The following is a 133,030-nucleotide window of genomic DNA, read 5'->3' on the forward strand; positions in this document are numbered from 1 at the left end:
GATACGATCGTTCTTCCGCGGTGAACCCGGCACCCAAGCAAGGGCAGACACACACCCCAGGTTCCCACCGATCGTACCTTTACACCCTGCGAACCTTTGACCAATTCCCGCGAACCGCCCTCCAAACTCACACCAACTTGTGGGGGCACACTGCTCTTTCCAGGGTCTCGTGGCATGTCATGCCTTAGCAAAAACTGGTCTTTTTATCCCCCTGCTGGGGTATCATCTGTCCATCAAACTTCAAACAGTTCAGGTTCAAAGCAAACGGTTTGTCAACATCTGAATTGTCTTTCTTTCTCGTTAATCTCTCTCTCTCTCATTAGCATTTTGAATGTGTCTCCATTGTCTTCCATTATCTCTCTTATTAGCATCATCCTTCCGGTATCTCTGCTTGACGTCACACATGACACCTGACAGTCACAGACCTCTGGCACACTGCTAGTGTCATCCACAGTGAAGACTGATGCAAAGTACCCATTAAATTCATCTGCCATTTCTTCCTCCCCCATTACTACCTCACCAGCATCATTTTCCAGTGGTCCAATATTGACTCTCACCTCCCTTTTACTCTTTAGATAACCAAAAAAGCTTTTGGTATCCTGCTTCATATTACTGGCAAGTCTGCTCTCATATTTCATCCTTTCTCTTGTAGTTTTTTCAGTTGCCTGTTGTTGGACTTTCAAAACTTCCCAGTCATCCAACTTTCCACTCACATCCGCTACATTATATCCCTTTCCTTGGCTTTTATGCTGTCCTTAACTTCCCTTGTCAGTCATGGTTGCCTACCCCTGCCACTTGAGAATGGGTGTATGTGTGTGTAAATTGGGTGTGATTATGGTTGGTGTGTGTGTGGGGCTGAGCGTATGTACAGGTGGTCTATGTAGGGGTGGTGTGTGCAGGGGCATATATGTGTGTAGTGGAGGGGGGTATGTGTGTGTAAGAGTGAGATTACAAAGGGGTGTTTATGTGCGTAGGGATGCTTCTGCGTAGCGTGGGTGTGTGTTGGCATGTGTGTGTATGGGGGTGTATGTAGAGGGGTGGGTTTGTAGGGGTGTGTGTAGCAGGATGTGTATGTGCATTGGGCTGTATGTTTGCTTAGGGGTGTATGTGTCTGTACGGGTGGAACGTACTGTGAGTGTGTGTAGGGATGTATGTGTGTGTAAGTGTCTGTGTAGGGGTGTATGCGTGTGTAAGGTTGAGTTTGTGCAGGAGCGTATGTGTGTATGGCTGTGAGAGTGTCGGGGTGTATGATTACATAGCGGTGGGTTTGTATCGGGCTGTATTTCTGTGTAGGGGTATATGTGCATTTATGGGTGGGTGTGTGTGGGGCGGCTGTTTGTATAGAGATAGGTGTAGTGTTGTGTGTGTGTGTGTGTGTGGTGTGTGTGTGTGTGTGTGTGTGTGTGTGTGGATGACTGTGGGTAATGGTGTTTGTGTGTGTTAGGGTGAGAGTGTGTACTGCTGTACGTATGTTCGGGGAAGGTGCGGCTGTGAAGGAGAGTATGTGTGCAGAGGTGAGTTTAGTGGTGAATGTGTGTGTAGGGATGGGTGTTTGTGAAGGAGTGGGCGTGTGCAGAGGTATGTGTGTGTAGGGGTGGCTTGCAGTGTGTGGCTGTGTGTGTGTGTGTGTGTGTGTGTGTGTGTGTAAGAGTTGGTGTGTGTAAGGGTGGGAGTGTGTAGTGCTGAGTGTGTGTGTAGGAGTGTATGTGTGTGTAGAGAGGTTTATGTGAGTGTAAGGGTCTATGTGTGTGTAGGGGTTTGTGTGTGTGGGGTGAGTGTGTAGGGGTAGGGCTTTGTAGGAGTTAGTGTGAATGGTGTGTGCGTCTAGGAATGTATGTGTGCATAGGAGTAGGTGTGTGTAGGGATGGGTCTGTGTTTAGTGGTGTATAAGTGTGTAGGAGGGAGTGTGTGTTGTGTTGTATTAGTACTTGATGTGGATGTGTAGGGTTGTATGTGTGCTGGGGTTTTCCGGTGTGTGTTGGGATCTATGTGTGTATGCGTGTGTAGGAGTGGGTTTGTGTCAGGGTGTATGTTTGTGTAGGGGTGCGAGCATGCAGGGGTGCGAGTGTGTGTAGGTGTGTATGTGTTTCTAGGGGTGTATGCATTTGTAGGGGTGGGTGTGTGTTGCAGTGTGTGTTGTAGTGTGGAGCAGTGGTTGTGTAGGGGTGGGTGCATGAAGAGGTTTATGTTTGTAGTAGTGGTTGTGTAGGGTTGTATGTGTGTGTAGGGTCGGGTGTGGGCGTTGGGTCAGGTGTGACTAGGGGTGTGTCCAGCAGCAGGTGTGTGAATGGGTGTACATGTGTGTGTAGGAGAGGGTGTGTGTGTAGGGGTGTATGTGTGCGTGTAGGGGCGGGGATATGAATGGGTGTATGTGTGTGTGGGGAGGAAGGTGTGTGTTGGGATCTATGTTTGTAGCAGTGGTTGCGTAGGGTTGTATGTCTGTGTCGGGTTGGGTGTGTGTCTGAGCCGGGGGTGTGTCAAGGGTGGGTGTATGTTTCGCTGTATGTTTGTAGTGGTGGTTGTGTAGGGTTGTATGCGTGTGTCGGGTTGGGTGTGTCTAGGGGCAGGGGTGTGTCGGGGTGGGGTTGTGTAGTGGCGGGTGTGTGTGAGGTATATGTTTGTATCTAGGGATGGGTGTGTATAGGAGTGTATGTAGTGTATGTATGTAGTATGTGTATGTATGTACGTAGTGGTGGGTGCGTGTTGGGAGGAGGTGTGAATGGGTGTATGTGTGTGTGCAGGGGAGGGTGTGTGTCGGGGTCTATGTTTGTAGCAGTGATTGTGTAGGGTTGTATGTGTGTCAGGGTGGGTGTGTGTCTGGGAGCGGGGGGTGTGTACGGGTGGGTGTGTCTAGGGTGCGGGTTGTCTAGGGGTGGGTGTGTGTGTGTTGGGGTGTATGTTTGTAGCAGTGGTTGTCTAGGGTTGTATGTGTGGGTTAGGTTGGGTGTGTCGAGGGATGTGGTGTGTCTGGGGGTGAGGGTGTGAATGGGTGTATGTGTGTGTTGTAGGGGTGGGTGTGTGTTGGAGTGTATGTTTGTAGCAGTGGTTGTTTAGGGTTGTATGTGTGTGTCAGGGCCGGGGGTGTGTAGTGGTGGGTGTGTGTGTTGGGGGCTCTGCAGTGTGAGTGTGTGGGGGGTGTTGGGGTGTATGTGTGTGTTGGAGGAATCTGTAGTGTGTGTGCGTTGGGAGGCTCAGTTGTGTGAATGTGTGTAGGGGTGTATGTGTGTGTTGAGGAATCTGTAGTGTGTGTGTGTAGGGGTGTATGTGTGTGTTGGGTGGACTCTACAGTGTTAGTGTATATTTGTGTTGGTGGTCTCTGTAGTGCAAGTGTGTGTATGTGTGTGTTGGGGTTTCTCTGTAGTTTGAGTGTGTGTTGGGGTGTAACTGTGTGTTGGACTCTGTAGTGTGAGTGTGTGTAGAGGTGTATGTGTGTGTTGGAGGTCTCTGTAGTGAGTGTGTGTTGGGGATCTCTGGTTTGAGTGTGTGTAGAGGTGTATGTGTGTGTTGGGGGGATTCTGTCATGTGAGTGTGTGTAGGGTGGACTCTGCTTTCGGAGTGTGTGGGTGTGCAGGGGTATGAGTATACGTGTGTATTTGGACGTGGCAGTGCATGTCGATGTGGGTTTGTAGGCAGGGTACGTGTGTGCTGTAGTGTGTGTGGGTATGGTTGTGTGTGTGTGTGTGTGTGTGTGTGTGTTTATGTAGAGGTGTATGTGTGTGGGGTTGGGGGTGTGTGTGTGTGTGGGTGTGGGTTGGGTGTGTGTGTTTAGAGGTGTATGTGTGTGGGTTGGGTGTGTGTGTGTGTAGAGGTGTATGTGTGTGAGGTTGGGTGTGTGTGTGTAGAGGTGTATGTGTGTGGGGTTGGGTGTGTGTGTGTAGAGGTGTATGTGTGTGGGGTTGGGTGTGTGTGTGTAGAGGTGTATGTGTGTGGGTCGGGGGTGTGTGTGTTTGCAGGTCTGGGTGTGTCGGTCGAGTCTGTGGTGACAGGTAACCGGGCCAGAGCTTCTCAATGTTGAGTTGAGCGCCGAGCTCCGCTCTGAGTTTCGGGAAGGGCGGGGGGAGGGTTCCTGGAAGAAACCGCATTTGGCAGCAGATATTTTTCTTACATTCCGGAGCTGAGTTTAACAAGGAACAGATGTGAGGAAACCAGAAAAACAGAGCGGGGGCAGGAAGGAGAAGGAGACGGAGAGGATTGGGGCAAGCGACGAGAATCGCAACATCGAACTGAATGAAATTTGGACAGATACCGAGGTAAGGATTTGTGGCGAGGGGGGTCCCATTCCGCTCTGTCCCGGGAGGTCTCCGCTCCGTTCTGGGCGGGGTTTGACCCACCCGGTTCGACACTCGGTGCGGATGCTAGAGAGAGTTGCGTCCCGTCCAGATGCGAGTTTAACATCTTGTGAATCTTACTAGGACGTCGTGAGGCAAATTCCTGGAGACATTCGGGGACAAGATGCCTGGGCTGAACTTGTGTGCCGCTCTTTGTCTTGTCTCGTTATCGCTCTTCACCCTCGGGGTGAGTTACTCCCAGAGGTACCCCTTGTACACCGGAGGAACCGGGCGGCTGGACGGGCAGGAGAGTCAGCCAGGAGCGGGACCGCGGGCTACCAGTCGATACAGGTAAGGCCGGGGACCGGACTGGACGGGATCGGGATCGGCTGATTATCATCAGGGAGGGAGGCAGGCAGGTGGGAGAGAACGACGGAGGGAAGGTGGGAGTAGGAGTGGAAGGGATGGAGGAGAGTTCGGAGAGATGAGAGAGAAGTAAGGCGGTACTGGGGAAAGGGGGCCGCTGAACTGGAGGTAATTTTCACCCAGTCCTTAGTGTGAATAATCCCCTTTGAAAACGGTGCATTCTTCCCTGTCCCTCTCCGCTGATCCTCCCCCCGATTTCCGAGACATTTGCCCTCACAGATTTAGTGGATGTCCCGCCGTATAGTTATTATAGGAAAATCCGGTCTTACCTCTCCGAACTTTCTCCCTGATTGAGAAAAGCGGCGGTCGAACCTGCGGGAAGGTGAGGCTGGGACAAACTGAATTTAACCGAGAAGGCTGTGAGTCACGTTTGCGGAGCGGCGCACTTCCCAAATAAAAGGAAGGTTAGAGAGGTGTACGACACAGGTCAAGGTGTCTCACCTGATGACAGAACAAGAACGAAGTACCCCTATATTTGGCCGGGACAACTTCCTTTCTGAGTGCAGGCTTTAGGATATAACACCGGAGGGTTTGGCTAGGATTCTGTGTACTTCGGTAGGGCAGTTGACAAGACCAGAACGACGGAGCAGAATTAGATCGCTCCGCCATCCCATCCTGGCTCATTTATTATCCCTTTCTCAGGCCTTCTCCCCGCAACCTTTGATTTCCTGATCAATCAAGAACCTATCAGCCTCTGGTTTAAATATACCCAATGACTTGGCCTCCACAACCGTTTGCGACAATGAATTCCAAAGATTCACCACTCAGGCTAAATAAATTCTTCCTTGTGTCTTCTAAATGGACCTCCCTTTACTCTGAGGCTGTGCCGTCTGGTCCTAGACTCCACACTATTGGAAACATCCTCTCCGCATCCAGTCTACCCAGGCCTTTCAATATTCTATAGGTTTCAATAGGTCACCTCCCCTTTGCAGAAGGAGGTAGGATGTACCTCCCGTGTAAGGAGGGTTTGAGCTGAGGTCATGTGTGACCATCCAGGTCACCATACAAGCAGAGTAGTGAACATAGAAACATAGAAAACCTACAGCACAATACAGGCCCTCCGGCCCACAAAACTGTGCCGAACATGTCCCTACCTTAGAAATTACTAGACTTCCCCATAACTCTCTGTTTTTCTAAGCTCCATGTACCTATCCAAAAGTCTCTTAAAAGACCCTATCGTATCCGCCTCCTCCACCACCGTTGCCGGCAGCCCATTCCACGCACTCACCACTTTCTGTGTAAAAAAAACTTACCCCTGACATCTCCTCTGTACCTACTCCCCAGCACCTTAAACCTGTGTCCTCTTGTGGCAGCCATTTCAGCCCTGGGAAAAAGCCTCCACACGATCAATGCCTTATACACCTCTATCAGGTCAACATAGAACAGGCCACTCGGCCCACGAATGTTGGGCCGACCTTTTTAAGCATAATTTGCCGGGACTATGGAGTGTATGTGGGATAATTTGGAGAGCGAGGCGAGGATCTGAAATCCCACTGGCATCAAAGTTAATGAAAATCACAAATTGTCAGTCGTATTAAAGTGTGAATTTAGCAGGTTTGATACATTTTCAGACGATAGGAAAGCTGATGGTGTTGTGAGTAGTGAGCTTGGCGGGAGATGGAAGAGTTTGGCAGAGTGTTGGCAAATGGACTGTAATCCCAAAAAGTGGGAGTTATGTCATTTTAAAACATTCTTCCCCACAGGCAGTTAATCTGAGCAACCATTTTAGTTCACCACTCCCCCAGCCCTGTCATGGCATTTCACTGTAAACACTTCTGATAATGTTGTTTACTCTGTAATGATATGCTGGTATTTCTGTATTTATCCACATTTTATTCCATATCCACACTTTAACCTCTAACTTTGTTGTTTATAATTGTTGGTTTTTTTGTTACATGTTGTTCCCTAACCAACATAGACCACAGCAAATTCCTAATACATTTAAGGCTGATACAGAAAGTAAAATGGCATGGGATCCAATGAGACCTTCTTTTGTGGATTCAGAATTGGCTTGCCCACAGAAGGCAAAGGGTAGTTGTAAATGGTTCATAGAAAACCTACAGCACAATACAGGTCCTTCGGCCCACAATGCTGTGCCAAACATGTACTTACTTTAGAAATTACCTAGGGTTACCCATAGCCCTTCATTTTAGTAAGCTGTACGTACCTATCCAGGAGTCTCTTAAAAGACCCTATTGTATCTGTCTCCAACACTGTTGCCGGCAGCCCATTCCACGCGCTCACCACTCTGTGCGTAAAATATTTACCCCTGACATCTCCTCTGTTCCTACTTCCAAGCACCTTAAAACTGTACCCTCTTGTGTTGGCCATTTCAACCCTGGGAAAGATAGGCTGGGCTTGTTTTCTCTGGGGCAAAGGAGGCTGAGAGGTGACCTGATAGAAGTTGAAGTGAGGGGCCTGTTTTGTGCTGTACAATCCCATACCTTTCTGACTCCAGATGAGATCAATAGAGGTGCAGATAGGGTAAACAGTCAGAATTTTAAGGATAAACAACAGGAATTCTGCAGATGCTGGAAATTCAAGCAACATACATCAAAGTTGCTGGTGAACGCAGCAGGCCAGGCAGCATCTATAGGAAGAAGTGCAGTCGACGTTTCAGGCCGAGACCCTTCGTCAGGACTAACTGAAGGAAGAGTGAGTAAGGGATTTGAAAGCTGGAGGGGGAGGGGGAGATGCAAAATGATAGGAGAAGACAGGAGGGGGAGGGATAGAGCCGAGAGCTGGACAGGTGAAGGACCTGGAAGGACTGTTTGGGGCCCTGAATGGTGGTAAGGGAGGAAGTGTAAGGGCATGTGTAGCACTTGTTCCGCTTACACGGATAAGTGCCAGGAGGGAGATCAGTGGGGAGGGATGGGGGGGACGAATGGACAAGGGAGTTGTGTAGGGAGCGATCCCTGCGGAATGCAGAGAGAGGGGGGGAGGGAAAGATGTGCTTAGTGGTGGGATCCCGTTGGAGGTGGCGGAAGTTACGGAGAATAATATGTTGGACCCGGAGGCTGGTGGGGTGGTAGGTGAGGACCAGGGGAACCCTATTCCTAGTGGGGTAGTGGGAGGATGGAGTGAGAGCAGATGTACGTGAAATGGAGGAGATGCGTTTAAGAGCAGAGTTGATAGTGGAGGAAGGGAAGCCCCTTTCTTTAAAAAATGAAGACATCTCCCTCGTCCTAGAATGAAAAGCCTCATCCTGAGAGCAGATGCGGCGGAGACGGAGGAATTGCGAGAAGGGGATGGCGTTTTTGCAAGAGACAGGGTGAGAAGAGGAATAGTCCAGATAGCTGTGAGAGTCAGTAGGCTTATAGTAGATATCAGTGGATAAGCTGTCTCCAGAGACAGAGACAGAAAGATCTAGAAAGGGGAGGGAGGTGTCGGAATAGACCTTGTCCATTCGTCCCCCCCATCCCTCCCCACTGATCTCCCTCCTGGCACTTATCCGTGTAAGCGGAACAAGTGCTACACATGCCCTTACACTTCCTCCCTTACCACCATTCAGGGCCCCAAACAGTCCTTCCAGGTGAGGCATCACTTCACCTGTGAGTCGACTGGGGTGATATACTGCGTCCGGTGCTCCCGATGTGGCCTTTTATATATTGGTGAGACCCGACGCAGACTGGGAGACCGCTTTGCTGAACATCTATGCTCTATCCGCCAGAGAAAGCAGGATCTCCCAGTGGCCACACATTTTAATTCCACATCCCATTCCCATTCTGACATGTCTATCCACGGCCTCCTCTACTGTAAAGATGAAGCCACACTCAGGTTGGAGGAACAACACCTTATATTCCGTCTGGGTGGCCTCCAACCTGATGGCATGAACATTGACTTCTCTAACTTCCGCTAGGCCCCACCTCCCCCTCGTACCCCAGCTGTTACTCCTTTTTATGCACACATTCTTTCTCTCACTCTCCTTTTTCTCCCTCTGTCCCTCTGAATATACCTCTTGCCCATCCTCTGGGTCACCCCCCCCCGTCTTTCTCCCTAGGCCTCCTGTCCCATGATCCTCTCGTATCCCCTTTTGCCTATCACCTGTCCAGCTCTCGGCTCTATCCCTCCCCCTCCTGTCTTCTCCTATCATTTTGCATCTCCCCCTCCCCCTCCAGCTTTCAAATCCCTTACTCACTCTTCCTTCAGTTAGTCCTGACGAAGGGTCTCGGCCTGAAACGTCGACTGCACCTCTTCCTATAGAATTTTAAGGATGTTAGGAACAATCTAAATGGACGAGCCATGACTAGTAAGTTTCAAGATGATATGAAAATTGTTTGTATGTATTTATTTTATTTGGAGATACATCGTCCCAATCAGCTGCATGGTCCAGAAAACCATCAAGTTAACTCTAACCTAATCACAGACAATTCACAATGACCAATTAACCTACTAACTGGTTCATCTTCAGACAGTGAGAGAATAGCGGAAATGCACGCAATCATGAGACGAGCAGAAAAACTATTCAGAGATAGTGACAGAATTGTACTCTGAACTCTGATGCCCCAAGCTGTAATAGCATTGCTCAAGCTGCTGCAATATCATGATGTTGTTGATAATGAGCAGCGTAATTGGATGAAACGCTGCGGATACCATGGTGTTGTTCATAACGAGGATTGTAATTGTACAAACTGCTGCAGTGCCATAGTGTTGTTCATACCAAGGACTGTAATTGAACGAACTGCTGTGATACCATGCTGCCATTGATAATGAGGACTGTAATTGGATGAACCGTTGCATTACCATGTTGTTGCTTGTAATGAGGACTGTATTTGGATGAACCATTGTGATACCATGGTGTTGTTGATAATGAGCAGAGTAATTGGATGAACCGTTGTGATACCATAATATTATTGAAAATAAGGTCTGTAATTAGATTAGATTAGAATAGAATAGATTATGAGGACACTCAGTCCTCATTTATTGTCATTTAGAAATGCATGCATTAAAAAATGATACAATGTTCCTCCAGAAAGATATCACAAGAAACACAGGACAAACCAAGACTAAAACTGACAAAACCACATAATTATAACATATAGTTACAACAGTGCAAAGCAATACCGTAATTTGATAAAGAGCAGACTATGGGCACGGTAAAAAAAGTCTCAAAGTCCCAATAGCCCCATCATCTCACGCAGGTGGCAGAAGGGAGAAACTCTCCCTGCCGTGAACCTCCAAGCGCCGCAAACTTGCCGATGCAGCACTATTGGAAGCACCCGACCACAGCGGACTCTGAGTCCGTCCGAAAACTTCGAGCCTCCGACAAGTCCTTCAGCACCGAGCACCATCCTCTGCCAAGCGCTTCGACATCACCCCAGCCACTGAACGACAAGCAAAGCTGAGGATTCGGGGCCTTCCCCTCTAGAGATTTTGGACCACACAGTAGCAGCAAGCGAAGCAGGCATTTCAGAAGTTTCACCAGATGTTCCTCTGTGCTCTCACATCTGTCTCCAGCAAATCAGGATTGTGCACGGACCCTACTTGACAGATAACAGACATCACCACTGGAGTGGCCGCTGCGAGCTGCGTCGCACCACCATCTTCTCTGTTGTTTCGGACAAACTATTGCAATACCATGGTGTTGTTTATAACAAAGACTGTAATTGGACGAGCCGCTGCGATACCATGGTATTGTTGATAATGAGGACTGTAATTGGATGAACATTTGCATTACCATGGTGTTGTTGTAATGAGTAGTGTAATTGGACAACATACTGCAATGCATGATGTTGTTTATAACAAAGTCTGTAATTGGATGAACCATTAGATAGCCATGCTGACTATTCCTAATCAGATTATGCCTCTCCATCTTCCCCAACAACTTTCCCAACACTGAAGTCAAACTCACTGGTCTATCCTGGGTTATCTCTACTCCGTTTCTTGAACAAGGGAACAACATTTGCAACCTTCCAATCCTCTGGTACTTCTCCCACCCCTATTGAAGATGCAAAGATCATCGCAAAAGGCTCAGCAATCTCCTCCCTCACTTCCCACAGTAGCCTGGGGTAGATCTCATCCGGTCCCAGTGACTTATCTAACTTAATGCTTTTCAAAAGCTCCAGCACATCCTCTTTCTTAACGTCTGTATCTCAAGCATTTCAGTCTGCTGTGAGTCATCCCTACAATTGCCAAGGTCCTTTTCTCTGGTGAATTCTGAAGCAAAGTATTCATTAAGTACCTCAGCTACTTCCTCCAACTCCATGCACATATTTCACCTATCACACCTGATTGGTCCTATTCTCATATGGCTTATCCTCTTGCTCTTCACATACTTGTAGAACGTCTGGGGTTTTCCTTAATCCTGCTCACCAAGGGCTTCTCATGGCCTCTTCAGTCTCTCCTAATTCCACTGTTAAGCTCCTTCCTAGGAACTTTGTAATTTTCTAGATCTCTAACAGTACCTAGTTTCTTGAATCTTTTGTAAACTTTTCTTTTCTTCTTAACTAGATTTTCTACATCCTTTGTACACCATGGTTCTTTAACTCTTCCATCCTTTTCCCATCTCAATGGAACATACCTATGCAGAACTCCATGCAAATGTTCCCTGAACATTTGCCACATTTCTGCCATGCATTTCCCTGAGAGCATCTGTTCCCAAGTTCCTGCCTAATAGCTACATATCTCTCTCTACCCCAATTAAATGTTTTCCCAAATTGTCTGGTCCTATGCCTCTCCAGCGCTATGGTGAAGAAGATAGAGTTGTGGTCGCTACCTCCAAAATGTTCTCCCACCGAGCGATCTGACACCTGACCAGGTTCGTTTCCCAATACCAAATCAAGTACAGCCTCTCCTCTAGTTGGCTTATTTACATATTGTGTCAGGAAACCTTCCTGAACACACCTAGCAACTTCCACCCCATCTAAATAAGGAGATGCTAATCAATATTAGGAAAGTTAAAATCTCCCATCACAACAACCCTATTATTATTGCACCATTCCAGAATCTGCCTCCCTATCTGCTCCTTGATATCCCTGTTACTACTGGGGGATCTACAAAAAACACCCAGTAGAGTTATTGCCCCTCTCCTGTTTTTTGACTTCTACCCACACTGACTCCGTCAACCATCCCTCCATAACTACCATTTCTGCAGCTGTGACACTATCCCTAATTAGCAATGCCATGCCCCACCTCTTTTGCCTCCTTCTCTGTTCCTTTTGAAGCCCGGAACACTCAGCAGCCATTCCTGCCCCTGAGACAAGTCTCTGTAATGGCCACAACATCATAGTTCCATGTATTGATCCATGCTCTAAGTTCATCCACCTTGTTTATGATACTCCTTGCATTAAAACAGACACATCTCAAACCATCAGGCTGAGTGCATCTTTGCTCTAACATCTGTCTATCTTCCCTCACAGACTCCTACAAGCTGTCTCTACTTGTGCTCCAACCTCCCCATCCTCTGCCTCTTCACTTCGGTTCCCACCCCCGCAAGTCTAGTTTAATGAGGGGATTTCGGGGTAAGTTTTTCACACAGAGGGTGGTGGGTGTGTGGAATGCATGGCTGGCAGTGGTGGTGGAAGCAAGTACAATAGGGTCTTTTAAGAGCCTCTCAGGTAGGTACATGGAGCTTAGAAAATTAGAGGGCTATGTGCTGGGGAAATTCTCGGCAGTCTCTAGAGTAGATTACATGGTTGGCACAACATTGTGGGCAGAAGGGCCTGTAATGTCCTGTAAATTTCTATGTTCTATGTAGTATATTTAATCCCTCCCCAGTAGCTTTAGCAAACTTCCCCACCAGGATATTGGTCCCCCTCAGATTCAAGTGCAACCCGTCCTGCCCCAGAACAGGTCCCAATGATCTAGAAATCTGAATCTGAATCCCTCAGCCACACATTTATCCTCCACCTCATTCTATTCCTATATTCACTGTCACATGGTACAGGCAGCAGTCCTGAGATGACTACCTGTGAGGTCCTGCTTCTCAGCTTCCTTCCTAACTCCCTGCATTCTGCTTTCAGGACCTACTCCCTTTTCCTGCCTATGTTGTTGGTACCAATATGTATCATGATCACTGGCTGCTCACCCTCCAATTTCCGGATATTGTCAACGTGCTCAGAAACATCATGAACCCTGGCACCTGGGAGGCAAACTACCATCCTTCTTTCTTTTTTGCATCCACAGAATCGCCTGTCTGACCCCCTAACTGTAGAGTCCCCTATCACTGCTGCCACCCTCTTCCGTTCCCTATCCTCCTGAGCCATAAGGCCAGTCTCTGTGCCAGAGGTGCGACCACTGTTGCTTCCCCCAGGTAGGCTGTCTCCCCCAGCAGTACTCAAAATGGAGTACTTATTGTTAAGGGGGACGGGAACAGGGGTGCTCTCCACTACATGACACCCTCCCTTCCCTCTCCTGATGGTCACTCACCTATCTGTCTCCCGTGGCCCCGGGGTGACAATCTGTCTGTAGCTCCTGTCAATCACCTCCTCATGCTCCCTAACAAGCTGAAGGTCATCGAGCTGTATTTCCAGTTCCCTAACTCTGTCTCTAAGCAGCTGCAACTCGATGTGCCTGGTGCAGATGTGGCCATCAGGGAGGCTGGAAGTCTCCTGGACATCCCACATCTGACACCTAGTCATACCCACTATTCTTGTTAGAGGAGGGAAAAAAGCAACCTATCTGGCCTAGGTCCATCCTTGCTGAAGCCCCGATGAGCCAAAGCCCTACTACTCTGACTTACACTACTATGATGATCGCTTCTTTGCCAACCGCTCTGCCAGACAGTGTCTCTCTTTTACTTCGGGCCTTTCTCACTGTCCTTGCGTGATGATGAGCTACTGTGTCTGTGTGCTTCTCCCTGACCTGTGCGAAGCTCACTCTCTCTTTGAATCGATTGGTCTGCTGCTAATGTGCCAAGCTCCTTTTTTAAACTCTTCTCCACGACCTGTGCAAAGCTTACTATCTCTTCCAATCAATTAGTTCGCCACTAATCACGAGGACTGTAATTGGGCGAACTGCTGCAATACCATGGTGGTGTTGATAAAGAGCACTGTAATAGGTTTATCCAATTACACTGCTCCCTCCACACTGTCCTCATTACAACAACACCATGGCATCGCAGTGGTTCATCTAACTACAATGCTCATTATCAGTAACACCATGAAATCACAGAGCCATGTTGTTCTTGATAATGAGGAGTGTAACTGGGTGAAACACTGCCAGGCTACGGATTTGTTGAAAATGAGCAGTGTAATTGGATGACAGGGTGATGTGTAGAGGGGTGTTTGAGGGTAATTGTTTCACACAGAGAGTGTGTAGAGGAGATCGACGGTAATAGTTTCACACAGAGAGAATGATGTTAAGGAGGATCTGAGCATAATTGTTTCACATGCTGAGGGGACGTGGAAGGGGCATCTGAGGGTAATTGTTTCACACTGAGAGGGGATCCAAGAGCGTTTCTTTCACATGGAGGTGTTGATTTGTAGAGAGGATCTGATGATAATTGTTTCACATACGAAGGGTGATGTGTCAAGGAGATCGGGGTAATAGTGCACACAGAGTGAGAGATGTGCAGAAGGGTATTTCACTGCAATTGTTACACATGGATAATCTGAGGGTAATTATTTCATACAGTGTTTGATGTGCATGGGGCTCTGAGGTTAATTGTTTCACATTGTCAGGGTGATGCCTCGAAGAGATCCAATGATAATTGTTTCATACAGAAAAGAGATGTGTAGTCTAGATCTGATGGTAATTATTTCTCACTGAGAGGGTGATGTGTCATGTGGATCTGATGTAATTGTCTCACATGGAGAGGGTGATGCAGAGTGTGGATCTGATTGTAATTGTCTCATTCCCTGTGGGTGATGTGCAGTGTGTATCTGATGGTAATTGTCTCACATGCAGAGTGTGATGTGCAATGTGGATCTGATTGTAATTTTTTCACACAGAGAGGGTGATATGTAGTGTGCATCTGATGGTAACTGTCTCACACGGAGAGATTGACGTGCAGTGTGGATCTGTTTTTAATTGTGTCACACAGAGAGTGTGATGTATTGTGTGGATCAGATGGTAATTGTTTCACACGGAGAGGGTAATTCGAAGATTATTCAATATTATTCACTCTTCTCCATCTACAGAATCTGAATGTGTTGTTTCTCTTGATACCGAGAAAGCCTTTGATAGTGTGGAGTGGTCTTACTTATTTGAGGTTTTGGAAAGATTTAATCTTGGCCCGGGATTTATTTCCTGGATTAAATTGATCTATCATGCTCCCATGGCTGCTGTTATAACCAATAATCAAAAATCTTCCTATTTTAGATTACAGAGGGGTACCTGACAGGGCTGCCCTCTCAGCCCTTTATTATTTAACTTGGCCTTAGAACCCCTTGCTATTGCTCTTAGAGATTCTGAGACTGTTCAGGGTATTAAAAGAGGGGACAAAATACGCAAGGTTTCATTATATGCAGTTGACTTGTTAGTTTATATTTCAGATCCTAGGAAACCTATTCCTTCTATGTTATCTATATTTTCTGAATTCAGTAGTTTTTCTGGGTATAAAGTAAATTTACATAAAAGTGAGTTATTTCCTATTAATAATTACTCGGATCCAAATCATCAGGTGCCTTTTAGTAATGCTAAAAATTACTTTACCTATCTTGGTATTAAAATTACTAAAAATTTTAAGGATCTCTATACATATAATTTTTTTCCATTAATTGGCTACACCAAACAAATGCTTTCTAAATGGTCGCCCATGACATTATCATTAATAGGTTGAATTAATGCTATTAAAATGATAGTTTTACTGAAATTTTTATATATATTTCAGGCAGTTCCTTCCTTTGTTCCTAAAAAGTTCTTTGACAGAATAGATTCTATAATCTGATTTTATATTTGGAACAATAAAAATCCTAGATTGAGTAAACTCTTATTGCAGAAATTAAAAAAGGATGGTGGTATGGCTTTGCTAAACTTTAGAACATACTATTGGGCAATTAATATTCGATATGTTACTTTTTGGATTCAATGTTCAGATACACATGAATGTCCTTCATGGTTGGATTTGGAGGAAAACTCGGTGGAAGGGTTCTCTTTGGCCTCTTTACTGGGAACTCCTCTTCCCTTTTTGTTTTCTAAGATTAGTAGACAAGATTTTAATCCCGTTATTAAACATGCATTCTGAATTTGGTTTCAGTTTCATAGATTTCTTGAGTTAAATAATTTTATTCTTTCTAGTAATATCCATCTCAATTATTTTTTTAACCATCAATTTTGGATAAGGCTTTTTTAATCTGGAAAACCAAGGGAATAGTGACTTTTTCAAATTTGTTTTCAGGGGACTGTTTAATGTCTTTTTCTCAGTTAGTGGATAAATATGATTTATCTGATGTACACTTTTTTAGATATTTACAAATTAGGAATTTTTTACATGGTTTGTTGTCAACTTACCCTTCTGCTTATCCACCTAATATGACAGATGTTCTCTTTCAGTTTAAAACATTTCAAAAAGGGTTGATAGCTATAAACAGTTATTGAACTCACAAATGATATCTAATGATAAAATCAAACGTGCTTGGGAATTGGAATTTCAAGAGTCATTTTCAGATAATCAATGGAGTAAAATTTTTCATTTGGTTAACAACTCATCTATTTGTGCCCGTCATTCCTTGATACAGTTCAAGGTAGTGCATCGGGCCCATATGTCAAAGGATAAATAGCGCGTATTTTCTCCAATATCAATCCTATTTGTGACAGATGTAATACTGAGCTGACCACTTTAACTCATATGTATTGGTCTTGTATAAAACTAGATAACTTTTGGAGAGATGTTTTTACAACACTATCAAAAGTCTTGGTCTGGATCTACAACCTAATTTGCTTACAGCAATTTTTGGGATTATCCCATCGGAAGCAGGAAACATTCCTGTTTCCGCTCAACATATGATAGCCTTTTCGACTTTATTGGCTAGGAGAGCCATTTCTTGAAGTGGAAGGATGCTAATCCACCGACTGTGTTTTATTGGCTCTCCTCCATCATGTCCTGTTTAAGTGTAGAGAAAATAAGAAGTCAGACATTTGATACATCCTTTACACAAAATAATCTGCAGATGCTGGGGTCAAAGCAACACTCACAACATGCTGGAGGAACTCAGCAGGTCAGGCAGCATCCGTGGAAACGATCAGTCAACGATTCAGGCTGGAACCCTTCGTCAGGACTGTAGGGGGAAGGGGCAGAGGCCCTATAAAGAAGGTGGAGGAGGATGGGAAGGAGAAGGCTGGTAGGTTCCAGGGGAAAGATAAAGGGGTGGGGGAGGGGAAGCAGGGAGGTGATAGGCAGGAAAGGTGAAGAAAGAATAGGGGAAAATACAATGGGTAGTAGAAGGAGGCGGAACCATGAGGGAGGTGGTAGGCAGCTGGGGGAGGGGCAGAGTGACACAGGAATAGAGGAAGGGAGGGGGAGGGAATTACTGAAAGTTGGAGAATTCTATGTTCATACCAAGGGGTTGGAGACTACCTAGACGGTATATGAGGGGTGTTCCACCTCCTTCCTGAGTTTGGCCTCATCATGGCAGTAGAGGAGGCCATGTATGGACATATCTGAATGGGAATGTGAAGCAGTGTTGAAGTAGGTGGCAACCAGAAGATCCTGTCTGCTGCCTTTATACTAGTTTAACAATATCAATGATTTTGACAATGTCCATCTTAGTCTCGGTTTGTATTGTTACTGATATATATATATTTGAGATAATTCTCCTCTTGATGTATCTATGCTCCTTTTAAATCAATAAAAAGATTAATAAAGAGGGTGATGTGTGGTGTTGATCTGAAGGTAATTGTTTCACATGGAGAGGGTGATGTGTAGTGTGGATCTGATGGTAGTAAGGAGGGAGGAAAAGATGGCAGCGCAACACATCTCACAACGGCCACTCCGGTGGTGATTTCTGTTATTTGTCAAGTAGGGTGTCGTGCACAATCCTGATTTGATGGAGACAGACATGAGAGCACGGAGGAATATCTGGTGAAACTTCTGAAATGCCTGCTTCGCTGCTGCTGCTATTGTGTGATCCAGAATCTCTGGAGGGGAAGGCCCCAAGTCCTCAGCTTTGCTTGTTGCTTGGTGGCCGGGGCAAGGTCGAAGTGCTCGGCAAGGATGGTGTTCGGTGCTGTGTTGGAGGGCTGGTCGGAGGCTCGAAGTTTTCAGAAGGACTCAGAGTCCGCTGCGGTCGGGTGCTTCCAAAGGTGCTGCATCGGCAAGTTTGCGGCGCTTGGAGGTTCATGGCAGGGAGAGTTTCTCCCTTCTGCCGTCTGCCTAAGATGATGAGGCTATCGGGACTTTGAGACTCTTTTTTTACCATGCCCATGGTGTGATCTTTATCAAATTACGGTATTGCTTTGCACTGTTGTAACTATATGTTATAACTATGTGGTTTTGTAAGCTTTCGTCTTGGTTTGTCCCGTGTTTCTTGTAATATCATTCTGGAGGGATATTGTATCATTTTTTAATGTATGCATTTCTAAATGACAATAAATGAGGACTGAGTGTCCTCATAATCTAAAAAAAATTGTTTTACTCTGTGACGGTGATGTGTAGTATGGATCTGATGGTAATTGTTTCACACAGAAAGGGTGATGTATAGTGTGGTTCTGAGGGTAATTGTCTCACACGGAGAGGGTGATGTGTCGTTTGGATCTGATGGTAATTGTCCCACTCTCTGAGGGTGATGTGTAGTGTGGCACTGATGGTAATTGTCTCACACGGAGAGGGGGAGGTGTTGTGTGGATCTGATGGTAATTTTCTGACACAGGGAGGGTGATGTGACGTGTGGATCTGAAGGTAATTTTCTCACACCAAGAGGGTGATATGTAATGATACTGAGGAGCAGATTGGGAGGCAGATTTTAGAAAGGTGCAAAAATAACAGGGTTGTTATCATGGGTGACTTTAACTTCCCGAATATTGATTGGTACCTGATTAGTTCCAAGGGTTCAGATGGGGCAGAGTTTGTTAAGTGTGTACAGGACGGATTCCTGTCACAGTATGTTGACAGGCCGACTAGGGGAAATGCCATAGTAGATCTAGTATTAGGTAACGAACTGGGTCAGGTCACAGATCTCTCAGTGGGTGAGCATCTGGGGGATAGTGACCACTGATCCCCGGCCTTTAGCATTATCATGGAAAAGGATAGAATCAGAGTGGACAGGAAAATTTTTAATTGGGGAAGGGCAAATTATGAGGCTGTAAGGCTAGAACCTGCGGCTGTGAATTGGGATGATGTTTTTGCAGGGAAATGTACTATGGACATGGTGTCGATGTTTAGAGATCTCTTACGGGATGTTAGGGATAAATTTGTCCCGGTGAGGAAGATAAAGAATGGTAGGGTGAAGGAACCATGGGTGACAAGTGAGGTGGAAAATCTAGTCAGGTGGAAGAAGGCAGCATACATGAGGTTTAGGAAGCAAGGATCAGATGGGTTTATTGAGGAGTATAGGGTAGCAAGAAAGGAGCTTAAGAGGGGGCTGAGAAGAGCAAGAAGGGGGCATGAGAAGACCTTGGCGAGTAGGGTAAAGAAAAACCCCAAGGCATTCTTCAATTATGTGAAGAACAGAAGGATGACAGGAGTGAAGGTAAGACCAATTAGAGATAAAGGTGGGAAGATGTGCCTGGAGGCTGTGGAAGTGAGCGAGGTCCTCAATGAATACCTCTCTTCGGTAGTCACCAAAAAGAGGGAACTTGATGACGGTGAGGACAATATGAATGAGGTTGATGTTCTGGAGCATGTTGATATTGAGGGAGAGTAGGTGTTGGAGTTATTAAAATATATTAGGACAGATAAGTCCCCAGGGCCTGACAGAATATTCCCCAGGCTGCTCCACGAGGCAAGAGAAGAGATTGCTGAGCCTCTGGCTAGGATCTTTATGTCCTCATTGTCTACAGGAATGGTACCGGAGGATTGGAGGGAGGCGAATGTTGTCCCCATGTTCAATAAAGGTAGTAGGGATAGTCCGGGTAATTATAGACCAGTGAGCCTTGCGTCTGTGGTGGGAAAGCTGTTGGAAAAGATTCTTAGAGATAGGATCTATAGGCATTTAGAAAATCATGGTCTGATCAGGGACAGTCAGCATGGCTTTGTGAAGGGCAGATCGTGTCTAACAAGCCTAATAGAGTTCTTTGAGGAGGTGACCAGGCATATAGATGAGGGTAGTGCAGTGGATGTGATCTATATGGATTTTAGTAAGGCATTTGAAGTTCCACATGGTAGGCTTATTCAGAAAGTCAGAGGGCATGGGATCCAGGGAAGTTTGGCCAGGTGGATTCAGAATTGGCTTGTCTGCAGAAGGCAGAGGGTGGTGGTGGAGGGAGTACATTCAGATTGGAGGATTGTGACTAGTGGTGTCCCACAAGGATTGGTTCTGGGACCTCTACTTTTCGTGATTTTTATTAACGACCTGGATGTGGGGGTAGAAGGGTGGGTTGGCAAATTTGCAGACGACACAAAGGTTGGTGGTGTTGTAGATAGTGTAGAGGATTGTCAAAGATTGCAGAGAGACATTGTTAGGATGCAGAAGTGGGCTGAGAAGTGGCAGATGGAGTTCAACCCAGAGAAGTGTGAGGTGGTACACTTTGGAAGGACACACTCCGAGGCAGAGTACAAAGTAAATGGCAGGATACTTGGTAGTGTGGAGGAGCAGAGGGATCTGGGGTTACATGTCCACAGATCCCTGAAAGTTGCCTCATAGGTCGATAGGGTAGTTAAGAAAGCTTGTGGGGTGTTAGCTTTCATAAATCGAGGGATAGAGTTTAAGAGTCGCAATGTAATGATGCAGCTCTATAAAACTCTGGTTAGGCCACACTTGGAGTACTGTATCCAGTTCTGGTCTCCTCACTATAGGAAGGAAGTGGAAGCATTAGAAAGGGTACAGAGGAGATTTGCCAGGATGCTGCCTGGTTTAGAGAGTATAGATTATGATCAGAGATTAAGGGAGCTAAGGCTTTATTCTTTGGAGAGAAGGAGGATGAGAGGAGACATGATAGAGGTATACAAGATAATAAGAGGAATAGATAGAGCGGATAGCCAGTGCCTCTTCACCAGGGCACCACTGCTCAATACAAGAAGACATGGTTTTAAATTAAGGGGTGGGAAGTTCAAGGGGGATTTTAGAGGTAGGTTTTTTACTCAGAGAGTGGTTGGTGCATGGAATACACTGCCTGAGTCCGTGGTGGAGGCAGATACACTAGTGAAGTTTAAGAGACTACTAGACAGGTATATGGAGGAATTTAAGGTGGGGGCGTATACGGGAGGCAGGGTTTGAGGGTCGGCAGAACAACATGTGCCGAAGGGCCTGTACTGTGCTGTACTATTCTATGTTCTATGTTCTATAGTGTGGATCTGATGGTAATTGTCTCAGTCTCTGAGAGTGAGGTGCAGTGTGTATCTGATGTAAGTTATCTCACAAGCTGAGGGTTATCTGTCGTGTGGTTCTGATGGTAATTGTATCATACGGAAATGGTGATATGTAGTGTGGATTTGATGGTAATTGTCTCACATGGAGAGGATGATGTGTAGTGTGGATCCGATGGGAATTCTTTCACACGGAGAGGGTGATGTGTAGTGTGGATCTGTTGGTAGTTGTCTTCCTTTGAGAGGGTGATGTGCAGTGCGGATATGATTGTAATGGTCTCACACAGAGAGGGTGATGTGTCGTGTGAATCAGATGGTCATTGTCTTACACGGAGAGGGTGTGTGTAGTATGGATCTGATGGTAATTGTTTCACTCTGTGAGGGTGATATGTGGTGTGGATCTGATAGTTATTGTCTCACACGGACAGGGCGATGTGTCGTGTGGATCTCATGGTAATTGTTTTACACAGAGAGGGTGATGTGTAGTGTGGATCTGATCATAACTCTCTCACCCTTTTATAGTAATCTGTAGTCTGGTACTGATGGTAATTATCTCACACAGAGAGGGTAATATGTCATGTGGATCTGATGGTAATTGTCTCACACAGAGACACAATAGACAATAGACAATAGGTGCAGGAGTAGGCCATTCTACCCTTCGAGCCAGCACCGCCATTCACTGTGATCCTGGCTGATCATCCACAAACAGTATCCAGTTCCTGCCTTATCCTCATAACCTTTCACTCCGCTATCTTTAAGAGCTCTATCCAGACTTGGCCTCCACAGCCTTCTGGGGCAGAGCATTCCATATATCCACCACTCTCTGGGTGAAAAAGTTTTTCCTCAACTCCGTTCTAAATGGCCTACCCCTTATTCCTAAACTGTGGCTTCTGGTTCTGGACTCACCCATCAGCGGGAACATGCTTCCTGCCTCCAGCGTGTCCAATCCCTTAATAATCTTATATGTTTCAATATGATCCCCTCTCAGCCTTCTAAATTCCAGAGTATACAAGCCCAGTCGCTCCAATCTTTCGACATATGACAGTCCCGCCATCCCGGGAATTAACCTTGTGAACCTATGCTGCACTCCCTCAATAGCAAGAATGTCCTTCCTCAAATTTGGAGACCAAAACTGCACACAGTACTCCAGGTGTGGTCTCACCAGGGCCCTGTACAGCGGCAGAAGGACCTCTTTGCTCTTATACTCAATTCCCCTTCTCATGAAGGCCAGCATGCCATTAACTTTCTTCACTGCCTGCTGTACTTGCATGCTTGCTTTCAGTGACTGATGTACAAGAACACCTAGATCTCATTGTACTTCCCCTTTTCCTAACTTGACTCAATTTAGATAATAATCTGCCTTCTCGTTCTTACCACCAAAGTGGATAACCTCACATTTATCCACATTAAACTGCATCTGCCATGCATCTGCCCACTCGCCCAGCCTGTCCAAGTCACCCTGCATTCTCATAACATCCTCCTCACATTTCACACTGCCACCCAGCTTTGTGTCATCAGAAAACTTGCTAATGTTACTTTTAATTCCCTCATCTAAATCATTAATGTATATTGTAAACAGCTGCGGTCCCAGCACTGAACCCTACGGTACGCTACTGGTCACCACCCGCCATTCCGAAAGGGACCCATTAATCACTACTCTGTTTTCTGTCAGCCAGCCAATTTTCTATCCATGTCAGTACTCTGTCCCCAATACCATGTGTCCTAATTTTGCCCACTAATCTCCTATGTGGGACTTTATCAAAGGCTTTCTGAAAGTCCAGGTACACTACATCCACTGGCTCTCCCTTGTCCATTTTCATAGTTACATCCTCAAAAAATCCCAGAAGATTAGTCAAACATGATTTCCCCTTCGTAATTCCATGCTGACTCAGACCGATCCTGTTACTACTATCCAGATGTGTCGTAATTTCATCTTTTATAATTGACTCCAGCATCTTTCCCATCACCGACATCAGGCTAACCGGTCTATAGTTCCCTGGGATGATATGTAGTGTGGATCTGATAGTAATTGTCTCACACCGAGAGGATGACGTGTCGTGTGGATCTGATGGTAATTGTTTCTCATGGACAGGGCGATGTGTCGAGTGGATCTAATAGTATTTGTCTCACACCGAGAGGATGATGTGTAGTGTGGATCTGATGTTAAATGTGTCACACGGAGAGGGTGGTCTGTTGTGTTGATCTGATGGTAACTGTTTTACATGGAGTGGTTGATGTGTAGTGTGGATCTGATCATAACTGTCTCATTCTGTGATGGCAATGTGTAGCGTGTATCTGATGGTAGTTGTCTCACACGGTCAGGGTTGTGTGTCGTGTGGATCTGATGGTAATTATTTCACAGGGAGAGGGTGATGTGTAGTGTGAATCTGACTGTAATTGTCTCACCTTGTGAGGACATTGTGTAGTGTGTATCTGATGGTAATTGTCTCACACGAACAGGGTGATGCATTATGTGGATCTGATTGTAAATATTTTACACATTGGGGGTGATGTGTAGCTTGTATCTGATTGAAATTGTTTCACACGGTGAGGGTGATGTGTAGTGTGAATCTGATGGTAATTGTCTCAGTCTCTGAGAGTGAGGTGCAGTGTGTATCTGATGTAAATTAGACTGCAGAAAATAGCCGAAAGGTTATTTTCCCGAGTCTCAGTGCGGTTTCAGGTCAGAACACTCCACAATCAACATGATTTTCTCCCTTCGACAGCTACAAGAGAAATGCAGAGAGCAAAGACAACCACTCTACATCGCTTTCATTGACCTCACGAAGGCCTTCGACCTTGTGAGCAGAGACAGCTTGTTCAAAATCCTCACCGGGATTGGTTGTCCCCCGAGGCTCCTTGGGATAGTTCAGTCACTCCACACCGACATGAAGGGCGTTCTTCAGTTCGACGGCTCTTCTTCGGAGGCCTTCAGCATCCGCAGCGGTGTGAGGCAGGGCTGTGTGCTTGCCCCCACCCTGTTCGGCATCTTCTTCGCAGTTATGCTGAAGCACGCCTTTGGAACATCAACTGATGGTGTCTACCTCCACACCAGATCAGATGGGAGGCTGTTCAGTCTGTCCCGGCTGAGGGCAAAAACCAAGGTTCGTGAAGTACTCATCAGGGACATGTTGTTTGCAGATGATGCGGCAACACACTCTGAAGAGCAACTGCAACGCCTCATGGACAGCTTCTCAAGAGCCTGCCAGGACTTCAGCTTGACCATCAGCCTGAAGAAAACCAACTTGTTGGGCCAAGGCATTGACACCGCCCTACCAATACCATCAACAACTATGTAGTTCACGAGTTTACATACCTTGGCTCCACCATCACGGACAGCCTCTCCCTAGACCCCGAGATCAACAGACGGATCAGACGAGCAGCCTCAACATTCGCCAGGCTGACAAAGAGAGTCTGGGAGAACAGAAAACTGACGACACACACCAAGGTTGCAGTCTACAGGGCCTGTGTCCTCAGCACACTGCTTTACGGCAGCGAGACCTGGAGCCTCTACTACAGACAAGAGCAGCGTCTTAACGCCTTCCAGCTTCGCAGCCTGAGACGCATCCTGGACATCACGTGGACTGACCGAGTCACCAACAATGAGGTCCTGGCCCGCGCCCAGATACCCAGCCTCTTCACCCTGCTCCAACAACGCCTTCTCCGCTGGCTGGGCCACGTACACCGCATGTCAGACGGGAGGATCCCGAAAGACCTGCTGTACGGGGAACTGGCCTCTGGCAAGAGAGCACAAGGGCAGCCACATCTTCGTTTCAAAGACGTTTGCAAGAGAGACATGAAGTCACTGAAAATGAACGTCGAGAGGTGGGAGGGCATCGCAAGCGATCGCTCTCACTGGAGGCTGGAACTACGCAGAGGTCTAAAAAGAGGAGAGGAGAAGCTGAGGCTTACTGCTGAAGAAAAGCGCACTCGTCGGGAAAACAGCACCAAGACAACACTGGAGGACAGCGCCTTCAAGTGCAGTCGCTGCAGCCGAGACTGTCACTCCCGTGTGGGCCTCTACAGCCACAACAGACGCTGCTCTAACACAGACTGAAGCAAGACTTTCCAGGCACAGATCCATGGTCTCGCGAGACTAATGGAAGCCACCAAGTTTGGATTTGATGGTAATTGTCTCACACGGAGAGTATGATGTGTAATGCAGATCTGATGGTAAATTTTTCACACAGAGTGGGTAATGTGTAGTATGGATCTGATGATAATTGTCTCACAAGTTGGAGGTGATGTGTGGTGTGGAAATGATGGTAATTGCTTCACACGGGGAGAGTGATGTGTATTGTGGATCTGATAGTAATTGTCTCACACTGAGAGGATGATATGTCGTCGGGATCTGATGGTAATTGTTTCTCATGGACAGGGCGATGTGTCGGGTGGATCTGATAGTAATTGTCTCACACCGAGAGGATGATGTGTAGTGTGGATCTGATGTTAAATGTGTCACATGGAGAGGGTGGTCTGTCGTGCTGATCTGAAGGTAATTGTTTTACATGGAGTGGTTGATGTGTAGTGTGGATCTGATCGTAACTGTCTCATTCTGTGACAGTAATCTGCAGTGTGGATCTGATGGTAATTGTCTCACACGGAGAGGGTGATGCGTAGTGTGGATCTGATGGTAATTGTCTCACACGGGGAGGGTCATGTGTAGTGTGGATCTGATGGTAATTCTTTTACACAGAGACGGTGATGTGCAGTGTGGATCTAATGTTAAATGTGTCACACGGAGAGGGTGGTCTGGCGTGTTGATCTGATGGTAACTGTTTTACATGGAGTGGTTGATGTGTAGTGTGGATCTGATGGTAATTGTTTCACTCGGTGAGGATGATGTGTAGTGTGGATCTGATGGTAAATCTTTCACACGGAGAAGGTGGGAATCTGCCTTCCTGTTCTGACCACCAAAGTGGATAACCTCACATTTATCCACATTAAACTGCAACTGCCATGCATCTGCCCACTCGTCCAGCCTGTTCAAGTCACCCTGCATTCTCATAACATCCTCTTCACATTTCACACTGCCACCCAGCTTTGTGTCATCGGCAAATTTTCTCATGTTACTTTTAATCATTAATATATATTGTAAACAGCTGCGGTCCCAGCACTGAACCCTGCAGTACTCCACTGGTCACCGCCTGCCATTCCGAAAGGGACCTGTTAATTGCTACTCTTTGTTTTCTGTCAATCAGCCAATTTTCAATCCATGTCAGTACTCTTTCCCCAATACCATGTGCCCTAATTTTGCCCACTAATCTCCTATGTGGGACTTTATCAAAGGCTTTCTGAAAGTCCAGGTACACTACATCCACTGGCTCTCCCTTGTCCATTTTCATAGTTACATCCTCAAAAAATTGTCGAAGGTTGCAGAGAGAAATTGATAGGATGCAGAAGTGGGCTGAGAAGTGGCAGATGGAGTTCAACCCAGAGAAGTGTGAGGTTGTACACTTTGGAAGGACAAACTCCAAGGCAGAGTACAAAGTAAAAGGCAGGATACTTGGTAGAGTGGAGGAGCAGAGGGATCTGGGAGTACATGTCCACAGATCCCTGAAAGTTGCCTCACAGGTAGATAGGGTAGTTAAGAAAGCTTATGGGGTGTTAGCTTTCATAACTCGAGGGATGGAGTTTAAGAGTCATGAGGTAATGATGCAGCTCTATAAAACTCTGGTTAGGCCACACTTGAAGTACTGTGTCCAGTTCTGGTCGCCTCACTATAGGAAGGAAGTGGAAGCATTGGAAAGGGTACAGAGGAGATTTACCAGGATGCTGCCTGGTTTAGAGAGTATAGATTATGATCAGAGATTAAGGGAGGCTTTACTCTTTGGAGAGAAGGAGAATGAGAGGAGACATGATAGAGGTATACAAGATATTAAGAGGAATAGATAGAGTGGATAGCCAGCACCTTTTCCCCAGGGCACCACTGCTCAATACAAGAGGACATGGCTTTAAGATAAGGGGTGGGAAGTTCAAGGGGGATATTAGAGGAAGGTTTTTTTACTCAGAGACTGGTTGATGTGTGGAATGCACTGCCTGAGTCAGTGGTGGAGACAGATACACTAGTGAAGTTTAAGAGACTACTAGACAGGTATATGGAGGAATTTAAGGTGGGGGGTTATATGGGAGGCACAACATTGTGGGCCGAAGGGCCTGTACTGTGCTGTACCGTTCTATGTTCCATAGTGTGGATCTGATGGTAATTGTCTCACTCAGAGAGGGTGATCATTAGAGTGTATCTGATGGTCATTGTCTCACTCAGAGAGGGTGGTATGTAGTGTGGATCTGATGGTCATTGTCTCACTCTGTGAGGGTGATCATTAGAGTGTATCTGATGGTAATTGCCTCAAAAGTAAAATAAAGTGAACTGACAGGGCGATGTGTCGTGTGGATCTCATGGTAATTGTTTTACACAGGGTGATGTGTAGTGAGGATCTGATTGTAACTCTCTCACCCTTTGAGGATAATCTGTAGTCTGGAAATGATGGTAATTATCTCACACGGAGAGGACGATATGTCGTGTGGATCTGATGGTAATTGTCTCACTCTGTGTGGGTGATGTGTAGTGTGGACACAATGGTAATTGTCTCACACAGAGTGTGATGTGTATTGTGGATCTGATGTTAAATGTGTCACACAGAGAGGGTAGTCTGTCGTGTTGATCTGAAGGTAATTGTTTTACATGGAGTGGTTGATGTGTAGTGTGGATCTGATCGTAACTGTCTCATTCTGTGACACTAATCTGTAGTGTGGATCTGATGGTAATTGTCTCACACGGTGAGGGTAATATGTCATGTGGATCTGATGGTAATGGTCTCACTCTCTGAGGGTGATGAGTCGTGTGGATCTGAAGGTAATTGTTTCACACCGGGAGGGTGATGTGTAGTGCGTATCTGATGGTAATTGTCTCACATGAACAGGGTGATACGACATGTGGATCTGATTGCAAATGTTTTACACACTGGGGGTGATGTGTAGTGTGTATCTGATTGTAATTGATTCACAGGGCGAGGGTGATGTGTTGTGTGAATCTAATGGTTATTGTCTTACTCTGTGAGGGTGATGTGTCGTGTAGATCTGATTGTAATTGTGTCACACGGAGAAGGTGATGTGTAGTGTGGATGTGATGGTAATTGCTTCTCAAGGAGAGGGTGATATGTAGAAACATAGAAACATAGAAAATAGGTGCAGGACTAGGCCATTCGGCCCTTCGAACCTGCACCGCCATTCAGTATGATCATGGCTGATCATCCAACTCAGAACCCTGTACCAGCCTTCCCTCCATACCCCCTGATCCCTTTAGCCATAAGGGCCATATCTAACTCCCTCTTAAATATAGCCAATGAACTGGCCTCAACTGTTTCCTGTGGCAGAGAATTCCACAGATTCACCACTCTCTGTGTGAAGAAGTTTTTCCTAATCTCGGTCCTAAAAGGCTTCCCCTTTATCCTCAAACTGTGACCCCTCGTTCTGGACTTCCCCAACATCGGGAACAATCTTCCTGCATCTAGCCTGTCCAATCCCTTTAGGATTTTATATGTTTCAATCAGATCCCCCCTCAATCTTCTAAATTCCAACGAGTATAAGCCTAGTTCATTCAGTCTTACATCATATGAAAGTCCTGCCATCCCAGGAATCAATCTGGTGAACCTTCTTTGTACTCCCTCTATGGCAAGGATGTCTTTCCTCAGATTAGGGGACCTGATGGTAATTGTCTCACACTGACAGGGTGATAGGTAGTGTGGAGTTGATTGCAATTATCTCACACTGAGAGAGTGATGTGTAGTGTGGATCTGATGGTAATTGTCTCACATGTAGAGGGTGATGTGTAGTGTGGATCTGATGGTAATTCTTTCGCACGGTGAAGGTGGGAATCAGAATTTCAAGAGTCATTTTCAGATAATCAATGGAGTAAAATTTTTCATTTGGTTAATAACTCATCTATTTGTGCCCGTTATTCCTTCACACAGTTCAAGGTAGTGCATCGGGCCCATATGTCAAAGGATAAAATAGCGCGTACTTTTTCCAATATTAATCCTATTTGTGACAGATGTAATACTGAGCTGGCCACTTTAACTCATACGTATTGGTCTTGTATAAAGCTAGATAACTTTTGGAGAGATATTTTAAAAATGATATCAAAAGTTTTGGATCGGGATCTACAACCTAATTTGCTTACAGCAATTTTTGGGATTATCCCATCGGAAGCAGGAAATATTCCTGTTTCCGCACAACGTAAGATAGCCTTTTCGACTTTATTGACTTGGAGAGCCATTTATTGAAGTGGTAGGATACTAAGCCACCAATGGTCTTTTATCGGCTCTTCTCCATTATGTCCTGTTTAAATTTCGAGAAAATAAGAGGTGGAACATTTGATACATCCTTTAAATTTGATCAAATATGGTGACCTTTTATTCTGTATTTTCATTTGATATGATTTATTACTCTTCCAATTATTTTTTTTCCAAGTTTTAGATTTGATCAGAAAGTCTTTCCTTTTTTCTTGGTTGTATCCTCCGAATGGACCACCCAGTCTCCTTTTTTTTTGTGTTGTGGGGCCTTTTTTTCAATTCATTTTAAATTTAAAGTTTTTTTCCTCTCTTTATGAATTGATAAGACAATTAGTTGTCCTTTTTTAATATATATTGCTTATTTGCTTATTACTATGTATGATTATGATAATATCTATTTCATCTTTTGTTTATATTGTTGCTGATATATATATTTGAGATAATTCTCCCCTTGTCAGTATATATGTTTTCTCTAAATCAATAAAAAGATTATTAAAGGAGAAAGGTCATTTTCTCACACGGTGAGGTGATGTGTAGTGTGGATCTGAAGGTAATTGTTTCACACGGAGAGGGTGATGTGTAGTGTGGATCTGACGGTAATCGTTTCACATGGATAGGGTCATGTGTAGTGTCGATCTGATTGTAATTGTTCTATACAGTGAGGGTGATGTGTGGTGTAGATCTGATGGTAATTTTCTCACACAGAGGGTGATGTGTCGTGTGGATCTGATCGTAATTGTTTGACACAGAGAGCGTGATGTGTAGTATGTATCTGATGGTAATTGTCTCACTCTGTGATGGTGATGTGCAACGTGGATCTGATGGTAATTGTTTCTCATTAAGAGGGTGATGTGTAGTGTGGACTGATGGTAATTGTCTGACATGGAGAGGGTAATGTGTTTTATCTGAAGGTAATTGTCTCACATGGAGTGAGTGATGTGTATTTTGGACCTGATGCTAATTGTTTCACACGGAGTGGGTGATGTGTGTTTTGGATGTGATGCTAATTGTTTTACACAGAGAGGGTGATGTTCTTTCTTTTCAAGTCTTTTTATTAATTTTCAAAATTATAAGTTATAAATTATAAATATCACAATAATATTGATAAACAGAGTGGGATTACATTATTAATAGCTAACATTTGCAAGTATAAAATTGCTGATAGTACAAGTATATTAGATCTCCACAACTCTAAATATAACTGAACATGGCAAATGATGAATGGAAAAAAAACTAGAAAAAAAAACCCAAACTAGGAAAGGAAAAAAACACTAAACTGAGCGAAACTAAACTAAACTAATACAAAGTCGGGCTAACATATTACACTGGATACGATCATTAATGTCGTTAACTCCACTCCTGTATCTGTATATTTTCAGTATAAAAAAAAGGATTCGGAAAAGGTCAAACTACATCATATGAAAATGTGGAATGAATGGTCTCCAAGTTTCTTCAAATTTAACCAAAGCATCAGAGGTGCCACTTCTGATTTTCTCTAAATTTAAGCAAGATATAGTTTGGGAAAACCATTGAAATATAGTCGGGGGATTGACCTCGTTCCAATTCAGTAAGATAGATCTTCTAGCCATTAATGTAAGGAATGCAATCATCCAGCAGGCTGAAGGGGATCAGTAACTATCTTCCATCATTGGTAACCCAAAAACTACAGTAATGGGTGAGGTTGTAAATCAATACACAAAACTGTAGAAATAATATCAAAGATATCTTTCCAATATTTATCCAAAAAGGGCAAGACCAGAACATAAGAGTCAAGGAAGCAACTTCAGAATGACATGTATCACAAATAGGGCTTATATGAGAATAAAAGTGAGCTAATTTATCTTTAGACATGTGAGCACATAAAGTGGACAGATTAACTAATCGAAAAAATTTTCCCCATTTTTCTGTAGGTAAATGAAGTTGAAGTTCCCTTTCTCATTCAGTCTTAATTTTATCAGATATACCTGAATTTATTTTCATAATCAAATCATAAATGATTGCTATTAAACCCTTCTGATAAGGATTTAAACCTAATTTTTTTTCCGTGATTTCAAATGGATATGAAGTTGGAAATGTAGGTAGCTTAGTATTTTAAAAGTTTCTAATTTGTAAATATCTGAAAAAATGAGATTTAGGCAAATTATATTTATTTGATAACTGTTCAAAAGACATAAAACAGCTATCCAAAAATAAATCACGAAAGCTTAATATACCCTTCATTTTCATTTGAAAAAGCTTGATCTATAACAGATGATTGAAAGAAAAAGTTAGATATAATAGGGCTTGATAAAATAAATTGGTTCAAACCAAAACATTTCCGAAATTGAAACCATATTTGTAGTGTATGTTTAATTAGACAATAGACAATAGGTGCAGGAGTAGGCCATTTGGCCCTTCAAACCAGCACCGCCATTCACTGTGATCATGGCTGATCATCCACAATCAGTACCCGGTTCCTGCCTTATCCCCATAACCTTTGATTCCGCTATCTTTAAGAGCTCTATCCATCTCTTTCTTGAAAGCATCCAGAGACTTGGCCTCCACAGCCTTCTGGGGCAGAGCATTCCATATATCCACCACTCACTAGGTGAAAAAGTTTTTCCTCAATTCTGTTCTAAATGGCCTACCCCTTATTCCTAAACTGTGGCCTCTGGTTCTGGACTCACCCATCAGCGGGAACATGCTTCCTGTCTCCAGCGTGTCCAATCCCTTAATAATCTTATATGTTTCAATAAGAGCCCCTCTCAGCCTTCTAAATTCCAGAGTATACAAGCCCAGTCGCTCCAATCTTTCGACATATGACAGTCCCACCATCCCGGGAATTAACCTTGTGAACCTATGCTGCACTCCCTCAATAGCAAGAATGTCCTTCCTCAAATTTGGAGACCAAAACTGCACACAGTACTCCAGGTGTGGTCTCACCAGGGCCCTGTACAGCTGCAGAAGGACCTCTTTGCTCTTATACTCAATTCCCCTTCTCATGAAGGCCAGCATGCCATTAACTTTCTTCGCTGCCTGCTGTACTTGCATGCTTGCTTTCAGTGACTGATGTACAAGAACACCTAGATCTCATTGTACTTCCCTTTTTCCTAACTTGACTCAATTTAGATAATAATCTGCCTTCTCGTTCTTACCACCAAAGTGGATAACCTCACATTTATCCACACTAAACTGCATCTGCCCACTCGCCCGGCCTGTCCAAGTCACCCTGCATTCTCATAACATCCTCCTCACATTTCACACTGCCACCCAGCTTTGTGTGATCGGCAAATTTGCTAATGTTACTCTTAAATCCCTCATCTAAATCATTAATATATATTGTAAACAGGGGCAGTCCCAGCACTGAACCCTGCATTACCCTACTTGTCACCGCCTGCAATTCTGAAAGGAATGGATTAATCATTTGTTTATTTAATTTAGAAAGAAGAAATGGAAGAGAAGTTCCTAAAATGGAAGTCAGAAAAAACCCTTATACGGATTTACATTCCAGGGTTACCCATTGTGGGGTTAAAGTTATATCCAAATCTTGTGTCCAAAATATTAAATATCGAATATTAATTGCCCAATAGTAAAATCTAAAATTCAGCAATACTAAACCACCATCCTTTTTAGACTTCTGTAAATATATTTTACTTAATCTAAGATTTTTATTTTGCCATATATATGAAGAAATTTTAGAATCTAAAGTATCAAAAAAGGATTTAGAAATGAAAATTGGTAATGCTTGAAACAAGTATAAAAATTTAGGTAGGACAATCATCTTAATAGTATTAATTTGACCAAGTATTGATAGAAACAGTGGGGACTATTTAGTAAACAATTGTTTAACCTGATCAATTAAAGGTAAAAAATTATACTTAAGTAAATCCTTATGTTTCTTAGTAATTTTATCACCCAGATAAGTAAAATAATTAGTAAACATTCTGAATGGTGAACATCTATAAATTGGAACCTGCATATTTAAAGGGAAGAGTTCGCTCTTATTAAGGTTCAATTTGTAGCCAGAAAAATTACTAAACTGATCAAGCAAGGATATTACTGCTGGAATAGGCTTTTCGGGGTTAGAGATATATAGTAATAAATCATCAGCATATAGTGATAACTTAAGTATTTCATTCCCCCGGGTGATACCAAATATATTAGTTGATTCACAAATAGCAATGGCCAGAGGTTCCAAAGCAATATCAAATAACAATGGACTAAGAGGACAACCTTGCCTGGTGCCACGAAACAACTGAAAAAAGGGAGATCTTTGATTATTGGTAAATACCGACGCCGAAGGGGTAAGATATATTAATAGTCATAGTCATACTTTATTGATCCTGGGGGAAATTGGTTTTCATTACAGTTGCACCATAAATAATTAAATAGTAATAAAGCCATAAATAGTTAAATAGTAGTATGTAAATTATGCCAGGAAATAAGTCCAGGACCAGCCTATTGGCTCAGGGTGTCTGACCCTCCAAGGGAGGAGTTGTAAAGTTTGATGGCCACAGGCAGGAATGACTTCCTATGACGCTCAGTGCTGCATCTCGGAGGAATGAGTCTCCGGCTGAATGTACTCCTGTGACCAACCAATACATTATGTAGCAGATGGGAGACATTGTCCAAAATGGCATGCAACTTAGAGAACATCCTCTTTTCAGACACCACCGTCAGAGAGTCCAGTTCCATCCCCACAACATCACTGCCCTTACGAATGAGTTTGTTGATTCTGTTGGTGTCTGCTACCCTCAGCCTGCTGCCCCAGCACACAACAGCAAACATGATCGCACTGGCCACCACAGACTCGTAGAACATCCTCAGCATCGTCCGGCAGATGTTAAAGGACCTCAGTCTCCTCAGGAAATAGAGATGGCTCTGATCCTTCTTGTAGACAGCCTCAGTGTTCTTTGACCAATCCAGTTTATTGTCAATTCGTATCCCAATCCAAGATATAAATATTGGACTGAAATTAAATTTCTCAAGCATAGTAAATAAATATGTCCATTCAACTCTGTCAAATGCTTTCTCAGCATCTAGTGAAATGACACATTCTGGAATTCTAGATGAAGGATGTTACATACCCCGTAACTGGGTTGCCAAACCAGCAGAAATGGACCACTCGTTGGAGTCTGGATTACTAGGAACTAATAAAGTTTTATTAAAGAAATAAGTAACACAGTACTCGAATTGTAAGGATATAAATGCAACAGGTTAGCGATGATAATACACACATGTACATAGAACTAGGATAATAGGAATCAAACCAAGCTCTATCGCAGTCTAAGGGTAAAATGATCAGTCTTAAGTGACGCAGAGTTCAGTTCAGCTTAGTACAGTTCGCAGTAATTGCTGTTGTGCCGTTGGGGGGAGGGATTGCAGTTTGATTCAGGCAGACCTTTGATGTCTTCGCAGTTGGTTTTCAGGTGGACCCTTTTATGTCTTCTATCCTGCTGTGGTCATCGACTGTGACCCCTCCGTTCCGGATACGACCGTTCTTCCGCGGTGAACCCGGCACCCAGGCAAGGGCGGACACACACACCAGGTTCCCACCGATCGTACCTTTACACTCTGTGAGTCTATGGTCGTCAAACTCCACCAACTTGTGGGGGCACACCGCTCTTTCCAGGGTCTCGTTATCTCGTGATCTCGTCGTGTGTCCTGTGCCTTAGCGAACTTGTTCTTTTTATCCCCCTGCTGGGGTATCGTCTGTCCATCAAACTTGAAACAGTTCAGGTTCAAAGCAACCGGTCTGTCAATATTCTGAATTGTGTTTCTTTTCTGTTAATCTCTCTCTCCTCTCTCATTAACATTTTGAACGTTTCTCCATTGTCTCCCTTATCTCTCTCATTAGCATCAATCGCCCGATAGCTTGGTTTGGCGTCACACCCCTACCCTTCAAAGGATTTTTACCGGGGTAAAAATCATGGGCATGAATGCACATTATTAGATACATACTGATATACAGGGTCATCAGCTATTCGGCTAATACAGAGGACTTTAAGTTTTCAACACTTCGACAGACAGTAAGCAATCACATTGTCCGTTCCTTTTATATGTTTTATTTTAATATCAAATTCCTGTAAGTCCAGGCTCCAACTTAGTAACCTTTGGCTTTTATCCTTCATAGTGGCCAAAAACACTAATGGGTTGTGATCAGTGTAAATTATCAATGGTTTCCGTGCCGGCCAAATATAACAAAGGTCGTCCCACACAAACTTCGCATTCTTTGGCAAGAGCTTAGTAAGAGGGAGGGTAATATCCGCAAAGTTTTTGCAAAACTTCGGATTGTGCCCCACCATCCCCAGGAACCTTCTCAGGGCTCTCTTGTCTGTTGGGGTGGGGACTTCAGAGATAGCCTGCACCTTAGCCTGCATCGGTGCCAGCTGCCCCTGTCCCACCACAAGTCCCATATAAGTGACCTTCGCGTGGCCAAATTCACTTTTTGCGAGGTTCACTGTCAGGCAGGCTTCAAACAGCCATTTAAACAGTTCCACAATGTGCTCCTCCCACGTGTCACTCCAGACCACTAAATCATCAATATACACTTCTGCGTTCTTTAGCCCTTTTGTCACTGAATTAATCATCCTATAGGGGTGTTGCTTACTAGGCTGACCTGATGTGACAACAACACCACGTCCCGGCTCTTTGCATCGCCTCTGGACATCCGGACATACGTCTGCGTGCCGGTTAATTAGCTTTCTCAGCGGCTCGCTCTGTTCGGGGGTTAAGGGGAGACCTTATCAGCAAAGTTAGCCAAAACAATAGAGTTCTCCTATCTGGTTGGCACCACACTTATGTTTTCAATATGGGTTTTCCCCTTATCAGGTGGCACCCTAGCCTCATTAATTTTCGTGATAACACCAACTAGGTCTGCTCGCTTATCGTGGCAAGCTGTTAACACATCAATAGACTCTAACTGTGTCGGCTCACATCTACAATACTCAATAATATCCTCCCTCATGCTCGGCCAGTAAAACTCTTTCATAATTGTATCGACTGGCTTCCTCACCTCAAAATATCCACCAAGGGTTATCTTGTGAGCCAGGTTAAAAATCTCGTACCTATAAATTTTCGGCACTACCACCTGGTGCACCACACCCCATTCCTCATCTGCGGGCACGGTACTTGGTCTCCATTTCCTCATTAGTACTCCCTTCTTCACATAATAGCCCACTGGCTCCTTTTTTAATTCTGCTTCGGAGAGAGCTGTCTCCGTCAAAACCATTGGCTCCTCGTCTCGTTCTTGTGCCTGTCCACCTCAAATCCCTCACTTCCTTCCGTTTCACTAAGCTCCTTCTTCTCACTTTCTAACCCCTCCTGGTACAAGGCTGGTAAAAACGTCTCAGCTAAATCTACATTCGCTTCGACAGTCTTTCTGGACATGCGCCAAGTCACTGCGCAAACGGGATAAACCTGTGAGTCTATGGGCGGGTCTTCAATCCTGGCAGGTTTGCTTGTCAGTTTTACTGCTGAGAACACATTTCTACCGGCGAGGTCATTACTGAGTAAGACCTCCACGTCTTCCATCGGTAATTCGGGCCTCACCCCCATCGTGACCGGTCCGGAGACCAAGTCGCTTTTTAGGTGTACCTGGTGCAAAGGTACTGCTTCAGTCCCTTTCCCAATGCCTTTTATCACACTGACCTCCCCAGTCTGGGTCTCTGAACTAAAGTCTAACACACTCTTTAAGATCAATGACTGACAAGCCCCAGTGTCTCTCCAGATCCGTACTGGAACCGGATTTAACCCCTCCTTCACTGATACCAATCCGGCCAAAATAAATTTCTCGCACCCTTCCTGAACTCTATCAGACCTCTTCTCCCCTAGCAGTTTGTTTGCTGGCTAATACAGCCAGTCGGAGTCGTCGTTTTTCCTTTCCCTGTCTCCTTCTTTGGGGCAAAACACCTGGACGCAAAGTGACCGGCTTTCCCACAATTATAGCATACGACCCCAGGAGACTTCCTACCAAACTGCTTCCTGTCTTCCTTATCCTCCTCACTAGTCCCCGGCTTACTTTCTGGCTTTTCCAACGGACTCCCTCCACTCTCTCGACTACCCTTGTGGTAGCTTTTACTTGGGGTAAACTTTGCTTTGTGTGTTAACGCATACTCATCTGCAAACTTAGCAGTTGCGGCTAAGGTTTCTGCCTCTTTCTCATCTAGATAGGGCCACATACCTTCAGGGACACAACCTTTAAATTGCTCAATCAGTATTAGCTGTAGCAGTCTGTCATAATCCCCATTGACCCCTTTCAAGGTGCACCAACGCTTACAATACATCTGCATCTCACGGGCAAACTCTAAATACATGCGGCCCCTCTGCTTCCTCACATTCCGGAACCTCTGCCGGTGTGCCTCCGGGATCAACTCATAATTCTTGAGTATTGCCTCTTTCACCACATCATACCTCTGGGCATCTTCTGCGGACAATGCCGAGTAAGCTTGCTGGGCTTTTCCTTTAAGTACGCTCTGAAACAAAACAGCCCACTTATCCCTTGGCCAGTCCTGACTTGCAGCGACTTTTTCAAAATGTAGAAAGTACCGATCAACATCGACCTCCTCAAATGGAGGAACCAGCCTAACCTCCTGGGTCGCCCTGAACCCTCCACCTTGGTTTGGCATGGGGCCCTGCGCTGGCGTCATCCTTAACTTCTCCAGCTCAAATTCCCTTTCCTTCTGCTTCTCTCTCTTTCTCGTCGTTCTAACTGCCTCTCTCTCTCGCTGTTCTAACTGTTTCTCTTCTTGTTATAGCTGCCTTACCCAGAACTCGTGCTCAAGTCTCAATTTTTCCATCTGCAGCTGCACCGCCTCTCCACCAGGTTTGCCTATAGATACCACCTCCAGCTCCCCTTGGGGAAACACACCTTTAGATACATAATGCTCTATGATAGCTCTGTGCATCTCCGCTCTCCTCATTGTCAACTTCCCCTTAAAAAAATTCAACCGTTTGGCAACAGTCGCCAATTCTGATTTCCTGGCATCCTCTAATGCCTCCAAGGTTGGCGCCTTTAGAAATTCCTCAATCTCCATTTCTGCTGTTTGCCCTTTCTTTCTTTCGGGAATTTTAACCCAATCAATTTACCCAGTCCCAAATTTGGCGTTCAAATCCCGGATGAGCCCCCACTTACATTATGTACCCCATAACTGGGTTGCCAAACCAGCAGAAATGGACCACTCATTGGAGTCTGGATTACTAGGAACTAATAAAGTTTTATTAAAGAAATAAGTAACACAGTCCTCTAATCGTAAGGATATAAATGCAACAGGTTAGCAATGATAATACACACATGTACACAGAACTAGGTAATAGGAATCAAACCAAGCTCTATCGCAGTCTAAGGGTAAAATGATCAGTCTTAAGTGACGCAGAGTTCAGTTCAGCTTAGTACAGTTTGCAGTAATCACTGTTGTGCCGTTGGAGAGAGAGAGAGAGGGGAGGGATTGCAGTTTGATTCAGGCAGACCTTTAATGTCTTTGCAGTTGGTTTTTGGGTGGACCCTTTTATGTCTTCTATCCCGCTGTGGTCACCGACTGTGACCGCTCCGTTCCGGATACGACTGTTCTTCCATGGTGAACCCGGCACCCAGACAAGGGCGGACACACACACCAGGTTCCCACCGATCGTACCTTTGCACCCTGTGAGTCTATGGTCGCTTCCCGCGAACCAGACCTCCAAACTCCACCAACTTGTGGGGGCATACCGCTCTTCCAGGGTCTCGTTATCTCGTGATCTCGTCGTGTGTCCCGTGCCTTAACAAACCTGTTCTTCTTATCCCCCTGCTGGGGTATCGCCTGTCCATCAAACTTGAAACAGTTCAAGTTCAAAGCAACCGGTCTGTGAATATTCTGAATTGTGTTTCTTTTCTGTTAATTTCTCTCTCCTCTCTCATTAACATTTTGAACGTTTCTCCATTGTCTCCCTTATCTCTCTCATTAGCATCAATCGTCTGATAACTTGGTTTGGCATCACAAGGAGTATAAGCAATATTCATTAATCTCCTAATACTTAAAAAATGAATAACTTGAAATTTATTAATTTTATTAAGGATTAGATCGATTTCTTTTCAACAAATGTTATTGAAGAAATTTCTAGTGGGGTACTATGGGACTCTCTTAAGGCATATATATGTGGTCAAATTATTTCATACTCTGCTGGTCTGAAAAAACGAATTAATAATGAAATACATATGCTGGTTGATAAGATTAAAGACATTGATAAGGAATACTCTATTTCTCCTAGTAAGGAGCTTTATAAAAAGAGATCTGAACTTCAAGTGGAGCATAGTTTATTGCTAACATCCTCGATCGAAAATCAATTAATTAAAACTAAGATTTATATACATGGTGATAACTCCGGTAAATTACTGGCCAATCAATTGAAAACTGCTTTGGTCAAACATCAGATTCTTAAGATTCGTAAAAGACATGGTACCTTGACCGTTGACCATGATGAGATAAATAATTCCTTTCAGGAATTTTACACTTCACTATACCAATCAGAATTTCCTGTTGATTCGACTATAATGCACGAATTTCTAAGGAAACTGAATTTTCTGAAATTATCATTCAATGAATGTTTAGTATTAGATGCTCCCATTACTGAAGATGAAATTGAAAATGCTATTTCTTCAATGAGTTCAGGTAAAGCATCTGGTCTGGATAGTTACACAGTAGAATTTTTAAAATCCTTTTCTAATATTCTCTCACCTTGGCTATATAGAATTTTTGAGGATGCATTATCTGAAGGTAAATTACCACAATCCTTTTATGGCGCTACTATTTCTTTAATTCTTAAAAAAAGATGAAGACCCTACTGTGTCTGCATCATATAGGCCTATATCCCTCTTGAATGTGGATTCCAAGATGTTTTCTAAAATATTAGCAACTAGACTGGAGAAGGTATTGTCTCAAATTATTCCTGTTGATCAGACTGGATTCATTAAAAATCATTGTTCGTTTTTTAATGTCACAGAGAGGGTGATGTGCTGTGTGGATCTGATGGTAATTGCTCACACGGATAGTGTGATGTGTAGTGTGGATCTGATGGTAATTGTGGGGGGTGGTCCTGTGAGTTGTATTTCCACATGGAGAGGTTGTTGAATGGATGATTGATCCAGAGCTGTGCTGGAGTTAATTCCATTCACTACCGGTGAGGGGGCCAGGATGCATCATATTTGAAAGTTTAAGTTACATTTATTCTCAAAGTAGATGTCTGTCACCATCTGTAACTGTTAATTTCATTTCCTTGTGGGTTTACTCAGTAAATCCAATAACCGCAATAGAGTCGATGAGCAGAGCTCCAGTGTGTAAATGAGCATAACTGTGCAAATACACAAATGAATAAGAATTAACAATAGTAAGTAAATCATCAATAAAAAGTCCTTATAAGTCAGTGTATAGGATGGGGGAACATTTCAACTGCAGGACAAGGGATGTTTGGTGAAGTTATCCCCTCTGGTTCAAGACATTGCCTAATGATTCTGGGGAAAAGATTTAGGATGGAGATGAGGAGAAACTGTTTTTCCCAGAGAGTGGTGAATCTGTGGAATTCTCTGCCCAGTTTGAGGCTTCCTCACTAAATATATTTAAGAAACAGTTAGATAGGTTTTTACATAGCAAGGGAATTTAGGGTTGTGGAGAAAAGGCAGGTAGATGGAGCTGAGTTTACAGACAGATCAGCCATGATCTTATTGAATGGCGGGGCAGGCTCGATAGGCCGGATGGCCTACTCCTGCTCCTATTTCTATGTTCTTTAAGAGCCTAATGGTTGAGGGTTAATTACTGTTCCTTAACCTGGTGATGTGAGCCCTGAGGATCCTGTACCTTCTTCCTGAAAACAATATGACAAGAGAGCATGGCCTGGCTGGTGGGGCTTCCTACTCCAGCTACACAGGTTGATCAGGCAGTTAAGAGGGCATTTGGAAAGCTGGCCTTTGTCAGTCAATGTATTGAAGAGGTTATGTAGTAACTTTATAAACTCTGGTTCGGCCACATCTGCAGTATTGTGTATAGTTCTGGTTGCCCCACTACAGGAAGGGCGTTGTGGTTTTGGAGAGGATGCAGAAGAAGTTTACCAGGATGCTACCTGGTTTAGAGGGTATGTGCTGTCACAAAAGGCTGGATAACCTTGGGCTGTTTTCTCTGGAGCACTGGAGACTGATAGGAGATCTGAAAGTGGCATAGAGGGAGAAGACAGACAGTATCCTTCTCCCAGAATTGAAACATCTAATACCAGAGGGTGTTCATTTAATGTCTGAGGGGGCAATTTCAAAGGCAATGTGATGGGCAAGTTCTTTTACACAAAGAGTCATGGGTGCCTGGAATGCACTACCTGGGGTGGTGCTAGAGATACTTAGAGAATCCTAAAACACATTCAGATAGGTGCATGATTATAAGGAAAATGGAAGGATATGGAAGTTGTGCTTCCGGAAGGGATTAATTTAATTACTAATGTAATTGGTTCAGCACAACATTGTGGGCCGAAGGGTCTGTCCTGTGCTGTACTCTTCAATATTCTATCTATGTGCACTCACCAAGGTTAAGACACTCTCCCTCTCCTTCCTTTTCCATCATACAGATTCATTCCTCCTCCTTCCCTCATTCCACCTATCACCTTTCAGACTCAGTTTTCACCTCCATCCTCTCCCCCTTCCCCTGGCTCCACCTTCATCTTTTCCTCCTATTCATTGACCCAGCAACCACAGCCTCCCAAATCTGCCCCCCGTCCCACCGACCCATCAACCCAGCAACTACCATACCCCAACTCTGCTCCCTGCCTCACCAACCCATCGACCCAGCAACCACAGCCTTCCAACTCTGCCCTGGTCCCACCAACCAATCGACCCAGCAACCATTGTATCCCAATTTTGCCCCTGGTTCAACCAACCCATTGACCCAACAACCACAGCCTCCTAACTCTGCTCCGGCCACACCAACCCATTGACCCAGCAACCACTGTATCCCAACTCCACCCCCAACTCTGCCCCAGCCCCATCCATCAACCACTTTGTCCCAAGCCTGCCCCAGCCCTTCCGACCCATCGACACAGAAACATAGAAACGCATGGCTCCAGGGTTGTACACCTAATGGGTTCTTTTTTTTTCTCATTTTTTCTGCTTATTAGGTTTTTTTCTGTTATCACAAATTTGTTTTTTCAATCTTTAAGATAATGTCTTTTTTGAGACATTGTAAGTGTTGTTACTTCAATGTACTTGTGTTATTTCTTTTGTATAATATACCAATAAAAAGGTTTGAAAAGAAAGACATAGAAACATAGAAAACCTACAGCACAATACAGGCCCTTCGGCCCACAATGCTGTGCCAATCATGTACTTGCTCTAGAAATTACCTAGAGTTACCCATAGCCCACTATTTTTCTAAGCTCCATGTACCTATTCAAAAGTCTCTTAAAATACCCTATCGTATCCGCCTCCACCACAGTCACCAACAGCCCATACCACACATTCACCACTCTCTATGTAAAAAAAACTTACCCCTGTCATCTCCTCTGTACCTCCTTCTAAGCACATTAAAACTGTGCCCTCTCATGCTAGCCATTTCAGCTCTGGGGAAAAAGCCTCTGACTATCCACACAATCAATGCCTCTCATCATCTTATACACCTCTATGAGGTCACCTCTCATCCTCCGTCGCTCCAAGGAGTAAAGGCCAAGTGCACTCAACCAGTTCTCATAAGTCATGCTCCCCAATCCAGGCAACATCCTTGTAAATCTCCTCTATACCCTTTCTATAGTTTCTACATCCTCCCTGTAGTGAGGTGACCAGAACTGAGCACAGTACTCCAACTGGGGTCTGATCAGGGTCGTATACAGCTGTAACTTCTTGGCTCATGAACTCAATCCCACGGTTGATGAGGGCCAATGCACTGTATGACTTCTTAACCACAGAGTCAAGCTGTGTAGCAGCTTTGAATGTCCTATGGATTCAGACCCCAAGATCCCTCTGATCCTCTACACTGCCAAGAGCCTTACCATTGATACTATATTCTGCCATCATATTTGACCTACCAAAATGGACTACCTCACACTTATCTGGGTTGAACTCCATCTGCCACTTCTCAGCCCTGTTTTGCATCCTATTGATGTCCTGCTGTAACCTCTGACAGCCCTCCACACTATCCACAACACCCCCAACCTTTGTGTCATCAGCAAATTTACTAACCCATCCCTCCGTTTCCTCATCCAGGTCAACGTGTTTAGTCTCATCACAAAAAATTCAATCAGGGTTGTCAGGCCTGACCTGCCTTTGACAAAGCCATGCTGACTATTCCTAATCATATTATGCCTCTCCAAATGTTCATAAATCCTGCCTCTCAGGATCTTCGCCATCAACATACCAACCACTGAAGTAAGACTCACTGGTCTATAATTTCCTGGGCTATCTCTACAACCTTTCTTGAATGAGGGAACAAAATCTGCAACCCTCCAATCCTCCAGAACATCTCCCACCCCCATTGATGATGTAAAGATTATTGCCAGAGGCTCATTAATCTCCTCCCTCACCTCCCACAGTAGCCTGGGGTACATCTCATCCAGTCCCGGAGACTTATCCAACTTGATGCTTTCCAAAAGCTCCAGCACATCCTCTTTCTTAATGTCTATATGCTCAAGCTTTTCAGTCCACTGCAAGTCATCCCTACAATCAGCAAGATCCTTTTCCGTAGTGAATACTGAAGCAAAGTATTTAGTAAGTACCTCCGGTATGTCCTCCAGTTCCCAACACACTTTTCCACTGTCACACTTGATTGGTCCTAGTCTTTCACGTCTTATCCTCTTGCTGTTCACATACTTGTAGAATGCCTTGGGGTGTTCCCAACCATCGACCCAGCAACCATTATATCCCAACTCTTCTACGGCCCCACCACCCATCGACCTAGCAACCATTGTATCCTAACTCTGCCCCGGCACCACCACCATTCGACCCAGGAATCACTATGTCCCAACTTTGCCCCATACCTATCAACCAAACCACCGCAATGTCCCAACTCTGCCCCAGCCCCATCGAACCAGCAACTATTGTATCCCAACTCTGCAATTCCTATCAGCGGAGTCGCAGCTGATAAAGGCCACTTTGCCCAACGTATTCCCACGACCCATGTAGCCAGCTTTAGGGAACAGTTGTCAGCAAAGGCTCACTATCAGCACTGAGTTTACACCAGCACGGGAATCTGAAATAATAAAATGCCATTTTGTTAGTAATCCAAAGTTAAATTTGAACCATTAAAATATATGCAATGGAATGGAACTTTTTACGCACCTTTCTGTGTGCTCCAGAACTCTGAGGTGCTTGAAAAAATGAGCACGTCACCCTCTGGAGAGATTTAGAAGTGCAGGCTGTAAATAACGTAACTGTGACCCAATAGATTACCATAATGCAGCACAGTGAGGTAATATGTGATCGTACACCACGGTGGGGTAATGAGAGATAATCGTACCCCACGGTGTGGTAATGTGTGATAATCGTACCCCACGGTGTGGTAATGAGAGATAATCGTACTCCACGGTGTGGTAATGTGTGATAATCGTACCCCAAGGTGTGGTAATGAGAGATAATCGTACCCCACGGTGTGGTAATGAGTGATCAAACCCCACGGTGGGGTAATGTGTGATAATCGTACTCTGGGGTATGATTTTGTGTGATAATTGTACACCAAAGTTTGGTAATGAGTGATAATTGTACCCCACGGAGTGGTAATGTGTGATAATTGTACCCCACTGTGGGGTAATGTATGATCGTACCCCACGGTGTTGTAATGTGTGATAATCGTATCCCACGGTGTTGTAATATGTGATAATCGTACTCCAGGGTGTGATATTGTATGATAATTGTACACCAGAGTTTGGTAATGTGTGATAATCGTAGCCCATGGTGTGTTAATGAGAGATAATCACACCCCACGGTGTGGTAATATGTGATCGTATCCCACGATTTGGAAATTTGTGATAATTGTACCCACAGTAGTAAAAGCATTCTGGTTCATTGGTTATAATGGTGGTGTTCAGAGGCAAACAAGTTCTTGGATTGATCTTATTACACACAAAGATGTAAACCTGGATATGTAGCTTCGTGGTGGACCATATCATGTACATACAGTATCATTGTACATACTCCTGTTATTCCATATACAGTATTGTTGTACATACAGTATCATTGTACATAGTCCTGTTTTTCCATATACAGTATCATTGTACATACAGTATCATTGTATAAAATGGCGGAGAAGACTCGATGGGCCGAATGGCCGACTTCTGCTCCTTTGTCTTATGGTCTTATGGTCTTATTGTACATACTCCTGTTTTTCCATATGCAGTATCATTGTACGTACTCCTGTTATTCCATATACAGTATCATTGTACATACAATACAACTTTGGACAGGCATTTCAGTCCAGAATCTTGTACTGATCTTGTCAATTTGTACTAAATATCCTCTTCCTGTGTCTCATCCATATCCCTCCGTGCTCTTCCTATCCATGTGCCAATCTAAAATCCTCTTAAACTCCACTAGATTTCCTGTTTCCTGGCTACCGATTCCAACCACCTACCATTCTCTAAATTGAGTTAACTTGATTTCTTACATCCTTCACACACATGAGGAGTAAAAATCTTTTCATTATGTCTCCATCTAAATGTGCAATGTGCATTCATAGTAATTTATAATAATTAGAACAGTCAATGTAATACAGAGTACACTCATGTCAGCGTAAATTAATCAGTCTGATGGCCCTGTGGAAGAAGCTGTCCCAGAGCCTGTTGGTCCTGGCTTTTATGCTGCACTACTGATTCCCAGATGGTAGCAGCTGGGATAGATTGTGGTTGGGATGGCTTGGGTCCGCAATGATCCTACAGGCCCTTATTACACATCTGTCCTTGTAAATGTCCTGAATCATGGGAAGTTCACAACTACAGATGCACTGCAGTGTCCGCACCACTCAATGCAGAGTCCTGCGATTAAGGGAGGTACAGTTCCCACACCAGGCAGTGGTGCAGCCAGTCAAGATGCTGTCAAATGTGCCCCTGTAGAAAGTTCAAGTTCTCTGCATAACATACCTGCACCTTTAGGTAAGTCTGTGTCTTAGCTATTGCTTTCCTCACGCTTGAGTTCTCTGTGGTGGTGCTGATGTTTTTTTTTCGCTGGTGGGGGAAGGGAAATTGTTGGTCGTTGCCGCTTATACGTGGGAGGGAGGAGCTGGGGGGGGAACTTCAGGGTTCTAACATTTAACTGTTGTTCATTCTTTGGGGGCACTCCTCTGTTTTTGTGGATAGTTACGAAGAAAAAGATGTTTGTTGTATATAGTTCTCTGACATTAAACTGTACCTTTGAACCTTTAAACTTCCCTCTCTGACCTTATAAGCATGTCCTCTGTTGCTTGGCATGTCTATCCTCGAGGAAAGATTCTGAATGCTTTCCCCCGTTACGCTTCTCATAACATTAAAAAAAACTCTTGTCAGCTCTGCCCTGAGCCTCGGGAGAACAACCCATGTTTGCCTGTCCTCTCGTAGCCTCTAATCCAGGCTACCCTCCCCACAGTCTTTACATTCTTCCTAGAAAGGGGTGGCCACAACTGCACACAATACTCCACAAGTGTGGTCTGATTAAAGTTTTATACAACTACAATATAACCTCCAACTCTTGTACTCCAGCATATTTTACAATCTTATCTACTTTCAGTGATGCATGGTCCTGAACCCCAAGACCCTTCTGTACCTCAGTGCTGTTAAGAGGTCTATCATTAACTGTATACTTTCTCCTTTCATTGACCTCCCAAAGGGCAACACCTCACACTTGCCCAGATTAAACTCCATCTGCCCCATCTCTCCCCAAATCTGTAACTGCATCTCAGATGTCCCTGTACATTAATATGCCCCACGTTCCTTTCACTATCGTCCAAATCCTTCTCCTCGGTAAATACCAGTACCAAGTACTCATATGGTACTTCAGCCACTTGCCCTGACTCCAAATACAAATTCCCTCCTTTATCCCTGAGTGACCTAGTTTTCTCAATATCAGTGTAAAACGCTTTGGGATTCTCACTGATCCTACTCACCAAGCCTCATCAAGACAAACACACACAAGACTGTTCTCTTCTTAAGGAGCTCCATCTCATCTGCAATGGAGCTTTGTCAGGGAGAGTCACCACCTTCCTCAATCTCCCCTCAGTCTTCTGGGAAATTCCCTGCTGCTCAGGGAAGTACAGTTCTTCAATGCTTTCACTAGGCAAATACTCCATCGGTTTGTGTCCTTCCCGAAACATTCGAACTCGCCCCAGCCCTGAATGTGTCAACACTTTCAAAAGATCCCTCAACTGCCTCCTGTCGTTCCATCACAGTCTCCTTCTTTTCCTGGATCGTCTCCAATCTCGCACATGCCATAACCATAACAGAAATCTTTCCCCTAACTATATTCTGGTGTAATCAATAGACACTATTTCTAATTGCCAACTCTGTCAGAAGTCAGTTAACTGAATAGGCTGTGGTTTGTGTGACGGGAACATTTGTATTTAGCAGTCCATTTCAGCACTGACGAAAAATGATCCTTGTTGATACAGCTGTCCTTTGGATTTCAGTTGCCTTCCTTGCTCATATTGATATAACCTCCAACTCTTTTTCACCAAATATTGAGGACTGTTCATTACAAGTATATTCTTTATATTTCTCCAATGAACCTCTGGATTAGGAGCAGGAGTAGGCCTGTTCCACCATTCAATGAAAGATTATGGTTGATCGAATTGGAACCTCAGCATCCCATCTCCAAAATCCTGTGACACCTTTGCTCCAACTACATCTGCCTTTCAAAGTGTCTGCTTGCACCACCTCTTGATGAAGACAGTTTCCAGGATTAGAGCATGGGGGAATAATTTTTTACCTCATGCGCGCGTGGGTGATCCTTGGTCTCAATTTCCCCATGACCAGACATCCTCTCCACAAGGCCTCTCTGGGCCGATTACATTATGATGAAGTTTCCTCTCACTTTCTTAAACAAGTAGATTTAAACCTCACGCACGGCAGTGGGGAAGAAGTTATTGTTGAACCTTGGTGGGTGAGTCTTCAGGTTCGTGTACCTCCTGCCAGATGGCAGTATTGAGAAGAGGATATAGATGGTGAGGTCCCTGATGATGAATGTCTCCTTCTTGAGAACTGTAGCGGTAATGAAACTTGAACTGAGCCCACCACTCTCATCTTGTCCTGTACAAGAGCTCCCACCACTCTCATCTCGTCCCGTACAGGAGTTCCCACCACTCTCACATCGTCCCGTACGGGAGTTCCCACCACTCTCATCTCATCCCATACGGGAGTTCCCACCACTCTCATCTCATCCCGTACAGGAGTTCCCACCACTCTCATCTCGTCCCGTACGGGAGTTCCCACCTCTCTCATCTCATCCCGTACAGGAGTTCCCACCACTCTCATCTCGTCCCGTACGGGAGTTCCCACCACTCTCATATTGTCCTGTACAGGAGCTCCCACCACTCTCATCTCGTCCCGTATGGGAGATCCCACCGCTCTCATCTCGTCCCGTACGGAAGTTCCCACCACTCTCATCTCGTCCTGTACAGGAGATCCCACCACTCTTATATTGTCCTGTACAGGAGTTCCCATACCAGGCCACAATGCATCGGTCACTGTACATCTGTAGGAATTTGTCAGTTTTGATGACGTGACATGTTAAATCTCCTTTTAAACTCCTGCGAAAGTAGAGATCCAGCTGCCTTCCTGTAATATGGAGACCAGAACTGATGGTACTCGAGCTGTGAGCAAACCAAAACCTTATATAGCTGCTCTTTGACTTCCTAACTTTATACTCAATGTCCCAACCAAGTGTACCGTATGCCATCTTTACCATCCTGTCTACTTGTGCTCTTAAATGTAGTGATTGGATTTGACACTGTTACTTCCTTTAGCAACTCATCCTCTCTGCAAAAAAAAACTCATTAAATCCACTTTAGAAATGGCAGGATTCTTAGGAGCACTGACATACAGAGGGATTTTGGGTCACAAGTCCGAGAGCTCTCCGAAAGTGGTAACGCAAGTAGATAGGGAGTGAAGAAGGCAGACAGGCCACTTGCATTCATCAGTTGGAGCACTGAGTAGTGAAATCAGGAAGTCATGTCACAGCTACAGAAAACTTTTTTCAGCCACATTTGAATGGTGTGCAGTTCTGGTCACCCAATTACAGGAAGGGTGTGGAGACTTTGGAGAAGAGGTAGAAGGGTTTCACCAGGATTAGAACAGATAAAGTAGAAAACATGAACACAAGAAGGTTTGCCTGAAGTAGGGTGTGACTGGGTGTCCAAAGGACTTCTCCAGCCGGGAGTAACGGCACTGGGGCTGCCAGCTCTCAGGTATTGTGCCTTGTTGAGTCTTGTTGACGACATTTCCCATCCAGGTGCAGATCCGGATTTCACCAGGAGTTGTGGGGATTGTGGTACAAGGCACCATTCTCCAGTGCATTCTGAAAATAAATACCTGCTTCTCCAACTTTGCAATGGCCATCTCCACTAGAAACCCTGTGAAGCCACTCAGGCCACATTACTTGGACCTCTTGTACCTAATAGAGTAGCCACTGAGTGTATGTTCATGGTCTTCTGATGTTGTAGTCCATCCACTTCAAGGTTCAAAGTGCTGAGCGTTCAGAAATACTCTTCTGCACACCATGGTTGTAGCATGTGGTTATTTGAGTTACTGTCGCCTTTGTCAGCTTGAAGCAGTCTGGCCATTTTACTCCGACCTCTCTCATTAACAAAGCATTTCTGCCCACAGAACTGCTACTCACTAGACTTCTTTTCCACCATTCTCTGTCCGCTCACTTGATGTTTTATTTTTCTGTTTTTCATACTGTTCTCTGTAAACTCTGGAGATTTTTATATGAAAATCCCAGGTGATCAGCAGTTTCTGAGATACTCAAACCACCCCACCTGGCACCAACAATTATTCCACAGTCAAAGTCACTTACATCACAGTTCTTGGCCAGTCCTGATGAAGGATCTCAACCCAAAACATCGACTGTACTCTTTTCCATAGATACTGCCTGGCCTGCTGAGTTTCCCAGCATTTAGTGTGTGTTGCTTGGATTTCCAGCATCTGCAGATTTTTCCAAGTTTGGAATCCCATTTCTTCTCCACTCTGAACCACTGAACCTCTTGACCATGTTTGCATGCTTGTATGCTTTGAGTTGCTGCCACGCGATTGGCTGATTAAATATTAACAAGCAGATGTACAGGTGTAGCTAATAAAGTGACCACTGATTGTACTTTTCAGCTCAATTAAGTCTAACTTTTCAAATTGTGCAAGTGTGGAACGAGCTGCCAGTGGAAGCAGTGGATATGCAACATCTGGGCAGAAAGATGGATGACAGGGGTAGGGAAGGCTATGGTTCAGATGCAGGTCAATGAAACGAGACAGAATAACAGCTCAGCATGTAGATGGGCTGAAGAGCATGCAGCAGTGGTCTATGACTCAACTATTCTGAAGCTGTTTTGAGGGGTTTGTACTCAGGTCTAATTTATCTTGTTTTTGACAGGAACTGGTGCGCTTATGTGGTGACACGAACGGTGTCCTGTGTCATAGAGGATGGTGTGGCAACATACGTCAGGCCAGAGTATCAGCCCTGTGGATGGGGCCAGATGCAGTGCTCACGGACAGTGAGGTAAGTATTTTAATGACATCTCCTAAAGTTAGTTAATGGGTTATAGCAGCGGCAGACAAGAATGTCCAATGCCCATGACTGGGACATAATGCCTGTTGATGAGAGGTCAGCGGCTGTCTTTTCCTCTCACTATTCCCATCACAGAGCCATACAGCATGGAAACAGGCCATTCAGCCCGACTCGTCCATGCTAATTGTGTTTCTCATCTTCCTGTATTTGGCCCATAGCCCTCTAATTGTCTCCTGTCTCCAAGTCCAGGCAGCATCCTCTGTGCTCTTTGTAGCATTTTTCATATTTGGTTCAGTTCAGTGCTTTGAGCAGCGCACACTGCACAGCATTGGGGAAAGTTATTGTCGGAGATGTAATTGGAAAGGCAGGGACTGTCAAGGCATTGTTATCATGGCTTTGTCTGTGTATCGCAAATCCAAATGAGGTTTTGAAGAAAAGACCATGAAGAGTGAAGTGGGGAGGGGATGGATGTTGTCTACATGAACTTTGGCAAGGCCTTTGACTAGGTTTATCATGAGCTAGCCAATTGAATACAAAATTGGCTTAGTTATCTTTCAGACTTGAGGCCTGTTACCAGTGCTGTACCACAGGGATTGGTGCTGGGTCCACTGATGCTTGTTATCTATATGAACTATTTGACACCAGAATTAGTGATGTTGTGGACAGTGAAGGAGGTTATCTAAGATTAAGATTACAACACAATCTAGATGGAATGACCATCAAGTGGGAGGTTTTTCCTCCCACTAGTCCTCCATTTTTTGTTCACCCATGTGCTTACCTAAGTGTTTCCAAAATTCCGTCATGTATATGTCTCTAGCACCATCCTTGTAGTGTGTTCCATGCATTTACCACTCTCTCACCTACCTCTGACATCTCCCCTTTACTTTCCTCCAGCCACCTTTAAATTCTGTCTCTCATATTAGCCATTGCCACTGGATGTCTGCTCTATCTATGCCTTTTATCATCTTAAATCATGTCATCTCTCATCCTCCTTCACTCCAAAGAGAAAAAGCTCTGTATCACTCACTCTATCCTCACAGGACATGCTGTCTAATCCAGGCAGCATTCAGGGAAATCTCCTTTACATCCTCTCTAAAGCTTCCACATCCTTCCTATAATGAGCCAACTAGCATTAAACACAATATTCCAAGTGTGGTCTAACGAGTGTTTTATAGATCTACAATATTACCTTGTGGCTCTTGAAATTAATCACCATAAGAGCATAAGATATAAGAGCAGAATTAGGCCATTTGGCCTGTCGAGTCTGCTCTGCCATTGCATCATGGCTGATCCAATTTTCATCTCGGTACCAATCTCCTGCCTTCACCCCATATCCCTTCATACCCTGACCAATAAAGAATCTATCAACCTCTGCCTTAAATAAACACAAAGTCTTGGCCTCCACAGCTGCCTATGGCAAAGAATTCCAGAGATTCACCAAGAAAGAAATTCCACCTCATCTCTGGTCTAAAAGGACATCTCTCTATTCTGAGGCTGTGCCCTCTGGTCTTAGGCTCTCCCATCATAGGAAACATCCTCTCCACATCCACTCTATCCAGGCCTTTCACCATTCAAAGGGTTTCAATTAGGTCACCCAGCCATCAAACACTCTTCATATGACAAGCCATTCAATCCTGGAATCATTTTTATGAACCTCCTTTGAACATTCTTCAGTTTCAGCTTTTCCTTTTGAAGATAAGGGGCTCAAAACTGCTCACAATTCTCAAGGTGAGGCCTCACCAGTGCTTTATAAAGTCTCAACATTACATCCTTGCCTTTATATTCTAGTCCTCTTGAAATGAATGCTAACATTGCATTTGCCTTCCTCAGCATAGACTCAACCTGCAAATTAATCTTTAGATTGTTCGGCACAAGGACTCTGACCCTTTGTACCTCAGACTTTTGAATTTTCTCTCCATTTAGAAAATAATCAGCCTTTTCATTTCTCCTACCAAAGTGCATGACCATACACTTCTCAACACCGTATTCCATTTGCTATTTCTTTGCCCATTCTCTTAATCTGTCTAAGTCTTTCTGTAGCCTCTCTACTTTCTCAGAACTACCTGCCCCTCCACCTATCTTCGTATCGTCTGCAAACTTTGAAACAAAGACATCAATTCCATCATCCAAATCATTGACATATAATGTAAAAAGAATCGGTCCCAACATAGACCCCTGTGGAACAATGTTAGTCACTGGCAGCCAACCGGAAAAGGCTCCCTTTATTCCCACACATTGCCTCCAGCTAATCAGTCACAGCTTTAACATTGCTAGAATCTTTCCTGTAATACCATGGTCCTGTAGTTGATTAAGCAGCCTTGCATGTGGCACATTGTCAAAGGCCTTCTGGAAATCCAAGTACACGACATCAGTCGATTCTCATTTTGTCTCTCCTGCTTGTTATTTCTTTAAAGAATTCCAATAGATTTGTCAGGAAAGATTCAGAAACCATGCCTACTTTATCATGTGCCTCGACTCCAAAAACCACATCCAACCAATCAACTAACATTTTCCCAACCACTGAGTTCAGTCTAACTGGCCTATAATTCCCTTTTGTCTGCCTCTATCCCTTCTTGAAGAGTGAAGTGACTTTTGCAATTTTCCAGTCTTCTGGAACCATTCCATAATCTAGTGACTCATGAAAGATTGTTACTAATGCCTCCATAACCTCTTCAGCACCTCATTCAGATCCCTGGGATGTACACCATCTGGTCCAGGTGATTTATCTACCTTCAGACCTTTCAGTTTCCCAAGGATCTTCTCTCTAGTAATGGTAACCACACACTTCATGAGCCCTGACACCTGGAACTTCCACCAAACTGCCAGTGTCTTCTAAGTGAACACGAAAGCAACATACTTATTCTGTTCATCTACCATTTCCTTGTACCCAATTACTACCTCTCCAGCATCGTTTTCCAGCAGTCAGAAATCCACCCTTGCCTCCATAAGACCATAAGACATAGGAGCAGAATTAGCCATTCGGCCCATCAAGTTTGCTCTGCCATTCCATCATGGCTGATCGCGGATCCCACTCAACCCCATTCATCTGCCTTCTCACCGTAGGGAGGTGCCAGAGGATTGGAGAATGGCAAATGTAGCTCTCTTGTTTAGAATAGAATAGGATAGTACAGCACAGTACAGGCCCTTCGACCCACATTGTTGTGCCGACCCTCAAACCCTGCCTCCCATATAACCCCCCACCTTAAATTCCTCCATATACCTGTCTAGTAGTCTCTTAAAAAAGGTAATAGGGAGAATCCTGGGAACTACAGACCGGCGAGTCTTATGTTGGTGGTCTGCAAACTATGGAAAGGATTCTTAAAGATAGGATCTATGAGCATTTGGAGAAGTACAATCTATTCAACGATAGTCAACATGACTTTGTGAAGGGAAGGTCGTGCCTCACGAGCCTAATTGAGTTTTTTGAAGAGGTAACAAAAGAAATTGATGAGGGTAGGGTGGTAGATGTGGTTGACATGGATTTTAGCAAGGCATTTGACAAGCTCCCCCACGAGAGACTCATCCAGAAAGTCATGAGGCATGAGATCAGTGGAACATTGGCTGTTTGGATAAAAAATTGGCTTAAAGGAAGAAAGCAGAGGGTAGTAGTGGAAGGAAAGTATTCTGCCTGGAGGTCGGTGACTAGTGGAGTGCCGCAGGGATCTGTCCTGTGACCCTGCTCTTTGTGATTTTTATAAATGACCTTTGATGAAGAGGTGGAAGGATGGGTGAGTAAGTTTGCGGATGACGCGAAGATTGGAGGAGTTGTGGATGGAGCTGTAGGTTGTCGAAGGTTACAAGATGATATAGACAGGATGCAGAGTTGGGCAGAAAAGTGGCAGTTGGAGTTCAATCCTGATAAGTGTGAGATGATGCATTTTGGAAGGACAAACCAGAAGGCTGAGTACAGGGTTAATGGTCGGTTACTTAAGAGTGTGGATGAACAGAGGGACCTTGGGGTTCAAATCCATACATCTCTCAAGGTCGCTGCACAGATTGATAGGATAGTTAAGAAAGCCTATGGGATGCTAGGCTTCATTAATAGGGGGATTGAGTTCAAGAGTAGAGAGGTCATGTTACAACTCTACAAATCTCTGGTGAGACCACACTTAGAGTATTGTGTTCAGTTCTGGTCACCTCATTATAGGAAAGATGTGGAAGCTATGGAGAGGGTGCAGAGGAGATTTACCAGGATATTGCCTGGATTGGAAAACAAGTCTAATGAGGCAAGCTTAGCAGAGCTGGGATTTTTTCTCTTTGGAGTGTAGAAGGATGAGAGGGGACTTGATAAAGGTCTACAAGATTATGAGAGGCATAGATAGGGTGGCTAGACAGTACCTGTTTCCCAGGGCATGAATAGCAAACACCAGAGGCCATATGTACAAAGTTAAGGGAGGGAAGTTTAAGGGAGACATCAGGGGTAAGTTTTTTTACACAGAGGGTTGTGGGTGCCTGGAATGACTTGCCAGGGATGGTGGTCGAGGCTAAAACATTAGGGGTATTTAAGAGCTTCTTGGTCAGGCGCACAGATGAAAGAAAAATAGAGGGCTATAGGGTAGTGTAGGTTTAGTACTTTTTATTTTAGGAATATATGGGTGGGCACAACATCGAGGGCCAAAGGGCCTGTACTGTGCTGTAGTATTCTAGTATCCTTTGATGCTCTGACCAATCAGGAAGTGATCAACTTCCGCCTTAAATATACCCATGAACTTGGCCTCTACCGCAATCTGTGGCAGAACATTCCACAGATTCACTACTCTCTGGCTAAAAAAAAATTCTCCTTACCTCTGTACTAAAAGGTTGCCCCTCAATTTTGGGGCTGTGCTCTCTAGTTCATATTCTCTCCACATCCACCCTATCTAGTCCTTCCAACATTCGGTAGCTTTCAATGAGATCCCCGCGCATTCTTCTAAATTCTGGTGAGTACAGGCCCAAAGCTGCCAAATGCTCCTCAAATCTTAACCCCTTCATTCCGGGAATAATCTGGACTCTCTCCAATGACAACACATCTTTTCTGAGATATGGGGCCCAAAACTGCTGACAATACTCCAAGTGCCTCTCTTTTACACCTTATGTATCTTAAGAAACTTTTGGTATCCTCTTTATTTATATTGGCTAGCTTACTTTCATATTCCATCTTTAACTAATTAATGACTACTTAGTTGCCTTCTGTTGGTAATTAAAAGCTTTCCAATCCTCTAACTTCCCACTAATTTTTTCTATGTTATATGCCTTCTCTTTGGCTTTTATATTGATTTTGACTTCTCTTGTTAGCCTTGGTTGTATCGTCTTGCCTTTAGAATACTTCTTCCTCTTTGGGATGTATATATCCCGTGTCGTCCAAATTGCTTCCAGACCTCCAACCATTGCTGCTCTGCTGTTCCTCCTGCCAGTGTTCTTTGCCAATCAATTCTGGCCAACTCTTCCCTCATGCTTCTGTAATTCCTTTTACTCCACTGTTATACTGATACATCCGACTTCTCAAATTCTCTCTCTCCTTCTCAAATTTCAGGGTGAATTGATCACTTACCCCAGAGGGTTGTTTTAGCTTAAGCTACCTGATGAGAGAGGAAGGATGAGGAACCTAACTGTGGCACCGTAGTCCAGGGAGGGAGGAAAGAAGAGAAATGTAATGATAATTGGGGATAATATAGTCAGGGGAATAGACAGAGTTCTCTGTCATGAGTATAGAGTGTCCCAAGTGCCTGCCTGGTGCCTGGGTTCAGGACATCAAATCTGACCTACAGAGGAATTTGCAGTGGCAAGGGTAAGAGCCAGTTGTGAGGTCCATGTGAATACCAACGACATAGGTTGAACAAGGAAAGAGGTTCTGCTGAGGGAATTTGAGCAGCTAGGGACTAAATTAAAGAGCAGAACCAAAAAGGTGGTAATCTCTGAGTCACGTGCAAATTGGCATTGGGTCAAGACGATTACAGACTTAAATGCGTGGCTCAAGGATTGGTGTGGGAGAAGTGGGTTTGAATTCATGGAAAATTGGCACCAGTATTGGGGAAGGAGGGAGCTGTACCAATGGGACGGGCTCCACCTGATCTGTGATGGGACCTGGATCCTGGCGAATTGCATAACTAGGAATGTGGGTAGGGCTTTAAACCAAACAGTAGGAGGGGTGGGTTCAACAGATTGGAGAAGTATGGATAAAGTAAAAAAAAAAGTGTGGATAAAGATAAAGAAAAAACAAAAGATAAAAAAAGAGAAAAGGAAGAATGGAATGAAGAAAAGTCATGCAAAAGTGTAAAAGATTACAAGTTTTAAAAGCACAATGAGTGTAGGGACAACACACACAAAAAATGCTGGTGAACGCAGCAGGCCAGGCAGCATCTATAGGAAGAGGTACAGTCGACGTTTCAGGCTGAGACCCTTCATCAGGGCTAACTGAAAGAAGAGATAGTAAGAGATTTGAAAGTGGGAGGGGGAGGGGGAGATCCAAAATGATAGGAGAAGACAGAAGGGGGAGGGATGGAGCTAAGAGCTGGACAGTTGATGGGCAACCCATCCTCTGGGCTTCCCCCCTCCCCTTTTCTTTCTCCCTAGGCCTCCCATCCCATGATCCTCACCCTTCTCCAGCCTCGTATCCCGTTTGCCTATCAACTTTCCAGCTCTTAGTTCCATCCCTACCCCTCCTGTCTTCTCCTATCATTTTGATAGGAGTTGTGTGTTGCTTGAATTTCTAGCATCTGCAGATTTCTTTGTGTTTGCATTTTAAATGTAAGGGCACTTTATTTACACAATGAATGTATGGGCACTTTATCTGAATGCCCATAGTATTTGAAATAAGTAAAAGATTACAAGTTTTAAAGCACAATGAGTGTAAGGGCACTTTGTCCGAATGCCCTTAGTATTCAAAACAAGGTCAGTGAACTTGTGGCACAAATCAGTGCAAAGGGGTATGATTTAGTGGCCATTACAGAGACGTGGTTGCAGGGGGGAAGAGGATTGGAAATCAAATATCCAAGGATATCAGGTAATCCCGAAGGATAGGCAGGAAGGTAAGGGAGATGGCGCTCTAAATTAAGGATGAGATTGGGTGATAGTGAGAGATGATATAAGATCTAAGGAGCAGAATGTTGAATCCATCTGGGTAGAGATTAGGAATAGTAAAGGGAAAAAAATCAGTGGTGGGAGTTGTCTATTGGTCACCGAATAATAACATTACAGTGACACAGTCAATAAACAGAAATATCTGAGGCATGTAAGAATGGAACAGCAGTTATCATGAGGGATTTAGCTTGCACATAGATTGGGTGAATCAAGTTGGTCGAGGCAGTCTTGAGGGAGACTTCATAGAATGTATCCCTGATGGCTTTCTTGAACAGCATGTTACTGAACCTACAAGGGAATGTGTTATCTTAGATCTGGTGGTCTGCGATGAGACTGGTAAAATTAATGATCTTGTAGTTAAGGATCCTCTTGGAAAGAGTGACCACAGTATGATTGAATTTCTCGTACAAATAGAGGGGGCAGTAATTCAATCAAAAACCAGTGTACCATGCCTAAACAATGGAGACTACAATGGGATGAGGGAGGATTTGGCTAGTAGAGACTGCGTGCAGTTCTGGTCTCCTTACTTGAGGAAGGATATACTGGCTTTGGAGGCAGTGCAGAGGACGTTCACCAGGTTGAGTCCAGAGATGAGGGGGTTAGACCATGAGGAGAGATTGAGTCACCTGGGACTGTACTTGCTGGAATTCAGAAGAAGGACAGGAGATCTTACAGAAACATATAAAATTATGAAAGAGATAGATAAGATAGAAGCCGGAAAGTTGTTTCCACTGGTATGTGAGACAAGAACAAAGGGACATAGCCTCAAGATTTGGGGGAGTAGATTTAGGATGAAGATGAGGAGGAACTACTTTTCTCAGAAAGTGAATTTCCAACCCTCTGTGAAGTTCTCTGCCCAATGAAACAGTTGAGGCTACCACAGTAAATATATTTAAGACAAGGTTGAATAGATTTTTGCACAGTAGGGGAATTAAGGGTTATGGGGAAAAGGCAGGTAGGTGAAGATGAGTCCATGGCCCAATCAGCTGGGATTTTATTGAATGGTGGAGCAGGCTCGATGGGCCAGATATCCTATTCCTGCTCCTATTTCTTATGTTCTTCTGTTCTCATAATCAATTCTGTTTCATTGCATAACACGCAGTCCAGAACAGCTGGTCCCCTAATGGGCTCAAACACAAGCTGCACTAAAAAGCCATCTCATAGGCATTCCAGAAATTCCCCCTCTCGGAATCCCACACCAACCCGCTTTTCCCAATGTACCTGCATATTGAAATCCTCTGTGACGATTGTAACATAGCCCTTTTGGCATGCATTTTCTATCTCCCGTTGTAATTTGTAGACCACGTCCTTACTACCGATTGGGGGCTTGCATAAAACTCCCATTAGGGTCTTTTTACCCTTGCAGTTCCTTAGCTCTATCCACAATGATTCAACACCTGCCAACCCTATGTCACCTCTTTCTAATAATTTGACTTCACTTTTTACCAACAGAGCAACACCACCCCTTCTGCCTTCCTTCCTATCCTTTTGATATAATGTGTATCCCTGGACATTGGGCTTCCATCTGAAACCTTCATTCAGCCACGATTCAGTGATGCCTACAACATCATACAAGCCAACGTGTAACTGTGCTACAAGTTCGTCAACCGTATTCTGTGTACTGTGCACATTCAAATATAACACCTTCAGTCCTGCGTTCACACATTTTGATTTTGTCCACCTTTTACATTGCAACTCATCCTGTTGACTGAAATTTTGCCTAACACTAGCCTCGCTTTGCTAGCTGTCTCACTGCACACTCCTTTTTGTAAGTCAACTACCTCAGCACTGTCACTCTGGTTCTCACCCCGCTGCCAAATTAGTTTAAATCCTTCCTAACAACTCGAGTTAACCTGCCTACAAGGATATTGAACCTCCTTAGTTCAGATGTAACCCATTCCTCTTGTACAGGTCATATCTACCCCAGAAGAGATCCCAATGATCCATAAATAGAACATAGTACTGTACAGCACAGTACAGGCCATTCGGCCCACAATGTTGTGCCGACCCTCAAACACTGCCTCCCATATAAGCCCCCACCTTAAACTCCTCCATATACCTGTCTAGTAGTCTCTTAAATTTCACTAGTGTATCTGCCTCCACCACTGACTCAGGCAGTGTATTCCACGCACCAACCACTCTCTGAGTAAAAAACCTTCCTCTAATATCCCCCTTGAACTTCCCACCCCTTACCTTAAAGCCATGTCCTCTTGTATTGAGCAGTGGTGCCCTGGGGAAGAGGCGCTGACTGATCACTCTATCTATTCCTCTTATTATCTTGTACACCTCTATTATGTCTCCTCTCATCCTCCTTCTCTTCAAAGAGTAAAGCTCTAGCTCCCTTAGTCTCTAATCATAATGCATACTCTCTAAACCAGGCAGCATCCTGGTAAATCTCCTCTGTACCCTTTCCAATGCTTCCACATCCTTCCTATAGTGAGATGACCAGAACTGGACACAGTACTCCAAGTGTGGCCTAACCAGAGTTTTATAGAGCTGCATCATTACCTCACAACTCTTAAACTCTATCCCTCGACTTATGAAAGCAAACACCCCATAAGCTTTCTTAACTACCCTATCCACCTGTGAGGCAACTTTCAGGGATCTGTGGACATGTACCCCGAGATCCCTCTGCTCCTCCACACTACCAAGTATCCTGCCATTTACTTTGTACTCTGCCTTGGAGTTTGTCCTTCCAAAGTGTACCACCTCACACTTATCCGGGTTGAACTCCATCTGCCACTTCTCAGCCCACTTCTGCATCCTAGCAATGTCTCTCTGCAATCTTTGACAATCCTCTACACTATCTACAACAACACCAACCTTTGTGTCGTCTGCAAACTTGCCAACCCACCTTACTACCCCGACATCCAGGCCCATGCAACAGTTCCTCAGCCATGCATTCACCCGCCAGCTCATCCTATTGTTATATGACAGTGGCAGAAATCAAGAGATTACTTCCATGGAAGTCCCGTTTCTCAGTTTTATACCTAGCTCCCTAAAAATTTTCTTCAGAACCTCCTCACCTTGCCTACCTATGTCATTGCCAAGACTTCTGGCTGCTCACACCCCACCCTTGAGAATACCATGGACCCTATCTGAGACATCCCTGATCTGGGCACCAAGGAGGCAACATACTATTCAGAAAGTCAGAAGGCATGGAATCCAGGGAAGTTTGGCCAGGTGGATTCAGAATTGGCTTGCCTGAAGAAAGCAGGGGGTCGTGGTGGAGGGAGTACATTCGGAATGGAGGGTTGTGACTAGTGGTGTCCCACAAGGTTCGGTTCTGGGACCTCTACTTTTCGTGATTTTTATTAACGACCTAGATGTGGGGGTAGAAGGGTGGGTTGGCAAGTTTGCAGACGACACAAAGGTTGGTGATGTTGTAGATAGTATAGACGATTGTTGAAGATTGCAGAGAGACATTGATAGGATGCAGAAGTGGGCTGAGAAGTGGCAGATGGAGTTCAATTCGGAGAAGTGTGAGGTGGTACAATTTGGAAGGACAAACTCCAAGGCAGAGTACAAAGTAAATGGCAGGATACTTGGTAGTGCGGAGGAGCAGAGGGATCTGGGGGTACATGTCCACAGATCCCTGAAAGTTGCCTCACAGGTGGATAGGGTAGTTAAGAAAGCTTATGGGGTGTTAGCTTTCATAAGTCCAGGGACAGAATTTAAGAGTCGCAATGTAATGATGCAGCTCTATAAAACATTGGTTAGGCCACACTTGGAGTACTGTGTCCAGTTCTGGTCACCTCACTATAGGAAGGAGGTGGAAGTATTGGAAAGGGTACAGAGGAGATGTACTGGTTTAGAGAGTATGGATTATGATCAGAGATTAAGGGAGTTAGGACATTACTCTTTAGAGAGGAAGAGGATGAGAGGAGAAATGATAGAGGTGTACAAGATATTAAGAGGAATAGATAGAGTGGACAGCCAGTGCCTCTTCCCCAGGGCACCACTGCTCAATACAAGAGGACATGGCTTTAAGGTAAGGGGTGGGAATTTCAAGGGAGATATTAGAGGAAGGTTTTTTACTCAGAGAGTGGTTGGTGCGTGGAATGCACTGCCTGAGTCAGTGGTGGAGGCAGATACACTAGTGAAATTTAAGGTGGGGGCTTATATGGGAGGCAGGGTTTGAGGGTCGGCACAACAATGTGGCCAAAGGGCCTGCACTGTGCTGTACTATTCTATGTTCACTATGTTCTATGTTCTCTAGATGTCTCTATTGTGCCCACAGAACCTCGTTTCTATTCCTCTGATGAAGGAATCCCCTATCAACACTGCAGTTCTCTTCACCTCTCTGCTCTTCTGAGCCCTAACACCAGACTCAGTGCCAGAGACCCGGTCACTGTGGCTCCCCCCGGAAGGTCATCCCCCTCAACAGTATCTAAAGTGTTATACTTATTATTGAGGGAATGGCCACAGGTGTACTCTGTACTGGCTGTTCATTTCCCCTCCTCCTCTTAACTGTCACCCAGTTACCTGTCTCCTGCAACCTAGGGGTGACTACCTCCCTGTAGCTCCTATCACCTCCTCGTTCTCCCATATGAGTCAAAGATCATCGAGCTGCAGCTCCAGTTCCTCCGTACGTCTCTCAGGAGCTGCAACCTGGTGCAGATGTGCTTATCCAGGAGACTGGAGGTCTCTCCGACTTTCCAGAGTACGATACATTGTCCCTGGAGCCATTCTGGCTAAACCACTGTGCCCTAACAGACGAGGAATGAACAAGTAAGAACGGAGAGACAGTAACTTACAAGATGAAGAGCAACAGGATAAGATGTGAGAGAATAGGACCTATCAAATGTGACAGGGGAAAAGTATGTATGGAACTGGAGGAGATAGCTGAGGTACTTAATGAGTACTTTGCGTCAGTATTCACAATGGAAAAGGATCTTGGTGATTGTAGGGATGACTTATTGTGAATTGAAAAGCTTGAGCAAATAGACATTAAGAAAGAGGATGTGCTAGAGTTTTTGGAAAGCATCAAGTTGGATAAGTCTCCAGGATTGAATGAAATGTACCCCAGGCTACTGTGGGAGGTGAGGGAGGAGATTGCTGAGCCTCTGGCGATGATCTTTGCGTCATCAAGGGGTCAGGTGTGATTACGGAGGATTGGAGGGTTGCAGATGTTTTTCCCTTATTCAAGAAAGGGAGTAGAGATAGCCCAGGAAATTATAGACCAGTGAGTCTTACTTCAGTAGTTGGTAAGTTGATGGAAAAAGTCCTGAGAGGTAGGATTTATGAACATTTGGAGAGGTATAATATGATAAGGAATATTCAGCATGGCTTTGTCAAAAGCAGGTCGTGTCTATCCAGCCTGATTGAATTTCTTGAAGATGTCACTAAACACATTGGTGAAGGTAGAGCAGTGGATGTAGTGTATATGGATTTCAGTGAGGCATTTGATAAGGTTCCCCATGCAAGGCTTATTGAGAAAGTAAGGAGGCATGTGATCCAAGGGGACCTTGCTTTGTGGATCCAGAATTGGCTTGCCCACAGAAGGCAAAGAGTGGTTGTAGACAGGTCATATTCTGCATGGAGGTCAGTGACCAGTGGTGTGCCTCAGGGATCTGTTCTGGGACTCCTTCTCTTCGTGATTTTTATAAATGACCTGGATGAGGAAGTGGAGGGATGTGTTAGTAAATTTGCTGATGATACAAAGGTTGAGGGTGTTGTGGATAGTGTGGAGGGCTGTCAGAGGTTACAGCGGGACATTGATAGGATGCAAAACTGGGCTGAGAAGTGGCAGATGGAGTTCAACCCAGATAAGTGTGAGGTGGTTCATTTTGGGAGATCAAATATGATGACAGAATATAGTATTAATGGTAAGACTCTTGGCAGTGTGGAGGATTAGAGGGTTCTTGGGGTCAGAGTCCATAGGACACTCAAAACTGCTGCGCAGGTTGACTCTGTGGTTAAGAAGGCACATGGTGCATTGGCCTTCATCAACCATAGGATTGAGTTTAAAAGCTGAGAGGTAATCTCACAGCTATATAGGGCCCTGGTCAGACCCCACTTGGAGTACTGTGCTCAATTCTGGTCACCTCACTACAGGAAGGATGTGGAAACCATAGAAAGGGTGCAGAGGAGATTTACAAGGATGTTGCCTGGATTGGGGAGCATGCCTTATGAGAATAGGTTGAGTGAACTTGGCCTTTTCTCCTTGTAGTGACGGATGATAAGAGGTGACCTGATAGAGGTGTATAAGATGATGAGAGGCATTGATCGTGTGGATAGTCAGAGGCTTTCTCCCAGGGCTGACATTGCTATCATGAGAGGGCACAGTTTTAAGGTGCTTGGAAGTGGACACAGAGGAGATGTCAGGGGTAAGTTTTTTACTTAGAGAGTGGTGAGTGCATGGAATGGGCTGCCGGCAACGGTGCTGGAGGCGGATACGATAGGGTCTTTTAAGAGACTCCTGGATAATTACATGGAGCTTCGAAAAATAGTGGGCTATGTGTAACCCTAGGTAATTTCTAAAGTAAGTACAAGTTTGGCACAACATTGTGGGCTGAAGGGCCTGTATTGTGCTGTAGTTTTTCTCTGTTTCTATGAGCCATGCCACTTTAAAAACATTGGCACATTCACAAGAATGGCCACAGCCTATCAGCTTATGCAGCAACTTTGAGGGATCTCTGGATGTGGACATCAAGATCCTTCTTTCTCCACACTGTTAAGAATCTTGGCATTAATCTTGTATTCTGCCTTCAATTTCAACCTTCCAAAGTGAATCACTTCCCACTTTTCTGGGTTGAACTGCATCTGCCACTTCTCAGCCCAGCTCTGAATCCTATCAATATCCCATTATAACCTACAATAACTTTCCATGCTTTGCACAACACCACCAACTTTTGTATCATCTGCAAACTTACTAACCCACATTCCACTTCCTTATTCAATTCTTTTATAAAAATCACAACGAGCTGGCATCCCAGAACAAATCCCTACAGAAGACCACTGGTCACTGACCCCCAGGCAGAATACATTCCTTTAACAACCGCCTTATGCTTTCTGTGGGCAAGCCAATTCTGTATCTGGATCCCACTGTGCCTCCTGGCCTTGCTTCCATGTATGGGTCTCATAGCTACTGATTGTCCTCCTATGAAATTTGCCTCTCAAAGGTATCGTTCCTTTATGAAACCACGATACAAAATTGCCTACAAAATGGTTTCTGAAATGGAATGGAGGTGTTGTCACGGTTATTCCGGAGATGACTGTTCAGTGAGTCTACCTGGATTGATTGAGGAAGAGAGCTCAAGGCCTGATAACAAACAACCAGAGGAAGGTAAGGCACTCTGTTTCTGGCCATTCAGCCCCTTCCTGAATTGTACACCACACTGGGTGGGGCTTGGTCCTGTCATCAGCAGCTCCATACTTCCTAGCAGGTCATTGATTATCTCCTCATTGTCTGATCACAGATGGAAACAACTTGGATAAATCTCGTCAAATGGAGGAGAAAATCCACAGCCTAACCCAGCAAGTCCATAGACTGCAGAACACCATTGAAACAATGACAGAGAAGTTTCAAGAGGAAATGCAGAGAGTGATCGAGAGAGCAGTGAATGGGGAACAGCCAGCCGACGCTGCCTCTCACACAGACGTGAAGGAGACCATCAATGAGATTCAGAACAAACTCCAACAGATTGACAACCGAGTGAGGGAGCATGATACTGAGATTGACCTCTTGAATACCATTGGAGCATCTGGAACAGCTGGCACCCCGTCTGAGGTCGGCCAGAAGTTGTCTGACCTGAAGGAGGAACTGGTACAGGAGGTGGAACTTCGAATTCAGCACTCCTGTTTCTCTTGTCGGGCTGACATCGAACTTCTACGACAGCAGCAGGAGACATTCAGGCAAAGGCTGCAAGATCTGGGAAGAATATTTAATAGGACTGAGCAGCACAATCGGCTTCTCATAGAGGGCATGCACAAACACCTCACTGGGCTGACTACTTCAGTGGATGACTCCTGCTGCCGGGAAACAGAAAGCATTCAGGCAAAGATGGAGGATGTTGAAGGCAAGCTTGTGTCCCTCTCTGATGTGGTGACTGGACTGGAACAGAGGTTACACAGAAAGTCTCCATCTCCTGATTTCTCTTCAGGAACCTCTCTGTGGGATGATCAATTGCAAAATCTTGGACAGAAACTGAATCTGACTGAGATGCGCCTTGAGAAGCACATTGTGAGCCAGCTGGAGCATCTGAGAAATGAATTTGGGGATAAAATCCATGAGAATGAGGAACGGATCAACACAGTGGTGTCTGTTCTGGGCAACTCCACAGTCTTTGATGACTGGCTGAGAGAGACAGTTCGTGGAATAGGTGAGGATGTCACAACTCTGAAGAAGAACATGGGGGAAGATGGACACAACCTGGAGTCAGTGGTGAGTCAACTGCACCAACTGGAGTCTAAGGTGGAAGCGGCTGTCAGTGGCTGTGCTCAGAACTGTAACTCTTCACTTCTCACTCAGGATGGACAAGATACTGCTCAGATGTTGGAGCTTTTAACAAAGCTTCAGATAAAGACAGCAGAGAATGAGATGAACATTCGGGACACTGGGAAGAGGGTGCATAACCTGACTATGGGAGGACGTTCACTGAGAAACAGACTACAACAGTTTGGGGAGGAAGTTAAGCAGTTGGAATCAATGTCTCATTCTAATGAGGACCGAATGAGATTCGTTAACTCCGGCCTCAGGGGCTTGGAAGGTAAACTGCAGTCTTCAGCTGAGACCAGTTTAACGATCTGTAACACCATGAAAGATGAAGTCCTTCGGAGCGGGGAGGAAACAAAGAGACAAGTTGAGCAGCTGAGTGAGGAGCTGGAAAAAGTGAGGCAGAGATTCAGCCGTTTGGAGAGTGATTGCAGACACTCCTGCTCACGAGTTCAGACTGAATTCAACAAGTTTAAAGTGGAGCTTGGTGACCCAAACAAACAGTATGAAGACTTGCTATTAAAAATAGAAAACTTCAACAATACGCTCCAAAGGCTTGGAATGTTTGGTGGCAATTTGGGGATTGATCTCGGATCGATAAATGGGGAGCTACGAGATGTCATCTTAACCTTCAACTCAGTAAATAATACGATAAAGGCCCTTCAAGATATTGTCCATCAGCAAGGCCACAACACCGATAAACTGAACACGACCTTCTACATAAATGCCAATAAACTGAAGACAGACGTCAGCAGGATCCAGGAGAAAATATTTGATCACATTGAGGACACAGGCAACAAGCTTGTCAACTTCCAGAATGAATTAGGGAAGGTGAGAAGCCAGATAGTGGTGGGCAGTGAATGCAAAAGTTCTGGAGAAAGGCTAGAAGAACGAATGTCCAGGATGGAGCAAGTCTGCAACAAGCTAGATTCTGTCTTGCAGAGTTTGGAGAAGATCAAAGAGGGTTTAAACCGACACGTTTCAAGCCTGTGGAATTGCCAACGGGATTTCAATGCCTCATTGCAGAGACACTCTGAAGAGTTACAAAATATCAAAAATACTCACCTAACAAATCTCAAACAAAAAATATCATTGCTCAATCATTCGGTGTCTGAGATACACACAGAAATTCACAACTTCACCGTGCAGGAATTCACAGGTGAGTTCAATGACGAAATCGAACTAAAACAGATTCATTCTGTTCTGGTGGGAATAATCTGTCACTGCATAACACGAGGGCACAGTACTGGTGGGGATGGGTCTGTCACTGTATAACACTGGCATACAGTACCAGTGGTGATGGGTCTTTCACTGTATAACACTGGGGTACAGTACCATTGGAAATGGGTCTGTCACTGTATAACACTGGGGTACAGTACCACTGGAACTAGGTCTCTCACTGTATAACACTGGGGTACAGTACCGGTGGGGATGGGTCTGTCACTGTATAACACTGGCATACAGTACCAGTGGTGATGGGTCTTTTACTGTATAACACTGGGGTACAGTACCATTGGAAATGGGTCTGTCACTGTATAACACCAGGGCACAGTACCAGTGGTGATGGGTCTTTCACTGTATAACACCGGGGTACAGTACTGGTGGGGATGGGTCTGTCACTGCATAACACCAGGGTACAGTACCTTTGGGGATGGGTCTGTCACTATATAGCTGTGGGGTACAGTAACCGTGGGGATCACTCTGTCACTGTATAACACTGGTGTGCAGTACCAGTGGGGATAGGTCTGTCAGTGTATGAATCCACCGGCTATCTCACCCTCGATCCCTTACAATGTACAGTATATCACCTTCCAGACTCAATGTGGACAGCATACACAAAATTCTGGAGGACTTCATCAGGTCTGGCTGCATCTATGGTGCTAGATAAACAATCGACATTTTGGCTCAGTAAGAAAGTGGGAAGTAGCCTGAATAAGATGGTGGGGGGAGGGGCAACGTGTACAAGCTGGCAGGTGATAGGTGAGGGGGACAGTGGGTGGGTGCGGATAAAGTAAGAAGCTGGGAGGAAAAGATAAAGGGCTGAAGAAGGAATCTGATTGGAGGGGAGAGTGGACTATGGAAGAAAGGAAGGAAGGGGGCAACTAGAGGTAGGTGATGGGCAGATGAGAGGAAGAAGAAAGGTGAGAGGATAACTAGAAAGGGGAATGGAAAATGAGAGAAGAAGTTGGGGAAGAAGTTATCAGGTTAGAAAAATCAATGTTTGTATGTCAGGTTGGAGGCTTCCCAGATGGATTATGGGGTATATTGCGCCTCCAACCTGAGGGTGGCCTCATCGTAGCAGTAGAGAATGCCATGGACTGACATGTCAGAAAGTAGCCACTCATTTCAATTCAACTTCCTATTCCCATCCTGAAAGCTTTTTTAATCAATAGAAAGAGGGTCAGAATCATCTTTAATATCCCTGGTATATTTTGTGAAATTTGTTAACCTTGCAGCAGTTGTACTATGCAATACGTGATAACAGAGGGGGAAAAAACTAGAATTTCTGTAAGTATATATTTTTTTTTCCTCTGGGTTTTCTGCCGAAGCTTTCCCCATGAGTGGGTGTAGCTGCCAGGCAGCAGAGGTTTGAGATCAGAGTTTCCCTTCTCCTAGATCATATTCTGCATGGAGGTCGGTGACCAGTGGTGTGCCTCAGGGATCTGTTCTGGGATCCCTACTCTTTGTGATTTTTATAAATGACCTAGATGAGGAAGTGGAGGGATGGGTTAGTAAATTTGCTGATGACACAAAGGTTGGGGGTGTTGTGGATAGTGTGGACGGCTGTCAGAGGTTACAGCGCAACAACAGGATGCAAAACTGGGCTGAGAAGTGGCAGATGGAGTTCAACCCAGGTAACTGTGAGGTGGTTCATTTTGGTAGGTCAAATATGATGGCAGAATAGAGTAGTGTGGAGGATCAGAGGAATCTTGGGGTCCAAGTCCATAGGACACTCAAAGTTTCTATGCAGGTTGACTCTGTGGTTAAGAAGGCATACGGTGCATTGGCCTTCATGAACCGTGGGATTGAGTTTAAGAGCCAAGAGGTAATGTTGCAACTATAGAGGACCCTGGTCAGACTCTTCTTAGAGTACTGTGCTCAGTTCTGGTCACCTCACTACTGGAAGGATGTGGAAACCATAGAAAGGGTGCAGAGGAGATATACAAGGATGTTGCCTGGATTGGGAAGCATGCCTTATGAGAATAGGTTAAGTGAACTTGGCCTTTTCTCCTTGGAGCGACAGAGGATCAGAGCTGACCTGATAGAGGTGTACAAGTTAATGAGAGGCATTGATTGCGTGGATAGTCTGAGGCTTTATCTGAGGGTTGAAATGGCTAGCATGAGAGGGCATAGTTTTAAGGTGCTTGGAAGTAGGTACAGAGGAGATATCAGGGGTAAGTTTTTTTATGCAGAGGGTGGTGGTGAGTACATGGAATGGGGTGGCGGTGGTGGACGTGGAAACAATAGGGTCTTTTAAGAGACTCCTGGATGGATACATGGAACTGAGAAACATAGAGGGCTATGGGTAAGCCCAGGTAGTACTAAGGTAAGGACATGTTCGGCACAGCTTTGTGGGCCGAAGGGTCTGTATTGTGTTGTAGGTTTTCTATGTTCTATGTTCTAGATATATATATATATTTAAATAAGTCCTGTTTTAAAAAAAGGAAGTGAGAAAGTAGTGTGGTAGTGTTCATGGGCTCAACGTGTATTCGGAAATTGGATGGCAGAGGGGATAGATAGATAGATAGATATACTTTATTAATCCCGAGGGAAATTTAGTTTCGTTACAGCCGCACCATCAGGATGAAACTGTTGATGCTTTCTTGATGGTCCCTCCTTCCTAACAGTTACAAGGAGAAGAGACCATTTCCTGGGTGGTGAGGGTCATTAATGATGGAGGCTGCATTGTGAGGTACTGCTTGTTGAAGATGCAGTCGCTCTGTGAAGGAGGCTGGTGCCCATGATGGAGCTGGCTAACTTTACACCTCTCTGCACCTTACTTCGATCCTGTACAGTAGCACCCCTCCACTCCACCTCCGCGGCCACCAACCCCCCGCCAGGCCAGATGGTAATGCAACCAGTCACAATGTTCTCCATTCTACATCTGTAGAAATCTGTGAGTGCTTTTGGTGACATACCAAATCTCCACAAGCTCCGAATGAAATATAGCCACTGTCTTGTCTTCTTCATAGCTTCATTGATATATTGGTTCCAGGTTAGATCCTCCGAGATATTGACACCCAGGGAACATGAAATTGCTCACTCTCTTCACTTCTGATCCGTCTATGAGGATTGTTGTGTGTTCCCTTGTCTTATCCTTTCTGAAGTCCACAATCAGCTCTTCAGTCTTACTGACGTTAAGGTTGTTGCTGTGACACTGCTCAACTAACTGGTGTATCTTATTCATCACCATCTGATCTTCTACAAACAATGGCGGTATCATCAGCAAACTTATAGATGGCATTTGAGCTATGCCTAGCTACACAGTCATGAGTATAGAGAGAGTAGAGCAGTGGGCTAAGCACACATCCCTGAGGTGTGCCAGTGTTGATCAGTGAGGTGGAGACATTATTATCAATCCGCACAGATTGTGGTCTTAAGTTAGGAAGTCAAGGATCCAGTTGCAGAGCGAGGTACAGAGGCCCAGGTTCTGTAGTTTTTCATTCAGAACTGTAGGAACGATGGTGTTAAATGCTGAACTATAATCGATGAACAGCATCCTGGCATAGGTATTTGTATTTTCCAGGTGATCTAAAGCCATGTTGACAGCCAGTGAGATTGTAGACCTATTGTGGAGATAGGCAAATTGCAGTAGGCCCCAGTCCTTGCAGAGGCAGCAGTTGATTCCAGTCATAACCGACCCTCAAAGCTCTTCATCCCTGTAGATGTGAGTGCTACTGGATATTGGTTTTAAGGCAGCTCTCCCTGCTCTTCCTGGGCACTGGTATGATTGTACTTTTGAAGCAGATGGGAAGTTCCAGCTGTAACAATGAGAGATTGGAAATGTCTTTGAGCACCTCTGACAGTTGATTGGCACAGATTTTCAGAGCCTTACCAGGTAGGTCATCGGAGCCTGTCACCTTGCGTGGGTTCACCCTTTTGAAGGCCTGACATTGGCCTCCGAAACAGGGATATCAGGGTCACCAGGTGCAGCAGGGATCTTCACAGCTGTAGTTATCTTCTCCCTTTCAAAGTGAGCACAAAAAGCATTTAACTCATCTGGGAGAGAAGCATTACTGCCGTTCCTGATGTTGGGTTTCGCCTTATTGAAAGTAATGTCCTGAAATAATCCCTGACAGAGTTGATGTGCATCCAATATCACCTCCAAACTCACTCGAAATTGTCCTTTAGCTCTTGAAATAGCCCTCTGCAAATTATACCTTGTACAGATCTGGGTCGTCAGACTTGAATGCCATAACTCTAGCCCTCAACAGACTATGAATCTCCTGGTTCATCCACGGCTTTTGATTGGGTATGTACAGTAAGTTGTGGTAGGCACACATTCATCCACACAGGTTTTAATGAGGTCAGTGACAGCTATGACATACTCATTCAGACTCGAAGATAAATCTCTGAATACGGTCAGGTCCACTGATTCAAAGCAGTCCTGTAGGCGTTCCTGTGCTTCCCTTGTCCATACCGTCCTGGTACTGAGTACCGGTGCTTCAGTCTTCAGTCTCTGCCTATAATCGGGGAATAGCGGAACAGCCAGGTGATCAGACTTCCCAAAATGTGGGTGTGGAATAGCACAGTAAGTGCTCTTGATGGTGGTGTAACAGTGGTCCAGTGTGATGGTTCCTCTGGTACTACAAGTGATTTGTTAGAAATAATTATTTAGAGAACTTTCCAAGCTGGCCTGGTTAAAATCCCCCAGAATAATGGGAAAACATCGGGATGTACTGCTTCATGCCTGTTGATCACATCACTTAGTTTGTTTAGAGCCTGTTTGACATTGGCCTAAGGTGTAATGTACACCACTACCAAAAGATCACGGAAATCTTAGCAGTAAGTAAAATGGATGACACTTGATCACGAGGTGTTCCAGGTCTGGTGAACAGGACTCGAACAGCATCGCCATGTTTGTACACAATAAGGAGTTAGTCATGAAGCTCACTCCTCTCCAACTGTCGTATCTTGGCGGTGTATTGTGAATCAGTCAATCTGAATCATTGTGTCCAGAATGAAGGGGTTAACCAAGATTCCATGAAGCAAAACACGCAAGTGATCCTATTGTCTCTCTGATACAGACAGCACCCTAGCTCTGAGATCATCAATTTTATTTACCTGGGACTGTAGGTTTGCCAGCAAGATGGGCGGTACTGGGAGTCGAAAGTTTTGTTTTCATAAACGAACTCTTAGCCCAGGTTGGCAACCTCTCTTTCGCCATCTTAAAAGCGAACCATCCCAGTGCCTGCAACCAGTTTTGTTGATTTTAAGTAGCAATAGATTTATTTTAATCGCATGAAAATGGCGATACTAACAGTACAGATTTTAGATGTAGATGTGGTTTCCATCTGTAGCGGTCTGAGATGGGAGTATTCGATAGGAGCCTTTGATGTGAATAAAGGGAGCCTTTTCTGGTTGGCTGCTGGTAACTATTGATGCTCCACAGGGGTCTGTGTTGGGGCCAATTCTTTTTACGTTATATGTCAATGATTTCGATGATGTAATTGATGGCTGTGTTGCAAAGTATGCAGACAATATGAAGCTACGTGGAGGGACAGGTTGTTTTAGAAACACAGAAACATAGATGCAGGAGTAGGCCATTCGGTTCTTCGAGCCTGCACCGCCATTTATTATGATCATGGCTAATCATCCAACTCAGAACCCCGCCCCATCCTTCCCTCCATACCCCCTGATCCCCGTAGCCACAAGGGCCATATCTAACTCCCTCTTAAATACAGCCAATGAACTGGCCTCAACTGTTTCCTGTGGCAGAGAATTCCACAGATTCACCACTCTCTGTGTGAAGAAGTTTTTCCTAATCTTGGTCCTAAAAGGCATCCCCTTTATCCTCAAACTGTGACCCCTTGTTCTGGACTTCCCCAACATCGGGAACAATCTTCCTGCATCTAGCCTGTCCAATCCCTTTAGGATTTTATACGTTTCAATCAGATCCCCCCTCAATCTTCTAAATTCCAATCAGTACAAGCCCAGTTCATCCAGTCTTTCTTCATATGAAAGTCCTGCCATCCCAGGAATCAATCTGGTGAACTTTCTTTGTACTCCCTCTATGGCAAGGATGTCTTTCCTCAGATTAGGGGACCAAAACTGCACACAATACTCCAGGTGTGGTCTCACCAAGGCCTTGTACAACTGCAGTAGTACCTCCCTGCTCCTGTACTCGAATCCTCTCGCTATAAATGCCAGCATACCAATCGCCTTTTTCACCGCCTGCTGTACCTGCATGCCCACTTTCAATGACTGGTGTATAATGACACCCATGTCTCGTTGCACCTCCCCTTTTCCTAATCGGCCACCATTCAGATAATAATCTGTTTTCCTATTTTTGCCAGCAAAGTGGATAACTTCACATTTATCCACATTAAATGTGGATAAATGTGAAGTTATCCACTTTGGCTTTGTGTGTCAATGCAAGGAGCATTCGTAATAAGGTGGATGAATTGAAAGTGCAGATTGTTATTAATGATTATGATATAGTTGGGATCACAGTGACATGGCTCCAGGGTGACCAAGGATGGGAGCTCAACGTTCAGGGATATTTAATATTCAGGAGGGATAGATATGGAGGAAGGGGAGATGGGGTGGCGTTGCTGGTTAAAGAAGAGATTAACGCAATAGAAAGGAAGGACATAAGCCGGGAAGATGTGGAATCGATATGGGTAGAGCTGCGTAACACTAAGGGGCAGAAGACGCTGGTGGGAGTTGTGTACAGGCCACCTAACAGTAGTAGTGAGGTCAGAGATGGTATTAAACAGGAAATTAGAAATGTGTGCAATAAAGGAACAGCAGTTATAATGGGTGACTTCAATCTACATGTAGATTGGGTGAACCAAATTGGTAAAGGTGCTGAGGAAGAGGATTTCTTGGAATGTATGCGGGATGGTTTTTTGAACCAACATGTCGAGGAACCAACTGGAGAGCAGGCTATTCTGGACTGGGTTTTGAGCAATGAGGAAGGGTTAATTAGCAATCTTGTCCTGAGAGGCCCCTTGGGTAAGAGTGACCATAATATGGTGGAATTCTTCATTAAGATGGAGAGTGACATAGTTAATTCAGAAACAAAGGTTCTGAACTTAAAGAGGGATAACTTTGAAGGTATGAGACGTGAATTAGCTAAGATAGACTGGCAAATGACACTTAAAGGATTGACGGTGGATATGCAATGGCAAGCATTTAAAGATTGCATGGATGAACTACAACAATTGTTCATCCCAGTTTGGCAAAAGAATAAATCAAGGAAGGTAGTGCACCCGTGGCTGACAAGAGAAATTAGGGATAGTATCAATTCCAAAGAAGAAGCATACAAATTAGCCAGAGAAAGTGGCTCACCTGAGGACTGGGAGAAATTCAGAGTTCAGTAGAGGAGGACAAAGGGCTTAATTAGGAAGGGGAAAAAGATTATGAGAGAAAACTGGCAGGGAACATAAAAACTGACTGTAAAAGCTTTTATAGATATGTAAAAAGGAAAAGACTGGTAAAGACAAATGTAGGTCCCCTACAGACAGAAACAGGTGAATTGATTATGGGGAGCAAGGGCATGGCAGACCAATTGAATAATTACTTTGAGAAAGCAGGGAGGCCACAGAAGGACTTAGACAGATTAGGAGAATGGGCAAAGAAATGACAGATAGAATACAGTGTCAGGAAGTGTACGGACATGCACTTCGGTAGAAAAATACAAGTGTAGACGATTTTCTAAACGGAGAGAAAATTCAAAAATCTGAGGTACAAAGGGACTTTGGGAGTCCTCATGCAGGATTCCCTAAAGATTAATTTTCAGGTTGAGTCAGTGGTGAGGAAGGTAAATGCAATGTTAGCATTAATTTCAAAAGGACTAAGATATAAAAGCAAGGACATAATGTTGGGATTTTATAAAGCGCTGTAAGGCTTCACTTGGAGTATTGTGAGCAGTTTTGGGCCCCTTACCTAAGAAAGGATGTGTTGAAACTGGAGAGGGCTCAAGGGAGGTTCATGAATATGTTTCCGATTTGAAAGGCTTTCCATGTGAAGAGCATTTGATGGCTCTGGACCTGTACTCACTAGAAATCAAAAGAATGAGGGGTGACCTCATTGATCTTTCAAAAATCGATAGGTTCTGGCATGGTTCCGGAAGACTGGAAGATTGCAAATGTCACTCCGCTATTTAAGAAGGGGGCAAGGAAGCAAAAAGGAAATTATTGACCTGTTAGCTTGACATCGGGGGTTGGGAAGTTGTTGGAGTCGATTGTCAAGGATGAGGTTACAGAGTACCTGGAGGCATATGACAAGATAGGCAGAACTCAGCATGGATTCCTTAAAGGAAAATCCTGCCTGACAAACCTATTACAATTTTTTGAGGAAATTACCAGTAGGCTAGACAAGGGAGATGCAGTGGATGTTGTATATTTGGATTTTCAGAAGGCCTTTGACAAGGTGCCACACATGAGGCTACTTAACAAGATAAGAGCCCATGGAATTACGGGAAAGTTACATACGTGGATAGAGCATTGGCTGATTGGCAGGAAACAGAGAGTGGGAATAAAGGGATCCTATTCTGGTTGGCTGCCGGTTACCAGTGGTGTTCCACAGGGATCAGTGTTGGGGCGGCTTCTTTTTACATTGTACATCAACGATTTGGATTATGGAATAGATGGCTTTGTGGCTAAGTTTGCTGACGATACGAAGATAGGTGGAGGGGCCGGTAGTGCTGAGGAAACGGAGAGTCTGCAGAGAGACTTGGATAGATTGGAAGAATGGGCAAAGAAGTGGCAAATGAAGTACAATGTTGGAAAGTGTATGGTTATGCACTTTGGCAGAAAAAATAAACGGGCAGACTATTATTTAAGTGGGGAAAGAATTCAAAGTTCTGAGATGCAACGGGACTTGGGAGTCCTCGTACAGGATACCCTTAAAGTTAACCTCCAGGTTGAGTCAGTAGTGAAGAAGGTGAATGCAATGTTGGCATTCATTTCTAGAGGAATAGAGTATAGGAGCAGGGATGTGATGTTGAGGCTCTATAAGGCGCTGGTGAGACCACACTTGGAGTACTGTGGGCAGTGTTCATCTCCTTATTTAAGAAAGAATGTGCAGACGTTGGAGAGGGAACAGAGAAGATTCACTAGAATGATTCTGGGAATGAGAGGGTTAACATATGAGGAACATTTGTCCATTCTTGGACTGTATTCCCTGGAGTTTAGAAGAATGAGGGGAGACCTCATAGAAACATTCCGAATGTTAAAAGGCATGGACAGAGTGGATGTGGCAAAGTTGTTTCCCATGATGGGGGAGTCTAGTACGAGAGGGCATGACTTAAGGATTGAAGGGCGCCCATTCAGAACAGAAATGCGAAGAAATTTTTTTAGTCAGAGGGTGGTGAATCTATGGAATTTGTTGCCACAGGCAGTAGAGGAGGCCAAGTCATTGGGTGTATTTAAGGCAGAGATTGATAGGTATCTGAGTAGCCAGGGCATCAAAGGTTATGGTGAGAAGGCGGGGGAGTGGGACTAAATAGGAGAAAATGGATCAGCTCATGATAAAATGGCGGAGCAGACTCGATGGGCTGAATGGCCTACTTCTGCTCCTTTGTCTTATGGTCTCATGGTCTAAATAGTGGAAGACCTTGATAGAGTGGATGTGGAGAGGATGTTTCCCATGGTGGGAGAGTATTAACCATAAGACCATTAAATATAGGAGCAGAATTAGGCCATTTGGCCCAGCGACTCTGCCCTGCCATTTCATCAAGGCTGATCCAATTTTCCTCTCAGTCCCAATCTCCTGCCTTCTCACCATATCCCTCCATGCTCTGACCAATCAAGAATCTATCAACCTCTGTCTTAAATATACACAAAGACTTTTCCTCTACAGCTGCCTGTGGCAACGAATGCTGCAATTTACCACTCTCTGGCAAAAGAAATTCCTCATCTCCATTCTAAATGGATGTCCCTCTTTTCTGGGGTTGGGTTGTGCCATCTGGCCTTAGACTCTTAATTAGAGCTTTAAAAGCTGCAACATAATTTTCTGACTTTTGAACTCAGTGCCTCAATTAATAAAGGCAAGCATACCATATGCCTTCTTAACCCTCTGATCAATCTGTGTAGCCAATTTCATGGAGCTATAAACTTGGACCCCTAGGTCTCTCTGCTCAGCAGCACTGTTGCCATCTCAAGTAAATACATGTTTGGCACAGTATTTGGGCCGAAGGGCATGTATCGTGCTGTAGGTTTTCTATCTTTCCATGTTTCTATCTGTTTACATTTGTCCTGCCAAAGTTTACTAACTACGGACAGTTTATTTAATTTACATTTGACCTACCAGCGTTTACTAACCAGGGACAGTTTAGTTCATTTACATTTGACCTATCAGAATTTTCTAACTTAGAAACAGAACATAGAAACATAGAAAACCATAATGAATGCAGTGGATAGAGGGGAACAGGTGGATGTCATATACTTGGATTTCCAGAAGGCGTTCGATAAGGTGCCGCACAAGAGACTTATAAATAAGATACGGATGCATGGAGTCGGAGGAAGTGTATTGGCATGGATAGTGGATTGGTTAACCAGTAGAAGGCAGAGAGTTGATATAAATGGATGTTTCTCCTGTTGGCAGTCAGTAGTGAGTGGGGTGCCACAGGGGTCGGTGCTGGCCCCGCAGCTGTTTACCATTTACATTGAAGATTTGGAAGAGGGGACTGAGTGTGGTGGAGCAAAATTTGCTGATGACACTAAACTGAGTGGAAAAGCAAATTGTACAGAGGATATGGAGAGTCTGCAGAGGGATATAGATAGGTTAAGTGAGTGGGCCAAGGTCTGGTAGATGGAATACAATGTTGGTAAATGTGAAATCATCCACTTTGGAAGGAATAATAGAAGATCAGATTATTATTTAAATGGTGAAAGATTGCAGCATGCTGTTGTGCAAGGGGACTTGGGAGAGCTTGTTCATGAACTGCAAAACGTTGGCTTGCAGATACAACAGGTTATGAAGAAGGCAAGCAGAATGTTGGTCTTCATTGCTAGAGGGACTGAATTCAAGAGCAGGGAGGTCATGCTGCAACTATACAGGGTACTGGTGAGGCCGCACCTGGAGTTCTGTATGCAGTTCTGGTCTCCATACTTGAGGAATGATATACTGGCTTTGGAGGCAGTGCAGAGGAGGTTCACCAGGTTGATTCCAGGGATGAAGGGGTTAACCTACGAGGAAAGATTGAGTCACCTGGGACTATACTTTCTGGCATTCAGAAGAATGAGAGCGGTTCTTATAGAAACATACAAAATTTTGAAAGGGATAGATAAGATAAAAGTAGGAAAATTGTTTCCATTGGTAGGTGAGACTAGAACTAGGGGACATTGCCTCAAGGTTCAGGGGAGAAGATTTAGGATGGAGATGAGGAGAAACTGTTTTTCTCAGAGAGTGTTGAATCTGTGGAATTCTCTGCCTAGGGAAGCAGTTGAGGCTTCTTCACTAAACATAGAAAAAATAGGTGCAGGAGTAGGCCATTCGGCCCTTCGAGCCTGCACCGCCATTTATTATGATCATGGCTGATCATCCAACTCAGAACCCTGCACCAGCCTTCCCTCCATACCCTCTGATCCCCGTAGCCACAAGGGCCATATCTAACTCCCTCTTAAATATAGCCAATGAACTGGCCTCAACTGTTTCCTGTGGCAGAGAATTCCACAGATTCACCACTCTCTGTGTGAAGAAGTTTTTCCTAATCTCGGTCCTAAAAGGCTTCCCCTCTATCCTCAAACTGTGACCCCTCGTTCTGGACTTCCCCAATATCGGGAACAATCTTCCTGCATCTAGCCTGTCCAATCCCTTTAGGATTTTATACGTTTCAATCAGATCCCCCCTCAATCTTCTAAATTCCAATCAGTACAAGCCCAGTTCATCCAGTCTTTCTTCATATGAAAGTCCTGCCATCCCAGGAATCAATCTGGTGAACCTTCTTTGTACTCCCTCTATGGCAAGGATGTCTTTCCTCAGATTAGGGGACCAAAACTGCACACAATACTCCAGGTGTGGTCTCACCAAGGCCTTGTACAACTGCAGTAGTACCTCCCTGCTCCTGTACTCGACTCCTCTTGCTATAAATGCCAGCATACCATTCGCCTTTTTCAGCACCTGCTGTACCTGCATGCCCATTTTCAATGACTGGTGTATAATGACACCCAGGTCTCGTTGCACCTCCCCTTTTCCTAATCGGCCACCATTCAGATAATAATCTGTTTTCCTATTTTTGCTACCAAAGTGGATAACTTCACATTTATCCACATTAAATTGCATCTGCCATGAATTTGCCCACTCACCCAACCTATCCAAGTCACACTGCATCCTCTTAGCATCCTCCTCACAGCTAACACCGCCACCCAGCTTCGTGTCATCCGCAAACTTGGAGATGCTGCATTTAATTCCCTCATCCAAGGCATTAATATATATTGTAAACAACTGGGGTCCCAGCACTGAGCCTTGCAGTACCCCACTGTCACTGCCTGCCATTCTGAAAAGGTCCTGTTTATTCCCACTCTTTGCTTCCTGTCTGCTAACCAATTCTCTATCCACATCAATATCTTACCCCCAATACCGTGTGCTTTAAGCTTGCACACTAATCTCCTGTGTGGGACCTTGTCAAAAGCCTTTTGAAAATCCAAATATACCACGTCCACTGGTTCTCCCCGATCCACTCTACTAGTTACATCCTCAAAAAATTCTATGAGATTCGTCAGACACGATTTTCCTTTCACAAATCCATGCTGACTTTGTCCGATGATTTCACCGCTTTCCAAATGTGCTGTTATCACATCTTTGGTACCTGACTCCAGCAGTTTCCCCACCACCGACGCTAGGCTAACTGGTCTATAATTCCCTGGTTTCTCTCTCCTTCCTTTTTAAGATACAGTTTGATAGGTTTTTACATAGTAAGGGATTTAAGGGTTATGGAGAAAAGACAGGTAGATGGAGCTGAGTTTATGGACAGATCAGCCATGATCTTATTGAATGGTGGGGCAGGATTGATGGGCCGGATGGCCTACTCCTGCTCCTTGTTCTTATGTTCTACAGCACAATACAGGCCCTTCAACTCACAATGCTGTGCGAAACACGTACTTACTTTCAAAATTACCTAGGGTTACCCATTCTAGGCTCTATGTACCTATCTAAGACCCCTTCATATCTGCCTCCACCACCGTTGCTGGCAGCCCATTCCACGCACTCACCACTCTCTGCATAAAAAACTTACCCCTGACATCTCCTCTGTACCTACTTCCAAGCAACTTAAAACCGTGCCCTCTCATGATAACTATCTCAGCCCTGGGAAAAGCCTCTGACTATCCACATGATCAATGCCTCTCATCATCTTATACACCTCTATCAGGTCACCTCTCATCCTCCATTGCCCAAAGGAGAAACGGCCAAGTTTACTCATCCTATTCTCATAAGGCATGCTCCTCAATCCAGGCAACATCCTTCTAGCAACACACACAAAATGCTTATGGAACACAGAAGGCCAGGCAGCATCCATAGGAAGAGGTACAGGCGACTTTTCGGGCCAAGACCCTTTGTCAGGACTAACTGAAAGAAGAAATAGTAAGAGATTTGAGGGGGAGATCCAAAATGATAGGAGAAGACAGGAGGGGGAGGGATGGAGCTAAGAGATGGAAGGTTGATTGGCAAAAGGGATACCAGGCTGGAGAAGGGAGAGGATCATGGGACAGGAGGCCTAGGGAGAAAGAAAGAGGGAGGGGAGCCCAGAGGAAGATGGAGAGCAGGCAACGAGTTATAGTAAGAGGGACAGAGAGAGAAAAAAGAGAGAGAGAAAGAAAGGGGAAAGAATAAATAAATATGAATAAATGGATGGATGGATGGATAAGGTAAGAAGGGGAGGTGGGGCATTAGCGGAAGTTAGAGAAGTCAATGTTCATGCCATCAGGTTGGAGGCTACCCAGACAGAATATAAGGTGTTGTTCCTCCAACCTGAGTGTGGCTTCATCTTTACAGTAGAGGAGGCCGTGGATAGATATATCAGAATGGGAATGGGACATAGAATTTAAAATGTGTGGCCACAGGGAGACCCTGCTTTCTCTGGTGGACAGAGCATAGGTGTTCAGCAAAGCGGTCACCCAGTCTGCGTCGGGTCTCGCCAATATATAGAAGGCCACATCGGGAGCTCCGGACGCAGTATATCACCCCAGTCGACTCACAGGTGAAGTGATGCCTCACCTGGAAGGACTGTTTGGGGCCCTGAATGGTGGTAAGGGAGGAAGTGTAAGGGCATGTGTAGCACTTGTTCCGCTTACAAGGATAAGTGCCGGGAGCGAGAACGGTGGGAAGGGATAGGGGGGATGAATGGACAAGGGAGTCGCGTAGGGAGCGATCCCTGCGGAAAGCAGAGGTGGGGAGGGGGTAAAGATGTGCTTGGTGGTGGGATCCCGTTGGAGGTGGCGGAAGTTACGGAGAATTATATGTTGGACCTGGAGGCTGGTGGGGTGGTAGGTGAGGACAAGGGGAACCCTATTCCTAGTGGGGTAGTGGGAGGATGAAATGAGAGCAGATGTGCGTGAAATGGGAGAGATGCGTTTGAGAGCAGAGTTGATGGTGGAGGAAAGGAAGCCCCTTTCTTTAAAAAAGGAGGACATCTCCTTCGTCCTGGAATGAAAAGTCTCATCCTGAGAGCAGATGCGGCAGAGATGGAGAAATTGCGAGAAGGGGATGGCAGGGAGGAAGTGTAAGGGCATTTGTAGGCTTATAAGGCTATGGACTCTCACAGCTACCTGGACTATTCCTCTTCCCACCCTGTCTCTTGCAAAAATGCCATCCCCTTCTCGCAATTCCTCCATCTCCGCTGCATCTGTTCTCAGGATAAGGCTTTTCATTCCAGAACAAGGAGATGTCCTCCTTTTTTAAAGAAAGGGACTTCTCTTCCTCCACCATCAACTCTGCTCTCAAACGCATCTCTCCCATTTCACACACATCTGCTCACATAAAGATGTGCTTAGTGGTTGGATTCCGTTGGAGGTGGCAGCAGTTACGGAGAATAATATGTTGGACCCGGAGGCTTACGGAGAATAATATGTTGGACCCAGAGGCTTACGGAGAATAATATGTTGGACATCTATCCCTCCCCCCCCCCCCGCCCTCTGCTTTCCGCAGGGATCACTCTCTACACAACTCCCTTGTCCATTCGTCCCCCCCATCCCTCCCCACTGATCTCCCTCCTGGCACTTATCCTTGTAAGCGGAACAAGTGCTGCACATGCCCTTACACTTCCTCCCCTACCACCATTCAGGGCCCCAAACAGTCCTTCCAAGTGAGGCGACACTTCACCTGTGAGTCGGCTGGGGTGATATACTGCGTCCGGTGCTCCCAATGTGGCCTTCTATATATTGGCGAGACCCGACGCAGACTGGGAGACCGCTTTGCTGAACATCCACGCTCTGTCCACCAGAGAAAGCAAGGTCTCCCAGTGGCCACATATTTTAATTCCACATCCCATTCCCATTCTGATATGTCTATCCATGGCCTCCTCTACTGCAAAGATGAAGCCACACTCAGGTTGGAGGAACAACTCCTTATATTCCGTCTGGGTAGCCTCCAACCTGATGGCATGAACATTGACTTCTCTAACTTCCGCTAAGGCCCCACCTCCCCCTCGTACCCCATCCGTTATCTATTTTTATACACACATTCTTTCTCTCACTCTCCTTTTTCTCCCTCTGTCCCTCAGACTATACCCCTTGCCCATCCTCTGGGTTCCCCCCATTTGTCTTTCTCCCTGGGCCTCCTGTCCCATGATCCTCTCATATCCCCTTTGCCAATCACCTGTCCAGCTCTTGGCTCCATTCATCCCCCTCCTGTCTTCTCCTATCATTTTGGTTCTCCCCCTCCCCCTCCCACTTTCAAATCTCTTACTAACTCTTCCTTCATGTTAGTCCTGACGAAGGGTCTCAGCCTGAAACGTCGACTGTACCTCTTCCTAGAGATGCTGCCTGACCTGCTGCGTTCACCAGCAGCTTTGATGTGTGTTGCTTGAATTTCCAGCATCTGCAGAATTCCTGTTGTTAACATCTGCAACCCTCCAATCCTCTGGAACTTCTCCCATCCCCATTGATGATGCAAAGATCATTGCCAGAGGCTCAGCAATCGCCTCCCTCACCTCCCACAGTAGCCTGGGGTATATCTCATCCGGTCCCAGTGACTTATCCAACTTGATGCTCTCCAAAAGCTTCAGCACATCCTCCTTAATGTTTATATGCTCAAGTCCACTGTAAGTCAACCCTACAATTGCCAAGGTCTTTTTCCATAGAGAATACTGAAGCAAAGTATTCATTAAGTACCTCCATTACCTCCTCTGGTTCCATACATACTTTTCCACTGTCACACTTGATTAGTCCTATTCTCTCACATCTTATCCTCTTGTTCTTCACATACTTGTAGAATTCCTTGGGGTTTTCCTTAATCCTGCTCACCAAGGCTTTCTCATGGCCTCTTCTGGCTCTCCTAATTTCATTCATAAGCTCTCTCCTGCTAACATTATAATTTTCTAGCTCTCTATCATTACCTAGTTTTTTGAGCCTTTCATAAGCTTTTCTTTTCTTCTTGACTAGATTTTCTACAGGCTTTGTACACCATGGTTCCTGTACCCTACCATCTTTTCCCTGTCTCATTGGAATGTACCTTTGCAGAACTCCACACATATATCCCCTGAATACTTGCCACATTTCTGCCATACATTTCACTGAGAATGTCTGCTCCCAACTTATGCCCCCAAGTTCCTGCCTGATAGCTTCATATTTCCCTTTACTCCAATTAAACGTTTTCCTGACTTGTATGCTCCTGTCTCTCTCCAATGCCATGGTAAAGGAGATAGAATTGTGATCACTGTCTCCAAAATGCTCTCCCATTGAGAGACCTGACAACTGATCAGGTTCATTTCCCAATACCAGATCAAGTACAGCCTCTCCTCTTGTAGGCTTGTCTAAATATTGTGTCAGAGAACTTTCCTGAACACACCTAACAAACTCTACCCCATCTAACCCTTTGCTCCAGGGAGATGCCAATCAATATTGGGGAAATTAAAACCCATCACGACAACCCTGTTATTATTGCACCTTTCCAGAGTCTGTCTCCCTATCTGCTCCTCAAGGTCCCTGTTACTATTGGGTGATCTATAAAAACACCCAGTAGAGTTATTGACCCTTTCCTGTTTCTAACTTCCACCCACAGAGACTCTGTAGACAACTCATCCATGACTTTCTTCTTTTCCACAGCCGTGACACTACCTCTAATCAGCAGTGCCATGCCCCACCTCTTTTGTCTGCCTCCCTGACCTTTCTGTACTCGACGTAACCATTCCTGCCCTTGAGCCATCCAAGTCTCTGTAATGGCCACAGCATCATAGCTCCGTACTGATCCATGCTCTAAGCTCATCTGCTTTGTTCATGATACTCCTTGCATTAAAATAGACACGTCTCAAACCATCAGTCTGAGTGCATCCCTTCTCTATCCCCTGCCTATCCTCCCTCTCACACTGTGTACAAGCTTTCCCTATTTGTGAGCCAACCGCCCCTTCCTCCGTCACATCAGTTCGGTTTCCAACCCCCAGCAGTTCTCGTTTAAACTCTCCCCAATAGCCTTAGCAAATCTCCCCGCCAGGATATTGGTCTCTCTCAGATTCAAGTGCAACTCATCCTTATTGTACAGGTCATGCCTGTCCCAAAAGAGGTCCCAGTGATCCAGAAATCTGAATCCCTGCCCCCTGCTCCAATCCCTCAGCCACGCATTTATCCTCCACCACACTTTATTCCTATACTCACTGTCTCAGGCAGTAATCCTGAGATTACTACCCTTGTGGTCCTGCTTCTGACAATCTTTCCTCACTCCCTGTAGTCTGTTTTCAGGACCTCCTCCCTTTTCCTACCTATGTCACTGGTACCAATATGTACCACGTCCTCTGGCTGTTCACCTTCCCACTTCAGAATATCGTGGACATGACCAGAAACAACCCAGACAGTTTATTTCATATACCTTCATCCTACCAGGGTTTACTAATTTGGGACAGTTTAGTTCATTATATTTGACCTACCAGGGTTTACTAACTTGGGACAGTTTATTAAGTGGGGCGACACTTCACCTGTGAGTCTGTTGGGGTTACCTACTGTATTTGGTGCTCCCAGTGTGGCCTCCTGTATATCGGTGAGACCTGACATAGATTGGGAGACCACTTCGCTGAACATCTACGCTCTGTCCATGGGATCTCCCAGTGGCCACCCATTTTAATTCAACTTCCTAGTCCCATTCTGATATGTCCATCCATGGCCTCCTCTACTGTCATGATGAGGCCACATTCAGGTTGGAGGAGCAACACCTTATATTTCATCTGAGTAGCCTCCAACCTGATGGTATGAACATCGATTTCTTGAACTTCCGGTCATGCTCCCCCCACCCCCTTCACCAATCCCATTCCCCTCTCTCTCCTTATCACTTTACCTGCCTATCACATTCCTCTGGGCTCCGCTCCTTTTCTTTCCTCCATGGCCTTAGAGCCATAGAACACTACAGCACAGAAAACAGGCCATTCAGCCCTTCTAGTCTGTGCTGAAACTTTATTCCACTGGTCCCATTGACCTGCACCCAGTCCATAACCCTCCATGTATCTATCCAATTTATTCTTAAAATTTAGGAGTGATCCCGCATTTACCACATCAGACAGCAGCTCGTTCCACACTCCCACCACTCTCTGAGTGAAGAAGATCCCCCTAATGTTCCCCCTAAATCTTTCCCCTTTCACCCAAAAGCCATGTCCTCTCGTATTTATCTCTCCTAATCTAAGTGGAAAGAGCCTACTTGCATTTACTCTGTCTATATCCCTCATAATTTTGTAAACCTCTATCAAATCCCCCCTCATTCTTCTACGCTCCAAGGAATAAAGTCCTAACCTGTTCAATCTTTCCCTGTAGCTCAACTCCTGAAGACCCAGCAACATCCTAGTAAAGCTTCTCTGCACACTTTCAACCTTACTGATATCCTTCCTATAGTTAGGTGACCAGAACTGCACACAATACTCCAAATTTGGCCTCACTAATGTCTAATACAACCTCACCGTAACATCCCAACTCTGATACTCAATACTTTGATTTATGAATGTCAGAATGCCAAAAGCCTTCTTTACAACCCTGTCTACCTGTGACACCACTTTCAAGGAATTATGTATCTGAACTCCCAGATCCCTTTGTTCCTTCGCACTCCTTAGTGCCCTACCATTTATTGTGTATGTTCTACCTTGATTTGTCCTTCCAAAATGCAACACCTCACACTTGTCTGCATTAAATTCCATCTACCATTTTCTGGCCCATTTTTCCAGTGATATAGACAACAAACAACAATGGTCCCAGCACAGATCCCTGAGGCACACCACTAGTCACAGGCCTCTAGTCTGAGAAGCAATCATCCACTACCACTCTCTGTCTTCTCCCGCACAGTCAATTGTCCTCTCCAATCAGATTCACCCTTCTCCAGCCTTGTATCTCTTTCACCAATCAACTTTCCAACTCTTTACTTCACCCCTCCCCACTCCCCAGTTTCACTTATCACCTTGAGGTTCTCCCTCCACTCCCCTAACTTCCTTACTCTGACTCCTCATCTTTAGACAGTGGGAGGAAACCAGAGCACCCAGAGGAAACCCACACATTGCATGGGGAGGACATCCAGACTCCTTACAGAGGACACTGAGATTGAACGCTGAGCTGTAATAGTACCATGCTAACTGCTACACTACCGTGCTGTTATTCTGGAAGTGAGTGTAAGTGCTCCTGGACAATAGTTGCTCTTCTGGGACAGTGGTGTAATGCCATCTTGTTGATAGAAGTTGTGGATTTAGAAGTGTAGATAGTCAGACTGGTGCCTCTGTGTGCTGTTGTTAAAGAATGTACCATGGTTGTACTTGTGTTCCAGATTTGCGGAGGTTCATATTGTGGCTGAATCACCCAGCCAAGTGCAGCTTCAATCCTCTCAGGGGAGGTGTTGGTAACAACAGGAGAGAGTGAGGGTAATGCTTGGGTGGGTGGGGAGAGGGGAAAGAGACAGGAGAGAGAGAGGTAATGCTTGGGTGGATGGGGAGCAGGGGGAAGAGGGGTGGTAGAGGTAGAGTATCATTCAGTTCCTCTCCAAGTAACCAGGATTATGGAAACAGTGGTTCAATTTATCGGCTTGTGAAGACAGTGTGACAAGTTCAGATCTGCTTCTTCATTCTGTTGTCTTTTCCAGGTGCTGAAGGACCTCGTGGACCTCCTGGACCACCTGGACCCCAAGGTAATGCGTACATCCTAAATCCACGGTCTTCCACCTTCCACCACTTCCATTCATTGATATGCCTACTTCCACAGGGGTTTAGATATCAGGCCATGTTCTCCTTAAAAGCTCCACTGTCCATCATCAGCAACCCGCTGGCTGTTGTTGACAAGAGTTATTGGGCACACTGAACAACAACATGCTGAAGACAGTTGGTGTCTTCTAGCATTTTGTGTGTGTTGCTCCAAGTTCTGTTGATTCAGGAATCATTTCTATCAATTGTCTGTCTACACAACTACATTCTATTGTCTGTCACACAACTTTTTAAGAGAGCTTCAAGAGGGTTGCATCTGGTAAAAGAAACCAGGGCAGGACTCACAGAGTAAAATGATAGGGCCCTGGGGAGTGTTATAGAACAGAGTCCCAGAAGTATGAGTAGGTAGTTCCTGGAGAATACAGACATAGGTAGACAGTATAATAAAGAAAACATTTGGCTGAGATATAGTGGAACATCTGACATGCATACAGAGATTCAGAGGTGGGTCATTTACACAGAGGGGTGGGTATGTTGACTGCACTGCCAGAGGTGGTGAGGCTAATACATTAGGGACATTGAAAAGATGCTTAGATAAGCACATGGATGTATTAAAATGAAGGATAATGAAGAAGGGATGGTTAGATTGATCATGGAGTAAGTTTATATAGATTGGTACAACATTGCGGACCAAACTAGGTAAATGTGACTGTAGTGTATGGATTGATTTCTTTTTCTTTCAGTACAATGACTCCCCTCAGTACTAATTATTGACTGATAACTTTGATTTCTTAGGCCCTCTGCAAAGTGAATATACACGTTAACTTTACCTCCAAGTGTGTGTCTTTATTTACAGGGGTGCAGTGCTAGCCGGAGCACACCGGAGCGCGTCTGGCACCCCTTTAAGAAAAAAGCCAAAATAAACAAGTTAATTAATTAGGTGCCACCCAAGGTGATTTGAGTATCTCAGAAGCTGCTGATCTCAGCAGTGGATCAAGCTGAGGATTTAACAAGATGTTTTTGCTCACAGAACAGCAACTCACTGGATGTTTTTTTGTTTTTGGCATCATTCTTTGTAAACTCCAGAGTCTGCTGTGCGTAAAAAATCCCAGGAGATCAGCAGTTTCTGAGATACTCAAATCACCTTGAGCGGCACCTAGTTAATTAGTTTGCTTATTTCTTCTTTTTTCTTAAAGATGTGCTGGGTGCGCTCCGGCTAGCACTGCACCCGTTTATTTATTTCATATTTAGTTGTACAGTCACAACAAATTGGTGACAAGTACAAACCTGAATGTCTATAAATATCACCAACTGCACTGACAGTTACGAGATGACAGGACTCAGAGGAAGGGAGAGAGACAGTGAGAGGAAACAGTGAACCAGTACAGAGAAGGCAGTCATGGATGCTAGCACAGGGATGCATGAGTGACAGTGCACAGTGGGAGATGCACAACTCTCACTGCAAAGCTAAAATGAAAGTAACATGGTGATGACCTTAGTTGGGAAAGATGACAAACTTGATAGTGCTATTGAGGACTGGGAATCATATGTCAAGAGGGTTGAACTGTGTTGTAATGCTAACAACATGGATGAGGAAAGAAAGTCTCCACACTTTTTCGCATAATGGGTGTTAAAATATAGTCTCTTACAAAATTTAGTAACTCCGGAAAAGCCAGCAAGCAAGATGTCTGGCAAAATTGTTGAAATTTTACAAAATCACTTGAGCCCAAGAAATAGAAATAGCTGAAAGATTTAGCTTTCACAAAAGGAATCTGTCAAAGGATGAAAGCATTTCTAAATACTTTGCAGAACTGCGCAAACTTTCCCAATATGGTAACTTTGAAGAGGGACTTTCTGATGCTTTAAGGGACAGGCTTGTATGTGGCATGGATAGTCAAGGCACTCAAAAGAGACTACTATCAGAAAGAGGACCTAACCTGAGAATGGACTTTGACTATTGCAACATCAATGGAGAGAGCAGCAACAGATGCATCAGAATTACAGAAAAAGGGTTTAGAATATGAAACACACAAAATCTCCCTTAATGGAGTAAGAAGTCAAAAATGTTATCAATGTGGCAAATCCTCCCATTATGCAAATTACTGTTTGTTCAAAGAAAAAGTTTGCAGAAAGTGTCACAGACAAGGCCTCAAAGAGTGTGCAAATCAGACGAAAAGCACAACCAAAGAGAAAAACCACACCGAGTGAAAAGCTTCAAACACAAAACTAAACAAATTCATAAAATGACTGAATGTGAAACTGAATCAGACAACACAGAGTCTGACAAAGGTGAGCTTTTATGCCTAGAACTGCATAGCATTACTGAAGCAGATCACAAAAGCATATGGATAACAACTGATGTGTCTGGTGTCAAACTGAAACTGGAGCTGGATACAGGGCCAGCTTCATCTGTAATTTCAGAGGACGACTACAAGAGACTGTTTTCGAAGCTAACACTAGTAAGACTTCAGTGATGCTTAAGACCTACACAGGTGAAGAAGTGTCTTCTAAAAACAATTTGAAAATGAATATGATGTATAGTGGGGAAAAAACAGCAGTTACAGTATTGCTTATATATTGAAAAGTGGAGGGCCATCTCTTTCAGACATGAATGGTTGAGAAAAATCCAACTAGACTGGCAAACAGTCAAAGCTCTCAATATGTCATCAACAGGCAACAGCATCCCATATGGTAGCACTAATCAGAGACTGGCACAGCTGCTTAATGCCAATAAGAAGGGGTTTGAGAAGGGTATTGGTAAACTCAAAGGCATGAAGGCCAGAATTGAACTGGATGTAGCAGCAACACCAATATTCCATAAAGCGTGACCAGTGTGTTCTAAAGTGGATGCTGAACTTCAGAGCTTGGAGGCGTCTGTCAATTCTCCCCAAGGTTGAGTGGAGCAACTGGGCCATGCCCATTGTCTCAGTAATCAAGAAAGGGAAGGCCAGAGCTGTTCGCATATGCAGGGACTGCAAAGCGAGCATCAGCCCTGTGCTGCGTACTATCCCCTGCCGTGGCAAAGACATTTTTTCATCTTTGGTAGGCAGGAAGAGGTTTTCAAAGATTGACTTGTCACAAGCCTATCTGCAAATGGAGATTGAGGAGTCAAGCATGAAGTTCCTCAAAAACAACACTCATAAGGGACTGGTCCAGTATAATCATTTCGTCTTTGGTGCTGCATCAGCTGCAGTAATTCGGCAAAGAGCAATGGAACAAGTGATCCAAGATATCCTAGGTACGCAATGCTACCTTGATGACATCATTGTGTCTGGCAAGAATGGTGAAGAGCACCTCCAGAACCTTGGTAAACTGCTTACCAGGCTGAGTGAGTATGTTATGTTCTGTGTGCAAAGAGAGAAATGTGAGTTTTTCAAGAATGAAATCTCATATTGTGCACATGTCATTGACAAGCATTGCTTACATAAGTCACAAGAGAAGGTTGAAGCAGTGTTGCATGTACTCAAACTGGGAAATGTTTCACAACTCAGGTCATACTTGGGCCTTGTAAACTACTACCACTGGTATCTCTCAAATCTTGCTGCAGTGCTGCATCCATTGAATGCATTGTTGCAGACATGAACAAAGTGGACATGGTCAAAACGATGTGAAAGAGCATTCAAGGAAAAAAAAGATCAATAACATCTGATGAACCGCTCACCCATTATGATCCGTTTCTGCCCATCAGACAGGTGTGTGAGGCATCCTCTTATAGCATTGGAGCTGTTTTGTCACACATTATGAAAGTTGGATCTGAATGCCCAATTGTACTTACATCAAGATCACAGATGAGTGAAGAACGCAACTACGCTCAGATCAACCGTGAGTCTCTTAGTCTAGTACGGGGAGTAAAGAAGTTCCAACACTACCTCGACCGGCAAAGGTTTACTCCAGTGACAGACCACCTGCCCGTTATTTTCAATGAAGGGAATCCCGGTGATGTTTGCTACCCGGCTACAACATTGGGCACTTTTCCTAGGAGCCCACTCTTATGACCTAGAGTTCAAGGTTACCAAACAACCCAACAACATTTACAGCTTGTCACATCTTCCACTGTTGACAACTGAAGAAAAAAGTCTCATTCTGTGACCCAGCAGAGGTGTTCCACACGGCTGTTAGTAACAAATTCTGAAATACAAAGAGAAATAAGGAATGACCCGACATTGTCAAAAATCTGTGACATCACCATGTAAAGATGGCCAGCTCATGGTAATCCTGCGATTCCAGAGTTCTCAGTTAGACGAGACCAACTATCAGTATGTCAAATAACCCTGATGTGTAGACCTCATGTTGTGGTTCCCTCTAACCAGCACACCAGAGTGTTAGAGAACCTGCACGAAGGACACCTGTGGTGGTATACAGTCAAGATGAAGAGTCTCGCCTGCCTGGAGCTACATGTTGTGTCCAGGAATAGATGGACAGTTTGAAAATTTGACCAAACGTTGTTCAGGATACCACAAAGTTTGAAAGGCACCCCTGTGTGTGGCTGTCTTCAGCACAGCAAAGAGTACATATTGAACTTTGCTGGGCCAGTCATGGACTCTATGTTTCTGATTGCTGTGGATGCTCATTCAAAGTGGCCTCAGGTCATACCTATGAAGTCAACCACATCAGAAAAGACTGTTTCTGCTCTGAGGACTATCTTGTCTGGAAATGGCTTACCAGAACAAGCTGTGAGTGACAATGACCACAATACACATCAGGAGAGTTCAGACTATTCATGAAGAAGAATGACATCAAGCATTTCAAGTCAGTTCCTCACCACCCAGCAATGAATGTATTAGCTGAAAGGTTTGTCCAAACTTTCAAGAAGTCCACTAAAGCTATAGGCAAGGAGGACATTTCTCTTCAACACAAGGTGGACAATTTCCTTTTTATGTATCGTAGCTCTGTTCCTGCAATGACAAATCAAACACCTGTAATGCTGTTCATGAGCTGGAATCTGAGATCTCACATAGATCTCCTGAAACCAGTTCTATGGTGAGAAGAACAGAATAACAGTTCAGCCAGTTGCCAAGTAAATTAACAAGGAGCTTCGAGGCTGAAGATCATACATGGAGACATCTTGTGGACCAGATACTCGATGCTCAGTCAAAGAACACACCTGGGTCATATGTGTCCAACAAGACAGACACGTTGCATCCATCGGACTTGTCCCTCAGTGATGATCATGTCACCAACAGCAAAGTGACACCTTCAACAGAGAATGGTGTCTTTGACAAGATACCTGTCAAACCTGATGCCACTCCAGTGGCACTGTCCTGAAAGAAACAGAGTGCCATCAAAAAGACTGGATATTTAGTACAGTGAAGTTAGTTATGGTCTGTTTTTTTTTAAAAAGAAGAAAACTCTAGACAACACTGTTATTGTGAAAGCATGTTTATTTAAATATGGTCTGTTAAAGGGAAATTGAATGTTTTGTTACATATACAGTTTTACGTTTTTTTGAACCCTCGGTGACTTTAGACCTCTCTACCCAAAGTATGTGGAGACTGGATTTGGCAGACTGCGTGGAGGAAATAGCCAGCTGGTTCAACGGGCAGGAAGGTGTTTCCCAGCACGTGTCGTGGAGCACGAAGAGCACAGCAAGACACATAGATCACCCTGGTTATCTACTGCATCCTGACCTATCTCCAGTCGTCTTGCAAGTCACAACATTGCAAATACACACCCCCAAGGATGTCAAGTGTTCCTTATTGTTCATGATGATCGCGCGTGTGCGCACACACACGTGCATCTTCCACAATGAACACAGATGCAAAGTACCCATTAAGATCATCTATTAAGTTCACCCATTAAGCGGCAGATGGAATACAGTGTCAAGAAGTGTATGGTCATGCACTTTGGTAGAAGAAATAGAAGGGTAGACTATTTTCTAAATGGAGAGAAAATTCAAAAATCTGAGATACATAGGGATTTGGGAGTCCTTGTGCAGGATTCCCAAAAGGTTAATTTGCTGGATGAGTGACTGGTGAGGAAGGTAAATGCAATGTTTGCATTCATTTTGAGAAGACTAGAATTTAAAAGCGAGATGTTATGTTAAGGCATTCTAAAGCACTGGTGAGAACTTACTTGAGTATTGTGATCAGTTTTGGGCCCCTTATCTTAGAAAGGATGTGCTGACATTGGGGAGGTTCACAAAAATGATTCTGGGATTGAAATGCTTATCATGTGAGGTTCTGGGACTCTACTCCCTGTAATTCAGAAGAATGTGAGATGACCTCATTGAAGGCTATTGAATGTTGAAAGGCCTTGATAGAGTGGATGTAGATAGGATATTTCCTATGAGGAGGGGTTCGCCCAGGCAGATTAGAGGAGGATACGGGTGATGATGACGACAGAGTAGATTTGGCTGAAGTTTTGGGAATAAGGCGCAGGATCGATATGCCCACAGAACAAGTTCTCAAATGGCAGGGTTAGGCAACCATGGCTGACAAGGGAAGTTAAGGGCTGCATAAAAACCAAGGAAAGAGTATATAGGTAGCAAAAGTAAGTGAGAAGTTGGATAATTGGGTAGCTTTTAAAATCCAACAAAAGACAACTAAAAAGGCTATAAGAAGGGAAAAGATGAAATAGAACATAGAATAGTACAGCACAGTACAGGCCCTTCGGCCCACAATGTTGTGCCAACCCTCAAACCCTGCCTCCCATATAAGCCCCCACCTTAAATTCCTCCATATACCTGTCTAGTAGGCTCTTAAACTTCACTAGTGTGTCTGCCTCCACCACTGACTCAGGCAGTGCATTCCACGCACCAACCACTCTCTGAGTAAAAACCTTCCTCTAATATCCCCCTTGAACTTTCCACCCCTTACCTTAAAGCCATGTCCTCTTGTATTGAGCAGTGGTGCCCTGGGGAAGAGCTGCTGGCTATCCACTCTATCTATTCCTCTTATTATCTTGTACACCTCTATCATGTCTCCTCTCATCCTCCTTCTCTCCAAAGAGTAAAGCCCTAGCTCACTTAATCTCTGATCATAATGCATACTTTCTAAACCAGGCAACATCCTGGTAAATCTCCTCTGTACCCTTTCCAATGCTTCCACATCCTTCCTATAGTGAGGTGACCAGAACTGGACACAGTACTCCAAGTGTGGCCTAACCAGAGTTTTATTACATCGCGACTCTTAAACTCTATCCCTTGACTTATGAAAGCTAACATCTCATAAGCTTTCTTAACTACCCTATCCACCTGTGAGGCAACTTTCAGGGATCTGTAGACATGTACCCCGAGATCCCTCTGCTCCTCCACACTACCAAGTATCCTGCCATTTACTTTGTACTCTGCCTTGGAGTTTGTCCTTCCAAATTGTACCACCTCACACTTCTCCGGATTGAACTCCATCTGCCACTTCTCAGCCCACTTCTGCATCCTATCAATGTCTCTCTGCAATCTTCGACAATCCTCTACACTATCTACAACACCACCAACCTTTGTGTCATCTGCAAATTTGCCAACCCACCCTTCTACCCCCACATCCAGGTCGTTAATAAAAATCACGAAAAGTAAAGGTCCCAGAACAGAACCTTGTGGGACACCACTAGTCACAATCCTCCAATCTGAATGTATTCCCTCCACCACCACCCTCTGCCTTCTGTAGGCAAGCTAATTCTGAATCCACCTGGCCAAACTTCCCTGGATTCCATGCCTTCTAACTTTCTGAATAAGCCTACCGTGTGGAATATGAGGGCAAACTAGCCAATAACTTAAAGCAGGATACAAAAAGTTTTTTTCAGTTATATAAAGAGTAAAAGGGAGGTGAGAGTTGATACTGGACCACTGGAAAATGATGCTGGTGAGGTAGTAATGGGGGACAAAGAAATGGCAGATGAACTTCATTGTGGAAGACACTAGCAGTGTGCCAGAGGTCCATGAGTGTCAGGGAGCAGGAATGAATATCATCGAGTCTGTGGTGAAGAAGGCAAATGCAATGTTGGCACTTATTTCAAGGGGAATAGAATAGGAAAAACAAGGAGATAATGCTGAGACTTAATAAGACACTAGTCAGGCTGTAGTTGGAATGTTGTCAACAGTTTTGGGCCCCATATCTCAGAAAGGATGCGTTGTCTTTGGAAAGAGTCCAGAGGAGGTTCACGAGGATGCTTCCGAATTAAGAGGTTAACATATGAGGAGCATTTGGGAACGTTGGTCTTGTACTCACTGGAGGAGGGGGGATCTCATTGAAAACCACAGAATGTTGAAATGACAAGATAGGGTGGATGTGGAAAGGATGTTTCCTATGGCGGGGGTATCCAGAACTAGAGGGCACAACCTCAAAATTGAGGGGTGACCTTTTATAAAAGGTAAGGAAGACTTTTTAGCCAGAGAATAGTGAACCTATGGAATGCTCTGGCACAGACTGCAGTGGAAGTCAAGTCCGTGGGTATATTTAAGGCAGAAATTGATCATTTCCTGATCGGTCTGGCATCAAAAGATATGGTGAGGAGTCAGGAGAGGGAAGAGCAAGAGTCAGATACTAGTGAGTACCATTGTGGCTGTCTCCCTTAACAATAAGTACTCCTGTTTGAGTACTTTTCCTGGAATGGCCTACCTGGGGGAAGCAACAGTGGCCGTGCCTCTGGCACAGAGTCTGGCCCTGTGGCTCAGAAGGGTAGGGAAAGGAAGAAGGCAGTAGTGATAGGGGACTCTATAGTTAGGGGGTCAGGCAGGTGATTCTGTGGTCGCAAGAAAGAAACACGGATGGTAGTTTGCCTCCCAGGTGCCAGGGTCTGGGATGTTTCTGATCGCGTCCACGATATCCTGAAGTGGGAAGGTGAGCAGCCAGAGGTCGTGGTACATATTGGTACCAATGACATAGGTAGGAAAAGGGAGGAGGTCCTGAAAACAGACTACAGGAAGTTAGGAAGGAAGTAGAGAAGCAAGACCTCAAAGGTAGTCATCTCAGGATTACTGCCTGTGCCACGTGACAGTATGTATAGGAATAAAGTGAGGTAGAGGATAAATGCATGGCTGAGGGATTGGACCAGGGGGCAGAGATTCAGATTTCTGGATCATTGGGACCTCTTTTGAGGCAGGCGTGAACTGTACAAAAAGGACGGGTTGCATTTGAATCCAAGGGGGACCAATATCCTGGTGGAGAGGTTTGCTAAGGCGACTGGGAAGAGTTTAAACTAGAATTGCTGGGGGGTGGGAACGGAACTGAAGAGATGTAGGAAGGAGCCTCTGGCTCACAAATATAAGACCATAAGACAAAGGAGCAGAAGTAGGCCATTCAGCCCATCGATTCTGCTCCGCCATTTTATCATGAGCTGATCCATTCTCCTATTTAGTCCCACTCCCCTGCCTTCTCACCATAACCTTTGATGCCCTGGCTACTCAGATACCTATCAATCTCTGCCTTAAATACACCCAATGACTTGGCCTCCACTGATGCCCGTGGCAACAAATTCCATAGATTCACCACCCTCTGACTAAAAAATTTCTTCGCATTTCTGTTCTGAATGGGCGCCCTTCAATCCTTAATTCATGCCCTCTTGTACTAGACTCCCCCATCATGGGAAACAACTTTGCCACATCCACTCTGTCCATGCCTTTTAACATTCGAAATGTTTCTATGAGGTCTCCCCTCATTCTTCTAAACTCCAAGGAATACAGTCCAAGAGCGGACAAACGTTCCTCATATGTTAACCCTCTCATTCCCAGATTCATTCTAGTGAATCTTCTCTGTACCCTCTCCAACGTCAGCACATCCTTTCTTAAATAAGGAGACCAAAACTGCCCACAGTACTCCAAGTGAGGTCTCACCAACGCCTTATAGAGCCTCAACATCACATCTCTGCTCCTATACTCTATTCGTCTAGAAATGAATGACAACATTGCATTCGCCTTCTTCACTACTGACTCAACCTGGAGGTTAACTTTAAGGGTATCCTGTACGAGGACTCCCAAGTCCCGTTGCATCTCAGAACTTTGAATTCTTTCCCCATTTAAATAATAGTCTGCCCGTTTATTTTTTCTGCCAAAGTGTATAACCATACACTTTCCAACATTGTACTTCATTTGCCACTTCTTTGCCCATTCTTCCAATCTATCCAAGTCTCTCTGCAGACTCTCCATTTCCTCAGCACTACCAGCCCCTCCAGCTATCTTTGTATCGTCAGCAAACTTAGCCACAAAGCCATATATTCCATAATCCAAATCGTTGATGTACAATGTAAAAAGAAGCGGCCCCAACACTGATCCCTGTGGAACACCACTGGTAACTGGCAGCCAACCAGAATAGGATCCCTTTATTCCCACTCTCTGTTTCCTGCCAATCAGCCAACGCTCTATCCACGTATGTAACTTTCCCATAATTCCATGGGCTCTTATCTTGTTAAGTAGCCTCATGTGTGTCACCTTGTCAAAGGCCTTCTGAAAATCCAAATATACAACATCCACTGCATCTCCCTTGTCTAGCCTACTGGTAATTTCCTCAAAAAATTGTAATAGGTTTGTCAGGCAGGATTTTCCTTTAAGGAACCCATGCTGAGTTCTGCCTATCTTGTCATATGCCTCCAGGTACTCCGTAACCTCGTCCTTGACAATCGACTCCAACAATTTCCCAACCACCGATGTCAAGCTAACAGGTCTATAATTTCCTTTTTGCTTCCTTGCCCCCTTCTTAAATAGCGGAGTGACATTTGCAATCTTCCAGTCTTCCGGAACCATGCCAGAATCTATCGACTTTTGAAAGATCATCGCTAATGCCTCCGCAATCTCCACAGCTACTTCCTTCAGAACACAAGGGTGATTTCCATCTGGTCCAGGAGATTTATCTACCTTTAGCCTATTCAGCTTCCTGAGTACTTTCTCTGTCGTAATTGTGACTGCGCACACTTCTCCTCCCTGCCACCCTTCAGTGTCCGGTATACTGCTGATGTCTTCCTCAGTGAAGACTGATGCAAAATACTCGTTCAGTTCCTCTGCCATCTCCTTATCTCCCATTACAATTTCTCCAGCATCATTTTCTATCGGTCCTGTATCTACTCTCACCTGTCTTTTACTCTTTATATACTTGACAAAGCTTTTAGTATCCTCTTTGATATTATTTGCTAGCTTCCTTTCATAGTTAATCTTTTCTCTCTTAATGACCTTCTTGGTTTCCTTTTGTAAGCTTTTAAAAACTTCCCAGTCCTCTGTCTTCCCACTAATTTTTGCTTCCTTGTATGCTCTCTCCTTTGCTTTAACTTTGGCTTTGACTTCTCTTGTCAACCACGGTTGCATCCTTTTTCCACTCGAAAATTTCTTCTTTTTTGGAATATACCTGTCTTGCACATTCCTCATTTCTCGCACAAACTCCAGCCACTGCTGCTCTGCTGTCTTTCCCGCCAGTGTCCCTTTCCAGTCAACTTTGGCCAGTTCCTCTCACATGCCACTGTAATTTCTTTAACTCCACTGAAATACCGACACATCAGATTTCGGCTTCTCTTTTTCAAATTTCACAGTGAACTCAATCATGTTATGATCACTGCCTCCTAAGGGTTCCTTCACCTCAATCTCTCTAATCACCTCCGGTTCATTACACAATACCCAATCCAGTACAGCAGATCCCCTAGTGGGCTCAGCAACAAGCTGTTCTAAAAAGCTATCTCGCAGACATTCTACAAATTCTCTCTCTTGAGATCCAGTGCTGACCTGATTTTCCCAATCTACTCGCATGTTAAAATCCCCCACAATTATCATAACACTGCCCTTCTGACAAGCCTTTTCTATTTCCAGCTGTAATTTGTAGTCCACATCCCTGCAGCTGTTTGGAGGCCTATAAATAACTGCCATCAGGGTCCTTTTACCCCTGCTATTTCTTAGCTCAACCCATAAAGATTCTGCACCTTCCAATCCTATATCACCTCTTTCTAATGATTTAATATCATTTCTTACCAATAAAGCCACGTCTCCCCCTCTGCCTACCTTCCTATCCTTCCGATACACCGTGTATCCTTGGACGTTCAGCTCCCAGAGACATGCATCCTTTAGCCAGGTCTCAGTGATGGCCACAATATCATACCTGCCAATCTGTAGCTGTACAACAAGATCATCCACCTTATTCCTTATGCTGCATGCATTTAAGTACAACGCCTTAAGACCAGTATTTGATACTTTTTGCTTTGATTTCACTGCAACTTTATTGCACTGCAACTCATCCCAATGGCTACAAATTTGCCCCATCACCTGCCTGTCTTTCCTGACATCTTTACTGCTCACTATCTTAGATTTATTTCTGTTTTCCCCTTCCTCCGCTCTATCATTCCGGTTCCCATCCCCCCGCCAAATTAGTTTAAACCCTCCCTAACAGCTCTATTAAACTTTCCCACCAGGATATTGGTCCCCTTCGGGTTCAGGTGTATCTTGTCCATTTTGAACAGGTCATACTTCCTCCAGAAGAGATCCCAATTATCCAAGAATCTGAAGCCCTGTCTCCCACACCAGTCTCTCAGCCACGCATTCATCTGGCTGATCTGACTATTCTTGCCCTTGCTAGCACGTGGCACAGGTAGCAATCCCGAGATTACTACCCTGGAGGTCCTGCTTCTCAGCTTCCTTCCTAGAAAGCTTGGAGACAGTGCAAGAGGGAGGATAGGCAGGTGGTAGAGAAGGATGCACTCAGACTGATGGTTTGAAATATGTGTACTGTATTTTAACGCAAAAAGCATCATGAACAAAGCGGATGAGCTTAGAATGTGGAGCAGTATTTGGAGCTGTGATGTTGTGGCCATTACAGAGACTTGGATGGTTCAGGGGCAGGAAAGGCTACTTAGAGTGCCAGACTTTAGCTGTTTCTGAAAGGACAGGGAGGGAAGCAAAAGATATGGGGGCGTGGCACTGTTGATCAGGGATAGTTTCACGGTTGCAGAAAAGGAGGAAGTCATGGAGCGGTTGTCTATGGAGTCTGTGTGTGTGGAAGTTAGAAACAGGAAGGAGTGAATAACTACAGGGACAGCGAGGAGCAGGTAGGGAGACAGATTCTGGAAAGGGTTAATAATAACAGGGTTGTCATGATGGGAGATTTTATTTCCCCAATACTGATTGGTGTCTCCCTAGAGCAAGGGATTCAGATGGGGTGGAGTTTGTTAGATGTGTTCAGGAAGGTTTTCTGACACAATATGTAGATAAGCCTACAAGAGGAGAGGCTGTACTTGATCTGGTTTTGGGAAATGAACCCGGTCAGATGTCAGGTCTCTCAGCGGGAGAGTATTTTGGAGATCGTGATCACAAGTCTATCTCCTTTACCATAGCATTGGAGAGGGATAGGAACAGACAAGTTAGGAAACCGTTTAATTGGAGGAAGGGAAAATATAAAGCTATCAGGCAGAAACTTGGAAGCATGAATTAGGAACAGATGTTCTCAGGGAAATGTATGGCAGAATGTGGCAAATGTTCAGGGAATATTTGCGTCGTATTCTGCATAGGTACATTCCAGTGAGACAGGGAAAGGATGGTAGGGTACAGGAACCATGGTGTACAATGGCTGTTGTAAATCTAGTCAAGAAGAAAAGAAAAGCTTATGAAAGGTTCAAAAAACTAGGTAATGATAGAGATCTAGAAGATTATAAGGCTAGTAGGAAGGAGCTTAAAAATGAAATTTGGATAGCCAAATGGGGCCATGAGAAGGCCTTGACGAGCAAGATGAAAGAAAACCCCAAGGCATTCTACAAGTACATGAAGAGCAAGAGGATAAGATGTGAGAGAACAGGACCAATCAAGTATGACGGTGGAAAAGTGTGTATGGAACTGGAGGAGATAGCAGAGATATTTAATGAACACTTTGCTTCAGTATTCGCTATAGAAGAAGATCTTGGCGATTGAAAGGAGGACTTAAAATGGATTGAAAAGCTTGAGCATATAGACATTAAGAAAGAGGATGTGCTGGAGCTTTTGGAAAGCACCGAGTTGGATAAGTTGAGGCCAGTTCATTGGCTATATTTAAGAGGGAGTTAGATATGGCTCTTGTGGCTAAAGGGATCAGGCGGTATGGAGAGAAGGCAGGTACAGGGTTCGGAGTTGGATGATCAGTCATGATCATACTGAATGGCAGTGCAGGCTCAAAGGGCCGAATGGCCTACTCCTGCACCTATTTTCTATGTTTAAGTCTCTGGGAGCAGATGAGATGTACCTCAGGTTACTGTGGGAGGCAAGGAAGGAGATTGCTAAGCCTCTGTTAATGATCTTTGCATCATCAATGGAGATGGATGAGGTTCCGGTGGATAAGAGGCTGGATTGCCTTGTTCAAGAAAGGGCGTAGAGATAGCCCAGGACATTATAGTCCAGTGAGTCTTACTTCAGTGGTTGGTAAGTTGATGGAGAAGATCCTGAGAGACAGGATTTTAGAATATTTGGAGGCGCATAATCCTTCAGGAGGGTGAACCCAAAGAAAATATCCAGCACAGATGGGGTATCTTGCTGACTAAAGAAGACCTACGTTGATCAACTGGCTGGAGTGATCACTGAGATCTTTAACCTCTTGCTTCGGCTGTCTGAGATACACACTTGTTTCAATACACCGGTGCCTGAGAAGAACATTATAACCTGCCTCAATGACTACTGTCCAGTCTCACTTACATCCACTGTAATGAAGTACTTTGAGAAGTTGGTGATGAAACATATCAATTCTTGCCTGAGCAGCAACTTGAATCTGCTCCATTTTGCCTACTGGCTGAACAGGTCCATAGGAGATGCTGTTTTATTGGTTCTTCAATCAAACCTGGACAGCATCAGGGTGCTCTTTATCAACTATAGCTCAGCATTCAATGTTACCATCTCCTAACAACCAATCAATAAGCTTCAAGATCTTGGCGTCAATGCCTCCTTGTGCAATTGGATCCTAGATTTTCTCACTTGCAGACCCCAGTCACTCTGATTGGCAGCAACATCTGCTCCACAATCTCCAATACCACAGATGCACAACAAGGCTGTGGGCTTAGCTCTCGACTCTATTAGCTTTACATTTACAGTGTGAATGTGTGGCTAAGTACAGCTCCAATGCATTGTTTAAGTTTGCTGATGACACCACTGTCGTAGGCTGAATCAAAGGTGGTGACAAATCAGCAAATAGGAGGGAGGTGAAAAATCTGGTTGATTGATGCCACAACAGCAACTTCTTACTCAGTGTCAGGAAGACGAAGGAGATGGTTAGTGACTTCACGTGGTGGAAACTAAACATCCATGAGCCAGTCTGCATTATGGAATCATAGGTGGAGAGGATTAGCAACTTTAAGTTCCTCAGTATTATGATTTATGAGGACTGGTCCTAGGTTCAGCATGTAACTGCAATTATGAAGAAAGCACGGTAGTGCCTCTAGTTCCTTAGGAGTTTGAAAAGATTTGGCATGAAATCTAAAACTTTGAAAAACTTCTATATGTGTGTGGTGGAGAGTATATTGACTGGCTGCATCACAGCCTGGTATGGAAATGTCAATGTCCTTGAATGGAAAATCCTACAAAAAGTAGTGATATGGCTCAGTCATCAAGAGTAATGTCCTCTCCATCATTTGGCACATCTACTTTGTTGTAGGAAAGCAGCATCCATCGTCAGGATCCCCACCACCCAGGACATGCTCTTTTCTTGCTGCTGTCATCAGGAAGAAGGTACAGGAGCCTCTGGACTCACACCACCAGGTTCAGGAAGAGTTATTACCCTTCAACCATCAGGCTCTTGAACCAGAGGGGCAACTTCACCAAACTTCATTTGCTCCATCACTGAACTGTTCCCACAACCTATGAACTCACTTTCAAGGACTCTTCATCTCATGTACTCGATATTTATTGTTTATTTATTATTTCTCTTTTTTTTCTTTCTTTTGTATTTACCCAGCTTGTTGTTTTTTGCACACTGGTTGTCTGCCCTGTTGGTGAGGTCTTTTATTGATTCTATTCTGATTATTGGATTTATTGAGCATGCCTACAAGAAAATGAATCTCAGAGTTGAATATGGTGAGAAATATGTACTTTGATAATATATTCACTTTGAACTTTGCTCAGTGTGTCCATCTAAATGCATCTTAACCATATTTATTGAAAGTGCTTCTAGCACCTCTCCTGGCCACATGTTGCACTCTCTATATACAGTAAATCTCCTTTAAATGTTCCCCCTCTCACCTTAAAGCTATGCCTTCAACCCTGTAAAAATTCTGATTGTCTAGTCGAGTCTAGTCTATCTCTACCTCATAACTTCCTAAATTTCTATTGATTCTCATCTCAGTCTTCAATATTTCGGAGAAAACAATCTAATGCATGTAAACTGCTGCAGGATTGTCCTCGGACACAAGACTTTATTATGTGTGATTTAGCCTACAGCTCTTTGTGTTTTGATTTCTCCTCAGGTTTCCCCGGTCTACCTGTGTACATAGAGCGGGTTTCATTCTCGGCAGCACTTACCATGCCACAGCACAGACCAGGAACCATTCTATTTGACAAAGTGCTGGTGAATGAAGGAAATCATTATGATCCAGGCACAGGTGAGGTCTGCTGCTGTGTCCTACTGCTCTGTGCAGTTTGATTAGAAGGATGTGGAGGTATTGGAGAGGATGCAGAAGAGGCTCACCAGGATCTTGCCTGGGTTGGAGAGTACTAGCTATAAGCAGAAGTTGAAAAGACTTGAGTTGTTTTCTCCAGAGCACTGAAGACGAGGGAGAGATCTGATAGAAATATATAAGATTTTGGTGGGACTTGGTAGTGTAGATATCAAGAGTCCTTGTAAATGCCAAATATGAAACTAAAGGCTTAAGGCAAGAGGGAAAAAGCTTAAAGGTGATATCTGGTCTAGGGTGTTTTTGGACAGACAGAGGAGGTTGCCAGCGGTGGTGGCGGAGGCTGGAATGGTTTTGGAGAGTTAGGAGGTGAGTTACAGCCTCTGACCTGAGACTGCAGCCGAAGAGTGTATACAGTTACTCCAGCTGAGTTTCTGGAGGATTTAGTGAGGTAAATGCCATGGAACATTAGGAAGTGAGAGCTGGATTCTATCTTGTTTGGTATCAACATTGACCGGCACTTCTGTGGGGTGAGTGTCGGCCCAGTCCAGATATTGTTCAGCTCTTGCAACACTTTGATATGGATGGCTTCATTCTGTGAAAAGTCGTGAATGATGCTGAACATCGGGAACAGCCTCAATTTTGAAATTCTGATTGAAAGAATAGGCTGAGTAGAGATGAGCTGATTCAGATGGCGAACAGATGGGCTGTAGGGCCTATCTCTGGCCTGTTGTGTTCACTGACTCTAATAGAATCAGGTGATCATTAGATGGGCTGAAGGGCCTTTCTCTAGTCTGTTGTGTTCTGTGCACACAGTGCACAGAATAAGGTAGATGAACTTGTAGCACAGTGAAAGATTAGCAGGCATGATGTAAACATCACTGAGTCATGACTGAAAGAAGATGATAGCTGGGAGCTTAATATCAAGGATACACATTATATTAAAGGACAGGCAGGAAGGCAGAGGGGGTGGTGTTGTCCTGTTGGTAAAAAATGAAATGAAATCATTAGGAAGAGGTGACATTGGGTCAAAAAGTGGTGAATCTTTGTGGAACTGCAAGGGTAAAAATACCCTGATGGGGATTGTATGTAGACCACCAAACAGTAGTAAGGATGTGGTCTACAAATTACAAAGGAGATAGAAAATACATACCAAAAGAGCAATTATACAATTGTCATGGGTGATTTCAATATGAGGGTAGATTGGGAAAATCGGGTTAGTGCTGAATGCCTAAGAGATGGCTGTTTAGAGCAGCTTGTGGTTGATCCCACTAGGCAATCAGCTATTCTGTTTTGGGTGTTCTGCAATGAACCAGAATTGATTAGAGAGCTTAAAGTAAAAGAACTCTGAGCGGACATGTAATCATAATATGATCAAATTCATCCTGAAATTTGAGAAGGAGAAGCTAAAGTCGGATGTATCAGTATTACAGTGAAGTAAAGGGAAATACAGAGACATCAGAGAGGAGATGGCCAGAATTGATTGGAAAAGAACACTGGTAGGGATGATGGCAGAGCAGCAATGGCTGGAATTTCTGGAAATAATTTGGAAGGCACAGGATATATATGTACATCCCAAAAAGGAAGAAGTATTCTAAAGGAAGGATGACACAATCGGGGCTAACAAAAAGAGTCAAAGCCAGCATAAAAGCCAAAGAGAAGGCATATAATAGTGCAACAATTTGTGGGAAGTTAGAGAATTTGGAAGCTTTTAAAAACCAGCAGAAGGTAATTTTAAAAAAGTCTTTAAGAAGGTAAAGATGGAATACGAAAGCAAGTTAGCCGGTAATATTAAAGAGGATACCAAAAGTTTCTTTAGATACATGAAGTGTAAAAGAGAGGTGAGAATGGACTTTGAACTGCTGGAAGACGATGTTGGAGAGTTAGTAAAGGGGGACAAGGAAATGGGGAATGAACTGAATAAGTATTTTGCATCAGTCCTCACTGTGGAAAACACTGGCAGCATGGTGAAAGTTCCAGATGTCAGGGTATTCTTTTAGAATGAAGGTAAGGAGTCAGTGAGAGCAGGGGTGCAAGATGACTCAAGGATGGATATTTTGGTAACAGAACATGGCATGACTTTGACTGTGAGAAACATAGTACTTGAGTCAGTGACGTCAGCAGGAAGCACAGTCCAGAGTTGAATCTACGGCTGGTATAAAGTATCACCAGCTAGGGGCTTGAAGATACACCAGGGCAGGATGAAGTGCTTGAAGGAGACAAGACTGGGACCCTGGATCAACCAGTATTTCCTGAGGGAAAGGACGAGTAAGTCAAATGAAGTTCAGTGGCATGATGGAGCCCGCAGACATCGGTAACCCAGGCGCCGCCTCAGAAAAGCACATCAGCACTGAAGACCACTACTCACAGGAAAGACAAGGCCAACCAGCAGAAAAGAAGCTGCAGATGAAAAAGCCATGAAAACCTGCAACAAAAAAGAGTTGGCAATGGTTGGCGAGGATCTATGCAGACCTCAGTGGTCTAAAGGGCACAGTTGAGAAGAGAATTGAGATGATGGGTGACCTTATACACAACTACAGAGCAGAAACCTTCGGAGTGAGGGAAATAATTAAGACAAAATTGCCAGCACAGCCCAAATCAAGAAGACAAAAGGAGATAGAGGGCCTCATTAAAGAGAGACAGCAACTGAGGAAACAGTGGAGAAAATCAATCATGGAGGAAAGAGAAGGAATCAACATCTGCAGGCAGAACTAAAGGCATGACTATCGACTCTAAGGAAGGCAGAAAACCTCAGGCTTCAAAGAAAGAAGAAAGCACACACACAATTATATAAGGACCTCTACAAGTTCGTGAAAAGCATTTTCACAGAGCAGAAGAATGGAACTGCTAAGATGTCAAAGGAAGAGTTGGAAGATCATCTGAAGCTGAGATACTCAGACAGCCGGAGAGCTGAACACATCTCAATACTTTCAGATATGCCACCCATCCCCCACTCTCAATGGAAAAAGCCTATCCACGTCAACTCTATCTATCCCCCTCATAATTTTAAATACTTCTATCAATTCCCCCCTCAACCTTCTACACTCCAAAGAATAAAGACCCAACTTGTTCAACCTTTCTCTGTAACTCAGGTGATGAAACCCAGGGAACATTGTAATAAAGGATGAACTCAGCAGGTCAGGCAGCATCAGTTAGAAACGATGGGTCGACGTTTCAGGCCAGAACCCTTCGTCAGGAATTAAATTATTAAATCATTAAATCCTGACGAAGGGTTCCGGCCCGAAACGTCGACTCATCGTTTCTAACTGATGCTGCCTGACCTGCTGAGTTCATCCAGCGTACTGAAAGGGTTGCTTTGATCACAGCATCTGCAGATTATTTTGTGTTTAATATTCTAGTAAATCTTCTCTGCACTGTCTCAATTTTGTTGACATCTTTCCTATAATTCGGTGACCAGAACTCTTCTAACTGGCCTAAATCTCTCTGCAAGCTTTGAAAACCTACTTCATTATCCACAACGCCACCTATCTTAGCATCATCTGCATACTTACTCATCCAATTTACCACCCCATCATCCAGATCATTAATATATATGGCAAACAATATTGGACCCAGTACAGTTCCCTGAGGCACACCACTAGTCACTGGCCTCCAACCTGACAAACAGTCATCCACCACTACTCTCTGGCATCTCCCATCCAGCCAGTAAAGCAGGCGAGAGCTGCTTCAGCACCAAGGCCAGATGGAGTTCCATACAAACTCTACAAAAATGTACCAAGAGTCCTGAACTTCTCATGGAAACAGATGAAGGTGGTCTGGAAGAATAAACTTATTCCTGGAGTGCGGTGGCAGGCAGGAGGAATTCTAATTCCAAAAGAAAAAGATTCCTCAGAAATTGGACAGTTTTGGCAAATAAATCTATTAAATGTTCAAGGGAAAATATTTTTCAGAGTCATAGCACAAAGGTTGTCTACTTACCTGGAGAAAAATAACTTCATCGACACACATGTGCAGAAGGCAGGGTTGCCGGGTTTCTCTGGCTGCATGGAACAGACAGGTATAATTTGGCATCAGTTACAAACTGCTAGAAGGGAAGGAGGAGTCCTCCATGTCGTGTTCCTAGACCTAGCCAATGCCTTTGGGTCCGTCTCACAGAACCTCCTGTGGTCTTCATTTGAATTCTTCTGTGCACCAGAATGTGTTACAACCCTGGTCAAAGCCTGCTTTCGAGATCTCCAGTTCTCATTGATAATCGCGGAGTACAACACAGCCTGGCAGCCAGTGGAGATAGGCATAATGGCAGGTTGCACCATCTCTCCACTGGCCTCTATTATGGCAATGGAAGTAATCATTAGAGCTTCTAAATGGGAGGAGAATGACTGGTCAGGACTACACCTACCACCAATCCGGGCATTTATGGATGATTTAATCATCCTGACAACTACCATCCCATGTACCAAACGCTTGTTAAGAAGCTCCATTCAAACATCAAGTGGGCCGGAATGACAATTAAAACAAAGAAGTCTAGAAGCATTTCTATAGTCAAAGGAAGGTTGGTTGACTATAAGTTCCATGTGGATGGGAGCAGGGAGTAAATAAGCTGCTTGAGGAGTATAAGAAGTGCAAGAAAATACTTAAGAAAGAAATCAGGAGGGCTAAAAGAAGACATGAGGATGCCTTGGCAGTCAAAGTGAAGGATAATCTAAAGAGCTTTTACAGGTATATTAAGAGCAAAGGGATTGTAAGGGATAAAATTGGTCCTCTTGAAGATCAGAGTGGTCGGCTATGTGCGGAACCAAAGGAAATGGGGGAGATCTTAAATAGGTTTTTTGCGTCTGTGTTTACTAAGGAAACTGGCATGAAGTCTATGGAATTAAGGGAAACAAGTAGTGAGATCATGGAAACTGTACAGATCGAAAAGGAGGAGGTCCCTGCTGTCTTGAGGAAAATTAAAGTGGATAAATCCCCGGGACCTGACAGGGTGTTCCCTCGGACCTTGAAGGAGACTAGTGTTGAAATTGCAGGGGCCCTAGCTGAAATATTTAAAATGTCGCTGTCTACAGGTGAGGTGCCGGAGGATTGGAGAGTGGCTCATGTTGTTCCATTGTTTGAAAAAGGATCGAAAAGTAATCCGGGAAATTATAGGCCAGTAAGTTTAATGTCGGTAGTAGGTAAGTTATTGGAGGGAGTACTAAGAGACAGAATCTACAAGCATTTGGATAGACAGGGACTTATTAGGGAGAGTCAACATGGCTTTGTGCGTGGTAGGTCATGTTTGACCAATCTATTGGAGTTTTTCGAGGAGGTTACCAGGAAAGTGGATGAAGGGAAGGCAGTGGATATTGTCTACATGGACTTCAGTAAGGCCTTTGACAAGGTCCTGCATGGGAGGTTAGTTAGGAAAATTCAGTCGCTAGGTATACATGGAGAGGTGGTAAATTGGATTAGTCATTGGCTCGATGGAAGAAGCCAGAGAGTGGTGGTAGAGAATTGCTTCTCTGAGTGGAGGCCCGTGACTAGTGGTGTGCCACAGGGATCAGTGCTGGGTCCATTGTTATTTGTCATCTATATCAATGATCTGGATGATAATGTGGTAAATTGGATCAGCAAATTTGCTGATGATACAAAGATTGGAGGTGTAGTAGACAGTGAGGAAGGTTTTCAGAGCCTGCAGAGGGACTTGGACCAGCTGGAAAAATGGGCTAAAAAATGGCAGATGGAGTTTAATACTGACAAGTGTGAGGTATTGCACGTTGGAAGGACAAACCAACGTAGAACATACAGGGTTAATGGTAAGGCACTGAGGAACAGAGGGATCTGGGAATACAGATACAAAATTCCCTAAAAGTGGCGTCACAGGTAGATAGGGTCATAAAGAGAGCTTTTGGTACATTGGCCTTTATTAATTAAAGTATTGAGTATAATAGCTGGAATGTTATGATGAGGTTGTATAAGGCATTGGTGAGGCCGAATCTGGAGTATTGTGTTCAGTTTTGGTCACCAGATTACAGGAAGGATATAAATAAGGTTGAAAGAGTGCAGAGAAGGTTTACAAGATGTTGCCAGAACTTGAGAAACTCAGTTACAGAGAAAGGTTGAATAGGTTGGGACTTTATTCCCTGAAGCGTAGAAGAATGAGGGGAGATTTGATAGAGGTATATAAAATTATGATGGGTATAGATAGAGTGAATGCAAGCAGGCTTTTTCCACTGAGGCAAGGGGAGAAAAAAAACCAGAGGATATGGGTTTAGGGTGAGGGGGGAAAAGTTTAAAGGGAACATTAAGGGGGGCTTCTTCACACAGAGAGTGGTGGGAGTATGGAATGAGCTGCCAGACGAGGTGGTAAATGCGGGTTCTTTTTTAACAATTAAGAATAAATTGGACAGATACATGGATGGGAGGTGTATGGAGGGATATGGTCCGTGTGCAGGTCAGTGGAACTAGGCAGAAAATGGTTCAGCACAGCCAAGAAGGGCCAAAAGGCCTGTTTCTGTGCTGTAGTTTCTATGGTTTCTATGGGAAAGTAATTCCTACTGTGTCAGAAATGCCAGTTAAAGGCTTGAGGTGTTGGTACAATGTAAACCTTAGTGTTACAAATCAAGTGAAACTGCTGAGAGAAGAAATCATCAAAGGGCTTAAAGCCATCGATAAGACCTTGCTACCAGGAAACCTCAAGCTCTGGTGCCTTCAGTGTGGATTGCTCCCTCGGGTGTTGTGGCCACTGACTCTGTATGGAGTCCCTATCACTCACATTGAAAAGCTGGAGAGGATAGTTAGTTCCTTCATTAAGAAGTGTATGAGCCTACCAAGATTGCTAAGTAACATCTACCTGTATAGCAAAGGAGCTCTGGGGCTGACTGAAGAGTTCAAGTATGCCAATGTGGGGCTTACTTCTGATTTGTAGTGTTCTATTGCTAACAGTGTCAGGTAGTGATTGGATGGGCTGAAGGGCTTACTTCTGGTCTGTAGTTTTCTATGTCTACAACAGAATCAGATGGTCATTAGATGGGCTGAAGGGCCTGTTTCTAGTATGTTGTATTCTATGATGTTGTATTCAGAATCAGACAGTGATCAGATGGGCCGATTGGCCTGATTCTGGTCTGTAGTGTTCTATGGCTAACAGAATCAGTAATCAGATGGGCAATGTCAAGATCTCGCTGGCTGGAGGAAAAGGTTTAAGGGCTCACATGATCTAATCTTTCTGATTCAGTACCTCAGCCTTAATTTGTTTTTTCCATTAGGTTCTCTTCCTTAGTTTTCTGGTTTACACATCTGCAGAAATTGGATTACATTACATACAGTGTTCCATTTGTTATATTTCTCAGTTCTGCCTATATCCCACTTCCGGACATTTCTTTTAAACTTAACTTTTCTGTTTGCCTTCAGGTACATTCACTGTCCCATTTGATGGCCGTTACTTCATCAGTGCTATTCTGACTGGACATCGCAATCAGCGTATTGAAGCTGTCCTCGCTAAATCCAACACAGGACTGGCAAGAATAGACTCTGGGGGCTTCCAACCAGAAGGGCTGGAGAACAGGCCAGTGATAGGACCCCAGCCTACGTCGGGTTCTCTGGGCATTTTCAACATAATTTTACCCCTCAGCCAAGGCGACACAGTTTGCATCGACCTTGTGACTGGCAAACTGGCCCACTCGGATGAACCCTCGACTATCTTTAATGGGGTTCTTCTGTACCAGGACAAAGACATTTGATGCCTCATCATTGCTCTGGGCTTAAGGTGGGGATATATTTATACACTAATATATTCGGAGCATCATTCACAAATGGGATTGACAACAGGAGTCCAATCTCTACATTAGTTTCTGCACTGCTGTTGAACTCTTATTTAATATAAAGCAATGTCTGATATCAGCTGCTGCTGTGGGAGGAAGACTTGGTGATCACAGTGTCTTCAATCACACTTTACATCTCTGTCTTATCTTTTCAAGAAGACTTAATTGAACCAAAGACTCAAGACCACCCAGTCACATCGATCTGAAATGGCGCTGAGGAGACATCCTGAATGGAAGAACAGACCCACCGGCAGTGCTTGCATCTGCTACGACAGAGTTTGAAAAGTGCCCAGGGACAGATTCCAAGTCTAGAACTGAAACCAGGATTTGCATTGCAGACTGATGTCACAGATGACTGGTTATAAATAAAATGAACTCACCAATTGTTTAACGCCGGGATTTTCTGATTTCCCTCCTCTCCGCTTCCTAATGCCCATTTTCACCTCCCCTAGTCCCAGTAATACCACTGTAGAATAATAATACTTTAATAATACCTTTACTCTAGAAAGCTATCATATGGCCTCACTCAAACTAAATCACGCAGAACAAGTAATCAAAGACTTGGATTAAACTGTTGGATTTTAAGGAATTTTGTGGAGAAATATAAAGATTGAGGCACAGCTGCCCAGAAGAGCCGCATTATAAGAGTACAGATGACGTACAACAATTGAAAGGCAATAAAACTGCAGAATGCTGAAAATCAGAAATTGAAAATATTTTCTGCTTTCATTTAAGGTCACAGATAGATTTGAAAGCAAGGGTAAAAGTGTTGTAAAACAAGGCACTGATGGGGCAGGGAGGAGTTCTGAGAACTGAAAAAACAGGCACTAAATCAACAGCATTTTCCACGGCTCCTTCAGTGTCATTTCACCGCTTAGCTGAGGAGAAAGCTTGTGACAGTTGGTGAGCGATGCAATAAGTGTATCAGAATTTTGGATAAGCAGCTGAACGGAAGGTTGAAGGTATGGTGCCCACATGGAGATAATAATTGAGTCTGCAGACAATAAATGGAGGATATAAATAGCAAGTAAAATGGAAATGGAACATACCAATGATCTGAAAGTGAGCAGTTTGGCAACAAAGGGGGAAAGGGGTTAGAAATATTTCACATCAAATTAACAGGCGATACATCCTCCCAAAGCCAGAAGGTGTAGACAATATGCAGTATTGCAGTTGGGACACACACGGCTACTGCAGCCTCGCTTCCAACCCCTTGTACACCAGTTCCTCTGATTTCAATTGGAGTAGGATGTTTGCAAAGGGGCGTCCAGAAAGCAGGATCCTTAAAACTACAAGAGCTCAAGATCTGCATGTTCCTCTTTGAGTGAAGGGCAAGGATAAGGTAGGGAACCCTGGATTACATTAGATATTACATCCTTGGCCAGGAAAACGGTTTGGGTCAGGTGTAGACAGCTGGGATTGTGAATCCCCAGAGGAGTATACTGAATACATAAGAAAGTAATCTGGAACAGGAATGTTAGATTTGTAGAAGATTGAGAGGCACAGATAGAATGGACAGCCAGCACTTTTTCCACAGGACAATAGCCAACACCAGAGGACATCCATTTAAGGTGAGTGCAGGAAAATTTAGGGGAGATGTCAGAGTGATGGGTGCCTGGAATGTACCGAAGGGGGGATGGTAGAGTCTGACACAATAGGGACATTTAATACTCTTAGATAGGCACATGGATGTAAGAAAAATGGAGGGTTATGGGCTGTGTAGGAGGGAAAGGTTAGATTAACCATGGAGCCAGTTTAAAAAGGTCAGCACAACATTGTGGGCTGAAGGGCCTGTACTGTGCTGTACTGTTTTATATTCTGTGTTAGTGGGTATGTCTTGTGGGAGGTTCACATTACTGTAGAGGTGCTGTACATTTTAAAACATATGGTAGATATCCAAGAATGCAGTGGGAAATGATATGCAGTTGATCAAGATCCCTCTATAATTTTTGATAAGTTTCGTCACTGACGATATACATAGAACATAGAATAGTACAGCGCAGTACAGTCCCTTCGGCCCATAATGTTGTGCCGACCCTCAAACCCTGCCTCCTATATAAGCCCCCACCTTAAATTCCTCCATATACCTGTCTATATTTTCTGATATGATCTGTAAATTTACTAACCAAACCTTGCACATTCCCATTAATGTACTGTAGATGATGTTGTGGCCATCACTGAATCGTGGCTGAAGGTTGGTTGTAGTTGGGAATTGAATGTCCAAGGTTACACGTTATATCGGAGGGATAGGAAGGTAGGCAGAGGGGGTGGTGTGGCTCTACTGGTAAGGAATGGCATCAAATCTGTAGAAAGACGTAACATAAGATCGGAAGATATTGAATCCTTGTGGGTTGAGTTAAGAAACTGCAAGGGTAAAAAGACGTAGATGCAGTTATATACAGGCCTCCCAATAGTGGCTGGGAGGTGGATAGAAACCATAGAAAACTACAGCACAGAAACAGGCCTTTTGGCCCTTCTTGGCTGTGCCGAACCATTTTCTGCCTAGTCCCACTGACCTGCACACGGACCATATCCCTCCATACACCTCTCATCCATGTATCTGTCCAATTTATTCTTAAATGTTAAAAAAGAACCCGCATTTACCACCTCATCTGGCAGCTCATTCCATACTCCCACCAGTCTCTGTGTCAAGAAGCCCCCCCTAATTTTCCTTTTAAACTTTTCCCCCCTCACCCTTAACCCATGTCCTCTGGTTTCTTTCTCCCCTTGCCTCAGAGGAAAAAGCCTGCTTGCATTCACTCTATCTATACCCATCATAATTTTATATACCTCTATCAAATCTCCCCTCATTCTTCTACGCTCCAGGGAATAAAGTCCTAACCTATTCAACCTTTCTCTGTAACTGAGTTTCTCAAGTCCCGGCAACATCCTTGTAAACCTTCTCTGCACTCTTTCAACCTTATTTATATCCTTCCTGTAATTTGGTGACCAAAACTGAACACAATACTCCAGATTCGGCCTCGCTAATGCCTTATACAACCTCATCATAACATTCCTGCTCTTATACTCAATACTTGGATTAATAAAGGCCAATGTACCAAAAGCTCTCTTTACGACCCTATCTACCTGTGACGACACTTTTAGGGAATTTTGTATCTGTATTCCCAGATCCCTCTGTTCTACTGCACTCCTCAGTGCCTTACCATTAACCCTGTATATTCTACCTTGGTTTGTCCTTCCAACGTGCAATACCTCACACTTGTCTGTATTAATCTCCATCTGCCATTTTTCAGCCCATTTTTCCAGCTGGTCCAAGTCCCTCTGCAGGCTCTGAAAACCTTCCTCACTGTCTACTACACCTCCAATCTTTGTATCATCAGCAAATTTGCTGATCCAATTTACCACATTATCATCCAGATCATTGATATAGATGACAAATAACAATGGACCCAACACTGATCCCTGTGGCACACCACTAGTCACAGGCCTCCACTCAGAGAAGCAATTCTCTACTACCACTCTTTGGCTTCTTCCATTGAGCTAATGTCTAATCCAATTTACCACTTCTCCATGTATACCTGGCGACTGAATTTTCCTAACTAACCTCCCATGTGGGACCTTGTCAAAGGATCACAGATTAAAACAGGAAGTAGAAAAGACGAGTCAAAAGGGCAATGTTATGGTAGTCATGGGAGATTTTAATATGCGGGTCATTTGGGAAAATCAGGTTGGTAATGGATCTCAAGAGAGTGAGTTTGTTGAATGCCTATGAGATGGCTTTTTTAGAGCAGTTTGTCATTGAGTCTACCAGGGGATCAGCTATACTGGATAGTGTGTTATGTAATAAACCAGAGGCGATGAGGAAGCTTATGGTAAAAGAACCGGTAGGAACCAGTGATCACAATATGATTGAGTTCAACTTGAAATTTGATAGGGAGAAAGTAAAGTCTGATATAGCAGTATTTCAGTGGAGTAAGGGAAATTACAGTGGTAAGAGAGAGGAGTTGGTCAAAGTAAATTGGAAGGAGCTGCTGGCAGGGATGTCAGCACAGCAGCAATGTCATGCATTTCTGGGAAAAATGAGGAAGGTGCAGGACATGTGTATTCCAAAAATGAAGAAATACTCAAATGGTAAAATAGTACAGCCGTGGCTGACAAGGGAAGTCAAAGCTATTGTAAAAGCAAAAGAAAGGGCATACAATAAAGCAAAAATTAGTGGGAAGATAGAGGATTGGGAAGTTTTTAAAAACTTACAGACAGCAACAAAAGCAACCGTTAGAAGGGAAAGGACGAAATATGAGAGCAAGCTAGCAAATAATATCAAAGTGGATAGTAAAAGCTTTATCAAATATGTAAAATATAAAAGAGAGATGAGAGTGGATATAGGACCTCTAGAAAATGAGGCAGAAGAAATAATAATGGGGGACAAGGAGATGGCTGATGAACTAAATTAGTATTTTGCGTCAGTCTTCACTGTGGAAGACACTAGCAGTATGCCTGATGTTGTAGTGTGTGAAGGAAGAGAAGTGGGTGCAGTTACTATTACAAGAGAGAATGTGCTCAAAAAGCTGAAAGACCAAAAGGTACATAAGTCCCCTGGACCAGATGAACTGCACCCTAGGGTTCTGAAAGAGGTAGCATTAGAGATTGTGGTGGCATTAGAAATGATCTTTCAAAATTCATTGGACTCTGGCACTGTACTGGAGGACTGGAAAATTGCAAATGTCATTCCACTTCTTAATAAAGGAAGGAGGCAGCAGAAAGGAAATTATAGACCAGTTAGCCTGACCTCAGTGGTCAGGAAGATGTTAGATTCAATTGTTAAAGATGAAGTGATGGAGTCCTTGGTGACACAGGACAAGATAGTACAAAGTCAGCATGGTTTCCTTCATGGAAAATCCTGCCTGACGAACCTGTTGGAATAATCTGAGGAGATTACAGGTAGGATAGATAAAGGGGATGCAGTGGATGTTGTATATTTGGACTTTCAGAAGGCCTTTGACAAGGTGTCACACATGAGGCTGTTTACCAAGTTAAGAGCCCGTGGTATTACAGGAAGTTACTAACATGGTCAGAGCATTGGCTGATTGGTAGGACACAGCGAGTGGGAATAAAAGGATCCTTTTCTGATTGGTTGCCAGTGACTAGTGGTGTTCCACAGGGGTCGATATTGGGACCACTTCTTTTCATGTTGTATATAAATGATTTAGATGACGAAGGGTCTCGGCCTGAAATGTCGACTGCGCCTCTTCATATAGATGCTGCCTGGCCTGCTGCGTTCACCAGCAACTTTGATGTGTGTTGCTTGAATTTCCAGCATCTGCAGAATTCCTGTTGTTTTAGATGATGAAATAGATGACTTTGTTGCCAAGTTTGCAGATGTTACAAAGATTGGTGGTGGGGCAGGCAGTGTTGAGGAAACAGGTAGGATGCAGAAGGACAGTGGCAGATTAGGAGAATGGGCAAGGAAGTGGCAAATGAGATATATTGTTGGAAAATCCATGTTCATGCACTTTGGTAGTAGAAATAAATGTACGGACTACTTTCCAAACAGGGAGAAAAATCAAAAAATTTGAGTTGCAAAGGGACTTTGTAGTCCTTGTGCAGAACACCTTAAAGGTTAACTTGCAGGTAGAGTTGGTGGGGAGGAAGGCAAATGCCATGTTAGCATTCATTTCAAGAGGTCTAGAATTCAAGAGCAAGGATGTGATGCTGAGGATTTATAAGGCACTCCCCTTGTGAGGCCTCCCCTTGAGTATTGTGAACTGTTTTGGGTTCCTCATCTTAGAAAAGATGTGCTGGCATTGCAGAGGGTCCAGAGGAGGTTCACAAGGATAATTCCAGGAATGAAAAGGTTATCATATGATGAACATATATATTTGTCATATACATTTATGATCTGGATGATGGGGTGGTAAATAGATTAGTAGGTATGCAGATGATACTAAGATAGGTGGAGTTATCGATAATGAAGTAGGTTTTCAAAGCTTGTAGAGAGATTTAGACCACTTAGAAGAGTGGGCTGAAAGATGGCAGATGGAGTTTAATGCTGATAAATGTGAGGTGCTACATTTTGGTAGGACTAATCAAAATAGGACATACATGGTAAATGGTAGGGCATTGAAGAATGCTGTAGAACAGAGGAGTCTAGGAATAATGGTGTATAGTTCCCTGAAGGTGGAATCTCATGTGGATAGGGTGGTGAAGAAAGCTTTTGGTATGCTGCCCTTATAAATCAGAGCCTTGAGTATAGGAGTTGGGATGTAATGTTGAAATTGTACAAGACATTGGAGAAACCAAATTTGGATTATTGTGTACAATTCTGGTCACCAAATTATAGGAAAGATGTCAATAAAATTGAGAGAGTACAGAGGAGATTTACTAAAATGTTGCCTGGGTTTCATCTCCTAAATTACAGAGAAAGGTTGAACAAGTTAGATCTTTATTCTTTGGAGCACAGAAGGTTGAGGGGGGACTTGATAGAGGTATTTAAAATTATGAGGGGGATAGATAGAGTTGATGTGGATAGGCTTTTTCCATTGAGAGTGAGGGAGATTCAAACAAGAGGACATGAGTTGAGAGTTAAAGGGCAAAAGTTTAGGGGTAATATGAGGGGGAACTTCTTTACACAGAGAGTGGTAGCTGTGTGGAACGAGCTTCCAGCAGAAGTGGTTGAGGCAGGTTCGATGTTGTCGTTTAAAGTTAAATTGGATAGATATATGGACAGGAAAGGAATGGAGGGTTATGGGCTGAGTGCAGGTCGGTGGGATTAGATGAGAGTAAAAGTTCGGCAACAACTAGAAGGGCCAAGATGGCCTGTTTCCGTGCTGTAATTGTTATATGGTTATATGATTATATAACATTTAATGACTCTGGCTCTGTACTCATTGGAATTCTGAAGGATGAGGGGGATCTCATTGAAACCTTTCAAATGCTGAAAGACCTGGACAGAGTAGATGTGGAAAGGATGTTTCCCATGTTGGGAGAATCTAGGACAAGAGGGTACAGCCTCAGGATAGAGGTGTGCCCTTTCAAAACAGAGATGTGGAGAAATTTCTTTAGCTAAAGGATGGTGAATTTATGGAATTTGTTGCTACATGCAGCTGTGGAGGCCAAGTCACTGGGTGTATTTAAGGCAGAGATTGATAGATTCTTGATTGGACATGGCATCAAAGGTTACGGGGAGAAGGCTGCAAACTGGGGTTGAGCAGGAGAAGAAAAAAAGAATCATCTATGATTGAATGGTGGAGCAGACTCGATAGGCCAGGTAGCCTAATTCTGCTCCTATGTGATATGGTCTATTAGTATTATGACAAGAGTGACATCAGCTCTGATCTCAGGTACACCGTTAGTCACAAGCCTCCAGTTTGAGAACAATGTTCCCCATTACCCTCTGCTTCCTACCATGAAGCTAATTGTGTATTCAATTAGCCAGCTTTCCCTGGATCCTATGCAAACTAACCATCCAGAGCAGCCGAACATATGGAACCAGATAGATTATGTTTACCAACCCGCCCTCAGCGGGCTTCTTGGTCACTTCATCAAGGAACTCAATTAAGTTTCTAAATCATGATTTCCCACACACAAAACCATGCTGATTACCCCGAAGAAACCTGTCTTTTCAGATGTATTGTATGTCTATCTTAGCCTTCAGAACCCTCTCCAGTAACTTTCCAATGAGATAATTCACAGGCTTTTCTCTGCTGCCTTTCTTAAATAAAGGAAAACTTTCACCAGTCTTCTAGCACACCAGCCATGACTAACAATAATGCAAATATCTCAGGCAGAACTCATGCATATTCTGCACTTGCGTCCCACCGGATCAGGCTCTGGTGACTTGTCTACCTTCTCACACTTTAAGACCACAACCCAGAATTAGGCCATTAAGCCCATTGAGTTTCGTCCACCTGATTTATTACCATAGAAACATAGAAAACCTACAGCACGATACAGGCCCTTTGGCCCACAATGTTGTACCAAACATGTACTTACTTTAGAAATTACCTAGGGTTACCCATAGCCCTCTAATTTTCTAAGCTCCATGTAGCCATCCAGAGCCTCTTAAAAGACCCTATTGTATCAGCCTCCACCACTGCTGCCGGCAGCCCATTCCACGCACTCACCACTCTCTGCGTAAAAAACCTACCCCTGACATCTCCTCTGTACCTACTTCCAAGCACCTTAAAACTGTGCCCTCTCATGTTAGCAATTTCAGCCCTAGGGAAAAGCCTCTGACTATCCACACAATCAATGCCTCTCATCATCTTATACACCTCTATCAGGTCACCTCTCATCCTCCGTCGCTTTAGGGAGAAAAGGCCAAGTTCACTCAACCTATTCTCGCAAGGCATACTCCCCAATTCAGGCAACATTCTTGGAAATCTCCTCTGCACCCTTTCTATAGTTTCCACATCCTTCCTGTAGTTAGGTGACTAGAATTGAACACAGTACTCCAAGTGGGGTCTGACCAGGTTCCTATATAGTTGTAACATTACCTCTCTGCTTTTGAATTCAATCCCATGGCTGATGAAGGCCAATGCAGCATATGCCTTCTTAACCACACAGTCAGCCTGCCTATGGACACAGACACCAAGATCCCGCTGATCCTCCACACTGCCAAGAGTCTTACAATTAATACCATATTCTGCCATCATATTTGACCTCCCAAAATGAACCACCTCACACTTACCTGTGTTGAACTCCATCTGCCACTTCTCAGCCCAGTTTTGCATATTATCGATATCCCGCTGTATACTCTGACAGCCCTCCACACTATCCACAACACCTCCAACCTTTGTGTCATCATTAAATTCACTAACTCATCCCTCCACTTCCTCATCCAGGTCATTTATAAAAATCACGAAGAGTAAGGGTCCCAGAACAGATCCCTAAGGCACACCACTGGTCACTGACCTCCATGCAAAATATGACCTGTCTACAACCACTCTTTGCCTTCTGTGGGCAAGCCAATTTTGGATCTACAAAGCAAAGTTCCCTTGGATCCCATGCCTCCTTATTTTCCCAATAAGCCTTGCATGGGGTACCTTATCAAATGCCTTGCTGAAATCCATATACACTACATCCACTGCTCTACCTTCATCAATGTATTTAGTCACATCCTCAAAAAACTCAATCAGGCTGGTAAGGCACGACCTGCCTTTGACAAAGCCCTGCTGATTATTCCTAATCATATTATGCCTCTCCAAATAATCATAAATCCTGCCTCTCAGGATCTTTTCCATCAACTTACCAACCACTGAAGTAAGACTCACTAGTCTATAATTTCCTGGGCTATATCTACTCCCTTTCTTGAATAATGGAACAACATCTGCAACCCTCCAATCCTCTGGAACCTCTCCTGTCCCCATTGATGATGTAAAGATCATTGCCAGAGGCTCAGCAATGTCCTCCCTCACCTCCCATAGTAGCCTGGGGTATATCTTGTCCGGTCCCAGAGATTTATCCAACTTGATGTTTTCCAAAAGCTCCAGCACATCCTCTTTCTTAATGTCTACATGCTGAAGCTTTTCAGTCATTGTAAGTCAACCCTACAATCGCAAAGTTCCTTTTCCATAGTGAATACTGAAGCAAAGTATTCATTAAGTACCTCTGCTATCTCCTCTGGTTCCATACACACTTTTCCACTGTCACACTTGGTTGGTCCTATTCTCTCATGTCTTACCCTCTTGCTCTTCACAGACTTGTAGAATACCTTGCGGTTTTCTTGAATCCTGTTTGCCAAGGCCTTCTCATGGCCCGTTCAGGCTCTCCTAACTTCACTATTGAGCTCCTTCTTGATAGCCTTATAATTTTCTAGATCTTTATCATTACCTAGTTTTTTCGAACCTTTCTTAAGCTTTTCTTTTCTGCTTGACTAGATTTTCAACAGCCTTTGTACACCATGGTTCCTGTACCCTACCATCCTTTCCATGAATCATTGGAATGTACCTATGCAGAACACCACGCAAATATCCCCTGAACATTTGCCACATTTCTGCCATATATTTCCCTGAGAGAGTCCTGGGTATGACTCTAAACTGCAACCGGTGATGAGGCTCTGATTGGGGACTTTCAGAGCTTTGGGGAAAGTGGAGTTACCCCTTAGTCATTCATTGCTCCCAGGGCCACTCTGACCCGGAACGGTAGCACCTGCAAGGGTTCCTGCTCAGGATATGAGCGGAGGCCAACGGCAGATCCGGCAGGTTCAGTAACTGAACTTATGACGGAGAAGGCGGATGAGCTAGGACCTCAAATGTCAACAGCTATAGTACAGGCGGATGAACACTTGGGAAGAGAAATGGCAATTTCTTTAGTTCACCCAATGGTAGGCAATAGCAAACCACCGTTGCTAGATATTAGGTTTCCTAGAATCTATTTGCTAAGAACATTATTGTCAAACTCACAAAATGTATCACACAACAACAGCGTCAAGAGGATCTTCAAGACAACTCTGAAGATGCTTCGCTCAGTAGGATTGATTCTGGTCAGCAGGGGATCCCCGACCGTCATCAAGCAACTGCTCATAAAATTTATTCTTGTGGAACATCCCATACTAATGGAGTAGGAATTCTTATGGATGAAAACATGGCAAAAAGTGTTTTAGGACATTGGGCAATATCAGGAAGAGTGCTCCTTGTTAGATTCAGAGGACAACCATTTGATCTAACAATTATACAGGTATATGCACCAACAACAGATGGAACAAATGAGGATATAGATAAATTCTATGAAGAGCTTGAACAAGCAAAGAATGGTTGCAAATCTCAAGATATTGTTATTGTCATGGGAGATCTACATGCTGAGTAGGACAAGGTGCTGATGGAAATACCATAGGAAAATTTGGACTAGGGGAAAGAAATAAAGAGGTGAGAAATGGGTAGAATGGTGCAAGATGAATAATCAGGTCATTATGAACACCTACTTGAAAAACCATCCAAAACTCTTGTGGACCTGGAAAAGTCCAGGTGATAACACTAGAAATCAAATTGACTTTATTACTATAAACCAAAGATTTAGAAACTCAGTGACTCAATGCAAAACATATCCAGGTGCAGACTGTAATAGTGACTATAACCCAGTAGTATGTCATGTAAAAGTAAAACTTAAAAAACTAAAGAAGCAAAATCCTGAACAATCCCTTGACTACTTGCAATAAATTAAAGATACCTCAGACAAAAATTCACAATTGAAGTAAGGAATAGATTTCAAAGTCTAGAAATAGAATCTGTTGAAGATGATAGCAATCATGTAGAAATGAAATTTAACTCTCTAAAGGATGCCTTGGTAGAATCAGTAAAGTCAGTGATTCCTAAAAAAGGAAAAAGCACAAAGAATTAATGGATGACAGATGAAATCAAAAATCTAATGGAAGAAAGGAGACAAAAGAAAGCAAATCTTATAGAATATAAGTCCTTAGATTAAAAAGTTAAAAGCTTATGTCAAAAAGCCAAACAAGAATGGTTAAACCAGGAACGTTAGCAAATAGAAAGAATCCTTATTATTGATCCAAAAAGGTTACATCAACAAATCAAGAATATCACTGGTAAAAAGCTCCCCTGTTCTTCAGGTGGTTGTTTGAAAGCAAAGGACGATACCATTATCATGGAAAAAGATGAGATTATGAACAGATGGACTGAGTATATTCAGGAATTGTTTGAAGACGATCGAGGTGAAAAACCAGAAATTAAGAAAAACATTGAAGGTCCAAGTATTTTAAAATCTGAAGTTTGTAATGCAATAAATAAGATAAAGAAAGGAAAGGCAGCAGGTAGGTCCTGATGAATTAGTAATAGAACAAATTATTGTCCTTGAAGATCATGGAATTGAAAAACTTACTGATTTAATCATTGACATTTATGAGACCGGAATAATACCAGAAGAGATGAAAAAAATCAGTATTTATCAACTCTTCCAAAGAAACCTGGAGCAATAGAATGTGAATTACATAGGACCGTAAGTTTAATGAGTCATATCACCAAAATACTTCTAAGAATTTTGGTGACAAGAGCTAAAAGTAAGATACAAGCTGAAATAGGCAAAGAACAATGTGGTTTTGTGAAAGACAAAGGTACAAGAAACACAAGATTGATGTTAAGGATACTATCAGAATGAGCTACTCAAGTGCAAAAAGATTTGTTTGTTTGTTTTATTGACTGCACAAAAGCATTTGATAAAGTGATGTACAATAAGTTATTTGAAATATTACAGAAAACTCTAGATCTAGATTCAAAAGACCTCTGCCAAATCAGAAATCAATACTGGGAACAAACTGCCGCTGTAAGAATAGATGGAGAAGTAAGCCAGTTTATGAAAATCAAGAGAGGCGTTAGACAAGGGTGTGTTTTCTCCCCTGATTTATTTAATGTGTACAGTGAAACAATATTGCAAAGTATAAGAGACATCACGGGAATCAAAGTTGGCGGTGAAAACATCAATAATTTCAGATATGCAGATGACACTGTGTTAATTGTAAGAACGGAGGAAGAACTACAAAACTTAATTGATATAATTGTTGAAGAACGTGCAAAAATGGGTCTATCTATCAATTACAAAAAGACAGAATGTATGGTGATATCCAACAAGAAGGAGAACCCTATCTGCAGGCTGAGAGTAAACAGGGAAGACATAAAACAAGTACAGAACTTTTGCTACTTAGGAAGCTGGGTGACATCAGATGGCAGATGCAACTTGGACATCAAAAGAAGAATAGGGATGGCAAAAGACACCTTTACGAGAATGAAGAGTATACTGACCAACATTAAACTAGGCATGACAACCCGCCTCAGAGTACTGATATGTTATAGAAACATAGAAACATAGAAAATAGGTGCAGGAGTAGGCCATTCGGCCCTTCGAGCCTGCACTGCCATTTATTATGATCATGGCTGATCATCCAACTCAGAACCCCGCCCCAGCCTTCCCTCCATACCCCCTGACCCCTGTAGCCACAAGGGCCATATCTAACTCCCTCTTAAATATAGCCAATGAACTGGCCTCAACAGTTTCCTGTGGCAGAGAATTCCACAGATTCACCACTCTCTGTGTGAAGAAGTTTTTCCTAATCTCGGTCCTAAAAGGCTTCCCCTCTATCCTCAAACTGTGACCCCTCGTTCTGGACTTCCCCAACATCGGGAACAATCTTCCTGCATCTAGCCTGTCCAATCCCTTTAGGATCTTATACGTTTCAATCAGATCCCCCCTCAATCTTCTAAATTCCAACGAGTACAAGCCCAGTTCATCCAGTCTTTCTTCATATGAAAGACCTGCCATCCCAGGAATCAATCTGGTGAACATTCTTTGTACTCCCTCTATGGCAAAGATGTCTTTCCTCAGATTAGGGGACCAAAACTGCACACAATACTCCAGGTGTGGTCTCACCAAGGCCTTGTACAACTGCAGTAGTACCTCCCTGCTCCTGTACTCGAATCCTCTCGCTATAAATGCCAGCATACCATTCGCCTTTTTCACCGCCTGCTGTACCTGCATGCCCACTTTCAATGACTGATGTTTAATGACACCCAGGTCTCGTTGCACCTCCCCTTTTCCTAATCGGCCACCATTCAGATAATAATCTGTTTTCCTATTTTTGCCACCAAAGTGGATAACTTCACATTTATCCACATTAAATTGCATCTGCCATGAGTTTGCCCACTCACCCAACCTATCCAAGTCACCCTGCATCCTCTTAGCATCCTCCTCACTGCTAACACTGCCACCCAGCTTCGTGTCATCTGCAAACTTGGAGATGCTGCATTTAATTCCCTCATCCAAGTCATTAATATATATTGTAAACAACTGGGGTCCCAGCACTGAGCCTTGCGGTACCCCACTAGTCACCGCCTGCCATTCTGAAAAGGTCCCGTTTATCCCCACTCTTTGCTTTCTGTCTGCTAACCAATTCTCCACCCACACCAATACCTTACCCCCAATACCGTGTGCTTTAAGTTTGCACACTAATCTCCTGTGTGGGACCTTGTCAAAAGCCTTTTGAAAATCCAAATATACCACATCCACTGGTTCTCCCCTATCCACTCTACTAGTTACATCCTCAAAAAATTCTATGAGATTCGTCAGACATGATTTTCCTTTCACAAATCCATGCTGACTTTGTCCGATCATTTCACCGCTTTCCAAATGTGCTGTTATCACATCCTTGATAACTGACTCCAGCAGTTTCCCCACCACCGACGTTAGGCTAACCGGTCTATAATTCCCCGGTTTCTCTCTCCCTCCTTTTTTAAAAAGTGGGGTTACATTAGCCACCCTCCAATCCTCAGGAACTAGTCCAGAATCTAACGAGTTTTGAAAAATTATCACTAATGCATCCACTATTTCTTGGGCTACTTCCTTAAGCACTCTAGGATGCAGACCATCTGGCCCTGGGGATTTATCTGCCTTCAATCCCTTCAATTTACCTAACACCACTTCCCTACTAACATGTATTTCACTCAGTTCCTCCATCTCACTGGACCCTCTGTCCCTTACTATTTCTGGGAGATTATTTATGTCCTCCTTAGTGAAGACAGAACCAAAGTAATTATTCAATAGGTCTGCCATGTCCTTGCTCCCCATAATCAATTCACCTGTTTCTGTCTGCAGGGGACCTACATTTGTCTTTACCAGTCTTTTCCTTTTTAAATATCTATAAAAGCTTTTACAGTCCGTTTTTATGTTCCCCGCCCGTTTTCTCTCATAATCTTTTATCCCCTTCCTAATTAAGCCCTTTGTCCTCCTCTGCTGAACTCTGAATTTCTCCCAGTCCTCAGGTGAGCCACTTTCTCTGGCTAATTTGTATGCTACTTCTTTGGAATTGATACTATCCCTAATTTCTCTTGTCAGCCATGGGTGCACTACCTTCCTTGATTTATTCTTTTGCCAAACTGGGATGAACAATTGTTGTAGTTCATCCATGCAACCATGGATTATGTTTATCCAGTTATGTTATATGGCTCAGGATGTTGGACAATATCTAGTAACATGAGGAAATGAACTGAAGCAGCAGAGATGTGGTTTTTGAGGAGGATGGAAAGAATATCATGGACGAAACGAATATCTGACGAGGATGCCATGAACAGAGCAAGCACAAAAAGAGAAATAATGTATAAGATCATGAAAAGGCAACGTAAACTTCATTGGACACGTGATTAGGAAAGAGGAGTTAGAATGCATGGTAATTATGGGAAAGATTGAAGGGAAGAAAGCAAGAGGAAGACAAAGACAAATGACAGCAGCAAGAGAACTGGAAATGAATACCAATGAATTGATCCACTTGACCTGAAACAGAGTGTGTGGGCCATGGCAGTCAAAGATCAAACTGGGTGCGGCACCTGATGATGATGATGATGATGATGGTGATTTCCCTGAGAACGTCTGTTCCCAATTTATGCTTCCAAGTTCCTGCCTGAGAGCTTCATACTTCCCCTTACTCCAATTAAACACTTTCCTAACATGTCTGTTCCTATCTCTCTCCAATGCTATGGTAAAGTGAGAGAATTATGATCACTATCTACAAAATGCTCTCCCACTGAGAGACCTGACACCTGACCAGGTTCATTTCCCAACACCAGATCAAGTACAGCCTCTCCTCTTGTAGGCTTATCTACATATTGTGTCAAGAAACCTTCCTGAACACACCTAACAAACTCCACCCCATCTAAACCCCTTGCTCCAGGGGCAATCAATATTTGGGCAGTTAAAATCTCCCACCTCAACACCCTGTTATTATTACACCTTTCCAGAATCTATCTCCCTATCTGCTCCTTGATGTCTCTGTTATTATTGGGATATCTATAAAAAACACCCAGTTGAGTTATTGACCCCTTTCTGTTCCTAACTTCCACCCACAGAGACTCAGTAGACAATCCCTCCATGACTTAGACCATAAGACAAAGGAGCAGAAGTCGGCCATTTGGCCCATTGAGTCTGCTCCGCCATTTTATCTTGAGCTGATCCATTCTCCCATTTAGTCCCACTCCCCCGCCTTCTCACCATAACCTTTGATGCCCTGGCTACTCAGATACCTATCAATTTCTGCCTTAAATACACCCAATGGCTTGACCTCCACTGCCTCCTGTGGCAACAAGTTCCACAGATTCACCACCCTCTGACTAAAAAAAAATTCTTCTCATCTCTGTTCTGAATGAGCGCCCTTCAATCCTTAAGTCATGTCCGCTCGTATTAGACTCCCCCCCACGATGGGAACAACTTTGTCACATCCACTCTGTCCATGCCTTTCAACATTCTTCTGAACTCCAACAAATGTTCCTCATATATTAACCCTCTCATTCCTGGAATCATTCTAGTGAACCTTCTCTGAACCCTCTCCAACTTCAGCACATCCTTTCTTAAATAAGGAGACCAACACTGCCCACGGTACTCCAAGTGAGGTCTTACCAGCGCCCTATAGAGCCTCAACATCACATCCCTGCTCCTATACTCTATTCCTCTAGAAATGAATGTCAACATTGCATTCGCCTTCTTCACCACCAACTCAACCTGAAGGTTGACCTTAAGGGTATCCTGCATGAGGACTCCCAAGTCCCAATGCATCTCGGAACTTTGAATTCTCTCCCCATTTAAATAATAGTCTACCGGTTTATTTCATCTGCCAAAGTGCATAACTGTACACTTTCCAACATTGTATTTCATTTGCCACTTCTTTGCCCATTCTTCCAATCTATCCAGGTCTCTCTGCAGACTCTCTGCTTCCTCAGCACGACTGGCCCCTCCACCTATCTTTGTATCATCAGCAAACTTAGCCACAAAGCCATCTATTGCATAATCCAAATCTTTGATGTACTAAGTAAAAAGAAGCGGCCCCAACACAGACCCGTGTGGAACACCACTGGTAACCGGCAGCCAACCAGAATGGGATCCCTTTATCCCCACTCTCTGTTTCCTGCCAATAAGCCAACGCTCTATCCACGTATGTAACTTTCCTGTAATTCCATGGGCTCTTATTAACGACCTGGATGTGGGGGTAGAAGGGTGGGTTGGCAAGTTTGCAGACGACACAAAGGTTGGTGGTATTGTAGATAGTGTACAGGATTGTCAAAGATTGCAGAGAGACATTGATAGGATGCAGAAGTGGGCTGAGAAGTGGCAGATGGAGTTCAACCCGGAGAAGTGTGAGGTGGTACACTTTGGAAGGACAAACTCCAAGGCAGAGTACAAAGTAAATAGCAGGATACTTGGTAGTGTGGAGGAGCAGAGGGATCTCGGGGTACATGTCCACAGATCCCTGAAAGTTGCCTCACAGGTGGATAGGGTAATTAAGAAAGCTTATGGGGTGTTAGCTTTCATAAGTCGAGGGATAGAGTTTAAGAGTCGCGATGTAATGATGCAGCTTTATAAAACTCTGGTTAGGACACACTTGGAGTACTGTGTCCAGTTCTGGTCACCTCACTATAGGAAGAATGTGGAAGCATTGGAAAAGGTACAGAGGAGATTTACCAGGATGCTGCCTGGTTTAGAGAGTATGCATTATGATCAGAGATTAAGGGAGCTAGGGCTTTATTCTTCAGAGAGAAGGAGGATGAGAGGAGACATGATAGAGGTGTACAAGATAATAAGAGGAATAGATAAGAGTGGATAGCCAGCGCCTCTTCCACAGGACACCACTGCTCAATACAAGAGGACATGGCTTTAAGGTAAGGGATGGGAAGTTCAAGGGGGATATTAGAGGAAGGTTTTTTACTCAGAGAGTGGTTGGTGCATGGAATACACTGCCTGAGTCAGTGGTGGAGGCAGATACACTAGTGAAGTTTAAGAGACTACTAGACAGGTATATGGAGGAATCTAAGGTGGGGGCTTATATGGGAGGCAGGGTTTGAGGGTCGGCACAACATTGTGGGCCGAAGGGCCTGTACTGTGCTGTACTATTCTATGTTCTATGTTCTTATCTTGTTTAGCAGCCTCATGTGTGGCACCTTGTCAAAGGCCTTCTGAAAATCCAAATACACCACATCCACTGCATCTCCCTTGTCTAGCCTACTGGTAAATAATCAAAAAATTGCAATAGGTTTGTCAGGCAGGATTTTCCTTTAAGGAATCCATGCTGAGTTCTGCCTATCTTGTCATATGCCTCCAGGTACTCCGTAACCTCATCCTTCACAACGGACTCCAACAACTTCCCAACCACCGATGTCAAGCTAACAGGTCTATAATTTCCTTTTGGCTTCCTTGCCTCCTTCTTAAAAAGCAGAGTGACATTTGCAATTTTCCAGTCCTCCGGAACCATGCAGAATCTATTGACTTTTGAAAGATCATTGCTAATGCCTCCGCAATCTCCACAGCTACTTCCTTCAGAACACGAGGGTGCATTCCATCTGGTCTGGGAGATTTATCTACCCTTCAACTATTCAGCTTCCTGAGTACTTTCTCTGTCGTAATTGTGACTGCGCACACTTCTCTTCCCTGACACCCTTGAGAATCCGGTATACTGCTGATGTCTTCCTCAGTGAAAACTGATGCAAAACACTCGTTCAGTTCCTCCACCATCTCCTTATCTCCCATTACAATTTCTCCAGCATTATTTTCTATCGGTCCTATATCTACTCTCACCTGCCTTTTACTCTTTATATACTTGATAAAGCTTTTAGTATCCTCTTCGATATTATCCTTTCATAGTTCATCTTTTCCCTCTTAATGACCCTCTTAGTTTCCTTTTGTAAGCTTTTAAAAACTTCCCAATCCGGTCTTCCCACTAATTTTTGCTTCCTTGTATGCCCTCTCCTTTTCTTTAACTTTGACTTTGACTTCTCTTGTCAGCCACAGTTACATCCTTTTTCCATTCGAAAATTTCTTCTTTTTTGGAATATACCTGTCCTGCACATTCCTCATTTCTCACATAAGTTCCAGCCACTGTTGCTCTGCTGTCCTTCCTACCAGTGTCTCTTTCCAATCAACTTTGGCCAGTTCCTCTCTCATGCCACTGTAATTTCCTTTACTCCACTGAAATACCGACACATCAGATTTCGGCTTCTCTTTCTCAAATTTCACAGTGAACTCAATCGTGTTATGATCATTGCCTCCTAAGGGTTCCTTCACTTCAATCTCTCTACTCACCTCCGGTTCATTACACAATACCCAATCCAGTACAGCCGATCCCCCAGTGGGCTCAACAACAAGCTGTTCTAAAAAGCCATCTCGCAGACATTCTACAAATTCTCTCTCTTGAGATCCAGTGCCAACCTGATTTTCCCAATCTACTCGCATGATAAAATCCCCCACAATTATCATAACACTGCCCTTCTGACAAGCCTTATCTATATCCTGTTGTAATTTGTAGTCCACATCACTGCAGTTGTTTGGAGGCCTGTATATAACTGCCATCAGGGTCCTTTTACCCCTGCGATTTCTTAGTTCAACCCATAAAGATTCTGCACCTTCCGATCCTATGTCACCTCTTTCTAATGATTTAATATCATTTCTTACCAATAAAGCCACGCCACCCCCTCCGCCTACCTGCCTATCCTTCCAATACACCGTGTATCCTTGGACGTTCAGCTCCCAGAGACATGCATCCTTTAGCCACGTCTCAGTGATGGCCACAATATCATACCTGCCAATCTGTAGTTGTACAACAAGATCATCCACCTTATTCCTTATGCTGCGTGCATTTAAGTACAACACCTTAAGACCAGTATTTGATACTTTTTGCTTTCATTGCACCGCAACTTTATTGCACTGCAACTCATCCCAATGGCTGCAAATTTGCCCCATCACCTGCCTGTCTTTCCTGTCATCTTTACTGCTCGCTATCTTAGATCTATTTCTGTTTTCCCCTTCCTCCGCTCTATCATTCCAGTTCCCATCCCCCTGCCAAATTAGTTTAAACCCTCCCTAACAGCTCTATTTAACCTTCCCGCCAGGATATTGGTCCCCTTCGGGTTCAGGTGTAACCTGTCCTTTTTGAACAGATCATACTTCCCCCAGAAGAGATCCCAATGATCCAAGAATCTGAAGCCCTGCCCCCTGCACCAGTCTCTCAGCCACGCATTCATCTGCCTGATCCTACTATTCTTGCCCTCGCTAGCACGTGGCACAGGTAGCAATCCCGAAATTACTACCCTGGAGGTCCTGCTTCTCAGCTTCCTTCCTAACTCCTGGAAATCTCTCTTCAGGACCTCCTTCCTTGTCCTATCTATGCCATTGGTACCAACATGTACCAAGACAACTGACTGCTCACCCTCCCCCTTCAGAATATTCTGGACCCGATCCGAGACATCCCGTACCCTGGCACCTGGGAGGCAATACACCATGCGGATATCTCTATAAGGCTCACAGAATCTCCTGTCTGTTCCCCTGACTATGGAATCCCCTACGACTACCGCATTCCTCTTCTCCCTCCTTCTCTCCTGCACAACAGCGCCAGGCTCAGTACCAGAGACCCGGTCACCATGGCCGTCCCCTGTCAGGTCATCCCCCTCAACAGCATCCAGGACAAGATATTTGTTGCTGAGGGGGACAGCCACAGGTGTGCTCTCCACTATCCGGGCATTTCCCTTCTCTCTCCTGACAGTCACCCAATTTTCTGACCCCTGTAGCCTAGGGATGACTACCTCCCTGTAGCTCCTGTCGATCACCTCTTCACTTTCCCTAATAAGCAGTAGGTCATCAAGCTGCAGCTCCAGATCCCTAACACGGTCTCTGAGGAGCTGCAACTCGGTGCACCTGGCGCAGATGTGGCCATCAGGGAGGCCAGAGGTCTCCCAGGATTCCCACATCTGACACCCTGAACAAAGCACTAACCCTGCAGGCATGCTATCTAATTCTACACGAATGAAACAGGAAAAATAAGTCTACTCACCCACTTACCTCGCCAAACAGACAAACTTTTTAAAATGTTAGCTCGTACCATTAGCTGTGAGAGCCCTG

General features: G+C 44.2%; 1 protein-coding gene across 1 annotated transcript; it reads left to right on the forward strand.

Annotated features, from left to right (window-relative positions):
• Window positions 1-4,095: 4,095 nt before the first annotated feature.
• On the forward strand, window positions 4,096-112,906 carry LOC134350315 (EMILIN-1-A-like). The gene is made up of 8 exons (XM_063055358.1): window positions 4,096-4,250; window positions 4,413-4,619; window positions 50,854-50,979; window positions 65,172-65,335; window positions 65,469-67,643; window positions 87,911-87,955; window positions 104,289-104,423; window positions 111,783-112,906. The coding sequence occupies exons 2-8, from the start codon at window positions 4,453-4,455 to the stop codon at window positions 112,109-112,111; spliced, it is 3,141 nt and encodes a 1,046-aa protein (XP_062911428.1). The 5' UTR covers window positions 4,096-4,250; window positions 4,413-4,452; the 3' UTR covers window positions 112,112-112,906.
• Window positions 112,907-133,030: the final 20,124 nt, after the last annotated feature.

Source organism: Mobula hypostoma, chromosome 8 (assembly GCF_963921235.1).
Source record: "Mobula hypostoma chromosome 8, sMobHyp1.1, whole genome shotgun sequence".
Classification (NCBI taxonomy): Eukaryota; Metazoa; Chordata; class Chondrichthyes; order Myliobatiformes; family Myliobatidae; genus Mobula; species Mobula hypostoma.

Coding starts and splice junctions, on each gene's coding strand:
- LOC134350315 (XM_063055358.1), top strand. CDS start 4,453: ATGCCTGGGCTGAACTTGTGTGCCGCTCTTTGTCTTGTCTCGTTATCG. Junction 65,336..65,468: donor TAACAAACAACCAGAGGAAG/GTAAGGCACTCT, acceptor GTCTGATCACAG/ATGGAAACAACTTGGATAAA. Junction 104,424..111,782: donor TCATTATGATCCAGGCACAG/GTGAGGTCTGCT, acceptor GTTTGCCTTCAG/GTACATTCACTGTCCCATTT.